The sequence below is a fragment of the Aplidium turbinatum genome, chromosome 14 (genome assembly GCF_918807975.1).
Source record: "Aplidium turbinatum chromosome 14, kaAplTurb1.1, whole genome shotgun sequence".
In the NCBI taxonomy this organism is placed as follows: domain Eukaryota; kingdom Metazoa; phylum Chordata; class Ascidiacea; order Aplousobranchia; family Polyclinidae; genus Aplidium; species Aplidium turbinatum.
This window is the reverse complement of record NC_137485.1, coordinates 14,605,470-14,749,648: the sequence shown is the minus strand read 5'-3', so window position 1 is coordinate 14,749,648 and position 144,179 is coordinate 14,605,470. Positions and strand designations below refer to the sequence as shown.

At 36.6% G+C, this 144,179-nt stretch overlaps 6 protein-coding genes and 1 non-coding gene across 7 annotated transcripts in view; 4 read left to right on the top strand and 3 right to left on the bottom strand.

The window, feature by feature from the left end:
- Positions 1–2,631, top strand: part of LOC145782924 (retinol dehydrogenase 11-like) — an 8,970-nt gene extending 6,339 nt beyond the window's left edge. The window contains exon 7 of the mRNA XM_082594684.1: positions 2,451–2,631. Within this exon, the coding sequence (XP_082450810.1) occupies positions 2,451–2,631 (181 nt within the window). The remainder of the gene's footprint in view (positions 1–2,450) is intronic.
- A 4,595-nt stretch (positions 2,632–7,226) lies between these two features.
- On the bottom strand, positions 7,227–20,275 carry LOC145783477 (uncharacterized). The gene is made up of 5 exons (XM_082595362.1): positions 19,909–20,275; positions 11,793–12,112; positions 11,411–11,570; positions 11,055–11,178; positions 7,227–9,604 (listed from the first exon to the last, which is right to left on the bottom strand). The coding sequence occupies exons 1-5, from the start codon at positions 19,970–19,972 to the stop codon at positions 8,104–8,106; spliced, it is 2,169 nt and encodes a 722-aa protein (XP_082451488.1). The 5' UTR covers positions 19,973–20,275; the 3' UTR covers positions 7,227–8,103.
- An 11,269-nt stretch (positions 20,276–31,544) lies between these two features.
- Trnaa-agc (transfer RNA alanine (anticodon AGC)) lies at positions 31,545–31,617 on the bottom strand. The gene has a single exon. It is a non-coding gene; the product is annotated as a tRNA-Ala (tRNA).
- Positions 31,618–70,293: 38,676 nt separating this feature from the next.
- LOC145783077 (potassium voltage-gated channel subfamily KQT member 1-like) lies at positions 70,294–95,488 on the top strand. Its single transcript, XM_082594851.1, has 17 exons — positions 70,294–70,401; positions 70,827–71,011; positions 79,841–79,931; positions 80,834–80,960; positions 82,122–82,297; positions 82,593–82,721; positions 84,358–84,468; positions 85,570–85,739; positions 86,187–86,349; positions 86,703–86,820; positions 88,278–88,389; positions 89,217–89,348; positions 89,614–89,811; positions 90,021–90,159; positions 90,718–90,858; positions 92,341–92,662; positions 93,625–95,488. Exons 1-17 carry the CDS (start codon positions 70,300–70,302, stop codon positions 94,152–94,154), a joined length of 2,946 nt encoding a protein of 981 aa, XP_082450977.1. The 5' UTR covers positions 70,294–70,299; the 3' UTR covers positions 94,155–95,488.
- Positions 95,489–98,768: 3,280 nt separating this feature from the next.
- Positions 98,769–109,082, top strand: LOC145782923 (sodium-coupled monocarboxylate transporter 2-like). Its single transcript, XM_082594683.1, has 6 exons — positions 98,769–98,826; positions 99,829–99,932; positions 101,561–101,749; positions 104,655–104,720; positions 106,038–106,157; positions 108,996–109,082. The coding sequence occupies exons 1-6, from the start codon at positions 98,769–98,771 to the stop codon at positions 109,014–109,016; spliced, it is 558 nt and encodes a 185-aa protein (XP_082450809.1). The 3' UTR covers positions 109,017–109,082.
- On the top strand, positions 108,713–118,137 carry LOC145783151 (sodium/iodide cotransporter-like). The gene is made up of 5 exons (XM_082594943.1): positions 108,713–109,108; positions 109,961–110,118; positions 113,373–113,584; positions 116,804–116,907; positions 117,636–118,137. Exons 2-5 carry the CDS (start codon positions 109,975–109,977, stop codon positions 117,875–117,877), a joined length of 702 nt encoding a protein of 233 aa, XP_082451069.1. The 5' UTR covers positions 108,713–109,108; positions 109,961–109,974; the 3' UTR covers positions 117,878–118,137.
- A 3,096-nt stretch (positions 118,138–121,233) lies between these two features.
- On the bottom strand, positions 121,234–126,947 carry LOC145783352 (uncharacterized). The gene is made up of 6 exons (XM_082595202.1): positions 126,707–126,947; positions 125,583–125,850; positions 124,908–125,089; positions 123,019–123,168; positions 122,582–122,826; positions 121,234–121,894 (listed from the first exon to the last, which is right to left on the bottom strand). The coding sequence occupies exons 1-6, from the start codon at positions 126,909–126,911 to the stop codon at positions 121,796–121,798; spliced, it is 1,149 nt and encodes a 382-aa protein (XP_082451328.1). The 5' UTR covers positions 126,912–126,947; the 3' UTR covers positions 121,234–121,795.
- Positions 126,948–144,179: the final 17,232 nt, after the last annotated feature.

Below are 144,179 nucleotides of genomic sequence, written 5' to 3'. Positions count from 1 at the left end.
TGGCCTACGATGTTAGTATACCGGTAGGCCTACTGGTTATTCTTGTACACACTCAATGGGTTGACGAAATTTTGGCAAAAACAAGATGGCAGTATTCAGAGCACACATTACCTTGTTTGTGGTAATTTACTAATGCAAGCTATTGCCAATAGCTTGCTTAAACATGTTTTTTAACTGATAGCTTAACAACGATGAATATGCTTTATAAATGTTGAAACAGAAGTATTCTTTTCGTGTGTTGTAAGGTCTTAGACACTTTGTCATTGATGCTTCCTGCAGATCATTTGTGACATAATGCAAGAGATCTTATCACTGATATTTTTAGCTGTCAAAAGTAAGTGCATTTGTCAGAAAAGGTTTAGGTTAATGTTCCTTTCAAATGCCCACCACCCATGTTAACTATTGCTACTAGCTACCAACCATGAATGAAGAAAATTTCCCTTTAAAGTGGAGTTTTTCAGCACTGCTCAGTGTTCACATAGTGAATAAATGCTTCATAATACTTTTCCTGACAAGAATAAAGTTTTACCCATGTTAGGCTACCGCAATGCAGGATAAAGATACAAAACAAACATCAAAGATGAAAACTTATTTTATTTGGGAACTACGCTGAAGTAAAAAGGAGTGAGAATTGACCTCTTGTCGTTACGCACCAATAAAACCATGATGCTTAACTTTAATTTTTTTTTTTTTTTTTATTGGGTAGAGGAAAGGTTGGTGAAAAGTTGGCAAAAACAGAAAAGTGCTAAAGTCTCAAAGTCCTGAAAACTACAGTAGTTCAATTTGGATGGATAAGTGCAACCATACTTCTTTTAAAAATGTCTATGACAGCACAATGGTGTGATTAAGGGAAAACAAACATCACTATGACATCACAAAGGAGTATTGAACCTCTTCAGGGAAAATAAAAAACATCAAAATGTTTCCATCTTTCACTACATTTAAATGTGATTTGGGCTAAAATTTGGGGCTTTAGCACTACACTGCTTTTGCCAAACTTTTCATCAATCTTTCCTCTACCCGATTAAAAAAAATTTTTTTTTAAAGTTACGCATCGTGGTTTTATTGGTGCGTAACGACAAGAGGTTAATTTCTTTTTATCTGAAAAAGTAGTGCCCAAAACTTGTTTTAATGTTCATAAACAGATAGCCCACCCCAGAAAACATGGGGTAGAGCTAAAAATTATCCAAATATGTAGAGCGGTTCTTGAGATGTTGTCATTTTTCTTTTGCTCCTTATCTATAAAGCCACCTAGTGGCTAAGGTTACTTCACTTATAACTCGAGAACCGCTTGTGTGATTTTCATCAAGTTTGCACCAAATGCACATCAACTGGAACAACCTCTTGACGTTGTACTGGAAAAGGTGTGGAGTGCTGGTCAAAAGTGCCTTTGTTAAGTAGAGAAACACTGACCACCTGGTCCTAACATGCCCATTAACCAAAATCCCAGGTGGCTTCGAAACTGTACACGAGTGTGGTACTGCATTTAACAACTGGCTCGACCAAATTACAGACAATACTTGAGATGTGCCAACCATAGGACACTGTTACTACTATTTGAGACAGTGAAAAATCTTTATGGCTCATGTGTTGAGACTTGGGATCTACAAAATTGCAATGAAAAAATAGGCCTATACCACTACCAGACATATAGTCTGATTTAAAGTAAGTTATACGAGTTATGAGACTCTTTCTTTGTTGAAAGAGACGCTATTGCAATGAGTTTACCCTAATTGCTGCATATTGTGACATTTAATGTCAAAATAGGTAAAAAAACAAAAAAAACAAAAAAAACAAATAAAAAACAAAAAAAACGATAAAAAACAAAAAAAACGAGCTCGTTTTTTTTAAAAACAAAAAAAAACGTTTTTTTACATCTCTAGTCGTGACCTCTTTCAGTGATTAGGTTATTACTGTTTGATCAGCAAAGCCTTTTTGCAGTTTAATTTTTGTGTTACTACTTAGTTTATGACTCATTGCTCATTATTAGAATTTATTTTGTTCAATTTGAAAATTTTGGTCAGAGGTTTTCAACTTTTTAGCCTTTGCTTATTTCTTTCTGTCTTGAGAATATTTCTTCAACCAGCTATTTTAGTATCAGAATTTGAGCATTCATCATGCAATCTATTTTCTTTTTTAATTAAATTTATCCATTGAATGGATAATTTTTTTCCTGTTTGAAAACCTATGACATTGACAGTGGGATGGGTTAGTTTCAATTTCAGTCAAGGATCCCAGCATACGACAACGAATACGGAGAATGGCAAAGTTTTACTTAAATATAAGCTAGATGTTCTGTCTATTGCATAGATTCATTCACTTCCTTACTAATGGTTTATCTATAATTCTGAGCTCAAAAGTTTGGACAGTTCATACTAAAACAAACAGAAGGTTGTGGAAAAGAGCAACCTTTTCATTTTTTATGGAATGTCTTTGTTTTGTAATAACAGAGACCCTTTCTACGGAGCTCAGACCACCATGTATTGCGTATTGGATGATGATGTTGTGAAATACAGCGGAGGGTACTTCAGTAATTGCAAGTACACAGAAATGGCGTCCTTTGCTAAGGACAAAGATCTGGCTGAAGTGTTATGGGAAGAAAGTTTAGTGCTGACCGGACTTGCATCATAAGCAAATTAACCTCTGCCCTCCAGTTAAGGCTTTTGCTCGTATTTTGTCTTTGACGTTTCTTATTTGTGATTATTTGAGTTGTTCCAATCTTGAGGACGTTATCACAGTAGGCCTAACGCCTAAGTGTTACTATTTGCACGAAACTTCGCCTAGTCTAGAGGAAGATGTAAACAAGATGTTACAAAGTCTTTAAAAGTCCAAGTTGTTCAACATTTTTCGAGACATGAAATTAATCAATATCATCACAAAGGTTCCCTAGGTATCAATATAACTGTAACATACCATTCTGATTGTGCAAACGAAAACTAGACTTTCTTTAGGGGAAGGTGGGGTTAGTTGAGTCATGTTTCAGATTTTTCCTTATATTTTTTTACTTATTATAGATACACCTATGAAAATCTAAGTGAAACAAAGGTAACAAAGTATGCTTGCTGCTACCTATTTATGAAAATGCTATCTCACATTTAATTGCCATTTTTATTACCTCGAACACAGAGCACCGTTTGACTCAACCAACCCCGCAGGCAGGATTAGTTGAGTCAGTGGGTGGGGTTAGTTGAGACGCAATGGCATTCATGAGATGCATAATTTTTTGAGGTTATATTGGGCACCGCCCCCATCCAGCACCTCTGATCTGTACCATCAATGAACATTTATTGTATCTAGGAGTGGAGAATAACCTACTTTGTACTGTGTGCCACAGGAAATATTAAAAATACCAAGCGGGCCACATGGCTCCAAATTTGCCCGTTTTCCCAGTCCTTCCTTAAAAAAAGAGTCTTCACTGCAACCACACCCAAATTTTCTTCGATTTTGCCCGACGTCATGTCATTTATCTAAGAAAATAAAAAAAGTCTTCACCGCAACCAGGCCCAAATTTTCCTTGATTTCGCTCGACTTCATGCCATTTCTCTAAAAAAAGGTTTTCATACCGCCCAGACCCAAATTTCACACGTTCTATCGAAAGTGACGTGAAATCTAATACTTTTCATGCTCCCGCGGGCCACATTAGCCTATATTGCTTCGCGAATCAAATTTGGCACGTGGGCCGCAGGTTCCCCACCTCTCAATTAATCACAAGTAGGAGATATAAAAACAGCACTGTTGTCGGTGCAGGCCAAATGTGCCTAACTGTTGCATTGGAAACATGTAGAACTACTACTTCCATTACGACGGCACGAGTTGCATCCAGTGCAGCAACAACGAATCGAGCAATTCCCAGAGCATTGATGATGCCGATCATAGTCACCAAATCTCTATCCATGGAAACAACAGACCCAGCTTGTTTTATGCCTTTCAAAGCCATTGCCTTGGATGGAGTCTGCACTGTGAAACACCCAGTTTCATCCATGTTGTAAATACATTCGGGACTGAACTAATGCCGATCCATGACGTTGCACAAATTATCAAAAAAGCTATTAACATTCACTTTATTAAACGCATAAGCCCTTGAAGTTGCTTAAGTTTTCGTACGGTAGTGCAAGATTGTATTTATTTTGAAAATCATAGAGCCAATCTTTTACAACAACAAGTCCACTTTTCCAATTTTCAGGCATAGGCTATCTACGTTGTTGCGCGAAGCAAACTCTACCGCTAACCGGCGTACTTTTTCAGGTGTTAGGCCACAATACACAAATCGACAATATGAGCTGCTAAAACTCTTTCCATTACATCAGTTAGTACTTGTTTGTGGTTTGAGTATCCCATCTTTACTTTCGAAGCATCAGCCCCAGTTTCATTTACCTTCTTCATATAGGCTATCTACGAAACATTTCTTTGTCCACACCAACTCCTTTCTGCTGCCTTTCTTAACGACACACCATCTTGCACTAACTTCAAACCAGCTTCAAAAGCAGGGATAAAAGTCTCCATAGGCACTAGGCAGCCGTCTACGACCAGTTTTTCTAAGTTTTTCCATGACTTTTAAGACTTAATTTGAAAATATCTTAAAACTAAACAGAAAAGGAATACGGTAGATAATAAGTAATAAAATAATAGCACAGTTTGTCCAATTAACTGATTTAATAATGCGCGTTTAGCTATACAAATTCAGAAATAAGATTTCAGCAGCCTGCAACTTGAGGTAGGGTTAGTTGAGTCACTGCCTCAACTAGCCCTGCAGCTATTGACTCAACCAACCCCAATCAATCCTCGTGACAAATATTGAACGTATTATTTATACGTAAAGCTTTATCAGTTTTACACAAATGCAATGTGCATAAGATAGCTATAAACTATATGAAACTCTGACGCTATCTTCGCTTACACCTAGCATAGCTTCAGCACCCCAATCAACTTTGAGCTGAAAATATTTACTTTTTAGTCCAAAAAATGGCATTTTGCTGCCTGTTAAACCTGTATAGCTTACACGGCTGCTAAAACAAGATGGACGCAGTTACCCATAATGCTTATTATTTCAAGCAATTAATCTTCACGAAGTCATGCTTGGTTAGTCAGAAAACAATGGTGACTCAACCAACCCACTGACTCAACTAACCCCACCTTCCCCTACACATAAATATGAAATATCTTTTTTTTAAAGTTTGTGATTTCATTCGGCACTTCACTATCTTCGTTGTCAAAATATATATTTAAATTTATTTTTGCCCTTAATTACTGTTTTACCCGTCTTATAATATCATAATTATTTTAATGTAAACTGGGGATTAAAATGAGGGGTGACTTGTATTTTTTTCTATAACAATTCTTCAAATTTGATTTGTCATGAAAAGACTTTATTTTTGTAAAAACTGAAGACGAAAGTAGAAGACGGAATGTGGGGAAAAAAAGAGCAGTGGACTTCCTAAATGGGTGAAAATCTACCCAACCAATATCTTAGCTGACACTGTTTTTTTTTTACTGCCTCCATCAGCCAACTCCCTTTTCGTTTTCCCCATTCCTATTTGAAGTAAATGTTCCAGTATGGGGACATTGCTCAACAAAATGTGAAAAGTAACCTTGCTTTAATTTGTGCACTTTCGTATACGGCTTGCATTAAATTTAGATAATCAAGATTATGCGGTTTCTCGTCCAATAGGCTATATGCTGTATTTGTGCGTGCTGCGTTAAGGTTTTATCTTGCTTGGAGCCTTAAACTCGTCATCTGCAGAACACACGATAAAGTGTGGTGCAGTCAATTTTATAATTTACACTGTTTTCTTTCAAGTTAATGTAATATTTACAACTCATACAGAATTTTTATAACGTTTCCTAAAATGACAAAATATGAACAGACTTTTCTAATGCTGTGCAAGTGGACCCTTATCTATCGAGACTTCTTGTACTAAAACGATTCATTTTATTCGTTGTGCTATGAGAGTTTACATTTAAGTGCGGGGGGTGTCTTCTTGCATTGTTATATGAAATCCCACGTATTTATAGACTATACTTTAGGCTTTTTACATCCCACATTAAAACTTATTCCACATGGCACTTTTTTTTGGGTGTATAAATTTAATTCATCCGTTAGGAGACGCAAACGGGTTAAAAATCAGTTATGATATTTTTCGATGCTCTTTTTGTGATTCAATCTGAGTTTTTTTAGGACAAAGTTGTTGGCAAAATACAGTCCCATGATGATTGCATAAACGTCGGTAAATAGTTCTAGCCGTTCACTTATAAGCCTGCAAGAATATCATTTACGGCGATACTTCCTGGAGTATCAGAATCGTCATGTTTTTGGCTAAATTGTCTTATTTGGGGCTGGGAGAACGAATGCAAAATGGATCATGTGATATTCAGACACCACAAAGTTCTCAAAATCTGACACTCTTATCTGAAAATCGGTTTTGTGAAACTTGATGTTAGGAATTCATTATGATCCCTTGCTTGGGCATAACCTTTTAAAAGTGAGTTAGCCATCACTCCAGCTCTCAACATTTAAACTCATAATACCAACCTTTTTCCTTCAAATTCATTAGGATCCAAGTGATTATGTGTACAATTTTTACAAGATGAATTCTTACAAACTTGATTGTTACGTGATTAAACGTCTGTGTTCCGCTTTATAAATTAAAAAAACTGTTTGTAGCTTTATAGATGCCTGTTCTTCAATCTTAAAAACTATATTCCTCAGTTTCATACCTAATCTTAACTAAATAACCCACCTAACGGAATGAAAGGTCTGCGTGTGTAAGATGATGAAACCACAGACCTGGCTGCACTCTATTAGCCTTCCAGTGAAACCCGGGAACAAAATCTTAATGGGGAAGATCCTAATTAAATGATGTAGATTGAACACAGCACGTCTTGGAATTATATTTTATTTTTGTACACATTTGTTCATACGCATCAATCTCACTCACGACAACAAGTTATACCATTTGCTAACAACAGTTTACGGTGAATATGCATCTAATTTAGGACAGTTCTTGGTTAAGTCTTGTTTCAGATTCCCCTTCAATTTTGAAATGTTTGCAAATAAAACAGTTTTTAGTTAGTTACAAATACCGTAACACATTTTCTTGTAAAATTGATTTTTTTAAAGATCGGTAGCCTATATGTTTAATAAAAACGATCTATCTGAACTGAAAATCACATCATTCAACACCGCTTCAGCTGAAATGAACTTGAAATCGATTTCTAAAAATGACACATTTCATAAACCAAAGCATTCATTACACACGTAATAATATTTTTCACAACCACAACATAACTCTTGACAACAAAAACGAAAAATACTTTAACAAAAAAAAACGAAAAAACAACAACATTCACAAAAGCATATTCTAAGCCTATCTTGTGCACATGTAATGATGAACTTGAATTGCACGTGTCCACGGGTAACGATGTAATACTAATATACGACGATAGCACTACAAAAGCTTCAGGAAATGAGGGTAGTTCTGCATTGATGCTGCAAGTCGCCTAACCGCGTTCTGTTGTCGCACCAAGTTAGCTGGGCCATGGCCACGTGAAAAGCTACGAAAAATAGTTGCAAGCTTTTTGATTGCGAACAACCCGGACAATAAAATCCGCCATTTTTAAATTGATTCAACGTCTGCAGACGTTTGCATCACTGTAAAAATGACAGGTTTTGCTTTCTGGCAATGACAACCGAACGCGTCAGTGCGTGAAGTCGACATGATGTGCGTTCATTTCCAGCCTAGGAAGCTCATTGTACCGTCAATGACAACGGCAGCGTGTTGCAAGCACCAAGTGAATGGTTGCATAAAAAATATGGATTAATTTTACGTTGTGCGCTGGAAGCACTTTGAAATAAAATATATTTGAATAAAAACAGAGATATCGATGACAAGCGTCATACATGGCTGACTTCACTTTTGTAATGGAATGCTACGTAAACAATCCGCTGTAAAGTTGCATTCCTTTCAGGTGCAACCAACGTTATCAAAAGTTAAAAGCGAAAATAAGACTTTTCGAGACATTTATGGAAACGATAGAAAAATAAAATCTCCCTTATGATGAGTGAGTAGGTAACCGATCGGAGTTGAATGGACTAAAATAAAGCTTTTAAGAACAACTTATTATACCCAGTTTGCTATTGCAGTGGTTTAAAACGGTTGGGGAGACGGGCGCCGCATCATTAGTTGTACTGGTCGTGGAATCGGTAACAACGGTTTTCGATCGGTGCCGATTTCGCCACCTTGGCTTCAGATCTGTACTGGCCACCAGTCTAAAAGGCTTCCGAGCGTCGGGCTGATTATTCGACGATGGGATTGTGTTACGATTTCGTCTTACGGCGTTAGGTACGCCGCGCGTTGATGTGGAAATGTTGGAAGAAAACGACACGGGACCACCGCTCGTGTTGCTTTTATCAGCACTTGTTTGAAGACAGCTCTTACCCACGACTTCCATTGGATCGCTTTTGACTATCCCAGGGGAGTACAGGGTTAAGGAAGATATTCCATCTGCGTTCGGACTTTCGCAATGAAGCGACACTGTGTCTTGATTTCGGTTTCTATAAGGAATTGGGGCTTGAAGGTTCAGCTGCTTCGTACTTCGGAATGCTTGGTAACCGTAAGATGGGCGCAGGTTGAGGTTAAACGACTTTTTGAGCACCTTTGGACTTCTCGTTTTGCGAGACACAAACTTATTAGGCAGCTGCGACGACAGCAGCGAGTTGTAATTCTCGCGCTGGCCTGCGACGCCCTGTTTAGCGAGGTACGGTGGGTCTGTTTGACTTCGTGATCGCTGTGGCGATGGTGGAGATAAGTCGAGATTGTTGTTGTCGTCATCTGCATTAGTCATCTCTACGTCAGGCGGAAAAAGCCGCTCGCGCGCGCTCAAAACAACAGTGCGGGGCGAATAGAAAGCGGGCGTGCTATTGTTGTTATTGCCGGTTTGTGAAACCGCTGGTGTGTTGGGTGCAGTCGATGAGCGAAAGGCGTTACTCATCAATGCGGGTGAGGTGGCGTAGACATTGCATCGGTTTTGTCGGCAACGAGGAAGACTGTTGGATTTGTGGCTGAAAGTCGACGGTTCAAATGTAGGATCAGTTTCGTCATCGTCTTCGACGCCATCGCTACCCAGTCGTCGAGAGTGCTGTTCCGGCGGAGAAACAGAAACATGAAGATCTAAAACGACTCCTGCTCCTCCAGGAGAAGTCACGTTGCCATGGCAACGTCTAGAAAATTTATTGGAGTCGCTGGAAGCACTAGCGGGAGAAGAGCTTTTTGAAAATTTAAGCTTTTCTAAAGCAGGTCCCTTTCGACGGCGACAGAACGATGACGCTGTGGTGCTTGGAGCGACGATACAAGGTTTCATCATTACCGTAGCTTCAAATCGCAGCGGTTTAGAAACCGGCTTTGTAGCATCAATCACAAGAGTTGGAACGACTTGATCATCTTTAGGAAGAACTGGAATGCCGAAATCGGGAGCTTCGTCATTTGGGATGCTGCTTGTACGTGGCTTGTCCATGTGACCTTGATCTCGGAGTTTATTTTCAAACTCCATAAGCTGGCCGAGAAAATTAAAGTTAGGCGAAATTGTTTTACGCTTGCCTTTCACAAATCTGAAAATGAAGAGTTTTTGTTAAAATTCGCAGAAGTTTACTGTTGACTGATTCCAAAGTATTTAGGAAAATGTACTTAAATATGATAAGCTGCTGTTTGGATACGTATAATTTACATCACGAATTAGGAAATTACTAAGTAACAACATTTACAAAAATTGGTGATGAACCCTAAGCTCGATATATCATCTCCTAAAAGACTTCGCAAAAAGTTTTTTTTTTCTGAAACAATGTTTAGTTTGTTATTTCAAAACGTGATTTTAACCATAGTTTGTTTATTCATACAATTGAAATCGATTTATTTGTTGGGGTGAGTATTAGAAAAACACTCGCCTATCATAATTTTCACAGTACTTTTCGCTTCATTCAGCGTTTGGTTCCATCAAATAATAGAAAATACCTTCGCAGAAATTGAATATGACGTAATGACAGGCGTTTTTTTTTTATAGAAGAGCGAATTGCGTTTTTAGCATTCCTGTTCGAGGAGAAAGAATTTTCGTGCCACTTCTACACAGAGATAATTCAATGTGAAACGGCTACGGCTGTATTATTGGTTCTATTTTAGACTTACGTTTCTTGCTACTTAATATTACGTTCGTAAGCGGAGAAAAGAGGGACAGAAATGTGAAATTTGCTTGTGCCAACACTGTTCTCTGTGTGAGATGAAAACCTCATTTTGATGAAGATTCAACGATTTAAAAGGTCGTGTCAATAAAAAAATGGCGGTTTTCATTAACGGGCAAGTCTACACCTTGACAATGAAGGGTTTTTACAAGAAAACTACTGAAGCAAAAAAGGACTTGTTTTCAAGCGCGTGCCTTAAAAATGACGTCACAATGGCCAATTGTTGACGATCAAAAATGTCAGAAGACAACCCAGCAATTGAAGCTTTGTCGCACGCTATCTGTCGTAAATATAAAGCTTTCTTTCACGTGAAAACCGCCAATGGTGAACACTTCATCGCACACCCTGGTTAATTTAGGGATGGCTCACTCTATAAAAAAATCCACTCAGTACAATCAATCTATTTCGATAAATTGTAATTTACAAGTCTATGAAATGTTAGAACGTCGTTTCGACGTTGAAACACTGCAAATTTCCGTTTACACATGACAAAAAATTATTTTTAGAAGACAATATGCCTTTGTGATCACTAAACCACGTATAAAAGGATTTGGTTTTATTTAAACAAAGTGATATTGTTGGTCGACTATAAGGTATTGTGAAATACCTCTAGCAACTTGCGTTCAGAGTTTCACTCGAACACCATCTCGACCTATCATCTTTACTAATACAAAAAGGCTTAAACCACACGCTAAACAAATCATTAAGATTTCCCAGGCAGCAAAAGTCGTCGTATTTACATCGTTTGAACATTTAGCGAGTTTCAGCGTTTGTTGGCTGGGCAGTGGTTTTGCAAGAAATGAGAGAATGCTCAACAGCAACTTACCTATACGCGTCATCAAAGTTTAAACGCAGATAATACATGACGTATGCGATGGCAACAGTGGCAGAACGAGATACTCCAGCCAGGCAATGGACCAAGACTCGTTCGTGTCTTCTTCTAGCGGTTTCTGTAACAATTTAATTCCAAGCTTATATATGTGACAAATAGAAGGCATGAGCTGTGCAGTCAAATACGCTTTCCAGCAATTCTTCTGCATTTACAGTGCAGCATTTGAAAAAAAAGCTGCAAAATTTTTTTTTTCCAGCAGTAGTAACCCTTTATTAGGCTTTTAAATCTACTAAGCAGAAAAAATAAACGATCAGACATGAACTTTTGTGCATTTTAATTTTAGTTTTCACCTATAAATTGCACGGCTTCGTCAAGGTGTGGAGTGATAGTTTCTTGGTAGTTATCATTCACAGCAATGCGGCGAAAGTGGGAGTCGTCCAAGTCATCTGGCCGGGCGCAGTTGCAACTTACATTGAGAACGTTTGTGATGTCGTTTTCTTTTAGCATTTCCTAAACAAGAAAAAGGAGTTTTTGAATGAAAACCAGAGTACATTATTTTTTAGTAAATATGGATCAAAAATACACCTTGGTTAAAACTTGGGTTAAAGCATAACCATGAAAAGTTCCGCCTACGTGATGATCGAGATAGCAGTAACGAGAAAAGTGAAGTAAGGTATGGACAAAAACCACTGTTTTAAAACTAAACACCCTGAAGCTATAACGCAAGCTCACTTTGTCTGAAACATCCTTTTGTGAACCCAAAAACAAGTGCGGAAAAATACTCGTGGCACCGGCACTCGATCTTTCAGATAAACAAGGTTGAGATAGAGTTGGCCTTGTCACTAAGGAGCGAGTCATCGGGTTAAGGGTGACCCCGCTTGGTTTGAGTTCCTTTGGAGAATCTTTGTCAACTGCCGAATGGAAGTGAACTGGAGATGCGAGGTTACCGTTGTTCTGACTGACAGCATCGACCGCTTCTGTGTTGTTGTTCCTATTGACGTTTTGGTTGTTGCAAGGCATTGACAAGCAGTGCTTCAGATCATGCAGCTCTTCTGTGGACAAAAGTTGTTTTTGTGAGTCAGATTGTAGACACAGTGACATAATGAAAACTGCACATTCGCTAACAGTAAGTATAAACGTCGGTTCACAGTCGTTCAAGAGAAAACATGTCAGTAGTCGCTCTCTGTAGAACACAAAACGTAGAACATTTTTATTGTAGCAGCTTAAATATCTGAGGCCGAGGGCTGTCCTGTTGCCAGACTAGACTGTCAATGTTTGCTTGGAATACACTCATAGGTTGTGGGGAGCAGCCAATCCTTTAAACATTTAATCATTTTTCATGCAATAACTCGCAATAGCTGCAATTGTACAATGGTTGTCCGTCATGTTGTGATGAGGATTATGTAGTTAAACTCAAAACCGCAATGACGTCAGAAAGGTAAATCATTGAAGAGGTACAATATTGACCAACAGGTTCTTTCAATCTGCCGTATGTTTTTAACACACCAACGGTTAGCACTGGCTCGACAACGTCAAAGTAAATACTAAATAGAATGTTGAAATGGTATACTTGCATCATGCATAATTTTGTTGGTTTGCAGCAATTGTGATTAACTGGCTGATGCACGTTTTTGCCTAAAAATAGTCTTAAACAGCACATTTTTGGCCTCTGATTGAATGTATGTTTACCATAAATTGGAACCGTTTTTAAGCGTGATGCAACTCGTTCATATGTTGTTCTTAACATGGTTTTGTTTATGGTTGAATGATACAAAGAGTTTGTTATATTATTAACAAACTGCTGTTGCTGCACAGAGCTTTTGCCATAGCACAGTTGTCTCAACAGACGAAGCATATATGCAGAAAAAACTGTACTCAGCCCTTCATGCGGAGACATTTTTAGTTATAATTTGCGTTGTTTGGAAGTAAATAGACGACACATTTGAAAAAAATTAAATGTAGCCTAACAATAAAACTTAGTTTTCAAAAAGAAACATTGTCAAAAGTAACGTGGCAAGCATTAGCATGTTTACGAAGTGGCTTTCATTGTGACGTTATCACCAAGTAGACTTAGTAGAGGAACAAAACATTCTGTGGGGGGATTTTATATCATCATTTCCTATACAAAAACTGCCTATTATACTCTTATTACCGTTGTCAATTCGCCGCAGTGCTTACCAGCGAAATCGGTTTTAGTTTAGCAATGAACAAGCAAAGTTACGTAATCTTGAAAAGAACGTGTGCTTAACATACAATGAATAGCGGTGTGGAAAAGTACAAGGTTTGCTAAATTCATTTGACTAACCGCAACGCCAACCTTGCTAACGAAGCGAGAAGACTTGAATATCTTGTACTACATTGGATATTAGCGGTTGCAAGTGCCCTTTATCGTGAAGAAATTGCTCAAGTGTGACCGATCACGCAAACTAAAGCATGAAGCTTTCAAAGTATGAAAAAAGTTAGATGACGATGCTTTAACTTGCATGTTTTCTGTGAATATCTAAACCAAAGTTTCGATTAGAATGGTACTAGTATTTGTGGTTTACTGCTGAGTCTTTTGTTACGTTTTAAATTTAAAAATTCACTCGAACACGAAAGGACTTCCTCAAAATGCCAAAAGCACTGCTTCCATGTATTTCAATCAACACAGTACACTAAAAAATTCCGAAAAAACGCAATTAAACTGATCTGAAATCGCAGAAGACTTGATTAAAAAAAACTCCCATTTGTAGACTATTCCACGACAACTGCTTCCTCAATCACACAGTTGGCATTTAAAAAAGTTTTAAAACTGATGACGTTTTGCTACCTTTTCTTAAGTGTCTTGCTAACACAACTGCTTACTCTCAATTAGTGTTAAACTGACGCCCTCTCGGTCGTCGAGCAGCTGATACCAATGAATAAGACTATGCACTATAATTGCAATAAATAATAGGCTAGGTTAAGGATATAGTAGCTCAAGCCTAGGATGAAATGTTGAATCCCAGTCAGTTCCCTTTTACTGGAAAGGTGTGTCTGCTTGAAGTGTGGGAGCAGCAATTTCAGAAAATCTTTTGATACAAATAGTCGCAAAATTCATGTACACACCGTGATATATTGCAAGATATATTAACAGTGTTCACGTTTATATGTCTGCGTCGTTCTTTCTCCACCGAGTTCAACAAAATAACTTTCAGGTGATGAAATACAGCAACACGCTTTTTACAATCATCAAAATCGCCCAAAGAATCGTCTTTGCAGCAAGGTTTGCGGACAATGTGCTTGGTGGCCCATCTATCAATATGATACACTTAAATGTGGCTCAAATTACCGTCGATTGCGTAAAACTTTATGATGGAAACGCCATAGGCACCAACAAGATTATATGTTTTCGTTTTCGAGAGTAGTGCTCAAATTGCTTAATGTCAAGAACTTGAATCTGCAGTGAGACTAGAATATTGGGCTACTACAGATTTTCAAGACAGAGTTTTGACCATTTGTTGAAACGATTATGGTACACTGGTTCATCACATCGGTGAACGCAATAGACATCTATGATAAAACAGCAACGAAGACTTGTTTCATTTTTCGATCATGAAGTGCAAAATTTGTTTCAAGATAACAAAATGCATCAGAGAACTTTTCCAAAATAACACGAACAGTAAAAGTAAAGTCCTATCGTCATATTTCTACAAATGATGTACAGTAAGAGGGTTTGGCGAAAAAATGAAATTACAGACCAAAGAGAGAAGTTACGCCTTCAAAATCCAGACATTCCAAAGTCAAAAAAAGACTCGCCGATGAATCATCAAGGATTTGTGATAGTCATGCCTCTCTTAGTGGCCCATTGTCAGCGGACAACGCAATACCCTAGTTGAAATATTACGTAATGGGGTTTTCGCAGAAACTTTGTGAAATCTTTTGCTCATTTAGTCACGAAATATTGAGCTCATTATATCGATGGATGTGACAAATCAAAATAAGACGACATTTTCGAAAAGATAATAATAATTCCCCTGGTGTTAAGAGTGAAATCAATGGCAAGCCTTAACGAAAAAAAATGTCACCAAAAGAAAGGCTTATCGGTGTAAGTCAATGAATTTCTAACGGAATGTGAAAACGTTAACTAGCTATCTATTTCAGTGCACCGTGAAATTTGATTATATCAGGCAATACAACAAGCGTAACATTATGGGTTAAATAAGCACAAAGAATTTACGAACTAGTTCTAAATATGGTTGCGAACACGGATAAGCGTCAACAAGCGGCTGAGTCATGATGCGAGCTTAACGCTCTAAGTCGACAGTAGAAAAACCGCAAGGCCATTTTTGGTGAAAACGCGCCAAGTCAAAAGTGACAGGCAGAGCGGTTGTGGTCCGTCACAACTCGACAATTTCTTGCTGAAAAACACATTTCAGAAATCTAGCTAAAAATATCGCCGTAATCCCGCGGGTCAAGTTTGGCACGTACTGCCTTTTAGTCGACACACTTCAACGCTCTTTTGGCTTCTCCATCAGTTCTTCACCTCGCTGCTCACATTACGTCATACCTTCATGACACAGATCGCGTGCAAAGAAGAGGTAACCCACGTCCCCAACACCAGCTCGTTTCGCCCAAGGATACAATTCCGCCAACAATAACGCTGATTTTCGTCGTTTCAAGATAATACGGCAAAGAAACAACGTGTTTCAATAGCTATACACAGGCACTGGGTCTATATGAGGTGATATTTTTTGTTCTATATTTGTTCGGAGAATGAATGTCGTATTTCTTGACATTTACATTTTTCAAACGAAAGTAATAGCAGAATTTGACTTCGAAGTTTAAGAACAAAGCAGGCCTTGTTTAAGGTTGTTGTTAAGCAGCGCGTATGATCGTCACAGTAACGATAAGCTGAAATCCCCGATGATTAATTTGCTCAATGCGATTTTTTTATCCAACTGACAACCACTGAGTATACACAAAAATGGATTATCTTGAAAAAAACAAATTAATAGCAAACCATTTCACTAGAAACGAACATTAAAAAATTAAACACTGTTTTCGCAGATGTATTTGTAAAAAATATGATAAAATTTAATGGAATTGAGTTCCGTATTGGTCAAGCACTAAAAAAACCAAAATGGTCGACAAAGAATTTTTAAAATGTTTATACAGCAAACATTTCCACACCTTTGTTTCCGCTCAACGTCAAAAAACGTTGAACCAGTGTATGCTTAACAGAATTTATAAGGGAAATCCCAGGATGGTTATCAAAAAAGTAGAAACCCCTGCAATACTATCCGGGGAATCATTGGGTGCCATTGCACACAGTTTTAGTTTCCAAAATAATATCATTGTGTTGTATGTTGACATTTTCGGCTTAAAATTGCAGTTAGGCTATATTAGCGTAAAGCGCGTTTCCGTTCCTATTTTTCTCGCATGGCAGCGTGATATGGCGAGAAATAGACCAGCTAATTGGCGAAGAAGTGAATCTGATTTTGACGACGTCAGCGCGTGATAAAAAATAACGATTCGGAGAAAATAAAATGAATATATATCTAATAATGACTTGATCTCAGACAAAATCTCAACAATAAAATTAGAGCAACAACGTTTGACAATCGATTGTTGATATTTTTATCGCATTTATACACGATGGTATTATTATTATTTATACAACTGAATGCAAATTGCCATTTTTTTAATGCCTGTTTGAAAATGTCTCTCGAAGTGCTCCCCATCGGCGAATCAGTATTTCTTATATTAATTCGACATCTGCATGCATTGAATAAACGTTAAAAAGGACTAACTTTCTGGCTGGGACACTTTACTGAACGATCGACGTATGGTGCAGCAAAGCATATAGGTAAGACTTGTATTCAGAAAACTTCTTCGGATTCAAGGCAATCGAAACGTCAGCAATTTCTCATAATTTTAAGGATAAATGTTAATTCAGCCAGCGTGGAAGATGAATACATTTTTTCTGATTGAGTTCATTGTTTACGAAAAAGTTGAAAAAGAATATTCGCCATATAACAGATGGGTGGGATGTCCATCCATGCAGTCGCCTTCACCTACGCAACCAACTAAAGTTACCAAGCCTATCTTTTAACATAAGTTGGACATGAAGGTTTCTACTCTTAAAGAAAACATTAAAATTAATAACCTTGAGAGTTCAAAAGCATGCTAAGAGCCCAGAATGTAAGTATCAATTTCGTAACAGTTAACAGATAATTTGAAATCTTGGCAAACGTTAATTAGCAGCTTCTGTTGTGAACCACTATGAACAATCAAACGCTTTTTCGTTTAAACCAGGTACATGTTCTGATTGATCTACAATATATTTCGTACTTCTAGCAAGTGCATTTTGAAATATCATAGAATTCTGCAAAAAAAGATCATTAGCATGGTTTCTAGTTGAGTTGCATGCGCACTGGACCTAATTGTCCCAAATCCCAACAACCCAGGGTACTGTTCTTCTTAATAAAAACACCTTAACCAATTGATTACTCTTTTTGAAAAATCAAAAGTTTGCATCTAATCACCTAAGCTGCAATAAGTTTACAATAGAGTGCAACGCTGACCTGAAGAAGGCAGCAGTCTGGGGAAAAAAAATGCAATTGTTGCAATTAAAATGACAGTACAACTTTTGCGATTTTGTTTTTTTGTGCACTTTTAAATTTTACAAGCTTAAACAACAAAAATACGCAAAAAAGTATTGAAATTACGTCACACAAAAGGTTTGAAACAGAAAGTGTGACCTTCGTGAAAGGTCGCTCGGCTAATCAATTATTAAAATGATTCTCCACTGAAACGAGTTTATTTAACCTGTTCAATCATAAACGGTAATGTTGTCGCAACAATTGCAATAAAAAAAGATATTTCGTTGTCATTACATGAAAAAATATTTGAACATGTAACTTGTGATGCATTGGTTAAGAATGAGAAATCAAATGCATGATTAAAAATGGGAGTCAAGCACCTCTGATTGCCTTTGACTATAAAAAATCAAAATGAAATTATTCATCAACAGTGCAACTTTACATTATCTGTCAGTTTCATGCAAAAGAAGTTCGTGTTGGGAAAAAAAAGATACTTGATTTGAATTTCAAAATCTTTTTTGGTGCAAGTTCATATTGTGATTGATATTTATACTTTTAAGAATGATTGGTTATGTAAAAATAGTTGTCTGCTCTGCCAATCGAACCGGTCGTTGCATCAATGTAGCAAAGACTGGTTTGCTGTCTGGGTAGCCTGTTATATTAGATTAAATGTAACAGGAACATGTTATGGCAGCCTTTAGGCTAATGAGCTTTTGCGTACACTTTGTGGATCCCCTGATTTTAATCGAAAAAAGTCAACAACTGCGAAAACGGAAGTAACGTGGTAATGTATTAACTATCATGTTCATCGTTGACATACTGTACAGCAAACAGACATCTGAAACTTGAACGAAACTGTTCAACAAGAATCTCAGCTAAAATGCAACTATAACCTGTCGTTGCCAAATTACCCGTCAGTGCGTTGATGTGACGTTTAACGCCGTTGTTACGGTGAAACTTGTAGTTTTGTTTGTCTTGGCACATTTCCGTAAAGTTACATACAACAACGTAAGCCTAAAATCATTGATATCAGATAAGATGCCAAGTCATTCGACAATATCAACCATTTTTTTTTCATCCATTCAACGTCAATACACATAGAAACCCCACAAAACAATGACATTTTGTTACTTGGAACGACCGCGAGGACATTCGAAAAATCGATACGAGGATATTTTAGATCTGTGACGTATTCCATACGTATTCGCACACAGTTAACAATGGCACAAAAGGCTTCAGACGACTTGAGCACGTTGCGACCAACGCGGTGAAAACAATAAAGTAAATTACTTTTGACCTACGACAATCGACCGAAAATTTTTGAATCAAAATAGTTTGGCTTAGCATACGCCAACAAATGTGGCCTGGTGTGTCGTATAAGCTTACAACTTTACAGGTATTGCTAAAGCAAAACGACTCTTGAAGATCATAGTGAAGGATAACTTTTTCTGCGCTTCAGGAAAGTAAATAATCACGATGAACATTTTCAGTAAGGACGATTACAGAGTGAATTATGTGAGCGAATGCAATGTTTTTTCAAAAACTACTCTATTTTATACATGCCTTCAGATTAAGTAGGGTAATAGGTTGAACTTAAAAATGCCTTCGCAACACATATATTATATGCACATTGCACACCCAGCAAACGTATAATGTCACTAACATAAAACTGGTTTAAACTAAGAATTTGCTGTAAAACCGAAAGACATTTCTTTTTACTGCGCTAACGTTTTTCACGTACCTCGATTTTGCGGATGTCTAATTTAACAAACCGTAGTTCACAGCAGTCAGTACAGAAAATAGCGCTATCAGTATTGAGATGAGTAGATGCGTAATCGCTAGCTTTCTGACCTAAATGGCACCTGAAGATTCTTTCTATTTGTCGGTGGCCAGAGCAACACAAGAATGCGATCTTGAATGCCCAAGTAAAATAAATTGTGTGTTTTTACCCGTTTATCGTTTTGATCGTAATGACATAAATGATATACCAACCTTCAAAAGCGCAACAATTACATGAAGTTGCAAAATGTGAAGAAAAACATTTTAAATTCTCACGTTCTCCTGCAAGGGCGCAATTGTTTTAATAAGGCTTCTAGCATTGTTACAAACTTGCAATGCAATTGCTGCTTTTACGTCACAAAAAGCTCGATTTGTAAGCAACTCTGCTAATTTGTTTGCTGTGCTGCACGCTCTCCCTTACACAAGTTGTGGTAAAAATAAAAAGCAATAAAAAAGCAACGTGATGAATGGAAATGAATACGTCAAAGAATTTGCATTTCATTTACCTGGCCGCTTTTTGAATTTCCTTTCAATAGACGAAGGCAAGGATAAGTTTCTAGAAACGGGCATTTTTGACCTTTGAAGATTGCAGACAAAATGGCCGATGGTGAAGCTGAAGCGATAACTTTAAGATTTCGTTCCACTGCAGTTCATAGTCAATTCGGGCACCATTCAGAATAAACTTTACAGTGTAGGTAGTTGATGTTCTGGCTTGTGCGTGCGTTTTACAATTATATGCGGTCAAGCTGGTTACACAATAGCTATTGGCTGCTCACTATGTGCTGGTTGGGTAGAAGTAGGTGCAAATTTCTTGAAAAATTCCGTTACCAGTAATCTTATACAAGCTTGTTAAATGTATGTCCTTACTTTATATATCCTACATTCTGTAATTCGCACAATAGGTTACACATCTCGCAGTACACAACGTTTATTTTTTAGTCTCAGACCGATGTAGTTTGTCAAGAAACTTTTACAGCAACAGATTTTCACTGAGCTGAACTCACGTAACCAACGCGCTTTCACAAAAAAGTATCAAATCCAAACTCAGACACACGGTCTGTTACGCTGTTAGTTTGGTTGGACACAACACAAAACTGTTATGTTTTAAGCTCACTCAGCAACTTGACAGTGTTGAGTTAGTTCAATTGATTAAATTGTTTGCCACACAAAAACAGGTAACCTTCTCTTGCTCAAAACATTCTGTGCAACCTTTCTGCTTCTAAGCTGAAACTGAGATAGCGCCAAGACCGGGCAACACGATTACGTTATGCCTATTTCTTGTAAGTGCTGACGTAACCGGTTATCCCTTCGGTTGTTTCTTTATTTCTCCTGATGAGAGTTGAAATTACGTCATGTGCTCTTTTCTACTATTTTCTTCTTCGCTTCTCTCGATCGCATTTTTTCTTTTAAAACCACATTTCGCATACCAATGTTGGCTGAGGTCACGAGCGACAGATATTTTCATCAAGATTCAAAAATCTGGGTAGGTCATGCGTAGCCCACTTGTTTCGGTAGTAGACCTAGGAGTATAAATTGAAATTGAAACATGACAGGGAGGGAAACCACTGTCTTTGAGCAAAAAAGACAAAAAATATCGCAAAATTTTCCATTAAAAAAATGTTTATTTCTTTAATTGTGCTTGGTACTACTCAACAAACTTTTTATCCCATGAATTTCTCCCAATTATATTTGATGGCACTTATTCTTTTATACTTCTGCTGATAAGTTGAATTTAACGATTGGCCCACGTATTTTACTTCTGATTAACACGAAAGCATATCACGAATAGTCGACATACGAAGCTTATGAAAAAAACTATCACTTTTAACAAACCTCTTGCGGTTTGTGTAAAATAAGAAACATCAACTTATGTTTCTCGGCAGCAGATTGTAGCAAGAATAAACAGCGATAGACACCGTGTTTCGCCCATGAGACTGGGCTCGTCAGTATCGCACCACTAATTCTTGCCACAAGGGTATTCGAAACTATACTAGTGAGTGCTGAGCCTTGTGCTGATAGCGGGAAGAACGCTCCTTTTTTCACAAAAATCAACTTACATTTAAAAACGAAACATTGTTTTACATTATAACCAAGCATGCAAACCAATCTCTTGGATCGTAGTAATTCGATTATCATGTTCGCTCGTTCTGTGATAGATTACCGTTGTAGTCTAACTGAATTATTTTACTTGTTTGATATCGATACTGTTTCAAAATATTTTAAGTTCAGTGTAGTTTAGTTCATTTTTACTTTCTGATCTTCACAACGAAAATAAAACATGCCCAGCATTGCAGAGGTCTAGAAAGAAAAAACTGCTGTAGAAAAACTAGTTATATAAAGTACACTATTCGGATATTTCATTCTACAGTAATAGGCCGATGTGAAACTGGGTGTAGGCATGGCCAGTTGGCCACAGGTGGCCATGGTGTAGGCTAGCGCCTACTTGGTGAAATAAACTCTTTAACAAGATGCCTAGTGCCTCCTTCAATTCAACGTTCTGCAAACTAAAAACCTAGTCTTAAACCATTTCTTTAGCATTTCAACAATTGGCCCAAAAATTTCAAATTGTCCAAAAACCAAGCAGACTGCACTATGGGTTGCTTCAAGCATGAATTATCTGCTTGACATGCGCTATTAGCAAAATTGCGTTGTTTCGGAGTGAGCTTAATACATTCGGTTGATATACGTACAGTATATCAAAACTATGATCGGGTTAGAATTTCCTGCCCAAGGTTCATAAATTTTGTAAATAAATCGTCTTGATAATGTCATAGAAACAGTATTTCTGAAGATATTTCTGACCATGACGAAATGAACCAAGTGATTTGTTTGTATAGCGCCAGGTTTCAACAACCAAAAAATCTAAAGACCTTAAAATATAATATTTTGACCTTGAAAATGACCACAGATGGTTTTGAAAGTAACACTATTGAACTCGCCATCCTCAAAAACCCTAGTAGGGAATTCAAGATTGTGTTTCTAGCTTCTACAGAAGTCATTTCATCCCAGAACTCAAGTTAATCCTTCAGACTCAAGTTACAAACCCCGAGATCGCAACATTCCAGTCCTTTACTGAGGGAGTCTATGGCCCCAAGTAAAAAGTTTTTGCAAACCCCTTGCCGTTAATTAAATTATGACATTTTGTGTGCCAAACCTACGTTATTGTAATTCAGGATCGTTGACTCTTGGGCGAAAGGCAAATATAATTAAGGTATTATTCACACAAATGTAAATATCAACCAAGTTTGTCGAATTAGGTCACAGCAACAAGTCAAACATTTTACTAAGCTGTATAGTCAACAAAAATTTACAAGCGTCTACTTTTAAATAGTGAAGCGAAAGTTGCTATCAGAAAGTTTTTTTTACATGTTGCCGTTTTGAAAACACAAGAGGACCACAGAAAAAAAGGAAATGCAAAACTGTAGGCCTATATAGCCTACATAATTTGTAACTACAACGTTGAACTGAATTTGGTTAATTCAGAGCTGCCAATTTTCGATCGGTTTCGACTTGTTCTGGTGTAAATTAAAAAAAAAAACTGGGTAACTTTTGACGAGGTTACACGAATTATCAAGCAGTTTATGATGAATTTTGACACATTTCCCTTATCGGTAATGTATTCTTTTCAAATTCTAATTTTAAAAATAGAACAAAACCCCACGTCAGCGTGTTTAAATGTTGAAAATTTGCCAAGCATTGTTCAATAGAAGTTATTGTATAGAGCCAAGGTTTACGTAACATACACCTATCATTTACACACCAGCAAACACTGACGTTTCAGTTTTTTATTACTTGACATTCTCTGAATACCATTCAACTTTTGGTTAGAATTGCGTCATTAAAAGCGATGTTTTAAACGCCCAACTTGCATTTTAAAAGAATTTTGCCCAATCTTTCTGCAAATTCCAATCTGTTTCGTCATCTTATTGTTATACAGTACTTCGTTGTAAATCGAGGAAGTTTTCATCGAATTTCATCCCTCAGCTTTTGGTTTCCCAAACATCGTTGTAAAGCACAAATAGCTAGAAAAGTTAATTGCAGCCTTCTTTACGAGTAGCGGTTTGAACATGTTCTAAATTTAACAAGTGAGTTTTTGCTTGCATAACTTTATTCGCGTATAAATTTCTGGAACATAGCAAAATAATGTATTAAATAATTTCCTATAGTCTTGTATTCGAGTTGTTCTTCAAAATATTCGTTTTCCTATCAACAAGCTTACTGATGGATTTTATTAGTTTGTTATTTATTTTAATAAAAGATACAACTCTTCATTTAACAAAGTAGACAAATTAATTTCTTAAACTGCATTCAAAAATGTACAAATAATCAGGTGTTAGATCAAGTGAGTCACAGGCAGTTTTTTTTTTAAGGTTTGGTTTGGGTGCCCGCTAAGCAGTTTTAAGAGACCGCAAGTGTTTCATTTAAATACCAAAAAATAGCCATAGCTACATACAATCAACGCAACATAAAATGAATTATTCGACAAGGCACAGCTTAAATTAAATGATTGTGACAGCGACCAAACAGCCTGCCCAACACGGCCGCAAAACAAGTTTGCTGCACAATTAAACAAAGCGTGCTTGTTGGCTTCTGCTTGTTATGTTTCCACACGTAAAAACTGATCATTATGCACCATAAATCAGAAATAAACATTGACGAGTATCGAAGGTGCACTTCTTTTGTGAATAACTCTTTGATTGAGCTGTTGGCTGCGTACCTCCACTTATTCTTTTTTCCGGACGTGAACTATTGATCGTAGGCTATATCAAGAAGGCATTGGCAATATTCGTATTATCGACAAGACATAGCGAGAAACAACCATTACTTTTCTACTGTAGTTGCAAGTCCAAATTTTGGGAAACCGCTGGAGAAATTTGAGGGACCGTTTCGGTCCCTCAAAACACCTTAAAAAAACACTGGTCACAGGTATAAAAAAGAAACTTATTAGTTGCTAAATCTTTGTGTTTCATCGCATCCAGGCTATAACCCAGTGGTTAAATATTAGATTGACAATAATAGAGACAAAGAATCCAATCTCAATGTCCACTTTTAAGCAAGCTGCGTTGCGCTAGGACCTAGCGCCAAATCAAAAGACCTACCTAGGACCTATAGCGGCGTACCAATGAGATCCTCCGGCCTCAAATCAATGTACTTTCAGAAAGGAAACTATATCGCTAGAATTCGCAATTGTTTTTTCAAGTACCGGGCCCCTTAGAAAGGTTACTGGCCCCTAAAAACATTCTGGGCTAGGGTTTAAAATTACCTTCTAGCTTTCCCTGTCAAGGCTACTGAGCGTAACTAGAGGGAGATTAATAAATTTCAAACCCCTTTTGAAGCTTGAATGAGTGACGTCACGATGATTGAATGACTAAGTAGTGCCAATAAACAACGTTTGATAGAAAAAATGCTATTACTATTTATTCAACTCTCGTGACGTCGCTCGGGTCTCAGGATCGGGGATTGGAGTTCATGGTATTCAGATATTTGATATAGTTTTCATCTCACTGCAACCTTCATTAAAATAAATGCAATTTAACCCTTTTTTACTGATGCCAACAATTTCCCTAGTTATTTGTTATGAGTTGATTTCCTCCTTGAAACTTGCTAAACCAGCAAATAAGTTTATTTTTCATTGATTTAACGTCTACAGACAATGAATCAATTTAAAAAGGACTGATTTTCGAGCTGAAACGCTCTGAATTGTTTCAGAAGAGTTTATAAGCGTACCGAAAAATGCAAAAAGCCATGTTAGGAACGTCTTCAATATGAACGAACGAAACCCACTCGGAGCAAAGTCTTTAAAAGATTGCTAGCTACACTAATTTGGCTAAATACCTTTCGTTATGAATTTCATTGATGTATTGTAGCCTATATTACAGGCTGTGGTTCCAGCCTACTTTATAAAGTTAAAGTAAACCGTTTCAAAGGGCCGAAATCATCTTTATGGGTTGTTTTATTCAATGAATAAACGAACTTTTTCTGACCTATATTTTCACAAATCCATACAAGAAAAGAAAAAAAAGCTTTACTGGTGCTAATCAATCACATCTTAGACTAGAAGCAACTTTTTATGATTACAGTGAACTTGTGGAGCATATTACCAGACGTTACGTAGGCCTATTTCTATTACTATAATAACCCTGCGTAGACAATCACTGTTTTCCAGACGTCTCGTTGGCAGTTAGTAAGTTGAAACTCAACGAGGAGGAATCGTGAATGCCTTTTTCATGTGAAATGAAATGAACTAGCGAAAATCGTACCATCCTCTAAGTTCGTCATAACAGAATAATTGCTTTTTGGCCTTGCTTTTTCGAAAGCTTGCAAATGAATGGAAGTGTAAATATTGCAGTTACTACAGTAGAGCGATAATACATAGTTTGATTTATTTGAAAAACCAATTAGGTTACTTCGTCAAGTCATAAACGCTCGTTATGTACTTCATAATGTCAAAAGAACATACTTGTTTAAGAGGCTTTCACAGTCTGTCGGAACGTTTTCGTAAATATTAAATATAGTTCATAGCTAAGGTGGAAGATTTCATTGCTGCCACATACATTGCAGATAACCGGAAACCAGTAGTTACAAAATTTTTTGCTAATTTACTAAAAAGTACTACAAAAATAGGTGTTTTGTGAAACGATTAGTCTACATTTTTATAAATTTGGAATAAGCGACGTGTGTCATTCATCTGCAGCTGACATTTACAGTAGGTGAGTATAGGGAATAGTGTCAAAATTGATAACAGTCCTTTAGTTCCAAATAACTAAACAAAAAGGATTATGAACAAAGCTGACAAACAAGATTCTAAAGCGCAAACGTTGTGTGACACCCTTGGAGTTATCAGAATCGTCGTATTAGGCTAAACTAGTCTACCTTGACGATGCAAGGCATATTTGGAGTCATAGGCTGATGTCAGGATAAAAAAAAGCGTGAAAAGGGTTTTATGTAGTAGACTATTTAATCTTTCTCAACAAGGGGTTCGATAGCACAGATGTTGACGAGTTAACATCCCACTAATATTATCAGAAAATAAGTTTAAAAAACGTCAAGAAACTCTAGCGCAACCAACTACACTCATTATACTATCATTATTAAGGTTGAAAGTATAGTCCTACAAAATAATCAAAACCTTCCTTTAACCTTTGAAATAAGGAGCTTTTCAGTTATAACCTCCCTCATGTAGAGATGGAAAAACGAATAAGCTACATAGTACATAGTGAGTGTTAATCGCATTTTGTGGCATAGAATGTTGTATAGCTTCGATAACACATGAAACCTGCTCTTATTTCTGCTTAAATGCTAAAGCAAAGATTACAGCTAATATGGGAAAGATAAGCTAGCTAGGCTATGAATCATATACGGATGACGTTAGACTTATTTGTCACATTGAGACTGAGATGTGATAACGATCTTCATAAAAAAAAAAGAGAGTGATATCACCGTGAGATTGGCGACATTTCGCTTCAACATATAATTTTCCTATTTGCTACATTAGACGTTGAAGAAATACACAAAGTTGTTTTTCTCGGTCAAAAATATAACAACGACTAAGAACAAAATGAGAAAAGTGGTTCAAAACATGAAAACGTTAAAGTGCCTCTACTGATGGTTGAAAATGCCCGCGACGGTAGTTGAAAGAATGTAGTTTAATGTTAATCCTCAGTAGATCTCTATTTATGACATCATTTTCTTGTGTTGTCCCAGTGCAGCCTCCCAATGATTAATCATGATTCGTCCTTTTGTTTTGTTCCAAAAATTAGTTATTTTCTATTGCATCATGTGGGACTTTTGCGATTTATTAATAAAAAGAGAGGTAATTAGTTATAAGACTTGACGAATTATACTACTAGAACCGGATTACGAGACTTTGGCATCATGACAAATAAGCCAAACATACTGTAGGTAGCTTTACTTCGGAAAGTAGGTTGTGGTTTTTATTTCGCTTAATACTGTTGTAAATTTTTGGTCTTAACTGCTGAATTTTGTTGTCAAATAACGTGAAGAAATCTTTTTCAACATGTTTCCGTATAATTTTTATGTTCTGATGAAAAAGCAATCAGCTTAACAATAGCCCAAAGATCAATGTTCTTTATGATGGTGCCCTCTAAAATTACTGTCATCAGTTAAAGAAAAAGTTATGATCGGACTAGCAATGTAGGCTTCTATTCAAGCCATACAATTTGGATTACATCATAGGTCATGTGATCTTGAAAGTCTTCACCATCACGGGATATTTGGTGAAAGAGATGCTGTTTCTCTACAGTTTTTTCAATATTTTAAAGTAGGCTATAGCATCGGTTTGCCTTTTCAGATTAATTAATCGTTAAACTATTTTTACTTATTTCATAATCTTCGTGTCATTTTCTTGATAGGCTGTTAATAAGTTACTACAGATATTGGAAGCGCATGGTGCAACAAATTTATTTTTCTCAAAAGTTATGACGTCATAAAACGAGGTACAGACAATATGATCTCAAGTTTTGTATGTTTGTAAAATTTTGTGAAGAAATGTACTAAACTTTACAGAATTAAAGGAAACAAAACTGTAGACATGAAATAAAGAAACGTATATAAAATAGACGCTATTTGTCTACATGGGATGTTCAGGACCGCTATTTTTAGCGAACTCTAGCGCTTCGTCGCAATGTGGGCGCTAAGTTACGAAACGTACTGTATTTAGACTCGATATTTCATCTAAGTTACGCAACAAAAACTTGTTAGTTTTTTTTTTCATGAAATTGTTGCTTTTACAACTGCACACACGGACAGCTGATAACCGATGGTTATTATTAGATTGCGTTTAATTTGCATCACCTCTTAGATGACGTTGCTTATTTCCAAGAAAATATTGCGCAATAGGGTTACAAGGGTTTGCGTGATCAATGTGTAATCCTGATCAATGTGTAATTTATGGTAGTAAGTTTACATTCAAAATAAAACGTTCATGCTGTACCTTAGCTAAACTGAGCAACCCAGTTTAAACAAAACGCACAGCTACAACTTGTTAAGATTTTGAGCTGCTTTGTCGTTTTTTATTTTAAAATTTTATCTTCAATGAAACGTTTATAAGTTCTTCAAGTAAGAATCTATATAGTTTCATTTCAGTTGTGATAAGTAGACAATGATGAAGAATGAAATCTAAGGCAATAGGCCTCCGCTTCTCTGAGTGACATATAACACCAGGGCGTCACACCCTTATAATGTGTATGTGTACAGCTCTGCATCCGTCGTAGATGCCTACCAGTAGCGCACCCAGCATGGGGCTAAGGGGGCTCAAGCCCCCCCCAAACCCTCCACAAAAAATGAAGTTTTTGTATGTTCCCCATTTTAACCATTTATACCTTTTGCTTACAGGTTAGATATGAATAAGACACAACAATACAACAGGGCTGAGCATTATAACAATATACTTTACATATTTACAAATTGTTTTAACAGTCTAACGTTTTCGGCTTAACTTTAAGCCCTCATCAGGAATCTGAAAATAATTAAAAAATGCAATAAATTTAAACTTCTTCAAGGTAAATTTACATTAGGAAAAGGCAACTACATAAATATTAAATAACTACAAAAAAAATTTGCGCCACAGAGAACGTGATACATCAAGTAAATGTTGAGGAGAATGGACGCGCCTCCAGAAAATAATTGTTTGTTTAAATTCGGGTTTTAGCGTTAACAGTGCTTCCTGAATTTTCGTGTGAAATTGGGATGTGCCTTTGCGTAAAATTTTAAATGAGTCAGCAGAGAATTTTTGATCTGTGCAAAAAGAACACTCCATGATAGGCTATGGTCTTTGATGGCACCTTTCTTTAACTCCCTACAGTTCAGATGCTCCCGTAGCCTACTCTCGTGGTCAAATGTCTGGTGGACATACCGATGGACCATACGTCAATGCCGAATCACAAGGACATGGAAAACTGTATACGACATTTGAGCAAGGAAACGAAAGCGTCTGGGACTTTAATTGAAAATACGAACTAATTTTGAATGTTTTGTAAGTAGGAAAAATGTCCACATCAAATTTACTGTTTACAAAATTAGTGTATTGTTTCAAACTGTTTTCGTGCCATAGTTGCTGTTTTCCCACTTGTTTGTGTTGGCAAACGGAAAGCTAATTCTATTTTGTCATACATGACAAAAAAGTCGAGATCTATAGAAGATTGCGAGAGTGGACGTAGGGATAAGAGTGCTGATGGTTCTAATAGCATGGGTTCACTAGGCCAACTTCTAATCTGATTGAGAGAACGAATCCTGATGATGTATCGGCAACCGGTGGGTTATGGGCCGTGAGTGCCTTTAAATATTAATCAAAGGGATGGGCATTGGCCTACTGTCACTATTGTCGCAAATCACTCGGCCGACATTTCTAAATTAGCCCCCCTTTAAATTTTTTTCTGGGTGCGCTACTGATGCCTACGTTGCGTTTAGCGCTTTACAATGCCAACCAAATCAACGCATCCGCTCCTTATCCCATTTAATACTTTATAACGGAGCATTCATGGATAACATGGTCAATAATTTCTTAATTCTAGCCTTATTTTCAGACGTATGGAAAGCAAAATTCCGCTGTGGCCTACTTGTGCATTCTGGAGCAAAAAAGGTTCAACTCCCGCTCATAATCGATCTGAGCACCCTTGACCAAAGGAGATCGAGGCAGATTCACTTCTTCAAAACACTTTAGCTTCTTGAAAATTAGTTTATGCTTATACCACTGCTTCACAGTGTCTATTTTTGTTTTGCAAGAAAAATACTCCTGACTTTTGCCATTACTTTTTGACTAGAATTGTTTTCTCAGTTTACCATGCAGTTGCGTTGACAGGAGGGGTGCAAGGGGTACTTTTTAACTTGGGCCCAAGATGATTTTAGAGGCTCAAAAGTTTTCAAGGAGCCCGAAAACTTTAAGAAACCACGCCATATTTGTTAGATGGGAGTACGTTTTTTTTAGAAGTGTCTGAATTTGGGGCCCAAGGATCTCATTGATACCGGGCCCAAATTATCCTCTCAACGACCCTGATTATAGTTGGTGACGGTAACTCTGTCAGGTACTTATTAATTGTAGGCTAATATCAGTTGGCAACTTATAGTTTAGCGTATTTGAAACAAAAACGTGTTAAGATTTGAGGCATTTTCAAAACAAAACAAACAGACTTCTTCGTCGTGATTTAATTTTGTTCGCTTCGAAATAATTTTCATTACAAAATTAGTTTCGTTTTGCTCTGAGTTACTATTGTTAGAATACAATTCTTTCGCCTACAGAAAATTCGATTCAAACGGCAAATAGGCTACCCACAACCATTCCATACAACAACAACAAGAAGCTCTTACGTCCAGTGGCGTAGCCAAGGGGGGGTTACAACCCCCCCTTTGGCACGCGTATGACGTCACGATATTGAGATTGATGCTTTCAGTTTAAAAAAAATTGTCTAATTTTATACAAAACTGCATTAAAAGAGCGAGTTTTGCCAATACCAAACATTCAAACATCTCAGCCAGAAATTAGCAACAAGAAAACATAGAGACTTAGCTTTATTTCCGAAAAATGCCGAAGAAAACATGATCTTATGCTTTTGTTATGCCACCGGACAGCACCATTTTACAGGAATATTCATACCAACATTTTTCTTGAAAATGCTCTCAGAATGCACCAAATTCAAAGTAATTTTTCAAAATTTTCTGAGGGAGGCCCCCCAGACCCCCCGCCGTTGGGTCGTCAAAACCCCCTTTCAAAATTTCTGGCTACGCTACTACTTACGTCAATGATGAGGTCGAGTGCCCCCTCGGTGAGGTGGGGGCATACAAGCCGGAAGACATGCAACCGATAACAATCGACTGAAAAAAATTTGAAGCACAAATCTTGATTTATAGACGAGATGTTAATGATAACCGAAAGCGCTGTTTTGGCTATATCCTAGCCAGCAAAACTTATGGACGTTAAATTAACATAAAAAAGGGTTCTGAAAATTGAATGAGGTTGTTCACCAGGCATTTTGTTGAATAACATGATACGTTCTATGTTGTGATGGTTACTCGTTGTGATAGTGCAATTACGTAAAATCATGCAGAATTTGACGTCATTCAAAGTTTCGACAAGCAATCATGTTCAAAAGCTTAAAAACTAAGGTTGAATTGATTTGCAAAAACATGGAGGAGCCGGGCATCGATCCCGGTACCTCGCGCATGCTAAGCGCGCGCTCTACCATCTGAGCTACACCCCCATCGAGAACAATCGGTCTCATTTGTGATAGTCAATATCGCATAGTTTATCAGTGAGTGATTTGATGAAAGTTGGCGTGATGTATTTCGGGGGCTTAAAGCTTTTTTTGCTTGATTTCCAGATTAGTTTGTGCAATGATTTCGAAAATTAACTCTTAAAATCAAGTTAAAACCTTTTTTTGAAAAATGCCGGTTCGAAGGCCAAGATAATGCAAGATTTGCTGGGGGCATCAAAATTAACAAAATCACATTAGCTACAATACTTTTGCTAGTTTATGGGCAGATTTAAAATTTTGACTATTTTCTAGTTTGCGTTTTTACTTTCAAAAAGTTTTTTTTGATTGATTAGTAATAGTAGTCAGTAGCAGTGGCGTAGCCAGCCCAAAATTTTGAGGGGCTCAAACTTTTTTGACTAGCCTAAATATTTTGTCGTTTCTAGCACTAGTTGCTACGTTCATCTGATGAAATTGAAAGTAAAATTAACAACAAACAAGATGGTTTATTGCTTCACTGACGTTTCGCTATTTTGCCTATTTCAATGAAAAATACTGAATTGACAAACTCATTCAAAATCAGTCATTTCAAAGATAAGTAGCTAGCTTTTATCAATATAAAATTCAATTTTCTAAACTTTTTTTTAACTAAAACATAATAAATATTTAGGATACAACATTATTAGCAAACAGTAAACACCACCACAACTAAAACTCCATTCATCGCTTCCGCCAACTAGGCCAAGAACCTAACAACTAGATTTATCTTTTCTTCATTGATCTTACACGATGGGCAATGAAGCACAGACCCTACTTGTCCAAGATTGACCGTTGAAATTTTAGAAAATTTGGGGAGGCATTACTCATTTGGCCCCCCGGCTACGCCTATGGTCAGTCGTCTATGATAGTTGTCGGCTTGTCGTGATACTGTCAGTGTGGCTCTAGGATTAGACTCCCTGACAACTCTGCCCACTACTAATTAAAGTGACGTAAAGCATCAATGAACTTACTGTATGGTAGCCTATTGTCCACTCTGCTCAATTCAATCGTAGAGATTTTTTACAGAAGTTGATGCAATAGACATCCTGATTTTTTTCTGTGAAACATGTGTCGGCTACTAACAGGTCTTGTGTCATAGGGCATTGGTGGGACAACAGGCTTTTCTTGATAAGCAGAGAGGATATCCTGTGTTGTAACAATAATTTTTTTTTAAAAGTATTTTTAACGATGAGCAATCCTGTATCTAATTTTCAATATACATTCCTTATTAGAAACAATAAACTTTTCTGAGTTTTTTCAATGTTATTCTATGAAGTTCTTAGCATCACTAAATTACCGCACTTCGACACATTGTTTCACGTATTACAGATAAGAAACGAGGAATCGCCGTTGGGTTGCTTGAATCTGGCAGTTTTGTTATATTTGATCGAGGGTTTGGAATTCCCGATATTTTTAAGCGTCCTTGTGCTACCTGAAGCCTGATACATTATTTTATGTGTTAACTAGGAGACTGGTTTTAAAATTCAAAACTGGAACACAAATCAATCAAAGACCTTTAAAACCTGTGAGAGCCACCTCAATCGATACATTTACCAAAAATGTTCAGTAAGCTATCTAGACTGAAAAAATTACAGAGTAGACACTAGTTGAGGTAACGTGTTGTTGCTACAGTAAAGACAACACTTCATTATACCCTAACAATAGGCTATCTACTTTTTAAAATGATTGATTTGCGCGTCGAGTCGCCAAATCAATGGATGTAGAAGAAAAGTGTTAATTCGAAATAGATTGTGTTAAACTCGTTCGTCCAATCAAAGATAAAAACTCTCAAGACTCGGTTATGTGTGCTATTTCTTGCTGGAATTGGAACCAGTTGGAATTGGAATCTACCAGACGCTTCAATAGCGCAGCTCAAAAATATTAGCTTCTTGGGCAGTGGCACCAAACAATGGTGGTGGATAAGTGATCTGGTTTATGTTTTCCTAAGCTACTTTGGTTGGATTTAGATTTCAAACAGAAGTGGAGCCAGGAATCCAGGACTGATCCTTTTGGGACACCATTTACCGGTTTCTGCTTCTTCTTGAGTTGTCGGTGATGAGGGTAAGCTTCTATTAGCTCCATGATCATTTGGAACAAGGCTCTGTATGGAAGAAAGCAAAGAAGCTTGTACGTAAGGCCGCGATACAATGCAGTATCGTAGCAAGATCGTAGGCGGCAGTTAGGTCTACAGACACAGCGCCAGTCTTCTTTTTTCTAAATCTGATCACGTGGAAAGCTGGCAGCATATTAATTAGCAGCTATGCATTACGTAATGGAAAGTCGCTGTTCTCTGTCAGCTGATGACGAAAAAGAATTTTTGTTATTACAGTCAAGTAATAAGCCAGTTTTAAAACGAAAAAAAAAATCTTGCACTGTTATGTAACTGTGGAAAGGTGCAAAACACTCAGAGCTATAAAAACTTTTACCCGTATGCCACACATTTGGCTGCTTGAAATGCCTCATTAGACTACATGAGAATCAGACTGAAAAAGTTTTGCTAGAGGTTTGCAAGCATACTATTGCAAGAGAAAAGCCATACACAAACTTTTCTATGTTTGTTCGAAACAACTCCTTTAGACTACCAAGAATATAAACCGATTTCAATTTTAGACGTTGCAATTAAAGAGGTAAAGTTACTGAAGTTATTCTCAAAACCGAACGTAGGAAATGAAGCATAAAAGTAAAATAAGATAAAATTATGAAGAATTTTATTTACCACTTTGATTAAGCTTGCACAACACCTTTTCCGTGGAATACAGTTAGCGAAACACTGGTCAACACCATTAAAATACAGTATCTCAGTATGAAAACTGAGCAGCTGTGAATTTTTTCTTTCAAGCCTATGTGCATTTTTGATATTAGCCAAATCAGTAGTTGAAAAAAGTTGCTACACTATGAACTAAAAAGATAAATTCGACTTGTAATAAAATATTCTCTTGTTTACTGATTCATCAAGCATGGTTTGAATGTGCGAAAGTCGTAAACAGGAAATTACAATCATAATGATGGAGTGTCGCTTCCCCAATCGATCGCGTTTACAATATAAATCACATTAAAAGAACTTTTCGATTGTTCTTTCTCATACTAGGCTTATGCAAAGAGCTTGACGTTGAATGAAAGAATGAACTCCTTTGCTTTAAAATTGTTTTTTGGTACTCGAGAGTGGTAAAAAAGTATTGAAAACTAAAAATTGTAAAAAAGAAAATAATTTTCATTCTGCATTGAATAATTAATAGATGTTAGACGTCATGCTTACTTGATAGACAAGCGTTACGAAATAGAAAATTTAATCCGTTCCACGGAAAAAGGTTTTAGCCATGTCCTTGTGGAAATCTGTCGCATCATTGAAAAGAAAACTCAATCTGCGTTGTTTCAATGTATCTAACCACAAATCTCAAAAGACTAAAATAAATGTATTATAATTTTGAGAGCAGTTGCATATGATATTTTTTCATACAAAATTTGGAAAGTTATCGGGATGGGTTTAACCAACGAAATACAAATACACAACTGTTGCAGACAATATGCAATTAACTGTTTTTCTCAAATAAAGAGATTAGCGAGAGTTTAAATATTAACTGCATTGAAACCATGTAACTTGATTTCTTACGTATGATGGTTGAGCCCAAGACCGTATGAGTTTCAGCTCTGAGCAAGAGTGGATTGGCAAATTGAACCGACTCGAAAATTTAGGAAATAAGCAGTCTACTTTTATCAACCAAAATTTGTGGCCCATATACAATAAGTTACAATGATCATTTCGCAAACCATTCAGAAAATTTCAGAAATTCGTCTGCAGGTTAATATCTTGTGTAAAATTGAATAAGTTTATGACTTGTGTATTGCAACACAACAGACTTCGCATTTTATTGCTCGATTTTGCTGGTTCATTAATGATCATATCGTAAAAATTTGTACCAGAACATAACATTCCTTGCATGAAAGAAGAAACGAGACCAGAACATTTTTGCTTAGCTAACTTCAACGCTTCTTCACTTACTTTCGTGTTTAGCTGAAAAGTTACCATATTGCATCTACAGTCTTCCAAAAGCCCAACTAATGGCAACCATTGCAAAGACACGCTTAATCGTTTGATATCATTTAGTAAACTCCACTATATTGAAAGTGTTTATAAAGTCTGATCTAAAACTATACAAATGCTTTGAAAGTGTACAAGTTTACTCCATCGTGCGAAGGTAGGTAATAGGAATATTCGTGATAGAAACAGTGATAGGAATAATACGTTGAAACCAAACAATATTATCCAAGTTATATTAGAATCAAATTACAGTTTATAACTAAACTTTTCAGATATACTGTAGATCAGGGTTACTCAACTAATTTAAACAAAGGTCCAGTTTGACTAGTTGAATATTTTTAGCGGTCCGGTGAATTAGTAATTTCACACGCAACCACAAAAGTTAAACTATTAGTACCAGTACCGAACCACTTTTTGGGGGTAAAATGTACCTCGACTTGGATTTTTAAGAAAGTGTTGGGTAGTCTGGCGGGCGAAGCTCCCCAGGTACTAGAATAATCACAGAAAAAAAAAACTTTCTCTCAGTGGAAATCTATTTAAAGAGGCCTTGAAACGTTGCAATGAGGTTATTTTTCCAGAAACACGAGGTACACCATCAACACCCAGAAGATCCGGATTCGGACCGCGGTCCGCCAGTTGAGTAGCCCTGCTGTAGATGAAGAATGCAAAACTCAAATTATGTTGCTTGAACGTTTGTTGAAAACATTTGTTCTTGGACCACGGTCTCCTGTTGCTCCAGTCAAGTTCAACTTATTTTTCGTGTCATGTCTTTGGCTCATCTGCTTCTCCCACATATCCATTTGCTAATACGACTCCCAGAAGAATATCGCAAGTTATTGTAGTAAATCAAACAGATCCTCGTCAGGGAGCAAGAATAAGATCTACAGTAGGACGCTGAGTCCAACTATTGAAATCGGCTTTGCTTTTTAGAAGAATGTTAACGCCGAGATTCTTATCTTCTCATTCCCTGAGTGAGTATGGGACCCCATGTAGTCTTATACACTAAGCTAAGTCATAATACGTTACCTCACTTTTTGCCCTCACAAACTTGCCAAATTGAAATTTGGCAAGTTTGAAAAACATGGCTAAGTTGAAAAACATCTATAATAAAACGCCTTCAAGAGTAAATATTTCCAATTTTTAGAAAGCTCAAAGCCAACAATTTTGAAGATAAAATAAAAATATAAAAGAAATCACTGTAATAAGAAGATTATTTACTTTTGTTTTATTTATTTATTGCTCATTTGTTTTGTTGTGTTTAACAAACAATTATTTTCCACGGATGACGTATGACATTTTGAATGAGTGTTAATTTTTGTTTAACTATATTTGAATAACGATTTTAAACTATATTTGTTGACGTTTTCCAATCGAATGGAAAACAACAAATGAAATATGATTTGTTGTTGTGACATGTGATTTTACGATTGTTGAATGTTAGTCAACTGATTTCTCTGATTTTATGTCTTTATTTCTTTTCTTGCTCTATTGAAACCAAAACGGCTGGTTTCCCTCCAGCAGTTCAAACGTCATTGTATCACCAGCGCAGTGACATCACCAACAATGACGTCATATTAATAACCACGTGTCATCGGATGGTTCATCATAAACTTTCAAGATCAAAAGCAAACTCATGCTGACGTAAAGTGTTACTTATTCCTTCTTGTATCTTTAACTTGTTGTGCTAGTGCATTAATTACATCGTTTTTTGTTTTTGTTTTATTTGTAAACTGGTATAAATTTGTTTTCTTTGTTTCGTGGAATGATGTGTTGATTTTACCAAAGCACGCGAAACTGTCAGGATTAAGCTCTCAAAGAAGCTTTCTTAGTCCGAGGATTAAAATTCTCACAGTCAATCAGTATCTCGGAAATGCGTGGTTTCACACTCGGCGTAAAAATAGAAACTAGACGCGCTGATTCACACATGGAGGAACTGGCTCAGCTCTTCAAAAGAGTGCCAAGGTTTGAAAGTATCGTTTTTTTTCAAATCTTGCCCCCGCTCAAAAAAAAAAAAAATCCACTACTGCTTGTACGTATTAATTTCACATATCGTCACTTCATTTCAATGTTGTTTAAAATGAAATCAAATGACGAATTTATTATTTAATGAAGACATTTTAAAAGTGAATTAACGTAACAGAATAAAAACCAACATTTGACATTAAGAGACGTTAAACTGACGTTTACTTTGTGCAGATTAAACTCGTTTGAACCAGCAGAGGTCAACATAATTGCCGCAGCGCTTAAAGTACTGAATTATAAGTCTATTCTAACTGTGATGGAACGCGGCATCGATTGGAGTTTTATGCCATGTGGAATTAACATGGGTTCAATACTGTACAAACCAGTTTTCAGCATGGTTTTTGCAACGTTAAACCAATAAAAAAAATATACTCTGCAAGCGATTGAAAAAAAAAAACTTAATGCAACAATTTTTTTTTTGTGATGACGCTTAAATATGTTCAAGACAAGCAACATTCAGATCAAACAGCTTTATTTGTTGCAATACAAAAGATCATGATGAACATTACAAAGAATATTTTTTAAAACAAACAGAGCTGATTAGCTTATAGTTTGAACTGATGTACCGACTTCACCAATTTGGTTCGTGTTTAAATTGTGGAACAGAACAAGATACAAATAAACATATCAAATCACGTTGTGGTAATTTTTAACATTTTTTTATTGCCTCCAACTTGCAAATTTTTATGAAAGGTCTTGCAATTCTATTATTTTTTTTTTTATTCCAATGTCTTGATAATCTTGAGATTTTAAATCTGAAACTTATTTGGACACACCCAAGCAAAGGTGACATTGTATATTTAATATTTATGGTACAGCTTTAATTTTGAAGGGTTAAAGTTTAACAAAACAACACACATTGTAGAAGACTGTAGAAAGAAAGAAAAACTACCTTGGATCTCGTGTTCTTTATCGTGTGCCACACGCAGCTCAGAGCTTTATTATTGAAATCAATGATAAAAACATTATTGATGATGTCGGGTTTTCACAGCAATTCCCAAGAAGAAAGAAAATCTATCTGTGCGGAAGAAGACTTCTAGGAAGATTGGAAGTTGAGAAACCTTCTAACAGAAACGCATCATGTTTGAAAATAAGTAACTAATATACATGCAAATAAAAAATTCTTGTTGCCAGTCTGGGGAATTAGATCACCAAACTATTGAATTACTGTTCTGTTTGTGCAAGGACAATTTGCTTTCATTATTGTTTTGTCTTTTCTTGCGTCCAATTTCGTGAAATTCATGGATTATTTATAAAATACCCTGTCCGGTCTGACGTCATTTTTTATCAGCGACCATTCTCACTGAAAATGCAAATCAGAATGACAAGCATGAAGCTTGCAAGTAACTCGGCAAATGACAGCAGACGTTGCTATCCTAGCATGCCTGACATTGGCTTACGTTGAATCAATGAAAACAAAAAAAATGATTTGTTATCTGTGAAGCGAAAATTTGCCCTAATCTATCGATTCCCATGTGGTCTTCCTTGGGGACTTAGATATGGTCAATGTTAGTGAAATGAATTGCGTCATTTTGGACTGTTATGATTGGTTGAGAGAGTCGTATTAGATTGAACTGCGTAAGTTTACCCTCAAGTGAACTCAGATCAGTGTCACATTACACGGATACGATTACGTAATCTGTTGTCATATGACATGGTTGCAAGGTTAAATTTTTGAAGTCTGACCTCCTGTAGAATCCGCAACTGAAAACAACAATTCTACATTACATTGTGATACTAGGTGAAACAGGTTTACTTTGTGTCGAACTGTCATTACGATACAACTGTTCAAAGCAGCCACATTTCACAATATTTTATGTCAAACAAAATATTGTTCCAGTATTTTTGAGTTGCCCTAACAGTACATGAAATATAGCTTGTTCTTTCCATGGCTCTTCATATCTGCCAAATGTTATCCACAATCTGTTTCTACTCATGACGCATTTGTAGAAATTTGAAGGCATACGTTCTCTTACATACATACGTTCTCTAAAACTTTGACACAGGTATAAAAATACACAAAATACAAAAGCAAAATATGAAAAAAAAATGCAAACGATAAAACTAATAAATTAGTGCTTGTTCTAATGAGCACAATGCCATAAATAACCTTAGCTGAGAATACACTGTAAAAAGCATGGTAACTGAAAAAGGTTTGTTCAGGTGACAACTTTCCTGTTGCATACGCAGCAATAACATCTCGCAGCCCATCAGTGCCAACCATCGGGCTATCTTAGGTTCAAAGCGTTGGCCAAGCTTTGTTTCCGGTATTTCATCGGTGAGTTAAAAGGGGTGGAAATTGAAGGATCGCGAGAAATATCAAAATTATAAAAGTACAAGGAATTTCTTATGTACTGTTTCTCCTCGTTTGCACTGCAATTACTGACATAGCAACCTGTATTTAACTTTGATTACTCTTGGGCGCAATAAATGGCTTTGCGGGTAATGCTGCTTGCAAAAACTTCGTAATGACGGAACTTCATTGTTGCATTGCATTGGTGTAAAGCTTGCCATGTGTCACAATTTAATTTTCGAAACACCATTCATCTAACCTTACGTCGAATTGCAGCATAATTTGCTGGCATGTCACACACAGCCTACTCTCTAAATATCGATTCATGAATAAACAAGTTGGTGTCTTAGTTTTTTTGAAATCCTGTAAACATAAACGTACGAAAAATACAATGATATATGATTCTTTAAAAGAACTAATGATGCTTTGGTGGGAATTTTCACTGACCAATTGCAAGATCAACTTTGATCAATATACCCCTTTCAAACTAACACAGTTCTTTGGAAAGTAACACAAACTTTTCTCTTAGGCTATTTCTTACAAACAAAAAATAAATGGGTTCAAATTTTATGTACTTAGAAATCGTGAATAATTTTTATTTCCCAAGATGACTTGAAGAAATGGTTCCACAGCAGGGTTATGACTGTCATTGCTTGAGGTTGTTACGCCTTACCGAAAAAATGCAATAGCCAACCATAGTTAAATAAAGCCATGTTGAATGTTGCAATATGTCTTTTAAATCACAAAGACCGATTGAGATCTTTCCTTTATACGTATTGTTGTTCAAATATTAAAACATTTTTTTTTGAGTTTAACATACTGTACATGTCTGGGTGAATTTAGAAAGATCATTTAATGTTTTGGAAGAGTTTTCTACAATGCAAGTCAGCAGTTGTGCATTGAGCAAGCGACAACTGAGCAAGTGACAACTGAGCTGGCAATATTTGAGCAAGTGGTTGGAGTTAGTAATGATGAAACTGAGCAAGTAACAGCTGAGCAAACCATAACTTGGCATGTCACAAGTCACTAAATTCAATTCAGCAAGCGATGACCTGGCAAGTTTGGCAAGTTCCCTTTGTTGGTGTCAAATTCGTATGTTTACTTTGCCATTCTGTACTTGTTTGCGCCAGCAGCAAAAAATAAAATTGAATTGAATTGAGTTTGACATGAGAACGTAAATCTCATTTGTTGACTTGGCAGTTGTTGAAATGTACAGTACATGCTGAGTTGAAGCACTTGCTGAGTTGTCTCATGCCGAGTGGTGCAAGAACCGCTTTGGAAAGATCATTTAGTGACAAAATAATGCTTCAACAGCAAATAATAAATTTTGTCACAAAACGAAATATTTTGAATTATATTAAATATTTTAAAGTTTGTTTTTTGATTTGGGAGTTTCTAAAAACGTCTTTTGGATCAAGCAAATATTAAAAGGTTACCTTTTTTTCTAAATGAAAACCATGTATATCAAAGTCTAATATACTGTACTGTAGATTGTATTTGTTTCAATGATACATCACGCAATAGCAACTTGCCAAGCATGTCAAATATAAATAAAACATTATATAACTGATCACAACTGAACTGTCGAGAAAAGTTTATTCCACATAATTTAAAAACGTTGAAAAGTGAACACTAAATAAATACATGCTTCGCTCAAACTATTACTGCCGCATGGTGAAATGAAAGAGTTCAAATCGTTGGTAATAACAATAAAGGAGTGGTGCAAACGTGACCACGAGAAACCTGCAGCAACACAGACCCAGACTGTCTCAGACGCACTGAACCTGGCGCAATGAGGTAGCTACCACCACAAAATATTCAAGAGTGCAAAGTTTATTATTATTCACTTGTTTAAAAGCATCACTCTTAACTCACGGTGCGGTAACTCAACCTGGAAGTTGGCTTTGGCTCTTTCAGTTACTTTTCAGCTAACAAGAACTACTCTTTTTAGGTACCGTAGTGTTAATGTTTGGGCGATGTTGCAACAATGTAAAAAATAAATATGTTTATAAAATTTTCAGTTTTTGAAGCAATTTGTTGCTGTCGCTGTTGTGTTGCGATTTGTTGCTGTTGTACGTGATCGAAACTAATCATTTTCGTTTTCGAAAGAAGATCAAGATTACGTCAGCAAACACCCAAATTTTTAATACTGATACTTTAATGCCAAACTGTCTGCGTCAGGCAGTAGGTAATGTTAAACTCAGCATGTTAGCCAACTCTTTGGGGTGTCTGACATGCGTAAACAACAGGTGTAAATCTTAAAACCCAGACAGCAAAATCAATCACTTTTATGTTAAGTTGGCTTTATGTTAACTTTATGTTATGTTAAGTTTTTTTTGCATTGCAGACGCTCAATCAATGCAAAAATGATGGATTTTATTGTTTGAGAAATGACAAAAAACGTGGATTGTTTTCAAACTGCAACTGGTTAAATTGTATCCCACAGGGAAGCTTATGACAGCAAACGTCCTTTTTAAGCCTACAATTTACAGATGGGCCTATTCGTTTTGTAATATTTTCATACACCAGTTAGCACCCATAGTTTTTATCTCATGTTTCGTCTCAGCGGGTGACTTTAATTCCCATTGCGCTCCATGGCCTGACAGCAAAATCCAACATTTTTATATTGATTCAACGTCTGTAGGTTTTGCTGTCAGGGTGGCGATAGCAAGCTTGATGTATACAATTAAAGTCGCACGTGAGTGATTTAACTCCCAGATAGTAAAATTTGTCATTTTTGCATTGATTCAATGTCTGCAGACGTTAATCATTGTAAAAATGACGGATTTTGCTGTCTGGGGCGTTAGATGTTACACATACTCGAGTTTAAGTCTATTTATTTGCAAGCAGGTAATTGATTAAAAGTTTTTCACATTAACTTTTGATGACGATACAATCCAGACCAGTTATTTTGTTTGACAAAAAATAAAACTCAAAAAACGAAACATTCTTTCCAATAAAAACTGAACAAATTATATGTCCTAAATATTTATCAAGTTGTTTGTTTGAATAATGCTCCTACAAATGGCTTTCTTTTAAGCACATCAATAAATAAGCAAAAAAATGCTATGTACAATAGGTCAATTAGCCTATGCGTTTTTTATGGTAACACTGAACTGAGTCATGGCACATTTTGCAAAATGTGCTCTTAAATGCTCTTTTACATCACCTACCGGTAGTGTTTTAATATGTTTGGTTGTAGTTTTTTTGTTTTGGTTTACAGCAACAGTGGGCAAACTGCGGCTCGCGAGCCGCATGCGGCTCGACAACATAAATTTGGTGGCTCTTGTATTGAATCGTAATATTACAAAAAAATTAAGATTATAAATGTTATCTCGCGCTGTCAACCAAGCAGTGGCGTACGTAGGGTATGGCAGGCATGGCTTGAGCCATGGGCGCCACATTGGTAGGGGCGCAAAAATCGGTTGGTAAAAATTAAAATTTATGACACTTTATTCAAAATCTAATTTAGGCTACGCCCAATACAATACAAAGATCAAAAGATTAAATACATTCAACACTTTTCCCAAAAACATGTGTTTCTCGACAGTCGAGTGTAGCGCCCATGAGGCTGGGCTAATCTAATCTACATGTTTTGGGGAAAAGTCTTGATGGCTAGTGTGCAGGCTATACACTGGTATGGTTAGCGAAACACAATGCTCGCTGTTCTATAGTGAGTAGTCAGGTAGCGCTGATGCCAGGAAGATCGCTCCTTCTCAACAATCCATTCAACGTTAATGTAGTCAGGGATGGCTCTCCAGTTCGCCAAACTTTCGCCATTAACATGTCCGCTGTAGAAATGGAACTGACTGACATGCAAGAAGATGTGGTTCTAAAAAACTTCAGTCAGTGCCACTCTACCATTGAGTTCTACCACAGGTTCCAGAGAATAAATATCCAGAATTAAAAAAGACCAGTGTAAGACTCATTTCTGTTTTATCTACGACTTATTGTTGTGAATCTTTATTCTCTGTAATGAACTTTGTAAAATCAAAACATCGTGCAACCTTGACAAATGAACACTTGGAAGAATTAATTCGCACAGCATTAACAACTTATCGTCCAAATTTTAAGAGATTAGCGAGTCAAGTACAAAACTGATACGGATAAACAATCATTGTGTTTTTATTGCTGTTATGTTATTTTGTGTCAACTGATTTTGCAGCTCGCTGGTGTTTGTGGTTTATCCGCAAGCGGCTCTTTCTTTGAACAACTGTGCCCACCCCTGGTTTACAGTGTCAAATCGTCGTCGTCGTCGGCTCCAGCTCGAGTCCAAGCATTGGTTTTGTCCTCAAATTGAATTTGGTTTTGGATGGTGATGTCGGATGTTGCTTTGGAGGCCCAGTCTATGATGGAAAAGACGTGGGAAAAAATCACATTGTATGGAGGGTGGGGGACGTGGTAGTTTTAACTTTTCTTTTCTAGTGTTTCGTTTTTCTTGGGCTTTTTGTATCCTGTTTTTTTCAAAAGTTTCCGTGCCTTCCCTAACTCTTTTTCTCCAAAGTGATCTGCCACTAGCAAGTAGTTCCCATGAATCCAGATCAATGTTTGCATGGTTGAGGGAGACTTTCAGCTGATCTTTGTATCTCATTTTTGGTCTTCCGGGGTGTCTCTTTCCTGTCTCTAGTTCACCAAAAAGCATGATTTGTGGAAGCCTCGTTGGGTCCATTTGTATGACATGCCCTGTCCATCGAAGGCGGTGTTGCAATATGGTGGCTTCTAAACTGGGCAACCTAGCGCGATCAAGGATTGCATCGTTGGTAAGACAATCTTCCCAACAAGTACCTAGCATTTGCCTCAGTTTCCTCTGCTGGAAATTTTCAAGACGTTTGATGTCACAGCGGTATAATGTGCAGGTTTCACAAGCATAGAGAAGGGTAGATAGAACGACTGCCCGAATATCTTATTACTACATATCTTATTACAAGTCCTAATATATACTGTACATCATACAGATACTCCTTAGGACGGATTTTTTTCTTCAAAAACAAAAATTGTTTTTTCATAATTAATTCAACAAATAGCATCATCAAACCAAACATATAAGAAAAAGTGAGTAAGTGATTAATATTTAGGCCTATCATAAAATTGTTAGGTTTGTTAACAAAGCAACATGTGGCACAACAACACAAACACATCTTTTTAGAATGGAAATGACACATTGGCGTACATCATGTCCAAAAGATGGAAGACTATTTTGCGGCAAACTTCTTTGATTTGATATGCTTCTGTAAAGACCTATGCAATTCACAACAAGCAATGTTGTGAAAAGCACTCACTCTTCTTGTCAAAGTGCTTTTCAGGCCGAATATTGATGCCGAGTGCTAGTGTACGTCATGTGCATCTCATGTTCTTTAGTCTTTTTGTATTCGTGATAGCTCTACTTGGCAAGGTAATATTTGGGACCCTATTGGGCCACACAGTTTCCAGGGCTTATATGAATACCTTTGAGAGTATATGCATCAGTGGAATGCTTGTGAAATGAACACAATGTCCCACAACAATAAAAATTCCTCGATTTCAAATCCCCAACATTTTTTTCATTTCCCCAAATTGGGAAACAAAATTTCCCATCTGGCAACACTGTATATTTTCATTTTGATTGACTTCGTTTCCAAACATGACTTGGATTGTGTAGCTAACTCATATAGCCCGGGGGCAGAGATGGTTGACCCTGCATTGTTGTATTAATTTTTTTTTACTGTTGATTTTGGTAGCCAAGGGTCTCTATTTTCAGAAACTGCTTGATGACATGTTGTCACTTTTGGGCAATTTGAGAAATTCAAGATGGCGTCCTACAACAATGCACGGTTAATAGAGGAAATGGCAGTTGGCTCCCAGACTAATAACACATACGAAATTATCGAGAAAATTCACAGTTTTTAGCCGTTTTTTTACCTTTTTTGTTTTTTATACTATTTTCAATCGCTTCATAAATTGTTTTATGTTACAATTGTTTTCATTTATCATAACAAAGAACTGCAGAAGAAAGTTTTGAATTCTAGCTGCTGAATAACTTATCATAAATTAGTTTGCTGCAGTTTTGAATAAATTCAGTAAGTCAAAAGTGTGATTGCATGCTCAGCAAGTGGTACCAATGAACCACCCAACTTCATGTGCTACCAATGATGAGGATGAGGACTGTTCGGTCCCAGTGGTGACCATGTTACAGTCCAGTGGCGGCTCGTGCCATGGGGCTGCAGGGCTGCAGCCCCCCCTGAAAGAAAGAGAAAAAAGGGAAGATATGTTTTCCTCTGTGTTTGTCCGACCCGATTACTTTTTTCACTTATGGATTGCGGATTGAAAATTAAAATATTTAAAAATTTGTTTGGAAACATGGCTTTGGGACAACATTCTTTGCAGCCCCAGATTTTGGATTTCAAGTGCTCTGATTGGCTAAAAAATATCCTTGAAGCTCCACCTCTTTTGGTATTTTACAGAATACAGAACAGCAATTTTTGAATCTGTTGGGGCTGCATGGAAAACAGCCCCCCCCCCCTAACCGAATAATTCTACAGACTTTTTAAAGTTAAGTTTTGTTTCGCAGAGTAGCGATGAGACATGACTGTAAATGTGATAGCTGTAGGATTAGGGTATTCAACAGGTTATAGGATGTACCGGTACTAGGGCAAGAAAACAACAGTGCTAGGACAAGAAACAATAGTGCTAGGACAAGAAACAATAACTTACACTGGATCTCGAACCTCAATCGTCTTAGGCTACTGTGTGACTGTGATGTGCAGTCTGACCATAAAAAGAGCTCAACACCTGCTCTCCTGGGCCACATCGAAACCTGCTTTTGCCTGAGGATGGGTTTCTTTTATGTCCGGTTTTCTTTATCCATCCTATTATTGTTATTACAAAGTGGCTATTTTTACACACTTGTTGCCATAGTTACAATCAGGTGTTGCCAGAGTTAGGATTAAAGTTAGGTAGGGTTAATTAAGGTAAGGGTTAGAGTTAGGAATAAGGTTAGGGTTTTGATCTTTGCCCAGTTTTGATCTTTGCATGTGACTCCATGCTGCTGAGGGTTGGTATAGTATTTTCTAGGGCAAGGAACGATAATTGTTTCCACTCAGTGATCCGTCAGGAGTGATAGATAGTTAAGTTAGGTGCTTCACTAGTGTCTGCCCTCTAGGTCTAGTACCGGTATGCTGCAGAAGTGCATCTACATGAATGATTTATCTTCTGAATTAAACGGTCTTTCTGTTGGCTGCTGCATTGGCAACTCCTGTCTTCAATCATTTAATGTATGCTGAAGGCTTGTGTTGTTTTGCATCAAGTGTCAAGGGACTCCAGAAATTCATCAATGTTTGTCAAATGTATGTAGTTTCTCATGACATTATATTTAATTGCAACAAAACTGTTGGTGTTTTATATAAAGCCTAGATGTTGAAATTTGGCTATAATCCGATCATATATAATACGGTATTTAAATAAAAATCGTATCTGCTTTGAGACCCTTGAAATATATTGGAGTAATAATTAACGCTTCTACCTGATGATAAAGACATGAAACGACAATTACGGTCATTGTATTGTTCTGAAAACATGTTAAAAGCAAGGTTTTCCAAACGTTTGATTGCTGTTAAAAATGTGTTGTTTCGTTCCTATTGTATGCCTTTATATGCCTGTCAACTATGGTGTAACTATCTTCTATCCAGTAGTAATCGCTTATGTGTTGGATACAATAATTGTTACAGAATGTTGTTTAATCTGCAGAGACGATGCAGCATCACCTCTGCATTCGTTGATAACAATATCACCATTTTTCAAGCTTTCATTTGTAAAAAATTATATCAGTTTGTAACCCGCTGTAACTTGTCTTCCAACCAATGGATATATGAACTAATGCGAACAGACTGTTACACTCAATCTTTGTATTTGGTACATTACGACTCAGCTCTTCGGAGTTGAGTATCTGCTTTGTTTCTACTTTCATCTTGAGTCTGATGCAAATAAATAAAAAAAAAATATCATATATATATGGATACTCTTATTTTGACTCTGAATCTACCTTCATTTAAAAAAATTGACAATGATTTCATTTGTCTTAACAGGTTTATGCTATAATAATTTACACTTTAATTGGAACATTTTGCAATTTATATACAATGGATAATTCTGTAATGTCATTGAAAAAAATTAGGTTTTCCCAGTTGTCTCTGCAAGAAAAACTTAGCATCAAAGCACAAGGAAGACCCACTCCAAACCTTGACATTTCCCAATCATCCACCAGTAGAGGTAACCCTTATGCAAGGAAGTTTAACAGAAATGTGTATGATGATCATGACTGGCTGTGTGGCTGCAACAGTGAAAATGCTTTCTTTTGCTTTCCCTGTTTACTGTTTGGTGGAGATCAAGAACACTCCTGGACCAAAGTAGGTGTGAAAGACCTGAAACATCTCAGTAGAAAGACAGAGAAGCATAGTAGATCAACTTTCCACATGAACAATACTTTGAGTCTTTCAGTGCTTGGCAGAGTTAATATTGCTACACTTATAGATTCTGGATATCAACTCTCCATTACTAAACATAATGAAGAAGTAACGAAGAACAGAACAGTATTGTCAAAGATTATAGATTGTATAAAATTTTGTGGCAGATTTGAATTGCCATTAAGGGGACATGATGAAAGTCAAGGCTCAAAAAATCCTGGTGTGTTCATGGGGTTAATTGATTTTGCTTCCAATCTTGACTCACGCTTCCAAAATCATTTTAATTCTGCAAAGGTATTCAAAGGTACATCCAAAACTATTCAAAATGAGCTTTTGGAAACGATTCTTGAGCTTTGCAAAAGCAAAATTAAAGAAGAAATATCACAGTCTGAATTTGTAGCAATCATGTGTGATGAAACTACTGACATCTCAGAGAAGACACAGATGGTGATTGTACTACGGTATGAAAGTCATGGGAAGCCTGTTGAAAGATTTTGGGGTTTTTTTAATCCTGCTAACCAGACAGCAGAAGCTCTGTCTTCAATCCTATTTCAGGAACTTAAAGTTTTGCTTGGGAGCAATACATCCAAACTTGTAGCACAAACTTATGATGGTGCTGCTGCTATGAGTGGTGCAAGAAATGGTGTGCAATCAAGAATCAAGCAAGTATATAGCAATGCACACTTTGTCCATTGTTATGCACACCAGCTAAACTTGGTTATACAAAAAGCCACTTCGCAGAATACCAGTGTCAGAGTCTTTTTTAACAGTCTTTCGGGAATCCCAAGTTTTTTCTCCAAATCTCCTCAAAGAATGGCTGCTTTGGACCAAGTTGCTCAAAGGCGTATTCCTCGCCCATCAGCAACACGATGGAATTTTAAAAGCAGGACGGTGAATGCTGTATCGGAGGTAAAAGACGCACTTATAGAATGCTGCTCAACTTTGGAACAAAGCAACTCTTCGGTGACTGGCTTTGCTGCTGCTGGTATAAAACGAATGCTCATAGATCCAAAATTTGTGTTTTGGTTAGATTTCTTTTCGAAAATCATGCCTCATGTTGACATACTGTTTGCTCAGCTGCAGTCTGTGGAGCTTGAGTCATTCAAAGTGCAGTGCTCTCTGGATAATTTTCTGTCAGCAATACAAAGAATAAGGGAAGGCATTGCTGCAGACAATGAGTCACCTTCACCCACACGGAGAATGCCTGAATCCCAAATCATTGATGCTAAAGAAGTATGTGATGTTGTCTTAATGCAGTGTCAAGAAAGGTTCAAGTTCACCAATCATCTTGAAGCAAGCACTTTATTTAATTTGAAAAATGCTTCACAATATGCAAGACAGTTTCCAGAAAAAGCTTTAGAAAAATGTTGTGAAGCATACCCTATGTTAATCAAAGACAAGCTCAAACCGGAGCTGTCTGTTCTCTATTCTAGAAATGACATGCATTCAGTGAGTGGACTTGTGCAGCTGCTTTCGTTGCTAAACCTGGAAGGAATGCAATCAACTTTTTCTGAAGTAATAAAGCTAGCTAAAATTCTACTTACCACTCCAATGTCAACAGCAGAACCAGAACGTTGCTTTTCATCACTGAAAAGGATTAAAACCTTTTCCCGCAGCACCATGTGTACTGAAAGACTTTCTGCATTAGCCATGGTGTCAATAGAAAATCGCTTAATAACTAAAACCAAAGATTTCAACGAGAGGGTAATTGACCATTTTGCCATGGCAAAAAGTCGCCGAATGGAATTCATCTATAAATAAAGGTCCGCTGTCCTTTATATGTGATGCTCAGTAATGTGTAGCAAAGAGTAAATGTGGCACCTATGGCTTGAGCGAGATCAATGGTTATAATTACAATATGTGTGTGTGTATTTGTTTGTTTTTGTAATGTTAGGTTCAGTCGTGTTCTCATTGCTTTAAGAATTGGCGCTCCAATTGTTTCTGGAATGAGGAGGCGACTGATTCTTAACTAATTCATCTACTTGTTTTAAAGTGTCAGGTTTGGTGGCCGTGCTTAACTATATTTATCGATGCATATACCGCAATATTAGATCCTTTCATGCACGTCTTAAACCATTAAGGTTTTGCCACCTTTTCCTTTTGTTGGTTTTGTTACTGTATTTCTTTTTTACAATATCATTTCTTTTGCATTCTGTCAAAGAAAAATAATTTGAATTGAACTGAATTATACTTGCCATCCAGTGGGCATTTATACTTGTGATAGAATTGAGATTTTGTCTTTGTCCTTCTGTATTGTGATACATGCAGGGTTGCTAGCTGGCTTCAGCTGGCAAAAGATAATTTTTGTAGGAAAGAATAAAAAATGTTAACTTCCAAGCATTTTTAGTTCTGGAGCAGTGGGTGCATACATGCAGGGTGCTCCAAAAAAGATGTAGCTACGGTTATACTACATGTATACTGCAATATACTGTGTGTGTGCGAAGATTATGTACTTTGTAATGAGATCGTTTTTAACTGCAAAAAGTCGTTTGCTATGTATTTTCTAACTAATCACTTAAAGTTAAATTTAAATCCAATTTCACGGCTCAACGGAAGTCAAATCAAATCTGTAGATAGCGTCAGATACTTGGGTGTATTTCTTGACACGGCAATGTGTGATGACAAGGATATAAACCGACAAGTACGATCATTATACTGTTTTACCAATAAATTAAAATTTTACAAGAGCTCCAGTGAAGTTAAAAATGTTCTCTTCCGTTCATATTGTACCCCAATGTATGCATGTCACCATGGGAAAATTATCACCAACGTGAATTAATCGCTTGCGTGTTGCATTCAATAATGCGTTTAGAATTATTCACCATTTGCCCAAACATTATAGCGTAGGCTACGTGAACATCAAGTCTTGTGTAACATTGTATGTCATATAACATTTGATGCATTACAACGGAAAAGGGCCTTTTTTTGTTGGGTAATGTGAATCATCGTCAAACTCTATTGTTGATTCCCTGATAAGGTATGACTGCTATCGTAACTCAAACTACCTCCTTCATTATAATACCACTATGTAGGCTATGCCGTTACCTAGCCTTGATGGCTGCTATGGCACAGCAGTGATATCAACATTCATCGATTGATAAAGTTTAAATTTCTTTTTATAGTTGGGTGTTTGAACAGATTAAGTATGATATTTCATTTTGAATATTGATTTTTGTTTCGCATGTTTAATTTGTGTGATATGAATCGCATGATCTGAAATGGACGATTGATTAATAAATTTATTGCTTACTTCAGCGTCATTCCTGTGAATGTACTTCTGTTTGTCTTTTGTTTCTGTGTATTTTTTTGTGTGGATCGTATGTGGACAATCGTGTCCGATGCCGGCGATCGACAATAAATATTTGCAGACAACAAACTGAGCGAACTATTGAGAAAACGACGAAGTGCATAGAACATAGTTTGATTTGTATTTAGCACTGATTTTGAATATAAAAATTTGAAATATTAGTATTTTTCAAGCTCTACAGCAGCATTTTTGACTGTTATTCCACTCCCAAATTTCTTTTGAAAATGCTCTCAAAATGCACCAAATTAAATGTAATTGTAAAAAATTTTCTGGGGGAGGCCCCCCAGACCCCCCGCCGTGGGTGTCGCCTTCGGCGACACGCCCGCAAGGTTCGCCTGATATCGCCCTCCAACAATTCTTGGATATGCTGCCTTGCAGCCCCCCCAATTCAGGAGGCCACCAGCCGCCACTGTTACAGTCAACCTACTTTGTTGCTTGTCTTAATTACTTTTATTAGTTTGTTTATTTCTTTTATTCCTGTCATTTCTTTCATTGCATATAGCCTATTATGATGAGTACTATAGGGAGTAGCCTATGTCTACAGTAGTCGACTGATACAAGTTAAATTAATCGATGAAAGTGGACAGTTAGCATACTAAGTTTATAAATTCAACTTCTTTCCATTTAAATTTAATAAACTTGAATTTGCCAATTTTAGTGTGATACGTTCTACTTTTTTTAATTATTTTTTCACACTACGGATCTTTTTGGATCATTGGTGGCAACTTATCGATGTCCTGATTATTTCAGAACAAATATTTTAGGGAAGTAAAAGTACAAATTTTGTTCCAACATTTAAATTTTGACAGATTACTTCACAATGTAGATTTTACCGACCTGTTTTAGCTTGATGCTGCGAGTTCGGGGGGGTAATAGCGAATTGCACTAGCTTTTGGGACACAGTACCCTAGTCATGTGCTTTTCTACTGTAGCTTTCTAATAGTAATAGAATAAATTTTTCAAATCTATTTAGTTGAACCCTGTATTGAAATGAAATTGCGATTTAGCAATTAATTCTGCGGCAATGTGGAAATACATTTGTCGGCTTTTGAGTTTTGATAGCACTGAAAATCCAACCTTAACACCGGATACAATCTACAAAACCTGAATATCGCTTTTACTTTGAAAAATTAAATTAAATCTTCAACAACATAGCAGATGCAGATGACAAAGCCTTGCAACAGATAAAACTGGAACTTTCAGATTTTGAAAATGGTTTGGAAATCTTTACACTACGGTGCTCTAGAGAGCAAACTATCAGCTTTCAAACAAAATTACAATCTCAGAGCCATTGTGGCCATTGCGTGATGTTTGCCTATGGTCTGAAGAAGAACGGTCGTTGCACAATTTGCAACATTTCAGCTTTCAGTTTCAACTTTTCTTTCCGATCATCAAAGTGAAAAATAATACTGCACTTAGCATAAATATCTGGAATCGAAAAAAGTAGAAGCGACAAAACACGAACGTTAAAGCACGGTCGAGAGCGAAGTGATTTACAGTCATTCTTTTTTAAACTTTGAAATGTAATTTATTAAATTGTTTACATTTATATGTTATTTATTGTTACAAATACGTTGAACAGATTTTTTATTTTTCAGTTTGTTCAAGTGAACAAAGAAACCGGGCAATCAGGGCGGGTTATTGTCAATTGCATTAGTCTGGGAACCATGAAGATTGAAGAGTGCGGGTTAGATCAAAATTTCTAACTTAAACTACATCTCGTTGATATTCTGACAACTACCACGTCTCTTTTTGTTTATGTTTGCATTTCTATTCTACTACCCCTTACCAATTAAGTTTATTTACAATAAATTTAAAACATGATGAAAAAACACGATCAAGCAGAAAACTGGTGACATTATATTTACTTACGTCTCTGTCAAAGGTTGAAGCTAATATTTAGCCAAAAATACAGTAATTGGGTTGCAAATTTAATGTTTGTGCATGAAGTCTTGTAGTTTTTATGACGTTTACGCTTCAAAACCACGTCCGCACAACACAAAATATATAAGAAATGATTGATTGCAAAATGAAATTTTGAGCCATTGCCACAAGCCTTGTAACTGAAGTTGACAGTTTGTTTGTTGCTTGCTAAGTCTTCCGACCACTGGACCAGCTCAGTGGCCGAGTGGTTTCGCCTTCGGCTCTGGTGCTGGTAGATCTGAGATCGATTCCAGGTCGGGTCAAACCGAAGACTTGAAAAACGGTACCGATTGTGTTCTTTCTTGTGTAACGCAGTGAGAATAAATCGGGTAATAATGTGATAACATCGTAAAAACCTGATATAAAATTAAACATGAGCCCTGTCGCTAAAAGACCTTAGCTGTTGTAGAGCGACAATAAATAAAACCATAACATTATTATTATTATTATTCCGACCACTGGGTTTCACGAAACAGAAGGTTACTGCGTTGCTCAACTCCACAAACAAAAAATGCAAATGCTTGTTGGTGAATATCGCTGTTCTACGTTTGTCTAGTCAAAAGTTTATCCACTGAATGGTAAGGGGAGACATCATGTAGATCTAAAACAAGATAACAGCTTGAACAGATGGGATCACTTTGATTACATGAAAAACTGTAATAAGAAAAACTACTGTAGTGTGTGAGTGACGCAGTGAAGTGAAGACTTTCCAATGAAGGCACACCCTTACGTCATCAAAAGAGTGCAGACGTTGAATTAATATAAAAATGACTAATTTGCTGTCTCGGTTGATGGACACATTGTTGTAATGCGAAAGCTGGTTCAAGCCAACATAGTAAGGACATGTCAACGTGGACAGAAAAGCACTTTTTATTGTTTTGAGTTACAAATGCACGTAAATTTTCAGGGGCCTCCCCCAGAAAAATTTGAAAAATTACTTTGAATTTGGTGCATTCTGAGAGCATTTTCAACAAAAATGTGGGTATGAATATTCCTGTAAAATGGTGCTGTCCGGTGGCATAGCAAAAGGATAAGATCATGTTTTCTTCGGCATTTTTCGGAAATAAAGCTAAGTCTCTATATTTTCTTGTTGCTAATTCCTGGCTGAGATGTTTGAATGTTTGGTATTGGCAAAAATCGCTCTTTTAATGCAGTTTTGTTTAAAATTAGGCAAGTTTATTTTAAACTGAAAGCATCATTCCCAAGCATAAAGCGACTGAAAGCATCATTCTCAATATCGTGAAGTCACACGCGTGCCAAAGAGGGGGTTGTAACCCCCAACCCCCCTGGTTACGCCACTGGCCATTGATATCCCAGACGTCTTCATGATATCACAGTATGGTTTTAGTTTAGACTTTATCCATTTCTTTCTCACTATAATAGGCTTACAGAACACTATGCTACATTGGCATACCTGGGGTGGGGTAAGTGGATTGGGCCATGTATTTCGTATTGGCTTAGTCTATAAATCAACATTGTTAATTGCTTTGACAGTGCAATCCAAAACATATTAAAAGCCCTAATCTACGTCGTTAACTACTAAAACATTTTTAAGGGGGGGGGGCATGGCCCAATGCCCCCCCCCTGCGTACGCTAGTGGCCACAGCGTTTACCGAGAGGAAATCAATGTTGTCAGGACAATGGTTTTGTTACGATACGTCAATTAGGCCTACCCTGCTACATAAAGAAAACATAGCAAAGTAACGAACTAGTATTGTTTCTGCGACTTTAAACATATTTAAATTCACACAAGACACACCTAACCTAACATCGATTTCACAGCTTTATTACCAGATTAGGTTTGAGTAAAAGGAATGGCAACTAATTTTAAGAATCATAATTATATGTTTTCAACTTCTTTGTAGTGGGTATCGGTAACTGAGTTAAATCAGCCTGATGGAAACAAACATAGGTAGGCTACTCATACGAAAGAAGAAGCCATGATGTGTTTTCCTGACAAAATTTAGACAAAAAAAAGGAATGCATCTTTAAAGAATTGTGTAAAACTACTCAATGTCGGAGTAGCCTACTTAAACTACATATTGGGTTAAATTTCGAGAATGCATAAGAAGTAGCAAATTTAAAGACTAACTGGGAGTTCAATTATGCATGTCCACAGACATTGTGACCGAAGTGTGGTTAAGCTGTAGCCTACTGGAGAAGTTAAAATGAACAATGCTCATTTTATTTCTGCCAGGTCTGTTTATTTTCCAACAGAAAGATTTGCTGATAGTTTTTGTTGAGTGACAGTTTGATAAACGACGGTTGAAACGATTTTGCGACTTTTTGAACGATTACGCTCAAAGGCTATGATTTAAACGCGAATTTTAACTCAAGAAATAGCCTATTCGCTTTTAGTAGCGTATTGTATGTGAAAGTAGGCCTGTCAGTGTAGACGTGATATGAAATTTGGAGTCTAATTCACGTGGTCTACTACAAATCGAATCACTTTAACTCAGTACCTTACAGTTTGGTCTGTACTTTTGAAGAAAACGCTTTGGGTGGCTGAAGCGTACCACAATCGGTTTCAATTGGACCAAAAAGATTCCCTACAATTAAACAATCTTTTATGAAGATTGCATAATTGTCGAAATGAAGAAAACAAACTAGAATTAAATTAATTCATGAATCCGTCGACATTTTACAAACAACTTGAGATGTTTATGGTCTGTGAGAACAAAGATTGAAAAACAAGATTACTACTCAGTTTCGTTGTTTTGTTTTTTAAATTAAAAATGATGACGTATAGATTTATACAGTTGATGACGACTTAACGTAGTTTCATGATTCAGTACCTAGATGAGCAAAACAGTTAATATTGACAGATAAAACCAAGCAACCACAAAGCATTTAACATCATACAATTAGAGTAAACATAAAACTATAAACTACGAACGTTTTCGGCCATACTCAAGTTAGCCCTTCTCAAGTACCGAAAGTAACTGGTTTTACAATAGTTGTTTTCAATCAGTTATTTTCCTTACTTGAGAAGGGCTAACTTGAGTATAGCCGAAAACGTTCGTAGTTTATAGTTTTATGTTCACTCTAATATTGTATGATGCTAAATGCCGTGTGGTTGCTTGGTTTTATCTGTCTATGGTTAAAGAAAGTCACCTCTCTACCAAAATTGTAGTTAATATTGAGTACAATAACACAAGGAATGAAATGCAGCAGATGTATCGTGGAGTATTGTTTTTTTTTGATACGTTGAAATGAACGCAAACTGTGTAGCAGAAATTTAAAAAGAGACTGTAAAGGAAAAGCAATGCTGTTCGAGCTATCTTCCTTTTAAACAGCTAAAATTTGACTCAATCATCACACATGTAAGTACTGGTTCTTGGAATCTATCTGAAATTGTAAGTTTTTTGCTGGTTATTGATTTATTTTCTTGGTAGTTCAGAATGAGTATTTTTTGCAATCAAAATATTAAGCTTCTTATCGAGGCATGTTCACTTCATTTTTGATAACAATCAGGTCTGGTGCCTTAGGCTAAAAATATTATGAAGAACAGATGAAGCAACGTTTGATCCTTCTTCTGGATTTGAAGAAAAAAGCGCATTTTATTAGACTATGATTTGTATCAGCAGCAGCTGTAAGCGAATGTCGGTTTTGCAACAACCAAAGAACAACAATATAAAAACGATTTTCTCGAATGGTTTCAATCAGACAGGCGTGTATATCATATAACATGTCAATTTTTTTCTTCTTTAAACAATTTAATGTAGAAAATGCATAAGTTTAACTCTACAGGAAGTTTTGTTTTTTAAACCTTGCGTTTGTTTCTATTTGTTAGTGGTGGTTTAACTTAAAGGAAGTAAAAAGAACAATTTTCTCAAACATTGCAATTTTGCCAACAGATAGGCTGCAGCCCTTTAAAAGCAGTGGACTGACAAAAAGTTGCTATCAGCTTCACAAATCAATTTAGCGTTGGAAAAGCATCACAAATATCACTTTGACTTCAGATATTACAGAGGAATGAAGTATTCTACCAGATTTAAAATATTATTGCAGATGAAAGTAAAATTGAACGGCACCAAAATTGAAAACGTCTAAGCGAAACAATAATTTAAAATTAATGTAGCATGTAGACTTCATTAAGTTTGATATGGCGATTCCAATTCATGAGATTCCTCGCCTTAAATTCATTCAGTTAAAAAACATGAAGAAAAAAACAAAGAATAGTTTTAGTCGGAATGCGAAGCGTGAAATGCTCTATCCCCCAATAGCCCACTCGGTTGAGCACCCTACTGTGTTTACGGAGGAAGCAAGACCTAGCACCGCTGGTTCGACTCTCGGGGTATGCGTTTGAGCAATGACTACTTACCATTCAGTTGATAGAGTACCCAGTGGATAGAATAATTCACAGACATCAACACTTCAACAAAACGGAAAATTTGCTCTAACAATTCGGTGACTGGGCCTGTGTCAGTGGTTCAAAGCTTCTACAAGAAGGTTACGCGGCACTACCAGGATAAAGCTCTGAAAAAAGCTTTCTCTGTCCGAAAATAACGCTGCAAAGCCTTTTATAGTAATTGCATTTGGACGTTGCATTTCTAGTGTAGCAAGCTTTTTTAAGTGATAAAGTATTTTTGAATTTGTGAACAGGTGTTCAATTATTGAAGCAAATGTTAATTCAATGTCTCTTGAATTGGCCTCGTTTAACAAAGACAACAAAAAAAGGAAAAATCGAAAGCTTCTAGGCTTATTTAAAGAAAATTGCTTTCCATAAGCTGTTCAAAGATTGCAAAATCTTGAAAGTATAATGTTTTTCAAAGGTCAAACTCGTTAAAACTGGAGAAAAATACTGCACAATTGTATTTGGTAATATTTTTCAATTTGGTGAGAAGGTCTGTCATTGCTCGAAGCTGCAGTAACTTTTATCTGACTCTCTTCAGGAGCTTGTCGTCACCATAAAGTTAACCTAAATGTGGTGAGGTATCTATCGTGTCGATCAAAGAAAAGAAGATAAAGAATGTAAATTTCTGTTAATTAACGTTGTGTAATTGATCCAGACTTATGCCGTCAAGTGGAATGCGTGTATGCTTTAATTAAAAACTTTCGTTAGACAATGTTTAAAATTTGTGGCAACTTTCTAGCAAATCTTAACCAAAAATTAAAAAATTATTTCTGGAACTAAGTAATGCACAATTTCGATTGAGCATGTTAATTTATGAGTAAAGTTAAGCATTTAAAGCATTTATTGCAATACTCAACACATCACAATTAACATACCGATATAATTTTACTAACATCTGTAAACGTCCTGAAAATTTCTACCCAGATTGCTGATACTCTTAATAAATTATGTATTTACTGTATTTGATAACTTTTACAACCTAAACTTCCTAAAGCATGCACATTTTTAGTTGAACGTAACTTTACACGTATATAGGCCTTATTCAATATTAGAGTATAACCTTGACTAATTTAAGCAAGAAATGAAAATTTAGTTCAAGCTTGATTAAATTTGCAAATTATGTTAAAATTTGTTGCCCCAATTTGACTTAACTTGTCCAAATCCTTAACAAATTAAAAATTTTAGAGATGATACTGTGATAGCACTTTAATCATTGCCAGTCCCTACACTTTTTCGGTAAAGCATTGATTTGTTCAACTTGTATTTAAAGTTGGACTGTTATATCTGAATATTTAAGACTACATTTTACAACACGGTAAAGGTATAGTGCACTGTTGAAAATCAATTTTTACCAAAATAAATCAAATGTATCGGCTAACCATAGCTTGTATACTAACGTATCTTCACGTAATCTTAGGCAACGCAGAGAAAGATTAATGGAGATCTATCAAGTAAGATAAAAGTCATTCGGATAAGATGTATTGTGATCTTGGTTTGGTTTGTTGAACCTGACAATGTAGCAGATTTCATGTCGATACAGTTTAGTCAATAGTAGTTCAGTGCTTGCGGCAGGTCTTCATAATGCTGCATTGCTTCAAATCAAAAGTTAGACTCATCTTTATCCTGGCCTAACTGAAACGAAACTAAAACGTTGTAATCAGGGTAGTACATTGAAGCTATTGTTTCCGGACTGTCTTTCCCTATGTTTTGAAACTTCAATCAACAGAGCAAAGTCAGTGTCGTTGGTATAGATAGGCCTTACGATACGTTAAAAAGCTTTGATTTTCGTTTACTTTCAAGTATAAATAGACTGCGTTTTCATTTAGTCAACCAGTCGCCATTTGAAACATGTGTTTGGTCGTCTAGTATGAAGACTTGCAAATGTCGTGATTCAACGAAAACTATACCAAGAAAAACACTTGTTTTTATAGTTTTTAGCCCATCGCTTTATTCGTCTCAGCAAACCTTTGAGGTTCGCTTGACAGCGTTAATCAAACAGCAGATAAAATACAGTTGCAGGTACCGGTTTGAAAACGATGTGGTGAATGTCATCGCTTGAATGGAAAGTTATGAAAGTCTATTATGAAAAGTTACATCAGCATATGTTTTAAATTTTACAAGGTTACGATATGGATACACGTAGCCTACGTTTTCACTTAAAGAAAAACAAAGTTAAAAGTAGCTTATTTCTCGTTGGACCAGACTGCAGAACACAAAGGGAATGTGTCAATATTTCGCACCTTGCTGCTAGTGTAGCCTGCGTAGCTGCACAAAACGTGCCTTCGGCAGTGCAATTTGTGAAGTCGCAACCTAAGGCCTTGAAAATCAATGTTTAGATTGCATACTGCACGTTGTTAAGCCGTTTATCTTTTCATTAGAGTTAGACTTAGCTTTCTTTTCTTTTTATCTAAATACAGCTTTTTTATTAGCACTTAGAATCAACAAACACTGTTACGTCAGAACTGTAGAAAAGAGTAAAGTAATTACTCCTTGATAACTTTGGCCAAAAAAAAAGATGAAAATATAGAAATTCAAGCGATTCAAAATTTATCAGGAAAGAAAAATAAGTGTCAGTCTGATAACTTACATTGTCAGGAAATACTTAAATTGCTAGCAGTGAGGTTAGTCAATTTGATTCTCAGACCAGGCTTTCTGGTGCTATGACGTGCTGGGATCTGCAAAAGTTGCAAAACAGTTCGATGCTTTATAAGAAAGCATAATGTCATTTTAATCCGTAGCAAAAATGCTGTAGTTTTGAACTAGCATTAACCTACAATATAATAATGCGTCATATAGTCAGCAGCGATGTTGATTCGACAGTGACAAAACACAAAAATGCGTAACATCCAAATTTGCAAATGTGTAGCTCACAACCATGAATGCAAAAAATCGCTTATGATTATTTTATTAACCAATTTTGTATACTGATGCAAAGAAAATAGTTGCAGCCTAAGCTGCTTCAGTGAAGGTGTAAATGAAAGATCAATACATTGAGATTGAAGAGAGATTATTTTTGTAAAGCTGTACGAGACGTTGAAATTACAAAACTCGTTTTGCTTCTGGTTATTTTTTGTGTGTCAATCGACCAGCCCTGGTTATTTTCAGGTTAGTACCATAACATTTATCACATATTTTAAGTAGTACTTTAGTTAAGTTTAGGCGATTATTATAACCGTAAGGATAACCTAAGTTTAGCCTACTCCAGATCTGGCCCCGCTTTTGATGATATTTTACAGTAGCTTTTAAGGCTGCTGAGAAATTATTGAGGCAAATCAACAATTACAATTACGGGCCTAGTTACATGTAACCTATCAATGGCACCAAGCCCTAAACAGCGGACCAACTTCTTGTGTGCCCTTAGCTTCACTCAGTGCAGTAATTGGGACTTTTCGATCTACAACTGCGCTGCAAAAGAACGTGTCAAACTGTGGTGCATCAACAAAATTTAGAAGACTCAATTGAAGAATTACATGGGTTTGAGAAAATGCATCAGTATTCACAATGTTGGCAGCAAGCGTTTAGTTGGTTAACCTATTTACTACAGATTTTTAGTGTCATAGTGGTGCAATTGTCACTTAACAATTTCACCAAAGTACGTTGTATTTAAGTTGGAAAACTAAAGATTTGTTAACTGCCACAATTCGAAAAAAAAATCTGAAAATTTACTTGACCGCAGCGAATGGCCTGTACACTTTTAAAATAACAATATCTTGAGTGCAATTCTCAACAAGTCCTCGTACGTATAGCTTACAACCGATAACACGTAAGTTTCAATGAATACTAGTTTCACAAAGATTATCACAAAAAGCAACAAAGTGTTAAAAAAAATAATACTTAGCCAAAAGAACACAAACTTGAGTTTACTAATATAATGTTCTATCTCAGTTAAATCGGATAAGGCCGCTCGACTCACAGTAATCCCATTTTCTATTTTCAAAGAACAGCCTTGTTACAGTTACAGTATAATCCATACTCATGACATGACACGTGTATCTTGTGTGTCAAAAACAGCTTATAATAATTTTTCGGTCACGTGTGTGTTCGGTGAGTCCATGTTTGTTCCACACAAATCTCTATGCAATGCAACTGTGTAAGATTAACTTGGGACTAATAAATTATTGATGGGCAAAGAAAATGGTTATAAATTTTGGATCGTCTTCTACTCATTGGCGTACTAATATAATTGAGTTAAATTTTCTCAATTGTTTCCACATTCGGTAAAAATGTATTTTTGTGAGCTGGAACAAAATGTGAAGATAATTTTTTTAAAGCTTCTCTTTTGACAAATTTGATTGAAATGAAAGGTTTATACTGAAAAAAAGCATGGATAAAGGTTTTGAAAAAGTTGGTCATAATCGATATGATATGGTTTACAAGGTTGTTGAGTGGCTATTTCGGGCCAGATACCAATGGCATTTCCGGGCCTCCGAAACAAGACACTGCTATAAAAATAAAACAACAAGCATCTAAGGAGGAATATTCCAGTCATATCTTCAAGACTAGAAGTATGCTTAAAAGCCGGATTTGTTTCCAAATTAAAAAAACTTTATTGCTGCGCACATTTTTTTTTTAATTTTTGGATCTTGGTTCAAAAGTACCACTGGATCCCTACCCGTGCTGCTGATGATTTATATCATTGCTTACTTTGTTTTTGATAATAATGAGCAAGTTTTTGTGACAAACTTCTGTAACAAATACTAAGAAATAACAAGCAACGTTTTATATCTTTGAAGTTCTGCATTATTTTTATGTTTGCAAATGTAACTTTTCAGACAATCCAGAAAGATACTTGCATAGCCTAGTTTTGTTTACCAGTAAGCTACATACAGTATTTTCCTCGTGTAAACCTAAATGTTGTAAGCTACATCTCAAAATGGATTTACAGTATCTGTTTATATGCAGGCCATCACTTAATTGGTAATGTCTTCCAGAGTAAAATTTAGTGAAAAAGTAATTACATTATCGGAAAACCTTCCAGGTAACAATCCCGACAGAACCACCTTGAGGAAATCCAAATCTTACTTAACATCTGATGTGGATAACGAGGTAAAAATTATCATTTTAAAAATACTGCAGTGCACTGCCCTGCAAATTAAGTTAGTCAGTCACATTCACTTTTTAACTGTTGTACTATACTCTATTATATTAATGTTACAAAATAGAAGAGCTTTCGATGGACTTGAGAGACCTACATTAAATATAATAATAACAAAATTAAAACTAATAAAAACTACCATGGCCACCTGGAGATGCGGCCTGATTTGTCACATTTTGCAGATTTTGATTACAGCTACTGCTAGCGCTTAACTGACATTTTTTGAGATGTTTTTACTTTTTGCGGTTTCCTAATGACAAAAAACTTTTTTGTTGCCTTGAGGAAGCAGTAGCAAATGAGAAAAAGTAAGTTGAAAAACGCAAAATCAGACTGTTATTGAAAATTAACAGTCTGACTAAAATCTACAAAATCAAATTTTCTTTGTTTTTCAACATGTGAGGATGTTAAAACCTATTGTGTCATCTGGGGAAAAGAATAAAGAAAGCGTAAAGATCTAATTTTTAGAAAAATTTATTTAAACGTTCGCCCAAAGTTAGAAAAACCTGGAAATTTCTGCAAAATGTGACAAATCAGGCCGTATCTTTAGGTGGCCATGAAACTACTAAATAATAACTAATGAAATAATAACAAAATGCGTTATTTATATATTTTTGATTTGTTGCTGCACTTTCTTGATATATAAAGTAAAACTATAATGTGACTACTGTTGAATGATACTACCCAGGGATACTACAAAACAAAAGAGAGAAACGAAACCAATGTAGCATGTTAAAATATAACGTGCTGTGGAAGATAAACTTTAGGGGCATGTTTTTTAACTCATGCAACGACCAAAAGAGCTTAAAAAGCAACGTATTAACCGGAGTGACAAAATCAGATAAGATTGCATTGTAGTAATATTAGTACGATAAATAGTATTAATACCACAAAAGAGTGCTCAATGCTAAGCAAAATGCTAAGCAGAGCTAATTCAAGAAAATTGAATCACTATTATCAAAGTAATCTTCACAGCCTGTTTCACTCTTTGCGAAATCGTTAGAAGGTGCTTATTCAAATAAAATACAGAGACAATCCCCTCCAAAAAATAACAATAATTGGAGGGGTTTTCAGTAAAAGTCTTGAACTTTTCTTTACAGTTTAACCCATTGGTCGTTAAACAGTCTTTTCAATTGTATCCATATCTTGTTTTAATTTATCAATGAGACATCGCTGATAAGCCTTTGAGATCACCAAAACAAATTCGTGATGTTTGACAGTATAATGACAAGAGAAATTTGTTGACCGCACAGACAAGAGGAAGTGCTTTAACCAGTAATCTCAGTAAACAAGTGCTTTCGCAATTTTTAAATATCATAATCGCAAAGAATTATAATTTATTCCTTATTAGGCTATATGGAGTATTTAACAAATTTTGACATTAAAAAACAAACAAACTTTAAACCGACATTGATTCAGAAATAAAATGACAAATCGCAAAGAGTTTTGCAACAGAAAAATTATCAAGTTCTTACTGACTAATAGGCCACATTTGTTAGTTCTACTTACTAACTCAGCTAAGATGTTATTTTACAAAATGCAACTTTTGCTAGCTGAGTTACCAAGTAAAGTTATAATAGATAGGCCTATTACATTGTAACATTTGACAGGAAGTAACGTTAAGTGACCAGCACCTCTGGCTCAGCGGTTATCGCCTTCGGCTCTGGTGCTGGTAGCCCTGGGTTCGATTCCAGGTCGGGTCATATTAAAGACTTTAAAAAGAGTACCGATTGTGTTCTTTCTTGCATAACGCAGTGAGTATAAATCGGGTAATAATCTGGTGACATATCACCCTCTTCCAATCTGCCTTGAGCCAGCATAGAAGCAGTACGGCTCATAAAATCACATGAAATCCTGTTAAGTAACCCATGTTGATGCGCAATCTGCTGTAAGCGGAGATAGCGAATGATTATTAACGTTAAGTAAACATTTTAAAAAAGATTTAGAGAGAAGCTACCTCAATCCCGCAGCAAACACTATAGCTAGTTCAGAAATCAACTTTTACATTCTTTTATCTTCTCTTAAAATTGTTACTTCGTCAGAGCTACGTTGGTTGAATTTTTTAAATGTGGAATGAGGCTTACAGTTTGTATTTGACCATGGTCCATTAGTGAGATTATAGCTAAGCTTCTGCAGAAATTGGAAAAACATTTTGCTTAATAATTCTACAAAGTTTAAAACTATTCTCGATGACAACAAAAAGATGTCAATAATTTAATTTTGATCGTTGCCTTTATGTAGTAATTGATGGAAAAAGGTGGGTAAGCGTCTCGAATTCAAATGCAATGGGACTTCAGAAATATGATATAGGCTGCTGGAGTGCTGGTCTATTTACACACTGAAATATTTCTAGAACAATTGCCATTATTACTGCTTGCTTTGCAATCCAATGAGTGCAAACTCTTATCTGCAGTATTTTTCATTGCTTTCACGTCGCCATGAAAGTTTGAAAATCCATCGGTGATGTCCACACCTTCCCTATAATAAGTAGGCCTACGTAGCGTGGCGTAAGGACTTTACCTCATGTTTTTTTGTATTGACGTTGGAAAAGGTAACTTAAATTCTAAGATGGCTTGTTTGAGTGATAATGTTTTTACTTGACAAGAATATCGCATTTTTTTCACTTTTTGATTGACACACGACCTACTTTCCACCATTTTGATAATTTGAAAAACACCAGCTCCCACTGTCCTGGTCTGGTGAAATGATGAGCCAGCAAAGTAGACCTCAGCGAGAAATTTTTTCAAAATGAAGAAAACATAGGCTACTGTTTTTCGATGTTATGGAGGCACGTGACTAAGTCTCCTCTTTTAATCTTTACTGTTTCCACCTTTTTCAACCAGTTTTTGCTTAGGTGGTTAGCTTATGGCATGTTGATTCAAAGATTTCTCACTTCAGATCTGTCAACCAAATTTTGCTTAGCTTGTTAGCTTGTGACATGTTGATTCAGAGATTTCTCGCTTCTGAGCTGTTTTTTGCTGTCAATCAAGTACGGTAAACAACACGTCCTATATCTTGTTCCGCAGGTATTTTGCGGTGTTTCTGAACTTGAATCGCCTTGTCCATGCTAGTGTCAAAACGTTTTTGATGTTAAATCTCGTGTTTTGTGCAACAAACGTTACACTGCAAGTTAGCAACCGATTGCTGAACAAATGCCCATATGCCGAGTAATATGAATGTAGGTAAAAATCCATACGGAAAATATCTATACAGAAAATATTTATACAGAAAATATCCACAGGGAAAATATCCGTAGATAAAATGTCCACAAGAAAATATCACTAATGGAAAATATCTTTATTTTTTGGTAGAGGGGATATTTTCTTGGTGGATATTTTCCAGTCGATATTTTTCGTATGATATTTTCTGTGTGGATTTGTACCGATCACCAAGCAATATCGCTTATACACAGCTGCGTTAAGAGAGCTCGAGATGTGAAATGAGTTTCGTAAAGAAGAAGCGGAATCTTGGTTTAAATTTTTTTTTTTTTTAATATTTTACACACAAATTATACAATCATTAAAAGAGCAGAGCGCAAAGCCACAATTTTGAATTTCTGATTCTATTCTGTGGTCTGAGTGTTTTTCGTTTCAATATTGAGCTCAGTACGAGAACTTTTCATCCAACAAACACTGAAAAAAAAACTTTTATACAAAGTTAAAGGAAATGAAGTTTTTCGAATTCGAGAACATTTTTGTTTCAAACTGTTTTTAGGATTTTATTTATGCAGAGGAATTGCGACTTTAAGAGACTGTTAAAAGCAAATACTATTTCAAAAAAGTTTCATGTTATTTCCTAATTTTCGAGATAAATCGAAATAGTTATTAACAGTTGGAAAGAATTAGTCGGGTTTAAAGCTAATGCTTATGTACTTTTAAGTCTAATCAACTCCTGCCTCAATTTTAGGACGGGTCATATCAAAAACTTTAAAGGTATTATCGATTAGTTTTTTATTATGATAAATTTTATGTATTTCAACTTAGTAAAAGAAGTCTTTTCCCAAATTCTTTAAAAAAGGAAATGGTTAGGGCAGCGGTAAAGAAAGAGTTTCTATTTTTTTTTTTTTTCAGTCGGGGCTTTAATGGTTCTAAAATTACTGGATTTAAAATATGTTTTGATTGGGCTTACATATCATTGACAAAAGGAACATAGAAGATCGCAATCACACACTTGCTGTGTGTGAGAGAAATGTTTTCCTAAAACTGTGATATGAGCAGGCTAAGTCTAAAAAGAAAATCGCTTTGCTGTAGTGGTAGACCTAATATTCTTTGCAGCTGTTTGCTGGGTGCTATTCTTTGTTCTTCTGCCTGAAAGCCAATGCGGAAACGACGTCACTTAACAAAAAGTAGGCTATTTGCACTTTAGTACTTTTTATTTGAGGTAAAATCGTTTTGAAAGGGCAGGCCAAGAAATGCCCCATCTTTAGACCCTATTGCATCCGGCCGTTTTGAGTGGAGGACCGATCCAACGTTTGAAGAATATATTCAAAAACAAAACTTTGGGACATTGGTTTTACAGTTTTTTAATCCGGCTTGAGACAAAAAGATGAACAATAAAGTTTTGTTTGCAATCTTTTTTCAAAATATTGCTTCCATTGCTAAATGTTTGTTCTTGTCAGTTTTTGTGAAACTAGCCGTTTCAGTTTCGATCACACTTTAAGTGAAATTAAACAAAAAAGGAAAAAGGACAAAAATTAAAAAAAAAATTCTGGCAGCTCTGAAGCCGGTATCGAAGCGGAGTCGACCGGTGATAAAACCGAGAAGTCGGAGTCGTATAATTTTCGCCGGACTCTACAGCCCTTGGTTAAATCAATCACAGAATAAATGTTTTTAAGACATTTTGTGATCACACGTTTGTAATGTCATGATGGCATTTAAACTGACCATCACTGCTGGTCTGAGTGACATTTCCTAATATTTATATGTCCACATATAATGTTATATGAATGGTATTTAAGTTCCTGTTTTAAAGAAGTATTAATGGATACAAAAAGGAAAAAAACATTGCCTTTCGAAGCATGTATCTGGCCTACTTGACTTTTATGTCAACTAGCATAGGTGTAGAAGTTGGAAATGCAGGGGTTTAGGCTAAGTGTATCTTCAAACTATTCAATTTATCGAGGATGTGAGCAAGTTTGTTTAAAAATTTGAGCAAGAATTTCAGCATGTTTTACAATTTTTCCCAGATCGATCTTTTTGTTTTTATATAAAAAGTAAACATAGGTATAAGCTTAAAAACAGCCTATTAAGTAAAGGTGTGCATGTTTTAGTTTGTAAGATTTCAAATCTAATAATCTATTAAGATTTTGGCCAAATTGTTTTCTCATGGACTTACAGTAAGAAATTTTGTAATTTTTATGTAAAACACTGGTGAGATTGGAATTTTATTGTACGTTTTTTGTTGGAGACAGCACTTGGCTTGTGATGCAGCGTTTAGGTTGGTTGGTTTTGAATGTTTATGCTCGGACTAGGCAAAGCCTTGATAGGTTATTCTTGGCAGTTTCGCATACTTGTAGAGGCTTTTGATGCAGGGCCGGTAACCGACACTGACAGAGTGAAGTTTTCCGATTGTTGCCAGGACATTATTTCACCCACTAATCGGCGCTGAACGGAGAGCAGTCTTGAAATGCGTTGCTCAAGCGCACATCCCGAAAGTCGAACTAGCGCTGCATGATCTTGAGTCTAGCGAGTAACCACTCAGGGATATCTAGAGAAGGGGACATGAAGGCTCGTAGCGATAGCCTTATTCTCATGACACTACCAGGGCGGTAGTTTGTAGTGCTTTAAACATGTGGTTCTTTTTAAAATCGTAGAAAGTTTTGTGGTGCAGCTGGTACAATGAGCTACAGAAGACAGTTAGCAAATGTTATGTAGAGCATATTTAAAGAATACTTGTTTACAAAGACAGGTGTAAAGTTACCAGTAAGCTGTGTTTTTAACAAAGTCTTTGCAGTAGGCTAGATGTAAAGCAAGTATATGGGTAGTTGAAACAAGCAACCGTGAGCATGCTGTGAATATCCAGGCCTGATGCTAATAGCGCAATGCAAGTTATCATAACAAGATTTATTAAACTACTATCGGTGCCAATTGTCATTTTACGATAAACACAGATTATTTACGATAAACAAAAGCCCTTCTATTGTCAGACGTAATAAAAGCCTTCGTATTCCCTTCTTTAGATATCCCTGGTAACCACTGAGCTAACAGGGCGGACTAACTGTTTAGAAGAGCTTTAATTAGACTTAAAACAATAAAGACCTTGGTCTTGAGACGACAACAAATTCAAAGACTCCCTCCTTTAAACATTTCTGCTTAAGCAACTGGCGCCTTCAGTTACTCTGTATGAGTAAATGTATTATTTTATATTTGAAATGCTACTTCAGTTATAAATAATCTAGGAGAAAGATACTTCGAACTATGAGATCTTATGAAGTTTTATACAACGACATTTAGAGCTGCTCTCTTTAACTGAACTTGAAGAAGTTCGTCCTCTTTACTAAACTCCACCTTGAAATTAAAACAAATAGCTTGAGATTAGTGTTTATTCATTTATTAATTTTGAAAAAGACAATAACATATTTTGAATCTACCTCAGCAGAAACACCAGCAGTGATGTCTAAAGAGGAAATTAAAAAATAGATTAGAAAGTAAATATCAAAGGAGGTTTTGTTGTCTCCAGAATACCTTTCTATTTTTTAAACTTTACGTATTGCAAAATATTAATCAGAAAATTTAGAAAACCATTAAAATCGAATTTATGAAAGATTGAAAATTAACACTGGATCCAGAACTTTCAAATACTGTTTTTGTAAACTAATCATGAAAATCATGCCGGTTTGCCAACCTACTGTTATCACCCAAATCACCGCATTTGAGTTTCTATCTTGCAGCACATTAGTGTGTTCCAACACACAGTTTGAAAATTTTTTCAATGCTTATCGACAAAAAGTATTACGGTACCAAAAATAAAAATCATCAATTTTAGGCCTGCTCTTCCTTTTTTTGTCAAACGAAGAAAATTTGAGACCATCAAAGTCATTTGTCATCATTTGTAAGCTCTCATGCTGATGATCATAATCACCTTCAAATAGACTACATTGGGTTTCAGGTAACCTAACCTTGTTGTGAACATTTGAAAGTTTATTTTAGGCACAAAATGTTGCTGATGTCCCAACACAAAACATGACAAACATCAACTATTCTTTGGAAGCATTTGATCCTGAAGCACAGGAGGAAACTAATAACTCTAGTAAGCTTCGAAGAAGACCGTCTATGATCGCTCAGGTTTGAAAAGGTGTTGTTTGATTGGTAATACAGTAGAATGCAGCTATATTGACTTAGGCTAGAGTGATATTTCGCTATAGTGGCATCTGTTGTAAAGTCCCGTTTTATAACTACAGGTAAAATTCGGCTATGTCATTTCGGCTATAGTGACACTTTACCAAGGTCTCTTTAGATGTCACTACAGGCGAATTCTAAGCGATTGATGGGCTCAAAAGAGCTCCTTAAAACTTAGGCTCTGCCTGGAAATATCTCATATTTAATTGCATGAACCACTGATGCCGATCATAACACGTCGGGTGAAAACGAAAGGTATTGACGTAAATTAAAGTGCAAAACATATTTATAAAAGTGGATCTTACCACAGTAACGTAACACAAAAGCTGCGATTCAAATTCATATGGTTTTACTGAACTTACGCATTACAGATTAAATTTGGATTGTCTCCTACGCAAGAAACGTTACGAAGAAAGATGAGTTTGCACGGAAAACCACTCTACTTTACCACCCCATCTAAAAAAAAATCTCAAGAAAGAAGAATCAAGATGGCGGTTTACAATTTCTTGGAGCGACCAACCACTCAACCTTGGTCGATTGTCTACCATATATTAGTGTGAGTCTGATACACAGTTTTTTTGATTTGGAATAGCTGATGCCAGGGTTAGCATTTTTGTTTCATATCATTTATACAGTTTATTATTATTTTAAGTCAATGCTTGTCCATAGAAGGTTGCTATTGTTTTACTTTCTGGTTGAAAGTACGAAAATGAAGGAGACTCATGTTTTGGTTTATGCGGTTTATTGGTTTTTACGCATCAGGTGGTCGATGGTGATTTTCTTTGTCAGGTGGTTCGACAACTTTCTTGCGTTTTCAGGTTACTTACAAACTTCAGTTTATGTTGACTACAGCAGTTTGAAAAAATGTTTTTTTTATCTTGTTGGGCTTGTTGGTTTTGTTGCATGGTGTGGTTAACATTTTTGTAAAGATTTTTGATGAGTGTGTGTCAAAACAAACGAAAATGTTTCCATTTTCATACTGAAACAATGCTAAGCCTTGTATCACTAAATAATCTTTAGTAGCCTAACAGTAAGTTTGTAGGTTGTTACAGTAACAAACTACTGTACAAGACGTTAAAGTTCTCAATGGAAGGTCTTTGTTGGGCTATCAACATTATTGGGCATAAGTTAAGCTTGACCGATTGGCTTTATCAAAATGCTTGCTAACTTGAAAGCAAGTGTCTCAGGAGTAATTTTCAACTTGCAAATGATGTGAGTGTGACTGTAATCTTGTCCATGTGTAAATGTGCGTTGTCCATAGGTCTATAACACTGGCCTCATGTCATAGCCTATAGGTCGCAAAGCAAGTTATAAAGTTATTACAAAATATACTTTGTTAGCCTATGGTCAGCTTTGCTTTGTGCTATCGAACTTTAGCGTTTCATTGTGTTTAAATCTATCATTTTGAATATTGTCAGACGCTGCTACGTCACAAAGCAAATTAATCTATTTTAAATTTGGCTATAACATAAGAAGTGTTTTTAAGTTTTTTTATTTATTTGGAATTACATTGGAACTTAGTTAGAAACATCACATTTGAAGTTCTTTTTCTTATTTACTGCAAGTTGTAATTATTATCTGTAGACAAGAAATTAAAACCAAACAACACACGAGAATTAAATTACTTCGTGACAAAATGAGTTTTGTTTCCGCAAAAGTACGACGATCTGCTTGGATATAATGGCACAGTGTTGTCTGCAGTCTATGAAGTATAAACAGCCTATGGATTTGTAGACTTAAACTCGTGGTTTCTAACTGACGCTTTTTAGATATGATTGGGCTTATTTTGTGGCAATCACGAGATAATACTGAAGTATATAGCCTAATGCCATTGAAAAACTATTGGTTTTGACAAAATTAGACATTATAGGTTAAAATTAATCTACATCTCATTTGAAAATCTGACATCTCATTTGAAAAGGCAACTTTTTCCGAATCTTGATGATGCTTTTCATAATACTTCATTTTGGGCTGATTTTGTCAACAGCATGGTTACTAGGCTACCATAGCACAAACTGTTGCGACCGTGTTTTAATCTGGAAATATATTAAAAACAACATAAAGTTTCCGAAGTTTGGCGTTAAAATCGTCAATATGGCAATCTTGTTTGTGTGCAAGATGAGGCCAAGCGTTTGGCTTCTAGTCCAGGTGGTATTATTGCGACGTCCACGAGTGGATCTTTTAGCTCTGTGCTGAAGAATACACGACCACTTTTCTTCCCATCTCCCACAACAGTTCTAACTGAAAAATGAGTGTTTCATTTCATTGTTTGTTTAATTGTTTTCAATTTTAATTGTTTTCAATTGTTTTCAATTTTGTTTTCATTGTTTGTTTAATTGTTTTCAATTTTAATTGTTTTCAATTGTTTTCAATTTTGTTTTCATTGTTTGTTTAATTGTTTTCAATTTAGTGGTTTCAAAATATGACATGCCTCGTCATCCACGTCAGATAGAGAGATCTTTTGGTAATTTGATGACATTTGATTTAATTGCACTTGAGAAGACGTCATCACCTTAGCTTCTAGATTTGAAAAATAGATAAACGCAGAAAAGATATAACATTTAGGCTTACATCAGACTAGAATCTATTTGTAAGTAGAAAAAGCATTAAATTGTTATAGGAAATAATACGTCAATATTTTGCTGTGGCTTATCGGGATGTTGGCTTTTTATTTTATAATTTTCAAACGTGAAAGCAAGTTGTCATGTTATGTAATTGAAGTTGTTTGTAAGAGATTACTGTATTTGTTCTATTAGGCTAAATGAATGCATTAGCATGGGCATATATTTGTATGTGCCATGTAGGCTTGAAAAGAGGTTTGATTTGACAGCCAATGCAGCAGAACTTTGAAGGACTATTTTGTTTCGATTCCTGTTTACGTTTTGTGTTTTTCTAGACTTGTAGGCATTGTAGCAAGCTTGCATAAAATCTTTGCTGACTTTTAGCAAAATGGCAAAGACATTGAGATTAAATGTAGTAAATTGCTACCATGAACGCAACTGCACCCTTTTACCTTTGAGCTAAAATTGTTTGTATTTTAAATTTGCATCTGTGCAAAAATTACCAACTGCAACAGTTTGGGCTGAAATTGTTTGTAGGCTCATGACAGACCCAATCCAATTTCAAAAAAAAGTTAAGAGCAATGCAGTAATTGAAACAGCTTGAATATAAAAAAATTAATCAAGTTAAATTCAATTCAATTCAATTTTTTTTTTGTCGGAAAACAACAACAATGATAAATGTTGTGAAAAAAGGGCCGTTCTTCCCGGCTATCAGCACAAGGCTGAGCACTCACTAGTACAGCGAGCAGTTGCGATTCGCTAATCATAACGGTGTAGCTTCCACGCTAGTCAATACCCTTATGGCAGAATTAGTGGTGCGATACTGACAAGCCCAGCCTCATGGGCGAAACACGGTGTCTATCGCTGTCAATTCTTGCTACAAATCGGCTGCCGAGAAACAGCAATGATAAAGTTACCAACAGTTTACGGAAATAAAACCAACAAAAGGAAACGGCGGTTAAACCAAAGAACTTTAAAACGTGCATGCGATGTAAATTTAAAGGATACGTCGATGAAAGTAAATTTAAGCACGGCTACCAAACTTAACAGTTTAAAATAGATGAATTAGTTGAAAGAATCAGTTGCATCTACATACCTAAAGCAACTGGAGGTCTGACAGTTAATGACACCATGCGGAGACAACTGAACCTTACAACCAATACAAAAAAAAAATCAAAAACACGAGCATTTAAGAATAAACGTACGGTGAGCTTATTATACAAAAAACTATGTACAGTTCTTGTTTTTAAATAAAATGAAGTGAAGTGTTCGCAGCAATGACAGTGGTGCAGTTTTAAAATAGGAATGGATAACTGATGTGTTCAGGAATATACACTAAGTTAATTATTGTTTGAAGATAATATTAAAGTGATGATCATAAATGATGAAAAATGTAGTGAAGAAGATATGAAAATGGTCTTGATGGCATGCGGGTGACTTCGGTATCGGAGAGGGATGGAGTTTCTAGGCGTTTTTCAAATGAATTTCCAACCAAACTGCTGGAGAGTGATGCAGCTTCATTGTTGAAGTACCGTGCTCTTGACAAACAAATCTACACAACAAAGTAACAGAGAGTCAAAAGGTTCTTTGAACAAGTACAATATACGTAGTTCGGCTAATTAAGGGCGTATTGCGTTGGTAAAATATTAAATCGTTGTAACATATTAGCATCTAATAGCAGCCTGTTGAAATTGAATAATTTTAGGCGGTGGTGGCAGACGCACGACAGTGACGGTTGAAATAGGCTAAGTTAAGCAGATAGGCCTACTTGGTGTCAAACAGTAGTAAGCTACTTGAAAGATTTAATATACAAAAGTTGACGCATGCTAATCAGCTTGAATTTCAGTTCGCAGATGGGTTTTCAGTTTGCTGCAGAATAATGAAAATGTTTCGACTTCAGTAATGTTTTTGGGGAGATCGTTCCAGACTTTAACTCCACTGAATTGGATGGACTGTTGGGTTAACTTTTTGGAGTAATAGGGAAGACAAAAATCGATTGCTTTTTCTGGTTGATATGTGATGCAAGTTGCTGTTAAGTTGAAATAGTGAGTTAAAGTTTTTTGGCAGTTGATTATGTTTCAGCTTAAACATGAATTTGCCAGTTTCAAGGTTATCAATTGTGAAAAAACTGTCAACATTGTATTGTGGTTCATGCTTAGTGATCATTTTTATGAATTTGTTGCAAATTTTTTGCAGTTTATTTACAATGGCAACATGACCATGCTTTCAAGCACTAATGCAATATCTTACATTGCTTTCAATGAGTGAATGATAGAGAGAAATCAAGTTTGTGGTGTTTAAGTAAGGTTTAATCTTGCAGATTATTCCGAAATTTTGTCACACTTTTTGCAGCAAGTGAATCATATGAGATTTCCACGACAAATTTTCAAGTTAAATGTCTCTCATGTATAAGTTGCATATGCAGTAAATTACTTATACGACTGTAGGCTACAGTAGAGCGTTAAAGTGACTGCTATGTTAGAAGAAGAGTAGATATTATGACAGCGCGTACAATATTAAGGTGGTTAAATTATTCTTTTTTTTAGCCAAGAAGCGTTTCGTAGTGTGGTGAAGAACGAGTCCTTTAGCTGAGTTGTATTTCAATTCAATTTAATCTTAAATGTCATCGTCATATCTAGTTTATTTGTTTCCAACATTTTACCTGGTTTAAACAACAGCACAAAAACTGAACCTTGTAAAAAAGTAGTTTCCCTACACCCGACAGATCATAGATTTTCTAATCCGTAAGGTGGCGGTACAGAGTAAGTTAAGGTTGAATTTGTCTTTTTCCATTTGATATGAAATGAATGTGTTTGTGTATGCTCCTCAATAAAATTTTGTGACGTTAAAATTTTGTTTTCAGCATTTTATTAACACTATCTGCTTGGAGAAATACACAAGGCTTTCCCTTGATCATACGCTAGGTTTATTGATTGCTCTTCAAATGGACTAGATCCTTTGCTTTGGAAAAAGTAATTCAAGACTTAGGCCCTTTTATTGATTTACGCAAAATATAGTTTTCCTTGTCTGTTTTCTCCAATTAACGTTTTTTCAACGTAGAATCAAGTTAGTCATATTTTTTGGCAACACACGTTTCTCTGTTCACACTCTACTTCATTTGGTGGATGCGTTGCATGTTAATTGGCCCATTTTTCTCAAGGTGAAGAGTTCAGAACCTGTTGATGTGATGTTCAGATTGTGACCTACGCGTCAACATCAGGGAAAAAGGTTGCATTTGACGTATCTCGTTCTTAGCTTTTCCCTTTCTTTTTGAATTTGTTTTTAAACTCATCCTTGCATGAGCAAGCAATTAAATAGGTTATCCACAATCACTCAAAGCAGGATGTGGCGAAATGACATGTGCAGTATTTTGATTTGAATTATATTGGAGTGAATAAGCTGGTACATTAACAAGGAAGTGATAATACATGCGCAGCGATTAGGATCAGGCTTCTTCAAGAAAAATATTTTACACAATATTTCATTAGTGGGTTAATTGAAGGTTGACGTTTGTTTAAACTACTTGAGCTGGAATAGTAGTGTTGTTCAATTCTGTTTGTTTTTATTTCTGACTTTCCCAACGAAAAACAATATAGCCTATGCCAAACATAGCAAAGGTCTAGAAAAAGGTAGAAGTGACAAAATGCGAACGTTATAATGAGCTTGATGCCTAAACAGAGCAGTCAGTTTAAAATATGGCAAGGTCACAACATCTTAGTAGAACTTTAAAATTTAGAAAAACAAAGAGAAAATGATATGCAGTAATGTTTTTTGCAGTTTGTATGATAATACTTGTATTTAATTTCACATGCTTTGTGGTAGATTTTAAAGTAACTTGTAATGTCAAGCACTGCGTTGTGTAGTGCAATACAAATAAGACAGGACAAAAAGTAAAGAATCTGTTGTCAGTTTTCACGGAACTGCTCGAAAAATACTTAACTTTTCATTGTAATTATTTGGATAAATCAACATGAGCTAACAGTGGCAAACGTCAACAAAAAAGAAGAGCCATTTGTTGACAATTCTACTACGCATATTTCCTTCACTAAATAAGCATTATCTTGTACAAGTCCTTTAGCAAGCTCAGTAAGCATTGCGTCGAAAGACTCAACCAGCAGTTGCAAGCTTGCAAGGTGGAAGCTTAACAACTAAAAGAAGCACAGTCATTGAAACGTTATACTCAGATCAAGAGGGTAAAAATAGTCCTCATTCATTCTTGGATGCTGAAGAACAAAGAGAGTTTAATTGTCCTTTACATAACATGCGACAGGCATCACTAATCCAAACAATGTGTAAGCTTTCTCCAGTAGCTGAAGATCCTTTCGAGAATGTGTTTGGGGCAATGGATAAACCTGAGAAAATTTTGTTTTCGAGTTCAATATTGCCTTCAAATCTCAACTGTCAAACTTGTTTCGAGCTGCAAACACCTACAACAGTATGCTCCGAACAACAACATAATGCTTCTTTTATGAGTGACAATCGTTTTGATGCTTCCACTAACAAAACTGAGTTTACTCTTCTTGGCAAGCCTAAGCAAAAAACGTCTAAAATGTCGAAAACTTTGAAGTACAGGTATGTTTATAGCATGTTTATAAGATTTAAATTATATTATGGTTACCTTGTTTATGCGGTTGAAAGGTTGTACCACAATAATCGATCCATAATTTGTCCAACCGTACACAACAAAAAAGATTGCACCTACTCGTTAATCTTGTCTTGGAAGTACTTTTGATGTTTTGACAGGCTTTGAACCTGTCGCAAGGGCTGCGAACATAATTGATTTTTATACGAATTAAAGTACTAGTTGAGAAAGCGTCTGTATGTTCAAATTTCAACTTCAACGATTTTATGTAAATTTTGTTTTCGGAAAAGTAGAAAAAATTTCCGATTATTCTCTGAAGGTTAGAATTCACGGAGTTGAAGATCAATCTTGAATTTAAAGATGTTTTCAGACCTGCTTCCAGTAAAATAAAACGTTCAATTAAACAAGTTTTATTGTTGCTAGACATAAAACAAGTAAAATTTTAGAGTTTTTACGTGACACTTTTTTATTTTGAAGCTAATAGTGGATTATATTCTTATTTATTTTAAAAGCTGATTGTCTTTAAATTCTGCGCTTGGATTTATTGATATTTCCTCATAAAACACGTCAGAACATTTTGTCAGATGGTAAACCACATACAGTATCTTATATATCGAAATGTACTATTATAGAAATCAGATAAGTCAGATTGTATGTCCGGTACTGGGTTTCATAAAAAGTGGAAAAAACAACAAAATCTAAGTTGGTGTACCTGGTCTTTGTGTTTTGGTCTGCTGTGATACAGACATGTCCTTGCTTACATTCATTCAACGTGTGTAGGCGTTGAATTATTGTAAAAATGTCGACTTTTACATGCTCTGTATTGTGCAGCAGATAAATCTTTGCGTTCATACGCAGGAGATGGAGAACAGCGGTTTTTAACTTTCTGGAGAAGCCTAAAGGTGTAGAACTTGTGTACCATTTTGTAGTGTAAGTATAGTGAAAGCGTCCAGTAAGTTTCTGCATCCTGATTCTATGCGTAATATGCCAAATCGAAGTTGAAAGCACCAAGGGTATTGTGGTCATTTGGCATTTTGTGCAGTAATTTTCTTTATTCAATGTGACTGCAGTTATCCTGTAAATATGTTGCACTTTAGATGTGTTGTCCTGTAAGGTCGTCGGACCACTCGGCATGCGACAACTCAGCAGCTGCTTCAACTCAACAATTACATTTCAGCAAATGAGGTTTACGTGCTCACGTCGGACTTGCTTGGTCATTGCTTGTCAAACTAAATTTGCTGACTTGTGACATGCCAAGTTATGGTTTGCTCAGTTGTTACTTATTCAGTTTCATCATTTACCAACTTCAGCCACTTACTCAAATATTGCTCACTCAGTGGTCACTTGCTCAGTTGTCGCTTTCTCAGTTTACAACTGCTGACTTGTAGGTTTACACAGGAGACTCACACAACAAACAGTTAAAATATACAAACTCAGCAACAGAAATAAAATTTATCTTGCGTACATTTCTTCCATTTATTTATGTTTGCTACACTTACAGGAAGAGTCTCCCACTAAATAAAAGAAATAAACGCAAAATAAATTTTGTGTCTGTTGCAAAGTTCGTGTTTTCAACTGTTTGTTGTGCCATGTAAGATATTTTTGTACTGTATAGTTTAAGCTTGCTTAGTGTACCATCCGTTCAAAAAAAAAATCCAAAAATCGGAAAAACACATCTATATTCAGCAACATTGAAACTATATGAACTTTCCAATATAACTTTCCAATTCTTTTAGCTTGTAAGTATAGGCCCTATGAGCATTGTGATTATTATTGACTCGTTTCGCATCTTCTTTTTAAAGTGAAATTTCATTCCCTTTGGGAACAAATAAAATTTGTTTCAAACACTCTTAGACACGATTTCTTGATGGAGTAAAATAAACATGATTTTGACCTTATAAAATAAACTAATCAAAAATTTTCACTTGTTCAAAAAGCTTTTTGCGTTTTGTGTAGCTGGTTTGCAAGGCAGAGGTTTTGAACCATAGTTGATGACGGTTGATGACAGCATTCGTGAAGTTTCTTGCAAGTGAAATGTCATCTAAAAACCAATCCGTTCCCAGGTTTCGTTGAACACATCACAATGCTGGAAATGCGTTAAGAAACTACAGTCGAGTATCGAGCCAGTGTTGCTTGTTCTTGACTTGATGATGCTTTAGTAAGCTTAAGCCGTAAGTGCGAAAGAATCAAATTCAACTTCTGGGCGGTTTGGCAATTTTGTTTCAGCTTTACTTTTTTTCAGCTTCCTTTTGGTCTTTGGGTGCTTGGTGCTGTCTGTATTGGCGACAATACCTAGCTACAAGGAAGTCACAAACAAACTTTTGTTTTGGGTGGTAAGTCCAAAGCCTTTGAATAAGCTTATTTGATTTTTTGTCGTATAAATCCAATAATCTACTCGCTATCTAATCTAGACATTCGACCAACATAAACAGGACAAACACTTAAACTTTAAGCCAAGAAAAATCAATACTTTGACTTGTTAAAAAGTTTCGGTATCAAACTGCGTATAATACGTAATTTAGCGACGTTCAAACGATGTAAAAGAAAATAACGTTTACTGGCTGGTGAGCCTTTTATTGCACAGTGCTGAAAACTTTTGATTTTGCAAAATCTAATACTGAATAAAAAGGTGCCTTAAAAACAGAATAACCTAGGCCGACAAGCTTCTTAATGACTAAAGTCCTCATCATCATCGGCGTATGAGCAGATCTTTCCAGGCTAGATTGCAGGGCAGGAAATCATCAGCCACTCAGCAGTCTCGTCGCCCAGGACCTCAGACCATGCGATAAGAATGCAACATGAAAAAAATAAAAAAATGCTAAAAAACTTCATTCGAAACGAAACGACATGAAATCAACAAGAACTTTTTTCTGAAATATAGCCAAAATAGCCTAATTCATCAAAGAACGTGGTACAAAGCTTCATACATCAAACAGTTAGATTGCGTTTTGTGTTTCGATATTTTTGTGCCTTTCGTTTCGTATTCACAACGATACGAAATTATTTCGTCTTAATTTTAAAATTAAAACCAATCAAGCGAAGTTTCTTACTAATAAACTAAATTAACAAAAAATAGGAAACGCAATTTGGCATCAAAATGAAATATGTCAAAACATTTTTGTTTCGAATAACGCTACAAGCCCAACTGCAACACCACCAGTGTGTCTTTCTTTTAAAGAGATCATTGAAAAGCTTGTTTGAACAAAGCAACAAGAATTTATGGTTTTTTTTGCAGGAAATCGTCATTTTAATTTTATTCACAACCGAGTTGGTGTTGAGGTTTTGGAGCGCCGGGTGCCGAAGCAGATATCAGGGACTCATGGGGATTCTACGTTTCTCCAGAAAACCATTTTGCATGATAGGTAAACTGATGAACGATTTCTTTTTTCATATCGTTTAGTTTAACTATATAGTGCAGTTAAAGGGATACTAAAGGAAAAAACTGACTTGGCGATTTTCCACGTTTTTTGTGTTCATGCTACCATAAAACGATTTTCAATAAAATTTTGCCCCATTGCGGTCTGATCAGCATTCCGCGGGCGCTTTTGTCAGAGCTTTCAAAACGGGAATGGGCGTGAGCAGCGAAGCGTGCGACTGTACAGTTACGTCACTATAGACTAGCAATCAGCTGATCGCGCAAAAATGTTGTTACTGCGGCGATTTAACTGCAGGCTATGTATGTAGGCCTACATCAAAACATCAGATTTCAACATCAAAACATCAAACAGTTTGCTCAAAACATTAGATCTGATGTTAAAACATCGGATGTGGTAACGTGGCTTTTGTTATTGCTATCGATAGTGACGTATTCTCGAGCAGTTTTCCTCTTTTTGGTCATTTTGAAAAAAATGAAAAATAAATGAAACATTGGACTTTGGGCCTTGCCAGTGCCATTGAAAACAAATTTTATTCGGTAATTTTTTTTGAAATGTATTCTTGAAAGTTCAGTTTACGCATTTTAATGCTTAATTCCAATTTGAAAATTTTATTTAGCAGGCCTTTAAGTTTAAACACAGTTTTTGAAAAAGTTTTTCCTAATCAACTTGTGTGAAAGCAATGCATTATCGTCGTATTATAGCAATCGAATTGGAAGTATGGCGTAGTCTATGTTTGTGCAGGCCTATGCTTTTTTTTTCTTCTTTCAAAAATGACTTGAGCTATTTCAAGCAATGTCGGCCGAGTCGGCAGCGCGCCTTGTGAATTACAATAACAAGCCAAATTAATTCCTTCTTAAGCAACGTTCGGTCCTGGGTCCTTAATTTGCCAAGCTCTTTTGGATAAATCATCGTTACGTCGGTGCCGCTACTGCGGTAATTCATCTGGAATGAAAAAAACTAGAAATATTCACTAAAGTTTGCACCAAGCAAGTAAAAGCGTCCAAAAACATATACATTCTGGCACCCAACCCTTCTTAGATTCGTAAGCCTTGTACAACATAGATCTTTTCATCTACGACAATCTGCTCCCGAGTGTGGGACCATCTTTACCTTTCTCCTGTGTATCAAATAATTTTGTTTTGTCAGATATAGTTGTCGTGGTGATTTCTTTCATTGTCATATGCATCGGTTCCCAAGGAAATGTGTTTGCAACAACAGCCATGAAAAGTCTTCGGTTTCTTCAAATTCTCCGGATGGTGCGAATGGACAGACGAGGAGGAACATGGAAACTTCTCTCTTCAGTTGTGAAAGCTCACAGCAAGGTAGGCGTTATAGACCTGCACAGATTACACTTTTTTTCTAAATCGTAAATCAAGTACAGCAAAGATTTTATAATCTACAACTTTGATTACAGTTAATAGTGTTTGTAACTGTTTGCCTTTTTCTAAGAAAACTATGTAATTTGTTGATATATGCTTAATTTTTATTTATTTTGTCTTTAGCTAGGGAACTTTTGTGTACTTTCATGATACAAACAAAAAAGGTTAATTGTGTTGTCTGAGAGAAAGTGAGTTATTCATGTTATTAGACATAGCCTATTATGGTGTTTTCTTGCAGGAGTTGTTCACAGCTTGGTATATTGGATTTCTTGCTCTCATATTTGCGTCATTTCTTGTGTATCAAGCAGAGAAAGAGACAAACGTTGAAGACTTTGAAACGTTTGCTGATGCTCTTTGGTGGGGACTGGTAAGCGTTTCAGTTGTAAATCACAATTTGTTTGTTTTATCGAAGTTGTAGCGGACAGCAGGTAACTTAACTTTTCCGCTCATACCTAGCTGTAATACTAGTCTACAGCGACATTTCGGGCACAACAATGTGGCAGAAATGATCCGAAAACGAGGTCTGTGCTTCTTTACTACATGTATAATTTTATTGTTACCACATACGAGTAACTTAAAAGATTGCAATCGTCTTTCCACAACAGAACATAATTCAAATCATAAGTCCAACCCAGGAAACTGCACTCTGAACGTTGACTGACGGAGCCAGAAGTAATATCACTACTGTACCAAAATCATATTATAGTGAGCTGCACCAAAATTATATCGTACTCTGACATACTCCCTACACCAAAAGTAAAATTCTCTTTCTGTCAAATTGTAGGCCAGAACGCGATATACATAGTCGCTGAGGAATCAAGCATCTGTAGGCTAAAACGTTGAAGAGACGAAAAACTACACATATGTGATTGAAACTGCCGGTTGCAAGAATGCTTTAGCTTATTGGCATGCGATTTCTTGAGGTACGCAAATTCCTAATGGCGCTTCAAAATCCCGAAGCACAACTACAGAATTTCTTGAATTACTGGGTAACGTTACATATATGCAAAAGAACGACAATTTCACGACGGTAACAAACCTAAGGAAAGTTGAAAAGACCTAAGGTGAAAATCCCGAAGCACAACTGTAAATTTCACAACAGTAACAAACGTTAAAAAGACCTAAGGTGAAACGCAGGGCGCTACAAAGTCAAATGTGAATTCATGTTTGGATTGCGCCACACTCAGCTTTGGAGTATATGTTATGTCATATTATTTATGAGTGGCCAAGTTGTAAATTGCGATGGAATATATCGTACATCAGTATCATTTGATATGTTGTTTTGCTGTGGGAGGTAAAACGTGTTGAATGTTACTCAAAAATGACTAGCCTAAACAAAACATTTTGTTACCATACAATGATTCCATCTTTGATGGAAATAATACCAAATACAACCAGCCAAACCCAGTAGCGTTTACAGGGGAGCACATGAGGTACTTTTGGGCCAGGGCCAGGATGATTTTAGGAGCATGTAACCTTTCCAAGAGGCTGGAGAACTTAAAGAAACTACCGCATATACTTTAGATATAGTGCGCTTATCTTAGATGTGTCTTGATTTGGGGCTAGAGGTCTCATTTGTAACAGGCTCAAATTATCCTCTTACAGGCCCTAGCAGTATTTAAATAAAGCTCAATAAAACTAAATATACAAAGAAAGGAAGTAACTAAAGAAATTTATTTTTACCATCTTTATTATCATTTGCAATTGTTTTTAACGACCGTAAAAAATATGAAAAAAAATTCATTTCTGATGTAGGCTGTAGTGGCCTCAAATTCAAGGATTTAGAAAAAAACTGTGCAACGATCAAAACCACGCAGTGCTAATGACAACAGAGATTGCTTTCATTCAATGAGATTGCTTTCTTGAATGGATGGATGGTCATTTTATTTTTGTTTTTGTAGAATGAAAATCTGTTGAGTGTTGAGCCAAATTCACACGTAAAGGCACAAATTTTGGTGCTTCAATGCTTACTCAAATGACACAATTTTCAATTTTTTCTGCAGATAACTCTTACAACAATCGGATATGGAGATAAAGTCCCTAAAACTTGGGTCGGGAGACTTATTGCGTCTGGATTTGCAATCTTAGGAATATCATTCTTTGCCTTACCCGCGGTAACGATTTTTAAAAGACTTTGTCTGTAAATCTGTATCAAAATATATCCTTTACAGCACAAAGTAGGCCTCAACGATATCCGCTAGTTCACTGATTTTTTCAGTGCAAAACTTTTATCTACTGCAAGTATTGCATTTGAAAAAAAAAACAAAATATTTGATAATCTATAGAACACAAGCATTAGTTGGATGTGATATATATACAGTTAGTCAAGTGATGTCCGACAGATTGAATTTATTGTGAAAAATAATCCTTCCAGATTTGATCATTGCGTAGATAACGACGCATGAGCCTGGAGGCAGGTATAGCTTGTTCAATGCGAGCACTGTATCTTTACAGTATTTATGGTTATTTTTCATTTGCCTTTTACCGGCATAGGTATTTCAGCTGCTGCATAATTCAGTAGATTTTTAGTCCCATATTCTTCGATGAAATTGAGCATTGTGCATCAGACACACTGACATTAGAAGATATATTCCAAGAGACTAAATTTCCTAAAATTTAATATTTTAAAATATTATAGATACAGAATTAAATAATTTATTTAAAATTCATCAATTAATGACAGATCTAACTGCTATATAACTATCCTATATATATCTATTTCAAAATCTATCTTGATTCGTCATCTCAAGAGCTAGCATCTTGAAAAATTACCGTTATATTAGTCGATATTTGATAAATACAGAATCAAATTCCAGCAGTTTTATACTCGATGGATGTCTATTTAAGAGCTGATTCTTTTTGCTGCAATTGATTTTTTTTGTTGCAATGCAGCCTGAGTTTACGTTGCAATTTCCGAATTAAAATTTTTGAATTTAGTAACATACAAGCTATGATAGTTCGTTTCCTTATCATCTTGGCAGCGCAAACTTGATATTGAAGCACTGAGCATATCAACCATTTAAGCTTTCATAAAGTTTTCATTTAAAAACCTAACTGTGCTCCATTAATAATACAATAATTTGTTTATTGTTTATATTTTTTGTTTTCTTGCTTGAAATCAAGTTATGACCTGTGGTGTTAGTTGATTTTTATGGTGTGTGACACAACCAAGTCAATTATCTTAACCGACAATTTGAATTTTGTTTTTGAAATAGGGAATTTTAGGTTCAGGATTCGCTCTCAAAGTCCAAGAACAGCACAGACAAAAACACTTCGCCCGTCGTCGTATGCCGGCTGCCTATCTCATTCAAAGCATGTGGAGATGCTACGCAGCTGACCAGAACTCAAGTTCAGTGGCGACCTGGCTTCCTCACTTGAGGGCAAGGTAGTTGCTTTAATGTTTAATCTTATCTATAGTTATGATTTGCATCCTAACCCGTGCAAGACCGATGTGTAGCTGTTAAAATTGAGAGGTCAATGCTGGTGCAGCTTTAAAATGGGGTCGTGGACAACGTAGGACTGTAGCTAGACCACTTATGCAAAGATGGCCTATCTCGTGGGAGAACAAAATATAAAGATCAATGGAACGTTTTTTTAGAATTGTCAACTAAAGGCAAAGACATTTTAAGGGCTCTGTCTCCTTTCTTTTGACTTCCTCTAGGTTTAAGAGAGACAGTCTTTGAGTGCAAAGAAACTTTTATTTCAACTGCAGTTGACTATTTTGCCTGGACTATCTTTTATCAAAGTGGACTATTTCCGTGTTTAAGCAAAGTGACGAAAAATTGCTCAATATTTATAACAATTTAATTTTTAATATTTTTATAACCTACAGATTAAATAAAAAAGTCAGCAAAGAAACGAGCAACATTCCAACTCCGAAATTGGGGAGCAAATCGACATTCAGAGGAAGATTTTCTAAAGCCAGCCTTCCCTTTTCCCCTGGTACAAATGGAGTTAACTCACCATCGTTGCCCGGGTATAGCACGAAAAATGGAGTAAGCGTTTTTACAGATTAAGGTTTTATAACTTGAAATACATGCAAAAGAAAACCTCATATTTTTGGTGTTCTGACATCTTGAACCTTTAATCGTATGCTGTATTTGTTTTACACAATATTGTCATTACTATTATTACACATTAAATGCTTGGAGCCAAAATAAATTTCTATGCAATTCTTTTGTAATAAATTTGAAAGACTAAAATTGCTTAAGTTAATATTAGATTTTGTGTCTGTTAATGATTTCCCTACTAAGAAATTCCAAAATATATTTTTTTTAAATCCCTCATACTTCTTCATTTACCTGGAGTTAGTCTTACTCAAATTTGTTCTTGACTGTTTGCTTCATAGATACCAAAGTCGCATGGGATAGCCGAGAAACTCAGCGATAAAATGAACAAACAGAGCTCTATTCGCATGCCATGGAGAGACAGAAACTTTCTAGACAAAAAAGTGATTGCCAATCCAGGTAGGCTAAGTGAGTTGTTAGATTGAAGAAATTTCTTTTGTCAAAATTCGCTTGCTTAGTTTTCTGTAGAATTAAAGATTTCTTTTGTTTCTACGTCAGGGTTACGTCTGTAAGCGTTTGTAAACGTAAAGCTGGTAAGCTTTATTTAATTATCTTATTCTCATTTTTAAAAGAAAATTGAAAACAAACCACTTTAGTTTATTGTTTTACAGTCATAATTGTTAGACAGACTGGCAATTTTTGTGAAATAAACAAAGCTTATTGGTTACATTGTATTTAAAGTATACACGCTTAAAATAGATCTTGTTTATTTTATCGTAAAGTACTTACGAAAAAGCTTATTTTTTCTTAATGCAAAGAACTTTCGCTACGCAATTAAATTTCAATAGTTGTCATTGAAAACGTCAAGAAATATTTATGAGTGTAGCATAACCGATGTATATCAATATCGATTATAGCAGTAGCACTATATTTTTATTCGTATTTGGTAATGAATATCTAAAACGCTACTGATTGGTATTTGGTGTGTACAGTATTACACCACTTCAATAAAATCTTATACATCTTGTTTTTATGTAGTTGCTTTTTTTTCTACTAAACCGTGGATATTTGTTTAATGCTACACCCAAAGGATGTCAGTATTTGTCAATAGATAGATTTTACGTTTGTATGGCTTTTAAAAATTTGAAAATATTGCAAAAGTATTTTTTCCTTAATAACCACCTAAAATTTGTATATGAACGTAAGACTGAAAATTGGACATCATTAAAATACATAATATGTGCAACAAACAACAAAGGCTCAGCATTTGAAAGCAAAATTTAGTTGTTTCAACAAACAAAGGGCTTTTTGGCGGTTCTTTCTCTTAAGAAAGTAGCAATGTTTCAGAAAATATATTTTTATTTATGATTATACATTAATTAAGGAACGAAAGCAAAAATTTAAATAAGGCTCTACCGACACTATTCAGTTGCCTGTAGGTTCTCATGCCCGGGCTATACGTGAATCACTTAGGAATGCTTATGCCAAGCAAATATTAGATTTTGTCCACCTATAAAATTATGCTAGTATTGTCGTGCCAACTTGAAAGACGCCCGGCCAATTTTATCGTACATGGAAATTCCAAGAGTGGCATCCATTCCGCTTTCCATACATTGTATTGCATTCAATTTACAGCCTAGAGTTACGGCAATTTTCTTTAGTTTGGAAGGACTGAAGGATTGACGCAAATGGGTGTTTTCATTATACAGGAGCCTATGATTGTATAGAGTTGCTTGATTAACGGAGCCAAAATTTTCCTACAGAACAGGTGGTTTGTACTTAGCAAAGGAGACAATGTTTGACCATGAAAATTGCTAACAGGACGAGCCAATGGTTCTTCTTTATTTTCGTATGAGCTTCTCGGGGCGAGGGTCTATTCTTTTACCGCTCTCAATGGTCGACTGTATATTTTGCAGACGCTTGCAACATCGATGAGTTTGACGATTGCTCTTCAACGTCATCTAACGGCAGTGAATCTGGTTACACAGTGCTCACTGAGCAGCACAAGAATGCTGTGAGAACAATAAGGTTGCTTGTCTATTTCATTTATATCAAAATAAAATGTAACTATTTTTGTTTGTTTGTCGTATCCAGGCTTACACCCGGTGGTTGAAGATTTAGATTAAGTGGACGGGAAGGCAAGGAAGCCAATCTTCGTGTCCACCTTCAGGCATGCCTTTTAAGTGTCCTGCCAAAGACACAGCCGCATGCTCTTGAGCGGTGTCGAACCGGCTCCCTTTCGATTGCCGTTCCAGGGTTCTCACCACTCGGCTACGCAGCTGACATGTAACTGCGTCAGCTGCGTAGACTGCTACTGCTACGCAGCTACTGCTACGCAGCTACTGCTACGCAGCTACTGCTACGCAGCTACTGCTACGCAGCTGACATGTAACTGACATGTATGTAACTATCTGATTATCAACTATTCATTTGATTTTAAAATCACTTAGTGAAAAGTTTCACATGATAAGCTAACTTATTTTTTGTTCATACCGTATGTAAGTAGGCTATAAAGCCGTCCTCGGTGATCAGAAAAGCAAAACACGAGAGTAAAAAGTTTCATTTTCAATAAACGCTACAACGCGTGAGCTAAAGTGTAATGTTGACAGATTTACTATTTTAGTATTTTTAAACCGTTTATTGGATGGCTTCGACAATTCAAAATAACGTAGTTGTTCACCAAGCTAAAATTACTGATTGACTGTAATGACTTTTCACAAAAACTTTAACTTTTGACTTTGACAATTGACTTTTCACTGCCGTCACCTGTCATTGAAGGTGATCTAAAGATAAACTGGAATCGTTACAATACTTTCATGTGTACAACTTTTTTTTTTATCTGTTGCTGTTTTTAGAATGTTGAAATTTTTGGTCGCGAAAAGAAAATTCAAAGAAGCATTACGCCCTTATGACGTTAAAGACGTCATCGAGCAATATTCGTCAGGACATGTGGACATGTTGTCACGGATAAAAATCCTTCAAAACAGGTAAGTGCATATTCCGAAATGAACACACCAATTTTGTGTTTTGTGTTAATCAATTCAGATATCTAGCGTGGACTTACCAGTAACTTGAATGTATGGACAAGCTATGTAATGGACCTTGCTTTTGTGCTGATGCAACTTTAAGTAAAGTAAGGTCTTAAAATTGTGGCAAATGAGGTCGTAGCCTATTACCAGATGCCAGCAAACTACCTTAGTTACTGACCAATTGTTTAAAAGTAAAATAGCTTGAGCTACTTTATGCCTTCAGAGTTGATATGATTCTTGGGATACAACCAGAGTTTGGTGGCAATACCAATTCGTATTACCGGCTGGGACGAAGCATAAGCGATAGTGGATGCTCCACTCTTCATACACATCGTCCCAGCATGAACTCCCGCTTGTGCAAAGTGGAATCTGGCTTAGGAAGCGTTAACACAAAGCTTCAGCTAATATTGAACTCTTTGAAGTAAGCATAAATTTATATTGGAAAATGTTTGTAAAAACATTCAAAGTAATATAATCTTTATTAAGTTTTTCTCATTATTAAGTTTTTTAATGTAAAATAAATTGAATTACCTACTTTTAAAGCCCCATAAAGTAAATAGCCTTGTGTTAGTGACTTCAAGAGTTTATGAGCATACGGTATTGCATTGGCATTAACAATGTGTTTTTCAGTATACAAAACGAATCAAACAATTCCACCAGGGTACTTGATCATGAAACAAGCAATGAAATTTCCAAACCTCTGTACAAAAGACAAACTTGCATATCAGGCACAGAAGATCTGGATGATGATTTTCATGCAGAAAATAATGTAAAGTTTTGTTAAACTACCGTAGCTAAATTTACAGACAAATATTCACTCCTGCTTTCATATAATATTTAACTAGCCTAAAACACCACATTTTTGCCAGAAAACGCTTTTCAAGATATATGATGTTTGCTTTCTTATTGTCAGCTTAGCTTATAATGTTAACTATTGTTTGTTTATTGTAAGGTGATTCGTGGCCTGTGGCTGATTTGAGTAGGCATGATACCAACCACACACTTATAGCAGTGTACTGTATGGTGCACAAAGATTGAGTTTCGCTTTTAGCAACATGATCGTTGCTTACTTCACGATGCAGATACTAACTACTTAATTGCCTGATGCTGCGAGTTCCCTGTGGTAATAGAGTTTCGCACTAGCTTTCGTAACACAGTTCCCTAGCCATGTGCTACGACTAGTTTGCTGCTACCACAGCGTCAGGCTAAAACAGGTGGTTAGTATCTTATGTTGTGAAATAATGTACATAGCTTCGTAAAAAGCTATTGAACATAAATAATGCTTGTATGTAAATAATACAATAATGCTTTGATTGCAAACGTGCAGGACACACAACAATCTTTTTCCTCCTCACGAACGACATACAAAAGCTTATATGATCGACGAGCTAGAAAAACAAAAACTCACTTGCCTGTACTCAACCCAGTGTTGGATTGGAAAGATTTGCCTGCTCATGGAGCAAAAGTTGTAAGTAGCTTGATTATTCTTTGTCAGAAAGTGTGCTTTGGTGATTATCGCCTCAGGTAGCCTAATGTGACTGCAGGAGATTGTGCTAGGTTAAACGTTACTTTGTTTGCGGATCATAGAGGTCACCAGTCATCAAGGTCACCACTCACCAGTCATGATTTGTTAATAATAAAGAATGTCATAAGTTGGATTAGTTTCTGAATTTGTTGGCGTGGTTTCAATTTTTGTTTAGCTTATATCCAAAACTTGACGAAAACAGTATTAAACTTTGTTCCTGCTAAGCACTCAGCATCAAGAGATGTACGGTATTTAGGGTAATTATCTGTGCGGCCGCTTTTCTAGGTAGCTGTGGTGAAGTGATCTGCTTTGCAGTGCTGCGAAAACTAGTGAAATGAAAAGAAATGAATCCAGCGCTAAGTAACAACTAAACTGTGTTTGCTCCCTTGAAGCTGATTAACAGATTGTTAGCAGAGCCATTTTTAAATCGACAAAATATCTTTGTCTTTAAGCTTATTACTGAAACGTCATGTTTGTGAAAGCACAAGGCCTTAATATAGGCCAGTTACTGAGGTCAGGGGCGTAGCCAACAAAAATTTTTGGGGGGAGTGTGCAAATAAGTATGATTGCGCATATCAGTGAGCCCGGCAAAGAGTTGTCAAAATCTAATCACTCAAAGGGTCTGGAGGGCCTCCCTCCAAAAAACTTAAAAAATACCTTAAAATTGTGCATTCTGAGAGAACTTTTAACCTAAATCTATAGTAAAACTCTGTCACGTTATGCTGTAATACAAGGGAAAATATTTATTCAAAATATTTTGGCAAGGAAGCAATTGCAACCCTGATTACGCTCTTGATCGATGTTGAGTGTTACAAACCATACTTAGGGTGCATGATTTGTGAAATCAAAATATTTTATCTTTTGAATTTTAGTTTTTTGTCGTGTCCATGCTTGCAATCAGTGGTTAAATATTTACTGTAGATTAAGTGAACGGGAAAACGAAGAAGTTTCACAGTTTCTCACAATGTCATTGATGTCTTTAAGTGTCTTGCCAAAGACACGGCCGCATGCTCTCAAGTGGTATCCAACTGGCTCCCTTTCGAATGCATACCAGTGCTCTCAACGCTATAAAGCCGACATCACAAAATTTTAGTAAATTGGAAATTTTGCTTTGAAAAGTGATGGTTATTCATTGAATCAGAAAACAAACGACTAACATGCTTGATGTTAAAACGAACTTCCTTTTAAATATGCCAATACTAAATGGACAGACGTGGAAAAAAAGAGCAGTAAATTCTTCTTTTTCCAAAGTTACCAAAGGAAAATGATTTAATCTTCTTCTTTTTGTTTATGAAGGATGTGTGTTGATAAGACCAGCCATCCCTATTACAAAATCCGCATTGAGAAACCATTTCTTGAGTAATATCGTTGATCAAACTTTGTGTGGTAGTCATTATCAAACATTGAGTCTGTTTATTGATTTAGACCCAATCTTCGAAAGCAAAGACAGATCAAGACATCGTTGCCGAAGCAAACTCTGAAGCAAATGCAAACAATAATAACTGCACTTTTACAACACCAGATGATGACATTCCCCATGAAACTGTAATTGCAAGCTACTCTGAACTTGGGTGCCGAAGTCAACAAACTACTGATTACGATAGTCAGCCTTTAAGAAGAATTCCTCGCTGCATGAACTTAAAAAAAGTTAGGACCCTTCGGAGACAACCTATCCGGAGAAGTAAAAGTTATCTTCAAACAAAGTTTCCCTTTTCTATTAATTTTTCCTCCGCACCTAAGCAACGAGGTAGGCAAAGTGTTTTATAGGACAAATAGCTATTTTTTTTAATATTTTAGTCTACTAATTTTGTTATTGATATTAATAACAACAGGTTGAATGGGCTAATGGTTCCTGAAATTTTTTTCTAACGTTTGATTGCTTTTTTGATTTATGTTAAAAAACAAGTTAAAAATGGTATTGGTTGCTTACGGTAAATTACGTTATAAAATAAAAAGATTTAATCATAGTTTTGTGCTACGATTAAAAATCTCTAAGGCACCAGCTGATATTAGGCTGAACGGAATAGGCCTACTTCATGCTTAGTATAGGCTATAGCGATTTAACCGGGTTTCGTTTTAGTGTTGTCCTTGACTCCGTGTAACTGCAATTTCTTTCTGACCATTTGAAGATATGCTAGTGATTGTGAGCCAATGGCGATGTCAGATTACATCAGTGTTGCTGAATAATATCAAAGTTTACGTTTTTTTAAATTATGTTAAATTGTGAAACATCTATTATCACTGCGCTTCTTGAACAAGAGAGTGTCATAGTCACGTGTCATAAACTGGATTTTGTCTGCCTCAAAATAGTAGCTATTGCAGATTAGTATACCCTTACTTTACGAGATGGCGTCGCAACCTATAAGAATATCTTCTACCCAGCGTATACTCCATACATCTACTGTGATATCTATGAAATGACATGAGAGACGTCTGTCTGTTGCATTTGTAATTTACATTGCAATACGCTATACGCAAAATAACACTCATGAAATTTTTAACCAAAAAAGGAACGTCCGTTGGAGTCATCTGTGAGCCCCTGATCATTAGCCAACTTAATAATGGTAACCCATCATAGACCTGCTTTCGTTTCTGGCGCAGAGTAAAAAGAGGTTGCCATTTTACAATTTAACGCAGCTTTGTGAAATATAAAATATGACGCTTCAAAAAAAATTTTCGGCTTTTATTGGATGTTTCCTTTGGTTGCAGGGAAAAGATGCTACAGTTGTGAAGATAGTATTCATGAAGATTCGGAAACGTTTCTTTGCAGAAGTGGAAATTTTGCAAAAAGTAAACCTATCACCGCAAACGGACTTATACAACATGAACTTTCTAAACCGCACAGAAATTTCAGCAAGTTGAGCAGCAAATGCACTTCAGATGCTGTCAATGAAAAAACTAAAAGAAACCTACTCAGCGTTATCTCAAATAAAGCAAATCTAACCACACCTTTTGATGAATGTTCAGCGCACAAGCTAAGCACATTACCAGTTAAATCGGATTGTGTCACTGAAAATAACTATTCCATACCTCAAAATAAGAAAGCAATAAACACGAAAACACCTAAAACACCAGAGAGGTATGCTCACGTTTCACAACTACAAGAACAGAAGAATAATGTTGATATTCAACCGCATTCGAAAATAGATTCGATATTTTCAAGTGATGTTTCCGTTTGTGAGCAGCCAGCATGGAAAGAAGATTGTATCAACGATTTTCGTAACGATGTTGAAGTGTAATGCAATGTTTTTGCGAATAGGAAGCTGCCATTAGAGACCATTTAGAAACGTCTTTTGATTTATGTTAAAATCTTTTAACCAAGTTTTTTCGTCGTATCCAAGCTTAAGCTCGGTGGTTGAAGATTTCGATTAAGTGGACGGAAAGACAAGGAAGCCAATCTTCGTATCCATTTTCTGGCACGCATTTAAGTGTCCTGCCAAAGACACAGCCGCATGCTCGTGAGCGGTGTCGATTCGACATTCGTTCGGGCAACGCATTTCATGTCTGCTCTTCATTCAGCGGCAACTATAGTGGATGGAATAATTTCTCGACAACAACGCACTTCAACACAAGCAGAAGCTTCACTCTGCCAATTTCGGTGACCGGGCCTGCGCCAGTGTTCAGTCTCTACAAGTATGCAAAACTGCTAGGATTTAAGTTCACAAAGAAGCTTTCCCAGTCCGAGGATAGAGATAAATCAATCAATCAGTCAATTTGCTTTTAACTAGAGCTGTAATTAGATTTTCCAGTCCAAACCGAACACTTTAACGTTGAAAATTTTTCTTTTCATCCCTTTTCCTTCTGTGTATTCTTGCTTTGAATTTGCTCGTTTGATATTTAGTAAGCTATATTTGTCGATAAATGATTTAAAACAACTTTTGTTTTCATTCGGTCATTGTGTTTGTCATGCATTTATGCTATTTTTACAGTAGCTCTGAAAACTGAAGACAATTTTAGGATTGGAGCGGTTGTCTACTGGGCTGTAGAATCGGAGAAATTTAGCGTGTTCGTAGTCGTTAAAAAACGTTCGACTACGACTTCGGTTTGATACAAAACGATGAACAATATTTTTTTTGTTTGCAATACATTTAAAAAAAATATTATTTCTTATTCTCCGCATTGCGCTCCAAAACTTTACCAGAAAATGAAAGTGTTGCTTCCTGTCAGTTTTGTGAAAGTCGCCTTTTCAATTTTGATTACAATTTAGTGAAACTATTTTTAAAAAAATGAAAAAGGACAAAAATTCAGAAAAATCTGGCAGCTTTAAAAATCTGGCAACACTGAAACGACATGAACCGAGGAGTTGGAGTCGTATATTTTTGCCCGCTCCACAGCCCTGTTGCGTACGCAAAAAAACATTGGGCCATGTCCTCTCTACAAAATTTTTAGTAAGTTTAATCAAATAAATTTTTAACAAACGATTTGGATGAATTGTCTAAATTGGGCCATAAAATAACCATTTCCAGTTTTCTACTAGTTACAAATCTAGCAGTGCTGTATCTTTCATTTTGATTTAAATAAGATTATAATTCTCAGCATATTTTTTTAATAGTATTGTGCTGGTTGTAATTACGAACGCGTTTCAATAAAATATGGCACTTTGTCATTCCAGAGCGCATGACATGGTATTATCTTTTAGCTTTTTCAAAGATATTTTGGAATTCTTTTAAAATTTTAGATAAATCATACAGATAGCACATGACGAGAAAGAGCTTTTAAGATATTTAATGCAATAATAGAATAATGTATTTTGCAGTGCACGATACCCAACAACATAAGATTCACATTGAAATATCTTGCAAAGCATACGCATTAAAAATCTCAGTCAACATTAATTTGCAATAAACTAAACAAATGGCAACATTGTAGCCCTTTAGGCTATTGTGCAAAAATCTTGGCAACCCTGATTTTCTTTGATTAGAAGAACAAATAAGTCAAACCTTTAACTGCTGTTTAGCTAAGTATCATTGCAACAGAAATGCAAAGTATGAGATAAATGTGATCGCAAACCACCAGCATTTGTTATGCTACCAAGTGCCCACTAACCTTGATTTGGCATAGGACAAATCAGCCACATATCATCGCCATCCACTTTGTCTATTTTACTGCCATCGTACTGATGTCCTTTCAGAGTGCACGCATTCACTCAATTTTAACTATCCAATTCCGCTTTTCCTCAACTGGCGTCAAAGCGTCTATTTGTGTCAACTGCTAAACGAACAATAGATTACAACGCGAATCGATGTTTCAGTGATCACAAGTTTTTGGCTTCATAACCTACATCACTAGCTGTTATACGATCAGCAAAAGTAAGCCTTCAACCCTGTTCGTTTAAGATTAATCACTGGTTAATACTAAAGGTCTGTTGCTTCACCTTTCACCTTGCAAAAATGAGGATTAGTGCTTTCAGCAGTGTGCCATTGGTCCAAAATATCCTATCGCCTCTCAATGACACCGGATAAAAAGTATGGATGCATTATCCAGAAATACACTCCATATCTTCGATGTTTGTAAATAACATAAATCTGTTGCCATGATCGGCCTCTGCTCACCTCAACACCAAGCACCATGCAACCCTTTTTTGTGTTTATTGCAAGATCAATCCGAAGTAAGCCAGATAAGTGTTTCAAATTAAAAAAATTAATATCGCTAATGAAGAATGAGTAGCCTTTGGCAAATCTGTGCTGGCTAATATTACTAAACTGACATTTTACTTAAAAGTAAGTGAACAAATTGCAATGCCCTTCACACTACAAAAAAATCTTGCGTACTCCACTGGATAGAGAATTGAAGCAACAAAAGACCTTCGGATTTTTAAAACGGATTCTTCTATAAGCAGAGATGTACGTATACGCCGCAAATTCTGCGCCGCATACTTGCGGCGTAGACTTTTTCTTTACGCTAACGCTTACGGCCACATTTTTTTGGATAGTTTGCGCTTGAGGCTACGCCGTAAAGTTTTCGCGGTTTTTTAGCGCATAGCGTCAATGCATACTTTTTAGTGTATTTTTTTCGCTACAACACGCCAATACCTTCCAGCGCTGCAGTTGAAAGAATGTTTTCAATGGGCAAAAACATATTGGAACCAAAACACAGCAAAATGTCAGATGAACACTTTCGGATGCTTGTGTTTCTTCGTGGAAATTCAAAATAAAACTTGTTTGTTTCGAGTGGTTTATACCGTTTGAATGTTTAGCACCTAGCAAACAAAATTAGTTTACGCCAGTGTATGCGCTGGCGCTGACGCCGCCAACTTTTTTTACAAGTTACGTTGACGCATACGGCGTATAGTTTTTCGAACGTTTGCGTTTACGTTGACGGCGTCAATATTTTTTGTATGCGCGTACATCATTGTCTATAAGTAGGAATACAATACTGTAACAGAATCTTGTGTATTTTTGTACATTAAGGCAGAAAGTTTTTTCATGCAAAATTAATAGCAAAATTAATATTACTAAGTAATTTCTCTGCTCATTAAAACACACAGTTCGCAGATTTCTTACGGAGAGCTAAGAAAATAAATAATGCAGCTCTTGATGATGTAGTCTGCTAGTTTTCTTCTGTAACGCAACGTCCTCAGAAAGATAAAAATAGAGCAAAAACGTACGAAGACAAAATTACTTATCTATTTTGCAATAATTGAAACCAAACCTTTTCATCTGCCATACGTTTTCAAACTGGAGCATCTCTCTATAACTGGTAAAAATTTTGGAAAGTGGGCACTTCGCAAACAAAGACAAACTCATCTGAAACAGTTAAACCACTACAGAAGAAACAATCATTTATGCAATACTTGGTTTAATTTTTCATCCGAGGCCGTCGATGCCTGGTTCAGGAAAGGCAATTGAAGAAGAAGTAAAGGTTGTCATGTATTCTTCGTTTCCAGTAATAACATCCATTGCATTTTTCATATCTATTTTTATATTGTTTACACAGATTTTGAATGCGTTCATATACGTCTACCTGCTACAAGATCATTCGTTGTTATTTGTGATATATCTGAGCAAGTACTACAGAAGAAACAATGTGAAAACATTACAACATCCTTTCTACCATCTGTTTGTAAGAAAAACAAACGATTAAGAGGACAAAATATAGCCTACATCCAAAATTCGTATTAGATAATTCTCTATTATGGATAGTTTGCATTGTTTGCACGAAGTTATATAATGCTCTGCCGTGTGCTGAAGATGTTTAATGTAGCCCAACATTTATGTTCGATTAACAATTGTTTGACCGTTAGCAGTCCACAATATTTGACAAGGTGCGCAGTAAATACTGCACTGGAAACGACGAGACGATGTCAATGGAAGTTATTGGTAAGGTCCTTCATCATATGAGCCAAGCTGAAATGTGAAACTATTGCATGAAAAAGTTACTTTTAAAACTCTGTTTATTCAGTTGCTCTGAAGCGTTCCTACTTTATTTTATATCTTTTTGTCACGACATCTATGATGAAGCATTGTTTGTTCAGTTGCAGTGATTTACAACGTTTGCGAGCTTCAATTAAACTTCCTTCTCGTAAAATTTTATATCGTATGGACGAATATCATGCAGTAAAACAAAAAAAACAGGACGTACAATCGTATATTACTCTATATCCCCGAATCCGAGCAATTGTTCATTTTTTCAAGGTAGTTTCAGGTAGGTGTAACTTGAAGTAAAATATTTTTTTTCTTAAAGAAGTTTTTTTTATGAAATATGTGTGATTGCAGTTCTCTCAGTTTGAACTGACGTTACGAAGATGGGTTAAGCATTGTAATTATTTTTTAAAGAAAACTTAGCCGTCGAATAATAAGTTTCCTGAACAAGTGCTTTCACGTCAACGTGCTTTCTGTAGCAAAGAAGCAAAGATGGAACAAAATGAAGATATTAAAAGTTTTGGAACTGTTGATTTTGTCGTCTTTGGATGTAAGATGTTCACTCTGCATCTAAATTGTTGTGTGCTATTGGTTCGGCAGTGGATGTGTATACATTACTTCATACATGTAATTGAAAGTGAATAAAATTTAACTTTATTACTTTTTACATCTTGACTAACCTATGTTCCTATGTTGTGATGGAGACTTTGACTTTTGAACTAAAAGCAACCCAGTTGAAACTTGTCATAATGACTTTTCGTGTGTGTAGTGGTAGAGTTAAAAGGAAATTTTAAACGGCAGACAGTGCCTTTATAAGGTATTTTTTGATAAGGCGCAGTTGACTAAGTATCCCGCTCTACATACGCCAATGCAATGCTTTTGTCCGCCCCCTTAGCTCAGTGTTTACGCGCTTGACTCAAGATCACGCGTCGCTAGTTCGGTTCTCGGGGCGTACGCTTGAGCACCCCATTTCAGGAATGTTCTTCATTCAGCGGCACCAAGCAGATGAAATAATTCCTCGGTAACAACACTTCAACAACAGGAGGAAATCCACTCTGTCAATCTCCGTAACTGGTCCTGTGTCAAAAGTCTCTATAAGCATGCAAAACTACCAGGAATAACCTACGAAGGCTTTGTCAGTCCGAGGATAAAGATTTAAAACCAAACCAATCAACTTTTTGTGTTGAAATTTGAAGCACTAATTTTTCAAAAAAAAAGATTAAATAATGGCGTCATTTCAGTTCCATGTTAACAAATTAACAGTCGTGGTGACCCATTTGAAAAACTTTGAATTGCCTTTGGAGTTCGCAAAACGCTGATGAAATTAAATCTAAAGTTTTGCAAAATAATAGAAAAAAATTTATGTCTACAGTTTTTACTCGTTAATAACAGTTTTTAAATATTGATTAGAAGGAGAAAAATAAAAGTACCATACACCAGTAAGAAATTAGTGGAAGTTGGAAGTTTATTACTTACTTGTTTTGTAAGTTGCTGGTATAGGCTAACATATCTATGGTGTAAAATTATTAGAAGAACTATTTGACGTTTAAAGGCTCTCTTGTGACTGCGATATTAATTGGAATCTACTACGCAATCAAAGATAGAAAAAAAAGCAACACAGATGCATACTACTTTGGAGAAAGACAAATGTCGCCGGTATATTATTTCTACTGTTTATTAGTTTTGATATAAGTTTGTTAGAAATGTCAACATGTGCTTGCATGCTTTGCATAATAAAATACCCCAAATTTCTTTCACATTGTCACGTTAAATACCAAAGCAACTACCATTTGTTAACCGAACTGCGTAAAGATTTCACATAAAAAGCATACAATCACTAGATTCCCAAACATTCTGTTCCTCAGCACCATAGAAACCCAACACCTGTCCCGTCGGTTTGACGCTACCGAGACAGGGGTGGGTGTGCCTCAACCGTCTTCGTACGGGCGTTGGGTTTTTTCAGCTCTTTTGAATGTGATGCTGAGAAACAGACTGCCTACCACATCATCAACGACAACTATCTTCAGGTCATCTAATGGTGTAGAATGTCTTGGAGGATGAAACCAAAGACTGGCTGCTCTCTAGTAGCCTTCCGGTTCAGTCCAGAAACATCGTGAGTCTGGGGCGGTAAAAGGATAGACCGTCGGCCCCAGAGGCTTACACGACAAAGAAGAGCACCACGCTTTGGATGAAGAAAAACTTGCTATTTCTATGCGGTTTTGCTAAAAAAAAGGGGATGTGTGGAAAAACACCAATGAGACACACACCAACGCTTCACTCAAAATGACAACTCCGGTAGGGTAAAGTTTGGTCAGATGAAGGAAAACGCTTGGGTGCATTTAACTTCAATTCTGCATTCCTTTTGACGTCCTCACGACTTTCTAAGACATGTTTGTAGCAGATCAGTGGAGCAAAAACTCAGTTGCGAGCGCTAAATGGTCTTTCCTTTTTTTTCGTTTGTGCAGTGGTTTCTTTTATTAATTAGTTTCTTTGCGACTAATTCTTCGGGTTTGATTGCAGCAAAGACAACAAAATTGTAAACATGAGATGGCAGGCTGTAGTTGGGAAGCAGATACTGAAACAATACGCACAGCAGCCGTAATATTTTATTGTTTCTTATGTAAAATATAGCACACATGTTTGGTGTCACAGTGCTTATCCAGACAGCACAATCGTTTGACGACGTTAAATCAATGTAAAAATGACGAGTTGTGCTGTTTGGGTAGTGACTATTATCACTACTTTGATTCTGCCGTCACCAAAACCTTTCGCTTTTTGTGACCATTTTTGAGATGTCTGCATGTCATACGTTTAAGCAACCAGTGTTGCAGACATCCAACATGCAAAGACGAGGCCACTCTTTCTCTTGTTCACAGGAAGCTGGGCCGAGCCGTTCGCTTTGCTAAAACGTCCATGGCTCTTCAGGTTAACATTCCAGCTGACTAAAATCAAAATAGCTATATGTGTCAGCCCCTGCACTTCTACTTTGTGAAGCTAACAAACAACATATCGTTGCAGCTAACTGCCTCTCAGCGTAGGCTGTGCAAATATTGGCACCCATAGTTGATAGAAGGTTAGAGTGCTAGACACTCTGCTTCTAGCGCTTGACACGTAATGTTTTAAAGATGAAGCTGCTGCTGAAACTGACAACCAAACTAAATTAAAACCAAACCAAAAACACAACCAAATTAAATATAGCCTATTATAGTTTTGAAATGGAATTTTGTGACAGACTTCACGGCATCTGGAAAAGTGACACCAATTTGTTGTACCTTGATTTTCAGATTCCACTGGGCCTTTCTATATCGGTGACGTTTATATCAGCAATTCTAGTGATTGCATATCCAGCAGAAACATATTTGTTTGGCTTGATCATGGCATGGCTTGCTGTGGGAAGTGTCATACCAACGATTGTTGCATGCGTGCTGTATATTCCTTTGGTTCATCGTTTGAATCTATCGACAGTAAACCAGGTGAGGAAATTATTACCAACATATAGATAACTGTAGCTAAGCTTATTTAATTTTTGTATGACTGTACTGGTTTACAAAAACTTTTTACAAAAATTAAAAAAAAATTATACCAAAGCTTTTAGAATATACTGTTGTGTTCTAAAATCATGGCTAAAGTTGAAATTAAAATTAACCACGTACCTATTATTAATGCAGCTTTGGATTGAAAAGGAACACCCATTAAAATGATGCTTTTACAAATGAAATTTATTCTAAGCCTTTGCTATAATGTCTACTCTTGGCTGTAAGAAGTTGTTTTCTGATCTATAGGTTGACATATGATATAGGCTAATAAAGTATGCCTTTAACATGTGGAATGGTATCCTAACGATCTAGATATAGTTTACACCAATTCAATCGTCCTATGCCAAATTATTATTTTCGTATAGCAGCCCTCACCCTTGTCTACTCCTCAGAAGAGTACTGCCCACCTGTTTGGTGCTGCAGTGCTCACTGCCACATCATCGACACTGCCATCAATACCGCTCTGAGCACAGTGACGGGCGGCCTCCGTCCTACATCATTGGACAATCTTTTGAAGAAAACACTTTGTCTCTCGGTCGACGGGCGTTGGAGCCCAACCGTCCTCTCCAATCCAAGGCCCCTGCTTCCCCAAGAGAGCACCCCTGTCGACTAAAATCAAAACACTCATTCCTGCCAGCCGCTCAACTTCTGATCAACGAAGCTGAGGGACAAAATATATTTGAAGCTAATTGGGTGGATCATAAATGGAACTCTCAATGGAAGTTAAATACCACCAGACTCCATTCGTTCATCCCCAATGCCGACACCCGTCTCACCGGCCTGGCACTGCAAAGACAGGCATGGGTGCCCCTCAATCGTCTCCATATGGGCGTAATGCTGTTCCACTCAGCCATGCACCTATGGGGAATGGCTTCACTCTCTACTTGTGAATGTGGTGCTAAGGAGCAGACAGTATAGATTACTTCATCTGGGTGTTTTGGATGATGATGGTGATGTTGCGTGTTTTAATGTTAATGCAAAAGAATGGCTGGTCTCTAATAGCTTTCCAGCTTAGTCTTGGAACATCATAAATTAGGTGTGGTAAAGGGGTAGACCCTCGGCCCAATAGGCTCACACTATGACCAGTGCTGTATTTGTAAAAAAAGCACAGGGTATACTGTCAAATTTGCCAAAATGATAAATAATACACAACTTGCAAACTTCTATTTCTACCATAACATAAATTATCAACATCAAAATTGGACGAGAGGTACACAATTGCTTATTTTTCTATAAGTACATTCCAAACAGTCTACATCTTTAACCTCTTTACAAATTTGGGATCTAGTATTCTTAGCTTGTTGTTGTCGCATCCAGGCTTAGACCTGGTGGTTGAAGATTTAGATTAAGTGGACGGGAAGACAAGGAAGTCAATCTTCGTGTCCACCTTCAAGCATGCCTTAAAATGTCCTGCCAAAGACACAGCCGCATGCTCGTGAGCGGTATCGAACCGGCGCCTTTCGAGTGCCGTTCCAGGGCTCTCACCACTTGGCAATGCAGCTGGCTATGCAGTCAGCTCGGCTATATATCTTTAGCTCAGGGGTGTGCAACCTTTATTACAGGAGGGCCAGATATAAATATAACTTGTGAAATCGCGGGCCGCACGTTTATTTAACATATGCTTTCTAACAGGCACAAAAAAAGTAGTTTTTTTGTTATTCATGTTATTCTTTTAACATTATTAGGGGTTATCTCCTTGCAGAAACAATAAGTTAAGACTCATAAATTTCTGAAGAAAACTGCTATTCAAATTTATTGTCACACCGACTTTAAACGAATTCAGTGAGAAATTTGCAGCAGGCTTCTTTTTTCGACGACTTTTTCCAAATTTACTTTAATAGAAGCGCTCTCAATTCGAGGTCCATTTTCAAAGTGTTCGTCTGTCAGAACCGCTCGATAAGGAGATTTCATGACGTCCATTTTAGAAAAAAGTTGTTCGCACAAATACGTTGAGCCAAAAAGAGCCATTTTTGAAGCCATGAATTTTTTCAAATGTGGAAAGTCACCTTGTGTAAGATGTTTTCGGTAAAAATCGCCAAGATTCATTGCTAAATACTTTACTTTCAAATCCGTTTTATCTTGAAGATCAATCAGTTCAAGTTGGATATCAGCTTGTGGTTTGTCAACGTCTGTGTTGAATGGCGAAGAGAATACCAAACAAATGTTCATGAGATTTGAAGTTCTTGAAAGGAGCCAAAAGTCATACAATTTTTCAAGTTGGTCTGCAAATTCAGTTTTCTTCTAAAAATGCATTCCATTGTCTCTCAAAGTTGGAAAGTGGAAACGATTTCCTGTCTGTATGTGAGCTTTCCAAAGACACAATTCAAAATTGGCACATCTACGCGGGCCGCACAATTTTTCTTTGCGGGCCGCATTTAGCCCGCGGGCCACACGTTGCACACCCCTGCTTTAGCTGATCGGTGGTTTAGCAGCCAGGATCTTACATATTTTTTAGAGGTAAATTGATAGCCACAGATGGTCCATTGCAATTAATAAACATCAAACAGCTCACATTATTAATGGTCCTCAAAGAGTTAAGTAGTTAGTTAGTAGTTGTCAAGAATTAAGGATAGCATACGCATTCTCTTTGGAAAACCGGAGGGTATACTAATAGTTGCTCGAAAAAGCAGAGAGCATACTGCGTATACCGCCGTATACCCTCGAATACAGCACTGACTATGACGATGACGACAACAACTACGATTATTTTGAAATATAATAAATTGCAATTAATTGGTTCTGGAGCCATCAGCTGCAGCTGGAGATAAAAAAAAAACAAGTTCATATCTTCTAACACAAAAAACTATGTCGTTTGATTTAACAACATGTTTGCATTCTTTAGTACCTTGAACTTCGCTTCCATAGCAGGGTCAGGAAGTTAGCCACTGTGATCTCATGCGTTTCAATGGTACGTTATATTAATTGTGTTTTTTTACAAATAAATGTTGAAAGGTTTACGATTGTTGATGATATTTTAAGTTGTAGATATATTTCTTGTGGCTTACCAGCAAACTAAAAATACCAGAGAAGACTGGCGTAAGCGACAAAGTTTACATGCTCATCGCTCAATGAGCAATCACACAAATAAGAATCAATTGCAGATAAGAAATTTTCCAACGAGTGCAATTCCTCATGCACATGCAGATTGTGGAAAATTTTGGATACAGAGTAACAGTAAACTGCTTCATAATCGTAGGATCTAGGGGTGCAACCGCACCCCCAAACTTTTTAATCAGTCAAACATTCGGGCAAATTTGATAAAAATTTGGCCAAGAACTTTCAGAACATTTCATTCATTAAGATTGGACTTATTTTTTTTTTACTCAAATAATGGTTATGCAAATGTCAAATAACGTGCAACGGCACCCTTAAACTATTCGATTAATCAAAAATTTAACAAAATTTAATAAAAATTTGGGCAAAATCTTTCAGCATGTTTTAATAATTTCATTAAAATTGAACATTTTTGATTGTTTGCTCTAATAATAGTTATGCAAATTTCAAACAAAGTGCAACCACACCCTTAAGCTATTCAATTAGTCGAAAGTTTAACAAAATTTAATACAAATTTGTGCAAGAACTTTTAGCATGTTTCAAAATTTCTTTAAGACTGAACTTATTTTTGATTTTTTACTCAAATAATCAAAACTATATTTTTGTGTGAAATTTAATGCATGTAAAATTTAAAAAATCCACTAAAATTGAGTATGATTTAAAGGGAGAGAGTTAAGAAACAATCGTGTAATTTGTTGAAGGTTAGAAAAATTTAAGCAGAAAACATTCAGATGTTTGCATATTTTAGGAAAAGTATATTCCAATCCAATGTGCTCCAATATTGAAAGTAATGCTTTAAACGTATAACTTGCAATATCAACATGCTCACCTGAAATTGTTGCCTGCAAGTTTAGTTCATAAGATTTGAAATACCTTTTCAACTTATTTTCAACATATGAAAATATCCAGATGCTTGCAAATTTTATGAATAAAATATCCTTATCGAGATGTGCCAATATTGACTTTGATATTTCCTTTGGATTTTTCCAAAAATTTCATTTGGCATTTTAGCTACCTCAGTCCTCTCTTGTGAACAATTGAAATTAAGTTTAAACTCAATGTCTGTCTTACTTCAAATTATAAGAAACTTAAAAACAAACACGTGCCTTATTATTTGCTGTGGCCAAGCCATCACATTTGTTGCTGTTTTAACTTTTCGCTTTATGTGTAGGTTTTTTATATGTCAATGACTGTTTATATCCCTGGAATCGCTTTAAGTGCTGTTACACCATTTGGACTGAAGGCAACAATTATTATGACAAGTCTTATTTGCACCTTTTACACCACTTTGGTAAATGCTTATTATTTATTTATCAAAGATTTGACGTATTCAATACAATAAAAAGATAACATTAAAAAAAAAGTTTTTTTTTAATCGTTCAAAATCTACTGGCTTAAACTTAATACACGATGTTTTTATTTTGGGCCATATCTGTCAGCAAGCTATTAACTTTACGTGTGTGAAGATCTCACTATACAGTTGGTCCAGAATAAAAATTGAATCACTGAATCAGCAGGAATAGCTTATTCTTTAAATTTCTATGAAGTACCTTTAAGTAAAGCGTTGAGATTTAATTATGTTAGTGGCCTATTTCATATTATTTTTTTTGGTAAATTGTATCTTAATGGAAAAGCTTTCTAGAATGTGCATTGTCGAAATAAGCACATTGATGTATTGCAGGGGTTCTCAACCTGAGGGCCATGGCCTCCTACTGGGCAATGAGCCCTTTTCAAGGGGGCCATGAAAAAAATTAAAAAATAATAATTTTTTTAATTCATCATCTCTAAGTCCACTCCAACACTATATAACAAAAGAAATAAATTGAAAGTTAATAAAAATGCCTACTTGGGAGATTGGATGCAAGAATTCCACAAGTATTTCCCTGACCCTGACATACCAGACCAAGCTGCTACACAAGTAAAAGGTCCTTTGCATTGTCCTGTTACTAATATTCCAGACACAAACGATGGTGCGCAAAGCGAACTCTTGAAGCCGATTGAGCTTTGAGAAAGATAGTTTGACCACATTTTGCGCAAAACTAAGCAAATCGTACCCTAAGCTTAATGAAATTGTCAAGACGACTTCAGCGATCAGAAACTTATTCCCCAATAACAGAAACGTTGCAGTAAGTATCTGAGCGCGCAAGACAGCAAACCGTTTAGACGTCATAACCTTATATCAATTGTCTTAAAATTCATCAACTTATATCATCAACTTATGTCTATAAACCAGTGTCATCTTTTTTATAATGCTCCAGTCTCATCAAACCCAAGCATTCAAAAATGAACAAAGGAAAGGAATAAAATATCTAATGTACATTGTGAATCGAGACTGGTTTAACAGCAATTAAGTAACTTCAATCATCACTATATCTCTATGTATTAATCAATCAATTGTTTCGAATTATCTTACGCTGCCTTCGCCATGTAACGCTGTTCTTGCCCGCTCGGATCAACCTCGCTCTGCTTTCAACGCATTGATCAACACGATCCCCTGATCAACTCGATGTAGCCTCAAAATTTCCACCCCAATTTTTTACTTTTTCCTGGTAATGTAGCCTATCAGTGCCTCTGGTTTCAATCACTAGCCTCCCCGACCCAGCTGGGCGAACCTGCGTCAACGTCTGGCCAGTGCACATCCGTGCTCGCCGAATCAAAGCTTACTCTTCTCCAGTGAGTATGTATTACAATCCCACCTATATTTTTTGTTTCTATTGATTAATCGAGCCTCTGCTCCACATTTTTATTTGAAATTTGTTTGCCACGAGAGCCAAATTATCCTTAAGTAGTTGACTCTCTTCCTCGTGGTAGACCCCAATTTCGCGTGAGGGAGACGTGGGCGCCGCCCGGCGGTCAATTACTGCCGGTTCCAGCGTCCACACGCGACGGGTCGCCCGGCCCGTCGCAGGCCATCTTTCTGGGCAATGCAGAAAGAGCCTGTCTCCCTGGCCCGCTCCGCCATTCTAAATTTGCGGACGGGTCATGTAACGTTTTCGATCCACACTCTCCCTCCACAGGTACCTCGCTCCCCAGCCTGGCCCCCGCGACCTAAGCTGGTGGACTTACCCCTCCGGGTGCATCGTCACCCCTAAATCACGCCGCTCCCCGCCGCCGCGGGGTGTGGCAGGCCGGTTTCTGAAAGTCTTCGACCTGGCTATGTTTGTTTGTGCTCTCTCGCCGTGTCAATTATTTGTACCCGTGCGCTGTTGATGCGAATAAAACAGTTTAACAAAAAGTGGTGCGATACTGACGAGCCCAGCCTCATGGGCGAAACACGGTGTCTATCGCTGTCAATTCTTGCTACAAATCGGCTGCTGAGAAACATTAATACACATATTATGATTATAAGGTTGCGTAAAAGACAACATACAAAAATTGTAGAAATTATTAGCCCATGCCTATTCACAGTTTGTGGTGAACAATGTAAGGAAAATGTGTATATCGATAAAAAAAATACGACTTAAACTTTATGAAAAAATACAATGCTTGTCGTAGTTCAAATACGCACAAAATTGGCTCGTTAATTTTAACCAATTTTGATCTTGAAAAGTGAAGACATAAAGACCGTACCGTATAAAAAATATTTCTTGTTTAATGCTTCTTCAAAATTAAATAAATGAATGAACAATTTCCAAGATAATAATTCATGAGCTTTTGATTTTTTTTGAAATGTCTAACTTTATTTTGACCAATGACTGTCGAACTTTATTTTATTTTTTAATCTTCTTTCTTCTTCTTCATTGTGTCAATTTGCCATTTAAAAGCGCAATACCTCCTTTTTTACATCTGTTTGACTGAGAGAGTGCAGACTCGACGACCTTTTACGCCTTTGCAGAGCTACGTTTTTGGCAATCTCTCATTGGATACACATACGCAGTTGCACAATGCACACTGTATGATTTTTTTTTTGATTTTTTATGTAGCCTACGTTTTGTTTCACATTCAACTAAAAGTAAGTCACCATCCATCCGTCCATAAAACTGGTTGAAAATATTTCTGAACAACCAAAACCCAGGTTAGGCCTACTTTGCAGTATTTTTCAAATTTAATAAAGCCCTTACTTTTATGACTTTATTGACTTTAGCGGGGTCTGGCAATAAATCCCCTAAACGCTTTTGTCTCATTTCAGTACAGTATCTTCAGGGATTAATTCTTTGGCTGTTCTACTGATAGAAGATTTTGTTATTCCTCAAAAGCCAAATTTAACTCAAGCTGCAAAGATTACCATCAGTAAAATAATTGGTACGTTTCATAATTTATGTAATTTGTTGATATGCACAAAGTAAAAAGATGAGTCAATTAACTTGAAAGATTTTGCACAATCTAATAAAAAAGTTAGGTAAAGAAACCATACCGAAATATGAATTGTAGCATGAGTCACTCGTGCAATAAAAGGTAAGACAAACAATTCACGTAGCTTCAGCTAACAAAACCACGCAGAGATCATGTGAGCACAAAGTTATATAATGTCAACCATAATGTTTTCACGAAATTATACATTACTTCAATTTCCTTATAAGCTTATATTCTGGTTGGTTGGTTTTGAATCTTTATCCTTGGACTGACAAAGTCTTGATAGGCTATTCCTGGTAGTTTCGCATACTTGTAAAGGCTCTTGATACAGGGCCGGTTACTGAGATTGACAGAGTGAAGTTTTCCCATTGTTGTAATGTTGTTGCCGGGGAATTATTCCATACATTAAGTGCCACTGAACGGAAAATAGTCCTGAAATGAGTTGCTCAAGCGCACTCTCCGAGAGTCGAACCAGCAGCGCGTGATCTTGAGTCGAGCGCGTATCCATTGGGCTATATGGTTTGTTTTGATACAAAATCTTTTGTTGTGATTTCGATTTTAGAAAAGTGATTTCGTTTTGTTGTGAATTTGAAACAAATCGATATTTAGGCTTAAAAGAGTGTTGCACCAAAAATGCTAGGAAAATGTTTCTAAACGCAATATTTTGATTCAACACAAAAGTATTTGTTTTGTTTTCATTTGTTTGTAACAAAATTTTGTATCTTTTTAAAAAGAAAGTTTTTATACTATCCCAGTTGGAATGTAGCTCATGAAATTATTGGACTTTCTCTTTTTTGACAGTGGTTTGTTTCGGAATGACGGTAATGTCGGTAGCTATGGTTGTCGGTTACCTTGATGGTACAGTCATTCGAATCCTACGTACATTTTCAGGAGCAGTATCAGGTCCAATTTTGGGGCTGTTTAGTTTAGGTTTATTTTTTCCTTGGGCAACAACAAAAGTAAGTTAAGAAATACATTAGGCTAATTATTTCTATTGTACAGCAATGCTCACCTATCTTATGCTAAATTTTAAAACTCGTATAATATTTATAGACCAGTGCTACTCAAACGCCGGTACGCGTACCGGTGCCGGTACGCGAGCACTTGGCTGCTGGTACGCGGTCAGTTAGGAGAAATTGTAAATTGAGTATATTGTTTTATGTTGATCAGAACGTCTATAGAATAATTTTTAGGCAACGATAATGTTCAATCTGCTTTCCCAGCTATAGACTGTTTGGTGACCCGCTACTACGACGACTTCCAGTTACCTCACAAAGAAATGTTATTTCGTAATTGTTATCCATTATTTCAACAAAGTATCGCAATGTTCGATGCGAGATGATCATACTTTTTGTGTGTTTGTGCTGTTTCCACGTGCTTGACTATACCTGCAGCGTCCAGTAACGAGCAGAGAAGTGAGAGGCTCAATCGATCGGCCCCAATCTGACTTTAAAATACCAGATGATTGTAGTGAGTTGAGCACGTTTTTACATAGATTTGTTGAAGCTATAAACCTTGTTCTTTTTTAGAAAGTGAGTTAGCTGTTAGCCCATATTAGCCTATAAAAAGTAGTTTCAGCTAAGTTTTAAAAATGGCAAAGCGTGGTCCTATGGACAAATATATGAAACAGAGACAATCAGTTTCAGACCTACATGATGATTCTGATTCAAACGAAAGTAATGCTGGAAGCACTGAGGTGCTGACTTTAAAAAGAAGTCGTTCAACATTTGTTCGAAAATGTGATCCATCGTATTTAAAATTTACGACATGTTTCCTAAGTTAGCTACCGGTACTGTTATTGACGATGCTGGAGACAATTTGGACGTTAAATGTGTTCAAGATACTGCCACAGAACATTTGTCAAATTTGGTGGTACGTATTCAACATTATTTTCCTGAACAAAAAGATCCACGAAGAGGAAATGAATGGTTTCGAAACCCATTTGCACCAACTGTAAACGTAGAAAAGTTAAATCAGGGGTGTGCAACGTGCGGCCCGCGGGCCAAATGCGGCCCGCGAAGAAAAATTATGTGGCCCGCGAAGATGTGCCAATTTTGAATTGTGTGCCTTCCGCGAAACATGTTTATACGGTAATTTAGTTTAGTCTGGTACGTTTGAACAATTCATTGTGGAGTGGATTATTGTAAATTTCGCACCTTCTGTTAACCATTTTAGAAGTCTCCCACCGGCCACCGCTAATCCATCGTATTTAATTATTTGGAACGTAAAAATGTATGGTCACATAAAAGGCATTATGAACAAAGTACGACTTTGGAAAGCTCACGTACAGACAGGAAATCTTTTCCACTTTCCAACTTTAAGAAATTATAGAATGCATCCTGAGAAGAAAACTGAATTTGCTGACCAACTTGAAAAATTGTTGTATGAATTTTTGGCTCGTTTGAAGGACTTCAAATATCATGAACATTTGTTTGGTATATTCGCCTCGCCATTCAACACAGACATTAACAAAGCACCAGAAGATATAACTTGAACTGATTGATCTTCAAGAGAAAACGGATTTGAAAGCAAAGTATTTAAAAATGAATCTTGGCAATTTTTACCGAAAACATTTCAAATAAGATGACTTAATTTCCACATTTGAAAAATCCATGGCTTCAAAAATGGCACTTTTTGGCTCAACGTATTTGTGCAAACATTTTTTTTTAAAACGGGCGTCATGAAATCTCCCTATTGATAGGTTCTGACAGACGAACACTTGGAAAATGGACTTCGAATTGCGATCACCTCTATTAAAGTAAATTTGGAAAAAGCCATCGAGAAAAGAAGCCAGCTGCAAACTTCTCACTGAGCTCGTAGACGGTGTGACAATAAATTTGAATAGCAGTTTTCTTCAGAAATTTATGCGTCCTAACTTATTATTTCTGGAAGCTGCATAGCCGAGTGGTGAGAACACTGGAACGGCAATCGAAAGGGCGCCGGTTCGACACCGCTCAAGAGCATGCGGCTGTGTCTGTGGCAGGACACTTAAAGGCATGCCAGAAGGTGGACACGAAGATTGGCTTCCTTGGCTTCCCGTCCACTTAATCTAAATCTTCAACCACCGGGTGTAAGCCTGGATACGACAAACAAACAAAAAAATTCTGGAAGGAGATAACCCCTAATATAAGAATAATATAAATAACAAAAAAAACTACTCTTTTGTGCCTGCAACTACTAGAAATCATATGTTAAATAAACGTGCGGCCCGCGGTTTCACCCAATTATTCATATCTGGCCCTCTTGTAATAAAGGTTGCACACCCCTGAGTTAAATATAAGTGTCGATGTAAAAGATGAATTATTGGATCTATCTGCTGATGAAGGTTTGCGAAAATCTTTTGAATCAAACTCCCTTGCAAGCTTCTGGGTCAAAATAAAAGCAGAATATCCGAGACTGTGTAGCCTACCATGGCTATTAAAACACTGCTTCCATTCCCTTCTACATACCTATGTGAAGCCGGCTTTTCTACCATGAGCTGTTTAAAGGGAAAACACAGAAACGCGTTGGATATCCATGCTCCTCTACCGGTAGCATTAATGTCTTCCATTGAACCGCAATTGGATAAGCTGGTTGCAAATAAGCAAGCGCGCACTTCGTATCAAAATTCGAAAGACCATTACTAAAAGTGTTACTTTTTTTTGTGTATTTGTTACAAAAGTAACAATGACTCTGCTTTTGTCTTTTTTCGCAACTTGACCGGGACGCCAAGTGATGGAAGGTGCTCAACCGGTACACGGCATAAAAAAGTTTGAGTAGCACTGTTATAGACCATTTTAAGATGCTAATTTGTTTTTGATATCAACCTTTTATCAATTTAATCAATTTACCTTTTATCAATTTATCTTTATCTGTTTTTAACGGCTCGTCCGCAATACTACGCTTTACTCATTGGTTCTGCTTGTAGTTTTAATTAGATAGTTATAATTGAAAATGTGTTCCAGGCGGGTCTGAAAAACATAAAAATATGAATTTTTGCTGGCTTATCTTCTTTAGAGCCGATGACAATTAATTTTCGATGGGTTTATGGGAGATTGATAAACCCCTGTGGAATCAGTTAAATTTTCCAGAATGTCAAAAGTAGAGGATAGGCCTACTGTAGTTACGAAAATTAATGTTAGTTTTTGTAATGCAAAGTATTTACGTTTTGATAAAGGACATTTGATTTGATCAATAACAGTTACTTTTAATAATGTTATTTTTTTAATAATAGGGTGTGATAATAGGACAGATATTTGCCACTGGAATATCTTTATGGATTGGGCTTTGTAGCTTTCTTTATGGGAAATCAGCAATTGCAAATCGCGCACTTCCAGCATCTATTGATGGATGTTCCAATGAGATGACTTTTAACACAACCCAGACATTTACGAATACTGAGAGCTTCCAACCAACGACGCTTGTATCAACCAACTTTTCTGAAAGGTGAGACTGCTGTTCATGACATCACTATATGTCGTCTAAGTTAATTCAATCTGTTAATCGTATACTGCTGTACTCTCTGCTGACACAATGATGTCGATTTGTAGCCCATCAACAACGTGCGGTCAAATCAAGCTACAATCATTTAAGCTTTTAGATAATGTTGAAATGTGTTCTGTGCAATGTTGATAAACAACGTAAATCAGCATGAAAGCAAGTCAAAATTGAATTGTGAGCTTGTCACACACGCAAAAATAAAATGTCTCTCATTTGAGGAAAACTAATTACTACATTTTCTATTGCACATGAGATGAGTTACAGTAACAGCCATGGTACTCCATACAAGCGCTCCAGCTATTGGCTTGTATTCGTATTAAACGCTGTAAGATTAGAATTTTCACATCGATGCTTCAGTTCTAGTATGGCTAGTTTGGCAGTCTGGTTGAAATGATGACAGAAGTTGACAACAAAAAAAGTTATTCACATACAGCAGGGGTCACCAAACTTTTTTCTTTGAGGGCTGGATTGCTGCGCGATTAACAGCTGCGGGCCATATGCAAATAAAAGATATGCGAAAAAATATACAACTATTTAGAACAGGGATGTCCAACCTGCGCCGCCTGGGATTTTTGTGCAGCCGCCAATCATTTTCACTCCAAGTAGCATTTTGAACTTTGAATTTTTAGCCTAATTAAAATGTACCAGTCAGTTTTTAAGGGCGTAGTAATAGTATAGTAGGCCTATGGGAGCAACAGAATTAGGCCTATATACCTTATAGGTCCGATTATATCTAAAGTCCGATGGCTCAGTAGAGCAGCCACCTAAAAAAAAAATTCAATTATTGTTACTCGAAATAAAACAGTTCATGGAGAAAAAGAAACAAAATGTGAACTTGATAGAAAATGAAGAATGATTTGTCTTTCTAAGTTGACATCACAGAAATGCTAGCTGAGCTTAATTTGCATTTACAAGGGAAAGGTTAGTTGTGTAGTTCAATGTTCGAGCGAATAAGTAGCTTTACCAGGAAATTAAAACTTTTCATAGCACAACTGAAAGCTGTCGCAATTGTCTATCTGAAAAAGCTCAAGACTGATCTGTAAACTATGAAAAGTATGCTAAGTTACTGGTTTGCTTGTAGTTACTTGTTTGTAGGCTATGTTTGTACAAACTTGTTACAAGTTACTTGTTTGTACGAAAAATAATGCTCAGTTACTGGTCTGCTTGTAGAATTGAAGATTTACTTGAAGAATTTACAGTCAGATTTTCTGACTTCGAAAAGATTGAAATTAAATTAAAATTATTCAATGACCCAGTTTCCCTTCAGTGTGGTAAAGCGCCACCCGAGTTCCAACTTGAACTGATTGAACTGCAAAGTCGAGAAAATTTGAAAACTTTCCACAGGGAACACACTCTTCCTTTATTTTATAAGGAATTACATTCATGTAATGAATTTAACAAATTAGTTAGTTTGTCCAAAAAAATATTGTGCATGTGGAGCAGCACATATTGTTGCGAGCAGTTATTTTCATCCATGAAAAACATAAAAAACTGCAGAAAGAAACAGACCGACCGACAAACACTTAGCAAACATCCTAAGAATCAAGACAACGTCCTTTAATGCAAATGTTGATAACATCTTAGCTGGAAAACAATGCCAAAAACATTGTAGAAATAATTTTTTGTTTCTTTCTATGTGTTTGATATTTGTTCCTATATTCAAAGATGAAATTAATGGTTTTTAATTGTTACTTTATGTACCCATTTTTTTTAAATTTAATAGTTTCTGCGGCCCATTGAATTATTTCAAGTGTCGATGCGGCCCACTATAATAAAAGGTTGGACATCCCTGATTTAGAATCTCCATTGACTTGAATTGAGCACAATAAATAACAAAGTCAGCTGTGGAATAGCAAAGTTGTGATGAAAATCGAAAGGTTGCTGGAAAAGTTATTCCCTGCTGTGATACACTACAGGGCATCGTGCTCTTGAAATAACATTACATCTTTCCAAATTTGGCCTAGGCTGTCCCCATTTGTGGAGGCTCAATGATAAAAATGGAACACCAACATGTAGGCTGCCTGGTGGAAAAATGTGCAAATTCAACATACAACAACGAACTATAAGAACGAACAATTTTAACAAAGAAGTCTCTATTACACAAAAAGGAAAAGCCAAAGACTGTTGCTAAGGGAAGCACATGTACAGAATTTATAACAGTGTCTGGCTGTTTTTCTATTACCGGTATTATAGAAAAAGTATTATTATAAAAACAAATTGGTGAACAGTCTCTCTCTGTTTTTACTATAAAAACAATTCTTATTTTAGTTTTAGAATCTATGATAATTTGTAGAACTTCAAATAATTTGTGATAGGCATAGGCAACTAATATTGCTATTTGCCAGAATTGTGTCATGAGAAGAAACGATATGGAAAAATCAATAGCAGGTTGTGTGTAGCTCAACAGCAACGTCAGTCCTTTACAAAAGTTTGGTAACTTTTTTCCTTAACAGTTGTAGTGCAGCTGTTATTTGCGCAGCACGTGGCGGGCCGGATGAAATCAGTCCGCGGGCTGGTTCAGGCCCACGGGCCGTAGTATGGTGACCCCTGACATACAGCATAGAACATAGCAAACTATTGAGGCCATTTCGCTGACAACGTTCCTCTTCTCTGATTTAAAAAAGCGTGCTAAAGAAGATAGCAAAACTTGAAAACGATATTCAGACTGGGCTAGCAAAAGTAATACGGCTATGTGAAGACCGAGATTTGTTGAAGTTTATTTGAAATATTTGCTAACTTGAATGATACAGTATACTATATTTATTACTTTTCTTTCTGAATTATGATCGTTATGTGTGCTTTGTCATATAGGCCTAATATTTAGCTGACACGATATTGCACAACAAAATACACCATATAATCAATCAATCAATTAATCTATAAAATCAATGCCTATGCATATAGGCCACACAAAAACAACTCTTTTTGTATGCAAAATTTTTGGTTTAACAAAAGAATTCGAAAAATCTTTAGTGTTGTGGCGATTGCATTACTATTGATATTTTGAGAATTTTTCGTTCCACTGGTCATTTGAAAATGCTTTGAAGTGAGAGTGCAGCCAATGGTAAGACAGTTGGACACATTTCTGTATGTCCACTATAGCTTTTGTTCAACGGGTGAAGATGATATGACATCTTTGAGAAACTCACGGGTCACTTTTTGCAGCTATGGAATAGAATCAACGCTGTATGCAATTTCATATCTCTATTACGCACCTCTCTCGTCGTTGTTGACAATAGCTGTTGGTCTCATTGCGTCTTTCATCACAGGTAACTTATTAGACTAATACTCGTATCTTTTTTTTTTCTTTTAGCTGACAGCAGCCTATTGCTTGTAGCTGTTCCATTAATAAGCATGGATCCAGACTGACTGATAAGTTGTAAGCTTGAAAATAAGCGAAATAAAAAAACTTACAAGAAAATTCTTAGGAATGCAGTAACTTTTTTTACATCAAATATAGTTACTATTCATTAAAAACTTTACAGCCTGTTTCACCTTAAAAGGGGGATCATCAGAAGGTCCTTATTCAAATAGAATAGCATGGTTACCAATTCTATTTGAATAAGGACCTTCTGATGATCCCCCTTTTAGGGTGAAATAGGCTGTAAAGGTTTTTAGTGAGTAGTAACTATATTTGATGTAGGTCGCTCTGCTTGGCTTTTTGCTTGGCATTGAGCACTTTATGTAGTATTAATAGCATTTACTGTGTAACTTTTGTATATATTTTATTTGACTGATGTATTTACACCTTTTTTATATTTGTTGAACTAGTTTGTTTGGATATGTTTTGATGGATAGCCTACGGCTAATGAAGGAACACCAATGCTTAACACTTTTGTTTATAAAGTTGCCATAGGCCTACACTGTCATTTTTTTTATGAAATGAAAACACTAATGATGTCATAACATGGTTAACATATTCAAATCACTTTAAAGTTTAAGAATTTCTTTACCACCGAACGAATTTACTTTTTAAAAAGAAACATTATTTTACCAGGTCCAAACAAGCCTGCGAATGCTGATCCTACGCTCTTTGTTCCAATAATTTCTCATCCGATTTTTCCGGCCAAAGTTAGAGACTTTTTTCGATTTGGCGTACCTCATTACACTTCAACTAGTGAAACCAAATCGAAGGAAGATAGTGACACATCGGAAAACTTTCCTTTAGAACTTGAGACCGACAATAAAAAAGAGATCTATTTCGATGAAAGTGAAACCACAAAAGAAACCAACATTTAACATTCTTTTAAAGAGTTAAAACTTCTATATTGATCGCTTTGTCTAATTAAAGGTGCAGCTTTGGTATGTTATGTATAGACTTTCAAAGCTTTGGTGCTCTTTATGAAAACAATGATGTTTTTCGCATCAGTTTCTACAATCTACACTTGCTTTTCGCTACAGATGCTCTAACGTTTCAACTATCTGTGCACCAAGTTTATAATAGAAACGGGTAATTGCAATCAAATTTTACAAATATTCAATGAAGTATTTCACAAATACACTACAATACTCAATACTCATGGACTAACATGGTATCAATTCTAGGTTTGTCTAATCATTTAAAACACACCAACCTTCCAATACTTTTGGTGGACGAAAGATAGCACATAGTTAATTATATGGTTTGCGATCTGTATGAGCATTACTTTCGAACAAAGAGAAGATGTCGCTTCCTGTTGGTTTAATGTTAATCAAAAATCCCGACGCTAGTTCGAAAACAGATGAAACCATGGCCGACTACAGGTAAGGCCAGATTTGTCACATTTTGAAGAATTACAGGGGGCCATGATGAAACGCACCAACGCCCACCTGGATACAGGGCCTCCGAGAGAAATCATGACTGGTCGGGAAACAATACTAAAAGCGGGCCCCAAAAACATTTTTCAGCAAAAACACAAGTAACGAGTTGGTATCATGCCTTGCATCATGTGTCTTAAGCCGAACTTGGCTACTTTCCTCATCGTGAAATTGAATTCCTTTAAAGTTTCGATTTCAAACAACGTACAGTATTATATCTGTATGAAAAAACTTCTTTCAATAATTATGAAAATCAACAAAAATCACTCGACTACACTTGCAGCAAAATTGCCATTGTTGCTCAGTATTTTTTCTAAGAAAGAATTGCGGTATTGTTATAGAATGTGCACATGCACACCTCATACATGGTGCCTTTGGCCACGGCCGTTGAGATGAGAATTTAGGTCCAGTACCAAAACGATTTTCCGGCCCCCAATGAAGACACTTCCAAGAAAAATTCACTATATCCAAAGAATGCAGTATAGTTTGTTCAAACTGTTCAAACTCTCTAGTGTTAAGGCAGTGCGGGCATGTTTGCTGATAAATTCTTGTCTGTTCGTTGTGTGGAATCCTGCAAGAGCCGCTTTTGGGTCGGTGATAACCTCTCCTCCCTTGACAAGTCTGCGTCGCGTTGGTACTTGGTCCCAGTCATGTTGTGAATCGAAATTGCTATAAGTGGGGTTTTGAGTCGTGGTGGTGCGTAAACAAATCTTAAAAATTCTTTGTGCTAAAACCACGTTTTCAACTCGCAACCGTTGGAGGTAACCTACTGGTTTAGGTAACAAATTTTCAAAGCAACAAAAATATTTGGAAAAGTGTTTCGAAAGTTGTAATCAATGATTTCCTTGAGTAGATATCATGGGGTGATGCGTTCCGGTTTGCAGCTCAAGTTTGCTGGGTAGCTTTCTTTCAAAAGTAGCCTACCAACTCATCTAAAATGTCATTGTTGTGCAACTTGTTTAAATTTGTTCCACATGCCTACAACTACACATCAGACATACAATGATATTTCTATAGGACTTCAAACTTATCGATGATATCTGAGTTTGTTGATACATTTGTGAATAAACCACCCACAGCTAGCGAATACTTTGCAACATAGCGTAGAGTAGAATAAATTTCGTTTGTAAGATTGAGCTGGTGAAGCGGAGTTGTTGGAGCATTCCGTCCCCAGAAAAATTTAATGCATAGTTCCTATAACAACTTAAGCTTGCGAGTAGCCTACTTTCCAGCTTTCTGTAACTTTGATTACATCTTCCTTTAATCAGCTTATTGTCCATTCGTCGTCGTCGTGCGAGCCTCCTCTGGGGCCGAAAAACATTGAACAGTTCTTTATCGCTGCATAAATAGGTTGAAGTGAATCTCGTTTAGGACTGTGATCTACATAATGCAGAGAAGCACAGGTTTAAAACTGCTCAGGTAGGCTGCTTGGAAATAGTAGGCTATAGCTTTCTTTAGAATTTCCAATCTGACTTGGCTGCAATTGAAAATGACATAAGCTTAGTCGATCAAAAATGATATAAGATTTGGACAACACTGCACACCATGAACTCCAACTCTATAGTGCATTTAAGCAATGACATCCATAAGCAGAAAATAAGCAAGAAGGGTTTCCTTTCTTCAATCTTGCTTGGACACTTTTCCAAATATGTTGGATCCATTATCATATGCCTGGCAAACGCAGTTTTTCATGTCAAGGTACAGTTGGTCAAGCAAACATAATACACCCTTAGCCAAAACAGCACTAGTTTTCAAGTTAGAATAACATAACAATGATCGACTTGTAAAGTTGTAACTACACATTTCATTCAAAAGTTTGTTTACTTTTAGGTTGATAAATTTTTATTTTAGTAGTAAAAATGGGCCCCCCTCAAAAGTGACAAAACGAAAAACTACTCGTTTTTCCTTTGCAATGTTATGCTAGGGGGGAAAGTAGCCCGACTTCCCCCCCCCCCCTCTCGGAGCCACTGCCTGGATATCAAGAAACCAGTGGAGCGGGAGAAGGGGCGGCTCGGAAAGCAAAACTTGTTTTTAGCCTCCATGCTGATTTTCACTTATGGTTCGTTCATTAGCAGCTAATATCTGAACTGCACTATTATAATTTGTTTAAATCATATAAAATTAAAAATCAATCCTGGAGTTTTATTGTTGTAATATAATCTAAACAAAACAAAAAAAACACTTTTTAGTTGGTCCCCTGCTTCAAATGAGCAGGCAGGTGAAACAAAAGAGAAACGGGCAAGGTACTAATAGAAGACATCGTGATGTAATTACGAGCAAGTTCGTTTAACTACATACTGATTGAAAAAACACATTTCAACCACACGGCTTGAGTGTCATTGTCTTGTTGGAGGATTGATTGCAAGCTTGAAGACCGAAAAACCACGCATCTGGATTTTTGAAAACAAGTAATTCTATGCTTGCTGAACAATCAAGAGTCACGGCACAAGAGCAAGTAGTGCTGCTGCTGAACTACCACAAGGTGTAGCCTACCCTATGAAGGCCTACACTACATCCTAGGACTGCAGATACCCATGATCTATGCAGCATGCGTAAAATAATACAGGAAGTACAGTAGCCTATGCCCGCAAAGTGCAATATCTGTCTCAATGGGAGCGTGAGAGAGCTTGCTTCACAGATTATCACAATCGTCAGTGCGTAATAAAAAACAAACGTGTTTTTCCAACTGTTTGAGCGCTTCTGTAACTTTAACCAGAGAGACGTAGTTCCAAGTGAGTTGAGTAAAAAGCTGAACAATTTTTACGGTGAACTGCAAATGTTCCACAAAAGAGACGTGATGCAACTTCCGTTAGAGTCATGTTATTAAAACTTCTCAAAACAGCTTTTTATCACAACAATAACAAAATATCTAAAATTTACTAAAATCCGACAATTGAAACAATACGTGGTAAAATAAAGGTTGACAAATTACCAAATGATTTTTCTCCCGTTTGAATTTAATCTGAATTTTTTAATACCAGATGCAAAACTGGAATCAATAAAATAATTGTTTACTGTATGTATAATAGGCTATGTGTATTCTCTAAGTCCAAAACTTTCCAGTATAAAAGCATCTAAAACGTGATGCAAACTGGGTTCCAAAGCACTAAAAGCAATGGACAACAAGGTTGTTTCAACAGAAGTATGGCGATTACACAATTTGTGATGCTAAGATAAAATCATTTTGAGCATTCAAACGAAACACAGCAAAAAATTAAAGTGCATCTACGCGATTGGTTTCATTTCGTTAAAAATATCAAATTTTCTTTATTTGTTTATTGATTTATTTTTAGCCTAGGTAAGATTGGCAAAAATGGTTTGTTTCGTCAATTTTATTTCTTGTAGGTTAAACGTTATCGTTTAACTTTCTTCTTCTGTGCACCATCCTTCTTCCAATTCGATATCGTCGATTGCCATGTCTCCTCTGAAATTTATTCCTTTGGTTCCAAGAATACGTATCTTAAACAAAACAAGTACTTTTAATATACCGCATCATGGCAAGATTTACATTTTCTGTTTGCTTAAATTGCAAAAGTCCAATTCCAAACAAATGTATTTGGAATTCGTAGTATTGAGTTTAGTTCCATATACTTGGTAATGGGTATGTCTCTGATTTGTAGGAATACTTTACTTTCTGAGAGGTAAGAGGTATTTTAATCAACGGATGCCAATCCTTTTTAAACGCAAAATAAAAAATAACCTTTAAGCTTTTGTTAAAGAAGTCAAGAAACGAAAGTGAACAAGAAAAAGAACAGTGGAATAACATGATGTTTTTAAAAGCAAGGGCGAAGCTTTTTCAAGCCTACTTTTTGTTTGACAGAACTTAACAGTTTAGTGTTTATTGTTGACCAACTGAAGACAGCTACATCAATTGGTTATCGAAGGTATAGTGGAAGGAAAGAAATGCAGACGAACTTGGAGAGATGATGAGAAGAAAGAGACGAACTTGGAGAGATGATGAGAAGAAAGAGACGAACTTGGGGAGATGATGTATAACAGTGGGCTGACTTAGCAAGCATCGGAGGAGCGAAAAGAACGGCGGAAGAAAATAACGCGTGGAAACAATTGACGGCCAACCCTCGTATGATGAAAACATTATTTCACATCGTTTCAACGTAAATAAGCTGATCCATATTACAATTTTACCTGAACAAAGTCTTGAGAATCCACTTGGATGCTGAGCATATTCCAGTCCTTCCTTCTTGTTTTCGTTTTATATTTCTCCTCATCTCCTACAGTGATGCGAAATTCATGCTCTAATCCATTTGCCACGTTGTGATTATGCTTCAACTTAAGACAAAAGCAACCACGCAAATCCTTCTCTGACTCCAAGGCAACAATGTCACCAGTGGAAGCTGGAAAGCTTGTTTCATAGTACATATAGTATCTTCCTGAAACATGAAAAGAGGCACTAGTAGGTTGTTATTCTTATTAAACTGTATGCACTATGGATCATTATTGTCTATTTTGATGGTAACTTATTTATATTTATCTTGTTTAAAGTATTATTATTAAACGTATTATTATTATTATTTTTAAACGTATTATTACTAAACCTTTCTTTTGATCATAGTTGTATTTACCATCAGCTGCACTGTTCGGACCAGTTCCCCGGGAAAAAGTTCTTCCGGATTTTCGTTGCCATTTTCTCCCACTTGGGGTTAAATCCGGTGTCCAACCTTTATTTATCCAACCGTTGATACTGCCTTTTGTTTCAAAGCTTGTTGTGTACTCTGAAATACAATGAAGTTATCTGACCTGCGTACCATCACACTTATTTTATTAGGCTACACTTTTTGTTTTTATCACATCCACTTTCTTGTACTTAAGCAATGTTTTAAGTTTCTATAAAGTGACGTTATTACTCATTTGGCAACCCTAAGTGGGCACCGATTACAATTTACGTGGACACATCGACTTGTGGGAATGATTGTATTCTTGGTGGGGTAACATAGACAAAATTTGTTGTTTTTGAAAAATTAAAAATAATGCAAAATTGAGATTTCTTTATTGATTAGTGTAGCAACTTGACAAGGAAACTACACATCACACGAATTTATATAAGCTAAATATGAGCAAACTATTTGCGAAGTTATGCAAATAAAAATGCCAGGTGAATTTCTAAAAGTACCGGGATTTAGAAAAATTGGTATTTTTATACAACAGCAATCTTTTTATCAACAGTAGGCTATAAACGCTGTTGTTTTTCATAATTTTATCTGTCTACACGTAAACCACGTAGCAAACTGGGTTACCCTTATCGGTTAAAGCTTATGCCCAAGCGCAACTTTAACTTGGCTCAAACTAATAGTTAATTTGATACCAAGCTGAAACAACTGTCAATGATAACTGAGCAAAAACTTTTGTAACAGTTCAATCTGTGTCAACCACCTTTTTTCTTAAAAGTAAACTTTTAAAAGCTTTTGCAAGTTTTAAGAACTAAACTTATTTAACTATGCCATCACTGTTTTAGAAGGCCACCCACTGTGTGTATGACAATATTATTAAAAATAAGGAAAATATTCCATTATTGTAAAAAAGGTAGAAAAGGGGTAATTTTCTCCCAATTTTATCATTACTATTTTTATAGGTTTAGCTTTGGAAATTGCAATGATCTCATTTTTCGACTTACATTTAAACCTACATGCATCTCTGTAAACACTAGCATAACGGCGATACCGACTTCGATTTTTCAACTTAAACTTTTGCATTTCTTATATACATTAATTGTAGACAGTCTGACGCTACCCAATGAGTAAATAACGCAACAGCGTAAATCAAGTGCTGACACTTCGGTTGTCTATAACGTAGTAAGATGCATGCGGGTTATCTCGATTTAGACACCTACTGTGAAAAACATTTTGAACTGCGTTTAAAGACCAAAACAAGACGTATATCGATTATATCTGCTACATACATTATGCTTTGATCGTTTATTTTATTTAACATTACGTTTACACTAAATTTTGTTGTTATTTACAAACAGACTTTATTGAGATTAAATAAAATATCGTTAGATATGAATAATACAATTAGTTCTCGGATATGTTGCTGACAATAATAGTCCACTGTAGTGGTATTTATTTTTAAGCACTATTATTCTTTGCAATATGTGTTTTCTTGAATTTCAACATGTATAATAGACATAGCAAAGAGGTGAAGACCCTTATTTTAAACCTATCTTGTCCTCTATGTTGAACCCAAAAACATTTAGCAATTCTGGGTACGCCTTTCGGCGACATTTAAAAAATTAAACGGTAAACTTTATGAAGCATCATAGCTATTATGCATGTAGCCTTTGTTGCTTTATATGACATTTACAAGAAATGTTATCAAAGGTGCACAATTGGAAGCAGTTTTTTTTTTCATTTGTCAGAAGCACAGCAGCAGCAATAAGTCATGTGGAGCCGCGAGAAGAGATGGCACAAAACCAAACACATTTGAGCAACGTTCAAACAACTTGCTCACGTACTGTTGTCAGGAGGGAGGAATGTGACGTTGGAAAAGAGACAAGGATTCCTCGGTTCTTCTTCAAGCTCCATACCGGCAACACCGGACCCTTCAGGCTCTGTTGTTTCCGTTGGGCGATTCCTGCACTTCAGTGGCTTGGTTATATCAGCTTGAAAGATTATGAAGCTTCTTACAATTGTTGCTCTAAATAACAAAAAATATTTTTGTACACTTGTTTGAATCGAAAGGTTATTTCAGCAGCCTGTAGGCCTATAGATATAAAAGAACAACTTAAAATTTACGTTTGAGCAGAGTTAAAGCTTTAAAGTTTGAATGAATGTTAAAAAAAAAGGCAGAGAGATTTACATTTTTTTCTGTTTTTTAAGAAATGCTTGACCACATAAGATGTCAATGACAAGCAAATGTATAAGTTTTTAAGTTGGTAAATTTTGGAAAATTGCAGCTTCTAAAACCGTTTAACTTTTTTTTGCAGATGCAGCGACACAAAATTTAAAAAAAAATGCTTTTAGACTTTTAACTTTTATAGCAGCACTGATGATGAAAACAGTTTAGTTGTCGAAGCGTTTGCTGAACATGAGTTTGGTGTCTCCATTTTGTACATCAGTTTTCGATTAGATTGACAAGGCGCTTCAACGAATTTGCTCTCATGCTTTTAGACACTTCTGCTTGTACTTACAAAACATGGTAATCACTAGATGTCCCACAAGAAGAGGGTGCGGTCCACTGGAAGCTGGCCACGTTCTTGTCTAAACGGTTGTTATGGGATACAGTGCTTCCTGCAGGTCGGTCACTAAACCCAGATAGATTTTCACATCTCATTAATTTGTAGCCACTCCCTGCTTCCGGCTCTGCAAACGATCCCGTGAAAGCATCATCAGAATCTCTTACTTGCATCATCAGTCCTTTTATGAGTAATACTTCGTTCCCGGATGTGGATATGGAAACTGAAAGAAAAATATATCTTGTTTAAAATGCTTAAATAATCACAAGCCTACAAAATGTTACACAGCTGAGGTAATAGGCTATTGTAAAGATACTTTCAAAACATGTAAGCCTATCATATTCTTGGTTATATGTTCATAGTAAAAAAATAGTAATTTCTTAAGATTTAAATTTTGACATCATTCAGGATTAACGGCACAAATCAAAGCTCAAAAAGCAAAAACTGTGACCTTTTCCAAATATGTAAAAAAAAGCTAATGTTAAATAGTACGTACCCTATAACAAAGTTGTTTCGTTAATATACAGAAAAAAGATAGGCCTATTAACTATATATTAGGTAACCAATATTCTACTCTACTGCATCAACATTTTCCAGCCAACAATTCATTTTTTGCGTTATTCAATGTCTACGGATGCTGAAACAATGTAAAAACGGACTAACTTTCTGGCTTGGTTACTACTGACAATTAATTTTGTGGGCAACCAAACTAGAACAGCTAAAACACCATTCAGATTTTTGTGCTCACTGATTTAATGTGTTCATTTGCATAGAGCGCATCCTCGAAAATTTGTTAACGAACGTCAAAAATTGAAGGTCAATAAACCCTGCTGTCAAAAAAAAAAAAAAAAAAAAAACAGTATCCATCTGCAGGCAGTCAATTAATAGATTATTGTGACAAAGATTGACCATTACTGTAATTTATAAATCCAAAGAAAGTACTTTTGAAAGTGAATCAATTTTTATCTGGCAAGCTCAAACGATGTTTTTTCGTCAAAATGTTTAAATCCAGACCATTTCGAGATTCCCAGCACAAAACTTGCACGTTGTAGTAGGCTATTTCCCCAATGCATTCTTACTGTTTATAACTTCGTCCGGATAAAACCAATCTTTTGAAGTTTCGATTGTATAGTTAAGTAACATGGAGTCTGCAAAATGTCCTGCAGGTGCGAGATCTTGACAGGTGTTTGGGCTGATAGGAGGACCTTCCGGAAAGCCGTTAACTGACCATTCAAACATTGTCAACACCAGGCAGTGGTGAAAAAGACGCCAGGCATAAAACATGGCGCTTTTTCAACAAAATAAGTAGATAATAGTCTAAGATCTGTAACATAGCTTGCCTTAGTGCCACGATAAATATTTTCAACCAATGAAACTTTGCAAATAAAGCTCATCCAGCTGTCATGCTAAAAGCAAAGCATGTTGATTGTTGAATTCAACGTATGATTTGCAAATGAACGCGATATTTTTTCTGCTATAGGCCTAACTGCAGAATGTGTTCTGTTGAATTAACATTGTCATATTGTTGTTACTAAATAAATTCCGTGAAAACTCCTTAAAGTGTTATCATACACTTTTTCCATTGGGTTTTCAAGAAACGAATGTTAATTACTGTAAGTGCATCTCACAACATGCTTGGTCTTCGACCTTTTTAAAACAATTTTAATTTCGATTTTTCAAGAATCAAAAAATTATTATTGTTGTATTCGACTTTTGCATACCCATTATCAATTTTAAAAATAAATTATTATTGAAGCCACAAGGTAGTAGGCTGAACATAACCCAACACATTATGGTGGACAGCAAAATTCATGTACTGCAGCAGCACAAATTATACAAAAGAAATTACAATGGCATCTATACTTACGTCTATAGCAACCTACACTTTCTAATAATATGAAATGTAGGCCTATCATCATAAACGAATCAGCCTACTATAATTTTTTTTAGATTCGAGTTTTAGTTCAATGTAAAGATTTGCAAAAGATTTAGTTTTTAGACTACTCTACTCAATCCTCAATACCTCATTGCCGTATTATATTTTTAAGCATATTCGATAAAGAATAATTCAATCAAAATCTAAAAAAGTGCTGTGAGCTGCATCGTCACATACTGTAGAAGCAGATTGTAAAGATTGAGGCCAATGCAACATTTCTGGTATTTAGCAGGAATATTCTCAACAAACATTTACTGAAATATCTGCAATGCGTTGAGAAACTGGGGTAAAGTGGAATGTTGGAATATCTTAAAGGTTTTAAGAAACAGTAGCATTAGTTTTAGTCAAGCAAGAGATAGTCATAAAATAGACTTTCAACTCTAAATTCGTCAAGCTAAGAGTTAAGCCTGCGACGTTAAGGAGAAAGCTCAAGTTTAACACATTTTTCTATAAAATCAATGTTTAAAAGGAACGTTGTTTTGTCTCAATCGTGTAGCTGAGTCATTCTATTTATGACTGATTTTGAGGTTCATAGAGTATATCCTCTTTTTTTCTACAGTAAAAATCATTTGAAATAGTTTGTCTAAAATAAGTTCTTTGAAAATATCACATTATGTTGGAGATGGACCGGCATAGATGTGCCTCAATAACCGGAATTATTTACTTGCTGGTAACATCGTTTCAAATTCCACAGCCGATTTTCAACGTGCTGCAACTACGACAATACCATAAAGTAGCTTTTAGGTTTATACCATTACAAACCTTCCTTCACAAACACAATTTCTACTCCTCATTGTCTAATCACAAGAAAATATATCTTTCTTTGTGCTGTCGCACATACTACAGTTTTTGAAACCCTTATATTCAATATCTGTCAGTAACACATCAGCGCAAAGTAAATAAACCTGTCTTGCAGAACTTCAAGTGCTTATAACCTACTTCTAATTAGAGATGACGCGCCAACCTCAAATTGGACATTAGTTGTTATTCCTTTAGGCGGGAAGTTTTTGGTTGCATGACGTAAAACAGTGCTTTTTGTGGATGTCATCAAAATTTACACTATTTATTTTTAAAACTAACGCAGATAATTATATCAACGGTAACTGCAAAATCCGCTGGCGCACACTCTATAACGATAGGCTAAGGTGAATACCATTTTTCTAAGGTACGAAATAAAATGCTTGCTGAGCTATTTTTATCAACATTGAATCCACAGATTGCCAATTGAAAAGTCGGGAGATATAATGCTTTGGCTCTAAGAAATATTACCTTCTTGTAAAGTATCAATTATTTTGTCACGCGAAGAGACACACTACTGCAGACATGTGCAACTGGCGGCCTGCGGGCAGCAGTGCGGCCAGGGCCAGCCATGTTGTTCTGCGCGGCCGCATAGTACTCAGAATAATACTGAAATTGTATTCTGCATAAGCTTAGTAGCTATCACAAATTATATTTTATTGTTTCCAGCATTGGCGTGGAATCGGATTGACGGAGGCGAGCAATAAATCGTAAAAACTTTGTAAGTTGCACATAATGTTGACATCAAGAGTAAATTTCCGCGCTCTACGTACTGTAATATTGTTTGGAAGTTTTATGATACAATATTGCTGCCTTGCAATTATACAATGCAAATTTAGCACTTAGAAGTGTGTGGAACAGCGTGGCCAATCTTGTGGTTTTTCCGTAACCTTGGGCTTGTATTTTTTGAGTTGGCATTTTTTCAGATTTGCGGGTTACTTGTTTTTTTCAACTAGCTTTTTTAGTTTTTGAGCTTGATTTTGAGAATGAAATTGACAATGTTTTACTTTTGTTAATATTCTACTATTTTCCAAATTTTTCTTGTTTTCATGATAATGGTTGCGTGAAAACCGGGAGTATAGTGAGTATAGGCTAAGTGAGCTCATTAAATCCCAGGTGAAAATACGTCACAGTATTGCTGACCAGCTCAGTGGCCGAATGATTTAGCATTCGCCTCTAGTGCTGGTAGATCTAAGATCGATTGCAGGTCCAGTCAAACCATAGACTCCTTTAGTTAAGGACTGAAATCTCCCAAATGTTCAAGGTTTGTAACTTGAGTCTGAAGGATTAACTTGATTTCTAGGCTGAAATAACTTCTAGAAAAGCTAGACACAATCTTGGAATCCATATTGATGTTTTTGAGGATGGTGAGTTAATGGAGTTACTTTCAATAACATCTGAGAAGGACTGGAACCTTCCATGTTCGGGGTTTGTAACTTGAGCCTGAAGGATTAACTTGAGTCTTGGGCTAAAATGACTTCTAGAAAAGCCAGGCACAATCTTGGAATCTAGATTAAGGTTTTTGAGGATGATGAGTTCAATGGTGTTACTTTCAACAACATCTGAAGTCATTTTCAAGGTCAAAATATTATATTTTAAGGTCAAGTTACTGAATTCTGGTCATTTGTTCCCATTTGTGGTCATTTGCGTTTAACTCGTAAAGCAAAACTATTTAAAAGCAGTCTGTGACGAAACATGATATTGTGTACCTACTGCATCTATATAATTGGTTACTATGAAGACTTTGACTATGTTCTTCCTGCTATATTCGCCGACAAAGCCCTGAAAAAGTTTTTTGGCAAAGCCAGGCAAAAGAGAGGTAGAAACTTCTACATTGACGTGGTTGTCTGGTTGACATTATGGCTGCAAGCAAAATTGTAAATTTGCAAACACTAATTAAGCATGATACAAAAACTTTAAAAATGGTACCGATAATGTTTCTTCTTGCATATCGCTGCGAGAATAAGTCGGGTAACAATATGATGACATCGTAACCCTGATATAAAATTTAAAATGAGCTCTGTCGCTAAAAGATTTTAGCTGTTGTAGAACGATTATTAATAAAACAATAACATTATGATTATTATTACAGTATTGCTATTGCAGTGCAGAGAGCATGACACCACCGTTTTAAGAAAGTTTTCAGGTCTTTGAAAACTAAAAATGTCATGACAAAGCAAGGCGTGCATAAAACCTTCTCTGAAGGCAAAGACCTGCAGCTTGTTCATTTGTCTAGACGTGCACGTCGCTATAGATTACCTTTTTTTCGTGAAATTTTTGTTTCAGAAATCATTTTTGAATTTGCTAAAAACCACCAATTTCTTTTGACCTGCGTATATAAGGCTAATTTTCTCAGATTTACTTGCTACTTTTTACGCAATAACCTACTTTCATAAAAAAATTAACCTACTCTACATTTTCTTTTAAAAAAGGTTAATGTGGCCCCCGTCATCACTCGAATTTCGTACTTGGCTCGCTAGTAAAAATGGTTGCACATGACTGCACAATTGTATCTAAAATTTACAGGACAAATAAAGACACTGACTTTGGTCACAATAATACATTTTTGACTCTCATATCACTGAATAGATTTTCGTTGAGATGATGGTATGGACAATTATTACAAGCCTTGCTCAGACAAGTAATCGAGAAAACATGAACTATGGCACTGGTATTACTATTTGTAGGTATTGCTGCACAAATCTACTGTCACGATTGTAGCAAATTGACACTGTCTGCTTTGTAAAGCGCTGAGGAGCAACGCATTCTGCGATGGATACAGCGCTATATAAAAACTAACATTATTATTATCTGAAGAAAGGCGTTCTTCCCGGCTATCAGCACAAGGCTGATTGCTCACTAGCACAGCGAGCAGCAGTAACGCTTCGCTAACCAGAACGGTGTAGCTTCCACGCTAGCCATAAAGACCTCCAATTAAACGTTTAAGTTATTTTGGCAGCCGATTGTAGCATCGAATAGACAGCGATAGACACGTGTTTCGCCCATGAGGCTGGGCTCATCAGTATGAGCAAGTGGCAAGAATACGGTGCAAGTGGCAAGAATACGGTGCGATACTGATGAGCCCAGCCTCATGGGCGAAACACGTGTCTATCGCTGTCTATTCGATGCTACAATCGGCTGCCAAAATAACTTAAAAATTATTATTATCATTATTATAAATGTAAAAAAACACTCGCAATCATTCACCCAACGGTAGCAGTGAGTTCACTGCTTCAAGAACATGCTTTTCTTAAAGTCTTCAAAACAAGCAGTTGTTATCTTGCTCTTCTTCGATGAGCAGAATGATTAAACGACACATTTTACTGAATGCGAGTGATTATGGCTTCAAGCAGAGAAACCCCAGAAACCCACCTTATACAAGGGTAACCTTTTTCTCGCTTGTTCCCACACTTGAACAGCTTCAGCTGACATTTGCCCGCCATGACTACGCCATGCCGCCTAGTCGTTTCAACCATTTTTATGCTACATTTTTTTGTTATTGTGCTATACTACCGTGTAGCCTACGTGTCTTGCTTAATACATGTATCTTGCGGATGCTACTCTGTATCGCTTTTTGCAGATGCGCTACCTCATCGCATGGTTGCTGCTAGACGGGATGCGAGAGACCTTGAGAGATTGACAGCACTACAACGGATGACACGACAGATTTATCAACGTCATCGCCACCACACTGTGGCCCTCATTAACTTACCTCCACGTGAGATGCCTCTATTCAGAGATGCCTTTACTTAAAGAAGCTCTATAGAGGCGACGTCAACTCGGCTAACCTCATAGCCACCGACATGCACCGAAGCTGCATCGTTATTTTTCAACATGGCCAACCCTATGTCCGTCGCGACACTACGACATCAAGCACAGTAGTTGCATTGTTACATAATTAAGCTTTCTTCACACAAGAAGCACTCAACTTCAACAACATTGCCGCAGCTGCTTGCGATACACCGACGTGCACCACAGTTGCACTGTCTTTCCAGCATTTATCTGCACAAGACGTCTGCTTTACAGGTACTAGACAATTTATTATGGATTTTTTTTTGGACAATTTTACAGCAAATCTCAATTTTGTAGTTTTTCCGATAACTGAGAGCTCGGAAATAATTGTAATAGTGGCCCAAAGCAAAGAAGCTGCCATTCTACACAATCGGTATTCAACAGCGCCACATTGTGACATCATAATGGACGTCACAAAGGCTCAACTAAACTGCTGGTATTGTAGTAGAGACTTGCACCATTATGACGTCACAACTCGGCATTATTACGCGATGTTGAATACCGATGTTAGGGAATTGCAGCTTCTTTGCTTTGAACCACCATTACATTTATTGTAGTGCTCTCAGTTATCAAAAGAAAATCTGAAATTTGCTGTAAACTTGTCAAAAACAAATTCCATAATAAATTGTCTAGTACTGTGCAGCTTCCGACCTTACAAGCTGGCCACTCATTCATGTCGCGCTCATCATCCGTCAACAGACATAAACTGAACTGCTCATCATCACTGCTGTCATCATCTCGTCTCACTCAACATGCTCGAACTGTATAGCATATTTTGTCCTCAAAGACATTTCTCTCATGAACACCATCTCCGTTTCGCACAACCTTCGCGCCGCTCACTGCTATCCTATATTACTATTCCGGTTTGCTTCTATGAGTGTGGTCACAGCGGTAAACCATAATCTCTTCGTGGGAAAATTGTAACATAAGATTCCCGAATCCGTTCGTCTGTATGTATCGACCGAGAAAGAAACACTTCTTGAAACGTCTATTCAATAAGTGTATTCCTGTAAAATTAGCCCGCGGCTATCGAAATCGAGATGCAATGCCTTACACCTCTAAAAAACTGTCACTACGATACAGATTACTTGGATAAAAGACGGAGAATTTGTCCAGCTAGCAAGCACCAAATAAACCAGTTAAATGTGCGACCGACTTCCAACAAACAACTTCGAGAATGAATCAGAAAAATTTGTGATAACTCAAAGGCACGCCAGCAGTTCGTGCGACGCAACATTTCATGTTTAAACAGGTTTCAACTGAAACAGGTTTAAACAGGTTTGACACAGTCTTACGAACGATGGTGCAATTTTGGCACATGTTTTAGGAATTTCCATGACGTAATATTCAGTAGACTTGAACGGTTTTTATATGACGTTTGATTAGGTAAACAATTGTCTGGAACATAGCAAACCCTAGTTATGACAGTCTGACATGGCATAACTAAAAAAAAGAATTGACGACAATTGTGAGCCAATGAATAAAACACATGATACACAAATTGTTTGAATCACTCACGTTTAAGTTAATACGCAAATACAAAGGGCATGCAAAGAATGAACAGCAATAAGAATAAACACGACGATACATGAAATTGGTACCATAGGTAGTAGGTACACGCAAAAAAATGACGCTGTATACCATGGTTGCGATAATAACCGACTGTTCTGGGCTCAGACAAGTGTCGGCCACCGCAGACAAAACCAGGCTCAAACCCTAACACTTAGGTGTTCTTTACGGGGGCGAGGCACGAAATATCCCTCAACACATAGTCTACTTTCACTTTCCCCGTACTCTCATCATAGTTGCAGACGGCAACTTTAGCTCTACGAACCACAGGCTTCCTTTTCCTAATTTGTGGAACTACCTCATGCACCCTCCCAAGTTGATACTTCCCACGTTTACCAATGTCCTGGAGAGAACCTACCACTACAAGTTGACCAGGCTCCAAATTCTCGGCCAGTTTTAGCCATTTTTTCCGGCCCTGAAGACCTGGCAAGTAAAAATCGATCCATTTACTCCAAAACTGCTGAGAAAGTGACAAATTGAACCGATAATCCCTTCTTAGTTGGTGACGATCATGTGGTTGCCCAACAGCACAGTATGGGTCTAAGTATGGGGTCAAAAGTGAGGCAGGGGTGATGACAGTAAAATCCCTAGGGTCGTCACTGAAAGGTACCAAAGGGCGTTCGTTCACGATCCGAACGGCACTACTGTGTACGTAAGAAGTTCAATAAAATTGGGCTTACGAATTGAAGAGTCCAAAATGTGAAAAAATGCAATTTTAAATTGTTTAACCATTGCCTCCCAGGCGCCACCTTGCGCCGGAGCATACGGAGGTATAAATTCCCAGTTTATCTCTCTCTGTCTCAGGGCGTTGTGAAATTCAGCTGATTCTATCAACTCGGGTAACTTTATTTGAAAGAAGCATTTAGTCACATCAGCCATGAGACCAAATCTACCAAGCCGAAATCTAGCCAAGACATCTACCAGAGGGTTTAACAAGTCAGGACCCGAAAACATTACATCATTAACACAAGTTCCTCGAAATTCAGACTTGCCATCGTAAACAATGCGCTTTTTTAATTGTGACGTAACAAAGTATGGTAAATACCATTCAAATCCCTTGACATTTCCTGCTTCACCAGTACGCTCAATATAGCCATTTGATTTAAGATCTTTCATGGTGTCAGTAAGGAAATCACGAAGTTCAGGTTGTTTTAAAGCCTTCTTCCTTAAAGCAGCAACTCTATCTGACGCCAACACAAAATTGTTAGGTAGATCAATATCTTCCTTCAACGGAACAGGTATCTCAAATCGACCATCTTTCAACTCAATATTCGGTTCAACAAGTTCTCTAGCCAACTTATCATTGCGAGACAATTCACAGGTTTCATTTTGCAACGGCAAATTCTGAATGACTTTATTCAGGTCTGCTATTTCCATATCACGAGACTCAATTTTACGCTGAAAGCCAGAGATTACATCCGACTCTGAAGACGTCTGCACTCTGCACACTTTAGCAACGCTTTCATCTAAGGGTGACTTACCACCACAAGCCAACCAACCGAGAGGAGTGAGCAAAGCATGTGGTTCACTACGATTTTCACCAACACGCTCTTTTTTAGCACACATCAAATAAGCGTTGTCGTTGCCAATCAGTACATCTACAGTACTACAATCATTCAAATGAAACATATTCACTAAGGCGATGTGAAAATCAAAAAATTTAAAAAAATCAAAAATCGAATTATCACACAGGGTGACTATTGCTATGTAGAGTATTTCTGTAAAATTTCACGCAAAAATATTCAGTAACCTTAAACATGTAGTCGATTTTGTCTTTGGCATTTGTTGCCAGCACAGAGTTGCCAGGTACAATTTTTTTGAAGAAAAAACTTTGTTTATTTTTTTTAAATTGTAAAAATTTCCAACTTTAACAATCACAACAACAATGACATATGATGCGACTGCTAGTTGCCCTTTTAGGTAAAGTCTGGCGGTGTACGGTAAGATATTAAACAATCACCTGGCAACCCTATTTTTGCTTGGTCAGCAAAAACTGATGATATTAAAGCCTTTTTCACTTCCATGGCAAGAGTAGGAATGCACTGTGCATAAGATGACAGTTTGGTTTTGTTGTAGTAATATGTATTACATAATCACACAACGCACTGCATTAATATTCGATTGTTTTCGCCGATTTACATTTGTTTTTTGACAGATATAGTAACTGCAACTCTCCAATGGTAGCTTACACATCAACCAACCAACTTTATATGTGCTTGTAAAACGTGCACAAACGAATGAAGAATAAAGACAATGAACAAAAAACAGTGGTGAATATCAAAATATTATACTGCAGCCAATGAAAGAAAGTCAGATTTCGTGTTTGCTTTCGGCAAGACCCTACGCGAAGCAATTCTCGCCCGAATGAAACCATCCCGTCGTTGATGGCCAGCAATACTTCCACAGTCGTTAGTGACTTCCCAAATGAGACGCTGCACAGCCTGAGTATGGGAAAGAAAATGAGGGTATTCAAACTTTGTGTTTATCAAACCCTTTAGTTCATCCATGGTCAAGTGTGAAGTAAGGATAGACTCAGTAAGCGTGGCATGGTCCCAATCAAAGAGAACAGTGAGCTGGCATCCAAATTTAATTTTGATTGGGTAAAAGTGCGGACAGAAACATCACAAGAGTTACTGCCTTTGCGAATATTTTCTAACATGTTCACAGAAAAAGATCGCAGAGCGGGATCATCACTGAATACCGGGGCATTGTCACATTCAGATGTACCAAGTGCAGCTGGTTCGAAAGGAGAGTCAATTTCTTCATCAATTGCTGCAGAAAACTGATGTTTTTTCCAGTTCTCTTCCTCTATCACTTTTGACTTCTTTGCTGCAGCGAAATCATCTCCTCGCTGTTGTTTGAGGCTCTTGAAAAACAAGTTTTTTGTGTGATTGATAAATGTAAAGAACACAAAATAATCCATGTAAATCAGTTCAGTTTGTTTTTATTTCTGACTGTCACAACGAAAAACAATATATACCAAACATAACAATTAATACTCTTTCGGACAAATGGCAGTAAAAATCAGTGATAGTCAAGAAAAATCTTCTCGCCATAGCACGACTAGCTTTAGTGAAAGCACAAGCCTGCCTTTACAGACGTAGAAATCAGAACATCTGAATCACTTTCCCACGAGGAAATGTTTTAGGAAATCGAAAAATCCTTAAATCACCTACTATCTAGAGTTGGTTGAACTACATCTGCAATGGTGAAGTGGGGTTGTAGAATTGGCAGTAACCCATTCTCCTTCTCATATGGCTCCATTCAACAAATATAACAACAGACCAACCCCAGTACACAACATGGGACATGTCTATGCATGACCCTGTTATCAAAGAATATACTTATAAAAGCCTTACATTTCATAGAAAATTACTAGACAAAAAAGTTTGAAAAGATACCGTATGTAAGAACTTACCTTTTTGTTAACTCTCTTTTGAAGCGTTTTCGTTGTCCTTTTGTCAAGAGGCCCAATTTGGTATAACGGTGCTTCTACTCTACGATAACGTTGGGAGAAGAGAAACCTCAATTGTTTTAGGAATGCAATCTTCATTTGAAAAGAGAATAGTTAGCTTTTTTCCAGCTTCCTGAAAAATCAATTCCTTATGAGTGCTCTGTCTCTGTAAACGTGCAATTAATTATTTCAACACATTAAGGTTTTGAAAAGTGTCTTCTAGTTGGTTATTGTAGCCTACGTGTACTGTTCATTCATGCAAGCTATGTGTTAGTATTTTTAACAACTACCCTTCATCCATACGAAGATATACGAGTTGGTCTATGTTTTATGTCACTACCAAGCTTAATTAAAACCAGTCAGAGAAAAACTTGCAGTAATAAAGTACTTGAGTATCACCTTCAACAAAGTACAGAATGCAAGAACATATCGTAGTGTTGGTAAATCAGCAGTGGGAAGCTCCTTGGAGGGTCCAATGACAGAAGAGCTTTCCATGCTTCTTACTCTCTTTTTAGAACTTTTAGGCATGATTTAACAGTTAACAATACTACCCACAACAAGGTCAGCTTTATGAACTAAAGATAATATGTGAAGAGATTAATGCATTTTTGGAAGAAAAAAAACATAGCCCACTTACAGGCCTACGGTACACAGAACTAAGAATTTAAGTGCTGAAAACTTAGTTGTCTGAGCCTTCCGTAATACTATGAACTTTATTAGTGTCATTCTCAAAGCTACATATAAAAAATACAGAACCACAAACAGCAACTTCACCTGAATAAGCAGTTCTTATTCCAGAAGACCTGATAATTACAGACACTGCCTCTTAGGCCTACTTTACACAATTTGGAAAACCTAGCCTAAACTAACTTTGAACTGAAGCCTGAATGATTATTTAACAACCAAGCATAAAATCATAGCAAACATTTCGGCTGAACACAACTTCTTATCTGAATTTTGCAGCCTTATCTTCAGTAATAATCAGCAATTCAGCATCTCAAGGTATAAATCTCTCAGCAGCAGACAGCAATCGCTCGCGCGCGCGTGTGTGCGGCACACAACGCGTTTTCCCCAACTAGCCATTCAGAGCGCGCTATCTGGATCACGTGGATTGATGCGTTGTGATAGTATTTTTTGTGGAATCACCTTGCAAGAATTAGAAAATACTAACCTTAAAACGCTTACATGTTTACGGATACTGGATTTTATTGCATAAAACTTCACAAAAATACTCTACACAACAGTAGTCACCCTGTGTGATAATTCGATTTTGTCAATTCAAATTTCACATGGCCTTAATACTCACGTCATGAAAATGACGGAAACCATTTAAATCTTGTTTATGCGGTAAAGTTTTAACATCGTCAGCCCAAGCTGGGTTAACCACCGAAGTTATATCACAAAACAGTTCATCTGTCTCTAACGACTGGATGTTGAGTTTGACAAGGTCAGCACAAGTAGCTTTCTGACCAGCCAGGGTATCCATTTTAAACGACGCTTTATCGTACGGTTTAAGATCGAGTTCACACACCAAATCACTCGAAACAAACGTCAACTGCGAACCAGGATCATGCTGACAATACACCAACTTCGATTTGCCAGTCATTGGATTCAAAACACGAGCAGCAGTAACGCGGTTAAAGGCTGCTTTAACATTTCCAATCTTAACATTACGCACAGGAACTCTGGCACGAGCATCATCTTTCCCAACAGAATCCAGAGAATCATGTGACGTCACATAAAAATCATGCAGAAGAAAATAGTGTTTCCTATCGTTGTTAGGCCCACACTTACGACAGTTATTTGCATGAACGCAATCCCTAACCATATGCTGGCGCAAACAATCCAAGCATTTGCCAGCTTTCACAATGACATCTCTCCGATCTTTAGGTGTCAAGCGCAAAAATTCTTTACAATTAGACAAAAAATGATATTCAACTTGACCACGTGACGAACAACAAATGCATGCCGGTAGGTTTTTACGTCTGGCTTCACCACCGCGCGGTGCGCCAACAACAGTCGAGTACTGCGAACTCCCTGACATCACATCATCATGGGGTTTTACGGACGTCTGCCTAACCGGACATGAAGGCAATTTTCCTTTGCCAAACTTTTTAAATTGCTGCGACTCACCAGAATCGCCCATTAGCATAATGCTAAAATCAGTCGACTTACGCGTTTCCTCCCGTACTACAAATTCGAACAAACTCTGAAAGGTAGGCTCATCAGTGCCACCATACTGATCACCTAAAAAGTCAAGATAACGCTGCTTAGCGTCAAACGGGAGTCGCTTAGCCAAATCCAAAACAAAACGTCCTTCCAATTTGTCACGCTGACCATAAGCTTGCGCGTAAAGCAAACACTGCGATAATTCATCTTTAAACTCTTTCAGATCACTGGAAGAGGTCGAAGTCAATTTGTTACCATAGCGATACTTCCTAATTTCTGGTTCTGCGAAAAGACCTCTACGAACCCCAAAACGCTGGGACAAGCGAGCTAACGACATTTCTATCCTGTCTTCCTCTGACAAGCCAGGGGTGTCAGAAACCAAATTAGCAATCGTTTGCGCAGCTGTTCTAACACAAGCTGCTTGTAACAAAGTCAAACGAGTCCCCTTAAAGGGCGAAGCTGCCATTAAGGCCGTAACACGATTTTTAAAGAAGATAAATGGCATATTATTACCATCGTAACCAACCAAGGCCGCCTTATCGAAAAACGTCCTACTATTTTGGTATTCAAAAAAGCAATCCTGCTGTTGAGAACTCGATTTAGCGGGAGAAGACAAGCTATATCCCTTAAGGGGCTGAGTGGGCTCAGTCACGTGCACAGCCCGATCACGATCCTCACACACGTTAAAATCAGGAGACGCGATACGCCTCTCACAACCACCCAAATTACGTGTAGCTGGGCGATCAAAACCTAGCGGCGCAGAAAACTGTGAAGGGGGCAAAGCATTACTACTAATGGCGGCCCCGTGACCTGTACGCTCTGGGGGAGGAGTTCGGTTGTAATTCGCAGACCTTGGCTCTACAGCATTCGGAAGACCCTTAGCCGCGGCCCCGAGACCTCCTGAAACAGCTGGAAAACGTGTGGATTGCCCTGGTCCACTCACAGGTTGAACGGGCGTTTGGAAAAGGTTATGTAAATTAAACTGCGATTGATGTTCATTTCTGGAATGCCTAGAAGAGCCCTTCTTAGAGCTACGCCGAGAGCCCACCTCTGATCGATATTCAGCTAAAACTACCTCTTTACGTTGTTCAGCCCTCAACTGAGCGTCTTTGAATGCGAACTCAGCAGCTCTCGCGGCTGCCTCAGCTCGAATGGCCTCAGCTCTCGCGGCAGCCTCAGTTCGTATGGCCTCAGCTCTCGCGGCAGCCTCAGCAGCTCTCGCTTCGGCCTCAGCTCTCGCGGCAGCCTCAGCTCGAATGGCCTCAGCTTGTATCTGGAGCTCCTCTCGTCTTAGCTGCAGGTTAATTTGTGCCACTATCCGAGACGAAGTCCTAGACATCCCAGTGCTTACATTTGAGGCGCTATCCTCAGGATGTATGTCAGCATCCAACATATCTGAGAACTCACTTTCTTTTTGTTCAAAGTTATTTTTTAACGAGTTAAATTCGGGATCTACCCTATCACGAAGTTCTGCCAAGATTGCAGAGTTAAAGATTTTAGTCAAAAGAGCATGGAAATGCCGTAATTCCTCTTCTAAAGTAGATAACTTAGATCTAAAAATTAACAGTTCCTGCTTATCACTCAAAGAACCTAGGGCTACAGAAAGTTTCCCAATTTGAGTCAAATTATCCCGTCTAAGATGCCTGGCCTCTCGAACTGACTTAGCCTCATCGTTACTGGGCCCCTCCCCAGAATGGCCTGCCCGACCGCAAAGAACATCATCAGGCTTAAACTCAGTCGAGTCTACGGCGGTCGAGTCCTTGTCGCCACCGAGTGTAGACATATTAAATGTTGGGGCTGAATTAACAATTAAAAAAATTAAGTTACACAAACACACAAATTTATTAGGCTACAGTAGTTATAAAAAACTTAACTGCAAAGACCGTAAAAATACAAAAAAGAATTTAAATGCACGATACCGTAGCTGTACGAGTATGAAGTCCTAAAGTCCACAAAACTTGCTTGGATTCTTCCACTTGAATCTACAAGCACAGATGGATTGTCTTTTAATCTTCTTTCTTGCCAATGAATGTCAAAGTTATTTTTCTTCAGTACCAAACTGAGAAGAAATGTCTTTACTTTTCTTAGCTTCTGTAAGAGTGTAGACTACCAACCAACAAATCTTCTTTTATTATTTCTTGTACTTGTAAGTAGTTCTTCTGCACTAGCTGACAACAAACACGTCGTTTATTTTTATGCCTTCAAGTGCTTCTTGGCCTACCCGCTAACAAAAATCGGCTTTTATTTTTATTTTTGCTTTAATTTCTTCTTGACCTACCAACTGACAAAAATCGTCTTTTATTTTTTATGGTCACAGCGGTAAACCATAATCTCTTCGTGGGAAAATTGTAACATAAGATTCCCGAATCCGTTCGTCTGTATGTATCGACCGAGAAAGAAACACTTCTTGAAACGTCTATTCAATAAGTGTATTCCTGTAAAATTAGCCCGCGGCTATCGAAATCGAGATGCAATGCCTTACACCTCTAAAAAACTGTCACTACGATACAGATTACTTGGATAAAAGGCGGAGAATTTGTCCAGCTAGCAAGCACCAAATAAACCAGTTAAATGTGCGACCGACTTCCAACAAACAACTTCGAGAATGAATCAGAAAAATTTGTGATAACTCAAAGGCACGCCAGCAGTTCGTGCGACGCAACATTTCATGTTTAAACAGGTTTCAACTGAAACAGGTTTAAACAGGTTTGACACAGTCTTACGAACGATGGTGCAATTTTGGCACATGTTTTAGGAATTTCCATGACGTAATATTCAGTAGACTTGAACGGTTTTTATATGACGTTTGATTAGGTGAACAATTGTCTGGAACAGAGTGTCAAGTCCTATCTTTCTGGATGCGGGGCATGGACGGTCATGGACACTTACCTGCCTAGAGCCTACGATATTTGTGCATTTTATGTTTAAAACTACTCGTAATGCTTACTCAAGAATGACGCAGTAACGTAGCAACTGAGGTAACATAAGCCATCCTCCTGAGCATCAGGTGAAACTGCATTCCTCCTGGACAAGAGATAAAACTGTACCCAACCCATTAGTTAAACCACTGCTGCTTTGCCTAAACAAGCCAAAAGCCTCCCAGGGAATTACGACATCGCCTTATCTCTTATGATAAACGAATGTTACCTCTGGAACCGCAATTACTGTATTACAGTCCTGCAATTACTGTAGGCCTTAATCGTACTAAGCCAAAGGACTACCAAGGAACTATACGACATCACCTTATCTCATATTATAAACGAGTGTTATCCCTGCACACACAAACAAATGCCTACGTATGTGCTTTTTACTTAAAACAATTGCTGAGATAGACACAAATGAAAATTTGCTTTAGATGGTGCAAGAAATAGATAGAAGCAAATCGGTGGTTTTCCGAAATACGTTTAAAAAAATATCACAAGCACACAAAGCCAAGCAACACATGCTGATACTCACAGAATACAAACAAACATTTTTTTTCAACACATTATTGTCTTTTGTTTAGTTGGAATAATAACACCACTCGATAACTTCCATCCACTGAATGGGGATTTTGGGTTTGACAGCGTTTCAAGGTTATTCTGTGACGCTGGTTTTAAAAATGACATCCAGTTTTTTTCTATGTAGTCTCGATATTGAGCCATTTATCATTTTTAGAATTACGGAATTGACAGTTTTAAGCGTATTGTCGAATAGGATGGCTGTTCGTACATTGATAAAGTTGCTAATGCCGTATATCACTTAGTTAGCTTAAGTACCTGGCACATGTTGTTATTGCACCATAGACATAAAATTAAATGTACTTTTTAATAACAGAACAAGCAAAAAAAGCAAAAACAAAAATCTAGGTGATATCCATCTACATGCTGCAGCTTAAAAAACGTTGGTCACAGCCGTATGAGCCCCTGGGACCAAGGTATCCTTTTACAATCTCAGATTTGCGAAGTTTCCAGATTCAATCCCAGATTTGCGATGTTCTGAGATTGCAAAACTTTACTGAGGATTGTAAAAGATCACAAGATTTTGATGAGAATTTAAAATTAGTTTTTCCTATAAAATGCAATCTTAACGTAACTCAAACGAAAAACGTCTTGGTACTTCACAGGAAAGACTGGCCAAGTTCTGGATGGACAATGGATTGCATTCATGATTTACATTGCATATTTGCATTGCCCACTAAACCAGAAAATTTTTAACAAAAAAACGTGCAGTAGGCTATAATGTTAGTGAAGCTTGCTCGACCATTTTGTAGCCCTCATTTTCAGCACAACTACAAGCCTACATCTTGTGATCTGTCATAAACCTACATTCGTTTTTGCCGTGAAGTAAGTGTTGGTAAAAACTAAAAATGGTCTCATGCAATTTTTTTTCAAACACTCCTCCATGAAAAATTTCTGCGTACGCCACTGAGCACGTTCGTCAGATCTTTGCCCCTGCGATTATTTTCTTTGGGAATACATTAAGGCTTGGGTCTTCAAACATTGGCCAACAACCTTAAAAGTGCCAACAACACTAAAAGTGGCCATTCGTCAAACTGTGAAAGAAATGCCATGCAACAAATGACAATGTGTCACATCTCGAGAGCGCCATCAGGAGGATGCAAACTTTGAAACATAAATCTATCAAATGGCAAACTTTTGACTTTAAATGAGGCGCCCCGATATCTCAGTTGCTTAAGCGCCTGACAAAGAAACTGCAAAACCAAGCGATGCTGGTTTGACTGTCGGGGTGTGCGCTGGATCATTGCATTTCAAGGACTGCTCTCGTTTCAGCAGTATCTTGCCCATTATGGCCAGCTTTCTATTTAGCGACACCTCGTGGAAAGAATAACTTG

What these genes read in the sequence shown, in the direction of transcription:
- LOC145783477 (XM_082595362.1), bottom strand. Translation starts at nt 19,972, where the DNA reads ATGCCCGTTTCTAGAAACTTATCCTTGCCTTCGTCTATTGAAAGGAAA. An exon ending in GAAATTCAAAAAGCGGCCAG is followed by an intron (nt 12,113 to 19,908) that starts GTAAATGAAATG and finishes TTTTGTCCACAG; the next exon opens with AAGAGCTGCATGATCTGAAG. An exon ending in AAAAGGATGTTTCAGACAAA is followed by an intron (nt 11,571 to 11,792) that starts GTGAGCTTGCGT and finishes TTTCTTGTTTAG; the next exon opens with GAAATGCTAAAAGAAAACGA.
- LOC145783077 (XM_082594851.1), top strand. Translation starts at nt 70,300, where the DNA reads ATGACAAACATCAACTATTCTTTGGAAGCATTTGATCCTGAAGCACAG. An exon ending in ATAAAAATCCTTCAAAACAG is followed by an intron (nt 89,349 to 89,613) that starts GTAAGTGCATAT and finishes TTATGCCTTCAG; the next exon opens with AGTTGATATGATTCTTGGGA. An exon ending in CTAATATTGAACTCTTTGAA is followed by an intron (nt 89,812 to 90,020) that starts GTAAGCATAAAT and finishes TGTGTTTTTCAG; the next exon opens with TATACAAAACGAATCAAACA.
- LOC145782923 (XM_082594683.1), top strand. Translation starts at nt 98,769, where the DNA reads ATGGAACAAAATGAAGATATTAAAAGTTTTGGAACTGTTGATTTTGTC. An exon ending in TGATTTTGTCGTCTTTGGAT is followed by an intron (nt 98,827 to 99,828) that starts GTAAGATGTTCA and finishes TGACGTTTAAAG; the next exon opens with GCTCTCTTGTGACTGCGATA. An exon ending in ATCTATCGACAGTAAACCAG is followed by an intron (nt 101,750 to 104,654) that starts GTGAGGAAATTA and finishes TGCATTCTTTAG; the next exon opens with TACCTTGAACTTCGCTTCCA.
- LOC145783151 (XM_082594943.1), top strand. Translation starts at nt 109,975, where the DNA reads ATGACGGTAATGTCGGTAGCTATGGTTGTCGGTTACCTTGATGGTACA. An exon ending in TCAACCAACTTTTCTGAAAG is followed by an intron (nt 113,585 to 116,803) that starts GTGAGACTGCTG and finishes CACTTTTTGCAG; the next exon opens with CTATGGAATAGAATCAACGC. An exon ending in CATTGCGTCTTTCATCACAG is followed by an intron (nt 116,908 to 117,635) that starts GTAACTTATTAG and finishes TTATTTTACCAG; the next exon opens with GTCCAAACAAGCCTGCGAAT.
- LOC145783352 (XM_082595202.1), bottom strand. Translation starts at nt 126,911, where the DNA reads ATGTTTTATGCCTGGCGTCTTTTTCACCACTGCCTGGTGTTGACAATG. An exon ending in TCCGGACGAAGTTATAAACA is followed by an intron (nt 125,851 to 126,706) that starts GTAAGAATGCAT and finishes TTTTTCTTTCAG; the next exon opens with TTTCCATATCCACATCCGGG. An exon ending in ATTCTCAAGACTTTGTTCAG is followed by an intron (nt 121,895 to 122,581) that starts GTAAAATTGTAA and finishes GTTTTGTTTAAG; the next exon opens with ATACGTATTCTTGGAACCAA.